Genomic DNA, 128081 nt, shown 5'->3' with positions numbered 1-128081 from the left:
CAAGTGAAGCCATGTGACACTGGCCTAAGCGTTGGCGTGAAGAGGCGCTGAAGCATGCAGTTGTCAAGCATGGGCGTGTGGTCGAGTGAACCATGCACTGGTGAGAAGCGTTTGAGGGAGGCATGCATTGGGGATTAGAGGAATCTCTCAGCTTAATCACTGACCTAAGTGGACCAGCTATCGAGGTTAAGGAAATTAAACCCACTTAGTGGGCTACTTGGCACCTTAATCTGGAGTTGAGGCAATGCATTTTCTACTTTAAAAAAAAGGAAGTTGATGAGGCTCTTGGTTTAGCCATTTTACTTGAGTCAGAGAAGAAATTCCAGAGCCCATTTGAAGGTTGATGAGTTTGATGAAGCTCTTGGGCTGTCGAAAGGAATCTCCCAAGAATTCGAGTTGAAATTTGAAGATTTACCCAGGCAGTCCAAGCTCTCGGGTAACTTGAGCTAGGGGTGAAGATTGAAGATTTTGGGGCAAACCAAGAAGAATCCGAAGCTCAAATTTTAAGGAGAAAGTTAAGACATTTATAAACAAGTTTTAAGAAGGAAATTTTCCAAAATAAAGTCTAGAAAAAGAGTTATACAAGCTCAAAGTTGAGTTTGGAAATTTTGGTTGATTAAGCAGGCAACTGCCTCAGTTGAGTAAGTAGGCAGCTCTTACCAAGGATTCAATTCCTGGCAAATGTTGCCACAGGGAGAGTTGACTCTTTGAGTCGCTGGTGAGGTTGTTTTAGCTGTTGCTGTAGGCAGACTGAAGTTATTTTTGGACAAGAAACGTTATCTGTTACTGGATAATGTTTTCGTAGTTCCTCATATCAAGAAGAACTTATCTCGGTTTCTTGTCTCATTGAATAAGGTTATACCGTATCTTTTTCTGAGAATAAAGTGTTTATTTATTCTGAACACTTGAAAAGTTATATTCTGAACAACGTTCCATTGAAAAGTGTTTCTGAAACACCTTTTGAGTTGTGGAGAGGTCGTAAAGGTAGATTACGCCACTTCAGGGTTTGGGGTTGTCTGACCCATGTGCTTGTGACTAACCCGAAAAAGTTGGAACCGCGTTTGAAAGTTCGCCTCTTTGTAGGCTACCCCAGGGAAACGAGGGGTGGATACTTCTATGATCCAAGTGAGAACAAAGTGTTTGTTTCTACAAATGTTATCTTCTTGGAAGAATACCACATCAGGGATCATAAGCCATGAAGTAAGCTTGTTTTACGTGAGATTTCTAGTGAGACTGAAACTACTGAGGGTTCAACAAGAGTTGTTGAACAAACTGATAGATCAACAAGAATTGTTGATGTCGGTATATCTTATCAACCAGCTCAAGTATTGAGACTATCTCAACATAGTGGGAGGGTTGTGAACCCACTGGATCGCTACATGGGTTTGACTGAAGCCTAGAATGTCATTTCTAATGATAGGGTCAAGGATCCATTGTCTTTTAAACAAGCAATGGAGGATGTTGAAAGAATGAGTGGATTAAAGCCATAAACCAGGAAATTGAGTCTATGTACTTCACAATGTCCAAAAGCTTGTAGATCCGCCTGATGGGGTAAGACCTATAGGGTGTAAGTAGATCTATAAGTGAAAGCGAGGTATAGATGGAAAGGTGCAAACCTTTAAGGCTAGACTCGTGGAAAAGGGTTATACCCAGGTTGAGGGAGTGAAATATGAGGAAACTTTCTCACCTGTTGTCATGCTGAAGTCTATCAGGATACTCCTGTCCATAGCTACATTTTATGATTATGAGATATGGCAAATGGACGTCAAGATTTCCTTTCTTAATGATAATCTTGAGGAGACCATATACATGTCTCAACCAGAGGGGTTCATAGTTCCATATCAAGAGCAAAAATTTTGCAAGCTTAATAGGTCCATTTATAGGCTGAAACATGCATCTAGATCATGGAACATTAGGTTTGACAGTGCGGTCAAATCATTTGGCTTTGATCAAAACGTTGATGAGCTTTGTGTTTACAAGAAGATCATCAACAGCTCAGTAGCTTTCCTAGTACTGTATGTGGATGATATCTGACTCATTGGGAATGATGTAGGGTTTTTGACTAACATTAAGAAATTGTTAGCATCCTAGTTCCAAATGAAAGATTTAGGTGAGGCACAATATGTTCTAGGGATCCAAATCATTCAGGATCGTATGAACAAGAGAGGTTAGCCTTGTCTCAAGCATCGTACATCGATCAAATGTTGATCAGGTACATGATGCAGGATTCCAAGAGGGGTTTGCTACCCTTCAGGCATGGAATCGTTTTGTCTAAGGATTAATATCCTAAGGCACCTCAAGAGGTTGAGGAAATGAGATGGATTCCCTATGCTTCAGCTGTTGGAAGCTTAATGTATGCAATCCAGAATTATCAGTTGTTATCAGTCCAATCCAGAATTTGATCACTGGACGGCGGTCAAGACGATCCTCAAGTATCTTCGGAGAACGAGGGACTTTATGCTCATGTATGGAGATAAGGATCTGATCCTTACAGGATACACAGATTTTGACTTTCAAACCAATAGAGATTCTCGTAAATCGACATTGGGGTTAGTGTTCACTCTGAATGATGGGGCTGTAGTGTGGCAAAACATCAAGCAAGGATGCATCGCAGACTCCACTATGGAAGCCGAATACATAGCCTCTTGTGAAGCAGCTAAGGAGGCTGTTTGGCTGAGAAAATTCCTTACAGATTTGGAAGGTTTTCCAAATATGGATTTGCCCATCACTCTATATTGTGATAACAGCGGAGCTGTGGCAAAAATGAACCTTGGAGTCATCGTCGAGACAAACATATAGAGCGAAAATACCACTTGATCAGGGAGATTGTGTATCGCGGTGATGTGATAGTCAAGAAAATCGCGTTGGAGCACAACATTGCTGATCCTTTACAAAAGCTATCACGGTTAAAGTGTTCGAGGGTCACCTGGAGAATTTGGGTCTATGGGACATGTGACATCTTGTCTAAGGCAAGTGGGAGATGATACTGGGGTATAAAGTATGCCCTAGTTTATTGTATATTGTACTTGTCTTTATCATGTATTGTACAGTAGTCTCTCGAGGCATTAGAACAAGTAGGAGATTGTTGGGATTGGTGTCTTAATTCTCCCGGAGTCTCGTAGTTTGTAATCTGTACACATTGTTATGAATAAAATAAAAGTTATTTTATTTGGCATTTACTCATATCCAATAAACAAAGCTTCATGGTTATTGAATGTAAACTTAAGCATGTATATGAGATATACAAGTGGATCATGCCTTAAATGATAACCTAAAAAAGTCTGCAGTATAAGGATTAAGGAGGGATACCTGATCTTAGTGACACTACGGATACGACCTGCTTTGTAGAGGTTTGCAAGTGTTGTGAACTACTATAGATGATAAATCCTGACCATTATGTGGAGACATGCAAGTAGGGGTGTCCTATACAAAGAGTTTGTATAAGACCGGACCACGAGATGACTAGTCTCTGTATATAACGCCATTGATACTTGAGACTTACATCTCACCTAAATGACCAAAGGTGACATGATCTCAATCCTGAGTGTTTTGGGAATTCCTACCTTTGAGGGTGATCCTTTGATTAGTATGGGTGAGAGTGGCTAGATTGCGAATTCAACATGCCTACTTTTTTGGGGATTTGGGGATTTGTCTGATTTGGGAGCTGGGAACTCAGTTACACAAGATGGAATTCACTCCTTCCCCAAAACAGGGGTAAGTAGATAGATTGCTTCCTTAAGGGCTGATTTCGGGTCTTGAACATAATGGCCACAGCTTCTCTTTGGAAGAGAGGACTCTGTTATAGTAGGACTATGACTTATGTTCATTAGAGGGATAAGTGGTACTTAAGGAGTTAGATGTAACTATAGGGGCATAAGGCTATTGGCCCAGCTGTACTTACGAGCAATATGTGAAGGGTTATCACACTGTTAATTGATTGATATGGACACATAATATATATGTAGTAAAGAGAGTTCAACTATCGGTCTTTAGTAGAGTGCCTGCAGTTAACAGATAGTGGATCTCGTGACGAAAGAGTTTAGTCAGTTATTCACGTACCGTTGGAGCTTCGAGCTATAGGTCCATAAGGTCCCCTTGGTAGCTCAATGGATTCAAGTTGAGAATCAGTTCTTGATGTTGATTTGAAATGTTCAAATTGACAAGAGGAAATTTGATTATATATGATATGATCGGTGTGATGTATGAGATACATCTAGTGGAAGATTAATGTAAATGAGATTTACATTAAGTACCATGAAATAGAAAAAGAACTATGGTTTATATGTTTCATGCGATGAAATATTAAAACTATAGGTTATAAATATAATATGGTAAGTTGTTTATCATATATATTTATAATAATATTAATTATTGGATAATTATAGCTTTTTCTTTGATAACCAATTGAGTGGGAGGTTATGAGTAGTTTCATGGTAACCGTGAGATAAAAGGAAAAATGTTTTCCTAAATTTAGTAGTTGTTGTGAGTTTCTATTCTCGGAATTACTCATGGTTGGTTGTCAAGTGAATAGGATTCACTAAACGATAGCTGAAGAGAGACTAAATGATTGTGGAGTGACACTACACGATAATTCACTCAGCTGGCCGTTAGTTAAACTATCGCAGAGCTTTTGCTAAATTATCATGGAGCTTTTTCTAAACGATTGGGCATCGTCTATACGATCTTGTCATCTCCCACTTGCTAAATCGTTTACACGATTTTTCTTCCTTCGGTCTCATCCTCTAACCAAGTCCACACAAAGCCCACACTTATGGATTCTCACATGGAGAATACCAAGGTAGCCATAGTGGTGGTGTCGTACTCAACTCGACGTAGTTGAGGTGTTTTTGGATGCCGTTCGTTTAGTTCGCTGTGTTTGTGTGGTGGTCGTTGTGATTGTGCTATGTTGCGGTCGTGGTGTACGAGCATTCATGTATTGCTGTCTTGGAGATTGAACTAGTGTTCAGGATCGAGTGATTTTTAAGATGAGTCTTCAAAGGTATGATATTTTTTCCCTTGATCTTTGTTAAGCATGCTAAAATTTCGTATTGTGCATGATCAGTAAGTTTCCGTTACTTAATTGTAATTGTGTATGTTCAAGTACGAATGGAATTTGGAACGATCATTTTACTGCTCATGGAAATTCTCATGTCCGATTTCCTTCAATATGTCTATACATGAATGATCAGGATCAAATCATTTGTAGCACTTTACAACAATTGTAACACCTACAAAGCAGACCATACTCGTAGTGTCACTAGGATAAGGTACCCAACCTTATCTATCTATTGCAGACCATTTAGGTTATCACTTAAACATGATCCACTCGTATGTCTCTACAAACATGTTTAAGTTATAAAGATAACTTTGGATGTTAGTTTATTGGTTTGTAGTTAATGCAACTAAAATATCATATATTTTATAGACAATGAATTTGAATAAAATATCATATATTTCATTAAATACACAATGAGCTTGTTCTATAACATTTACAAATTATAGGACCCTACAAGATTTAGGGCATCAACCCCAACACATTCGTACTTGATAAATGTAAAAAGGAGAGATAGAGGAGAATATGGAGTTGTTTACAATCAACATTCCTACAATGTCCTCACACCTTGTGTAACTAACTTCCTTCCCTAATTACCTTTCTACCCCTCTCTTATTTCGATATATAATTGAGGGTCTCACATTACCCGGCGGTTCCAAATTAACCTTGCTTCAAGGTTGAAGTCAGGAAACTATTGCTTCATAAATTCCGCGTTCTCCCAAGTTACTTCATGTGTTAGCAGTCCTTCCCAACTCACTAACACTTTCTATTCATTAGATCTAGGATGCTATCAAGAATCTAGCACTTCTTTAGGAAAAACTTCCCATTCATATTCCTTAGATAGCAGTAAAGGCGAAATAGGGTGTTCTGGTTATACACCCATTGCCTTATTGAGTTAAGACACATGAAAAATCAGATGTATATTTGCCGTCGTCGACAATTTCAGCCTATAGGCCAATGCTTCCACTCGTCCTTCCACTTGATAAGGCCCAAAGAAGCACGGGGAGAGTTTCTCATTCTTTCGTTGAGCTAAAGACTTTTGTCTATAAAGCTGATTCTTTAAGAATACCCAATCTCTGATGGAAAACTCAATATCCCAACGCTTCTGATTAACATACTTCTTCATTTTTTCTCGAGCGGAAAATAAATGTTCCTTAAAAGAAATCTAGGCATCATCCCTATCTTTGAATTGTTAATCTAAGGTAGCATTAGTTGTTTTAACATCACTATAAAAATACTGAGTAGAGGGTGGTCGACCATACACAGCCTGAAACAGAGTAATTTCAATGAATATATGATAAGTAGTACTGTACCAACACTCTGTCCAAGCCAACCATTTAAACCACTGTTTGGGCTTTTCTTCACAAAAGTAATGTAGGTATGTCTTGAGACTCTTGTTTACAGTCTCAGATTGACCATCTGTTTGGGGATGATAGCTCGTGCTCATTCTCAGCTCTGTCCCTAAAATTCTGAACATTTCTTGCAAAAAATTATTGAGGAAGATTTTGTCTTAAGGAACCCCTGTGAAGGGACCTTGAACAGAAGCAGGATCGTCCCAAATCCCAATTTTTTTGAAAGAAAATTTCACAGAAAAGAAAGAAGAGATCATGCATTTGTAAAATTATAAAGCATGCTTAAATTAAAAGAAAAGAGTTCAGGTTTTCAGAAAACCTACCTTTGAAGACTTTTCTTCACTGGTGAATCTCTTGGAATCCCAAATGACATTACCACTTGGAAACCTCGACATCCTTTGGATGATGGACCCAGGAGTGGTGGGCTCTAAATGATTTTGGGAAGAGGGAAGAAGAAAGAATAAAATTCTCTGAGAGGGAAAAAGGATTCTGTATTTGAATTCTATATTTTTTTCACTCACTCTCTTCTCTATTTTTGCAGGAAGAAGCTGAAGATCCTTATGCCACTAAACCACGTATGTGGTGGAGCGAAATAAATGGGGGAGGGAGTTAACTCCCTCCTTATAACTAATTTTAAAATTAAATAATAAAATAATTAATAAATAATAAATAATTTTAATTCATAATTAAAATTATAAATATATAATAACCAATTTATTATATATTCATGTAATCATATGTTATATCATATACAACATATAACATATAGTTTAATATTGTATCATATACAATATATAACCTATAGTTTCTTTTCTCTCACTAATTGCATTTAATATAAATCACATTTACATTTAATTTTAACTATATAAATCTAATTCATATAGTTAACATTTGAATCATATTCAAACATTTAATTCCTCTCATAAATACTTTATCTTATAATGTATCAGATACATTATAATAATTATATCATATATTAAATAAACTTAACTATATCACATATAATTAATTTTCTCAATTAATTTGAACAATTCAAATTAATCCAAAACTTGATCCTCATTAAATCTCGTTAAGTTACTGAGGGGACCTTATGAACCTATAGCTTGAAACTCCAACAGTTCATGAATAATTAATCAAACTCTTTAATTAAATTATTCATCATCCGTTAACTGTCGGGCACTCCAATAAAAACTGACAACTGCGCTCTTCGCATTACAAATATATTTCTGTGTTCATTGGATATAACCAATCAATAGTCTGATTACCCTTCACAAATTGCTCGTAAGTACAGCTGGGCCAAAATTACCGTTTTGTCTCTGTAGTTACATCTATCTCCTTAAGTACCACTGATCCCTCTAATGAGCAATAGATCATAGTCCAACTATGAGTAAACCTCTCTGGGCCAAAATAGGGTGTGGCACCACAATGCTCAAGCCCCGGAATCAACCCTTAAGGGAGCAATTTATCTACTTACCCCGGCCTCGAGGAAGGAGTGAATTCCTTCTTGTGTAGCTATGTTCCCAGCTCCCCAACAGACAAATCCCCAAAATGGTAAGCTTATTGATTAGTGATCTGGCCACTCCCACCCATACAAATAGAAGGGATCGCCCTCATAGGCAGGAGTTCACAACTTACTCAGTATTAAGGTCATGTTACCTATAGTCATCCAGATGAAATGTAAGTCTTCATTATGAAAGGTGTTATATATTGAGACTAAACATTTCGTGGTTTGGTCATATACAAACTTCTTTGTATAGAATATCCCTACTCACATGTCTACATATGAATGATCAGAATCAGATCATTTGTAGTACTTTAAATTGTAACACCTACAAAGCGGGCTATACTCATAGTGTCACAAGGATAAGGTATCCAGCCTTATCCATCTACTACAGACCATTTAGGTTATTACTTAAACATGATTCACCCGTATGCCTCTACATACATGTTTAAGCTACAAGATAACCTTGGATGTTAGTATTGGTTTGTGATTAATTCAACAAATATAGAATAAAATATCATATATTTTATTAAATAAACAATGAGTTTACAAAACATTTGCAAGCTATAGGACCATACGAGATTTAGGCATCAACCCCAACATTGTCCCTATTAGAGACAATGGACTTTGGAAACCCATGTAATCTGAAAACCTCATGAACAAACACCTCAACCACATCCTTCGCATTAAATGGGTGTTTCAACACTAAGAAATGCGCATACTTACTAAGTCCGTCAACCACTACTACCACAATATCAAACATGGATGATTTTGGAAGTCCTTAAATGAAATCCATGGACAAATCAGTTCAAATGGTGGCTGGAATATCCACAGGTAATAACAATCCCACAGGTGCAGTGTTGATGCCTTATGCCGTTGACAAATCATGCATTGATCAACATACTTCTTAGTGTCAAATTTCTTTCCCTCCCAATACAAATTGCCCATGAGTCTTCTATAAGTTTGTATTACTCCCGAATGCCCACCAACCATCGAATCATGATGGAAGTGAAGAATAGTTGGAATAAGAGAAGACTGTTTGGACAACACAAGGTGCCCATCAAAACCATAGTTGCCCTTGTTGGAACGAAAACCTAGGAACACTATTTTCATTTTCTTTAAGCTTATAAAAAATTGCCCCGAGCTTAGGGTCCACCAATACCTCTTCTTGAACCTGTTGGGGTTTGTGCCCTAAAGTCTTGTGACCTGTAGTTTGTAAACAACTTTGTAAGAACGCTTGTGATGTATACATATATGATATTTACTTCACTTCTTAACTTTGCACATTTAGATTTTTTTATTTTACCACAAATCAATAAACTTAATATCCCTGGTTTTCTTTATGTAACTTAAGCATGTATGTAGTGACATACAAGTGGATCATGTCTTAAGTGACAACCAAAATGGTATTGTCACACCCCGCTCCAGATTACCCTCTTAACCTGGATGGAGTGATGACTGTAGTAGTTATCAACCCTTTTGCCGGCACTTATTGCCTATCTAACCTGTTAAGTTTGCTCAAACCCTGAATACGTACATTTCATCAATATACTGAACAAATTAACTCAGAACTTAACACATTTACATTACAGGGTTTCATAACATTGTTCATACATGAATATTACAACTTAGTGAGGCCCATCTAGAATACTAGTCTCTATTTGACAGACACATGTGTACTAACTAAGACAGGTCTTCAATTAAGCTTCCTTCAACCTGACTCTTTGAGTGGCAGAGCAGCAACAGAGAAGTCTTTTGGGAACTGACCACTACCTGAAAGGAAAACATTTGAAAACATGAGCCAGAAGCCCAGTGAGTGACTAACATTTAAATCATAACTTTCATACATAAATTTGATAGTAGAACTGAAAGCTTTAACTGAAAACATAAACTTGGCAACTATTATTCATGTCATCATTAACATCACATAGCACTTTTCATGCTTTGCTGGACTATGCCTTAGTCTATTAGTCTAGAGTGGCCCTTTTTCTCACTCTTTATCATTCTTTACTGCATTACTACTTAACTGGGAAGGAACCCTTTTGTTCACTTCCTAAAAACATAATTTGCATCCTTAGTTGAGAGAGAATCTTTACTCAATTCCTCAACATCAATCCATAGCCAGTGTGAAGTGATCTCAACACTACCAATAACAACTTTTCTTACATTGGTGTGATTCTAGTTTAAGTACCGTCATATCTTAAGTACTACTGCTCAGATACCTTCTCCGTGTCCTTCAGTATCGAGCTGCTCTGATACCTTCTCCATGTCTTTCAGTATCGAGCTATTCAAATTCTAAGACAAAGCTTCAGTACCTTCTCATCTAGTCCTTCAGTACTGAGCTATTCAAATTCTAAGACAAAGCTTCAGTACCTTCTCATTTAGTCCTTGAGTACTGAGCTATTCAAATTCTAAGACAAAGCTTCAATACCTTCTCATCTAGTCCTTCAGTACTGAGCTATTCAAATTTTAAGACTGAGCTTCAGTTCCTTCTCATTTAGTCCTTCAGTACAGAGCTACTCATGCTGAACTTACATATTCTTATCTCTTAAAGACTTAGTTGCCCAAAAGCATTCTATACTAACACATCCTCATGTTCATTGAAACGTATAGCATAAACATAACATTAATGTGAGATGCGCTGCTTGGTAACTATTTGAGAATAGTTGTCATAAATAGCTTTCAGTAAACATGCATTGCTAGACATTCATAACCATGCGTCCATGGCTTGCTTTATTTGTAAGCCTTTTCATTACCATGCATCCATGGCTTGCTTTAGGCATTCAAGCCTCCTATGCGACCAAGCTTTCTGCCCACGCCTACTGCCCATCGCATGGGCCATCGTATAGCAACCTTTGTGCCCATCGTTTAGCTCATGCTCCCGTCTTGTGGCACATCAACGCATGCCTCATGCATTCGTTTGGTTGCGCCCATGGACAATCGCATAGCAACCTTTGCGCCCATCGTTTAGCTCATGCACTCGTCTTATGGCACATCAATGCATAACCCATGCGTTCGTCTAGTTGCGCCCATAAACTCCAACACAACCTTGCTCTAATACCTTGTGCGCTTGCCTGTAGGATCCAACGCCTACACAGCACATGCGCTTATGGCTTCAATATGCATTGCTTGGTTTAATGCTTCTCAGCGTGTCCTTGCACCAATTCATCCTTCAACGCATGTGCTCAGCATCATCGTCAAGCCCTTCAAGTTGCATGCTTGTTCAACCCAAGCAGCTGCCTGCTTGTTCAAGATTCCAGATTTAACTTACAATTTTAATAACGTATTTTCTAGGCCTTTTCTCAAGAAATTTCCTTCTACAAACATTCTCTAAAATGTCTTAGCAAGATTTTCTTAAAATTTCAGCTCAGAATTTTTCGTGGTTGAACCGGAATCCTCAGATAATCAAGACTGGCCTAACTTACCCGAGAATTCGACCTTCAGCCGGATTCTTCATTATCCGGCTCTATTCCGCTAGAATCTCCTTCCGGCATTTCAACCTCAACAACCAGACATACTCAGGGTTTGAATGGCTCTAGAATTACTCCATTTGCACAAGTGAATTTCTCCAACCCTCTCTTTGAAATCAAGCTTCCCTTTTAAACTAGCAGCTGTATGTTCTCCTTTTAACATCAAGTTGCCACCTCATTCTTAAAGGATAATATCAAACCTGAGTATGACAACTGGTTTAGCTGATCAATCACTAAGATGATACTTTCCTCTTGGTTATCGATGCAAGGGTCAGCTCCCAAGCCAACGCTTGCAATCACATGGCTGCATGCCTCCTCCACACAATGCATCGTCGAATCTGGCTAACGCATAACTCCCTTAGAGGCTATTGCGTCCCCCCTTTTGTCACATACTCCTAAGCCAACGCATGTCCTAGCCCACGCATAGCTTAGTCTTATCATATCAACCAAGCGTTAGGCCTTCCTCGTTTCATACCATAACTTTAGCGTGCATCGAGTTTTAATGCCTTGTGCACATCGCATACTCCATTGTCTAGCGCCTAACGCCTATCGTCTAGTGCTCAATGTCTATCATCTAGCACTTGTCGTGCAGCTCATCGTCTAGCACTGATGCCGATCGTGCAATGCCAACACCTCGTCGCTTAACGCTATCGTCCAACGCATAGCTCTATCGCTTAACGCGACCCTTCGTATCGTCTAGCGCCGCACTTTGCTACATGATCGCCTACCTCATTGCGTAGCGCCACTCATTTGCTACACGATCGCCTACCTCATCATGTAGCACCACTTATTTACTACACGATCGTCCAGTGCCCAAATACCTTCGCGAGCCCCTTGGTTGCCACAAGCCTTATCAACGCATCATGCCTTTCAACTCATGCGTTCATCCTTAGTACCAATGCATAGTTTATCCTGGCTTTTAACACTTAGCCTCTACAAGCCTTGGTTGCTACACATGCAACCCCATGCGTCCACACTTCTTCATGAATGCATGCCTATACTTTGCTTCCATACCTAGCCAATTTTCACTTGTTATACTATCTAAAGCTCACTCATGACTAAGTATTTCTAAGACTTAGAATTTTATAACTCCATCTTCCTACTTTCTTTACTTCCTTTCATAATTTTACTTAACATGCTTGTTACTCACTTATGTAGAAAAAATGGAGTACAGGGTTTACAGTTAAGCATTGGATGCACAGACTTTGTTTTGAAGAGTGTCATCGCTTAGCAAAGCCTGTGCCTATACGATAGTGCTTGAATGATTGCTTACCTATATGATAGTGCTGAGCGATCGATTAACGATTACACCCGCGCGCACTATTTACTAAACGATCGTTTAACTTTTCCTAAGCGATAGTTTAGCACCCGATATTTACTAAACAATCGTATAGATGATCGCTTACCTTTTCCTACACGATCGTATACTTCACCTAAACGATCAAGCATTTTGTCTATATGATAGACGAGCTTATCTCTTACTTGCTTGATCGTTGTTTACGATCTCCCTTCCTCCTTCCCTCTACCAAATCCGAACAAAGCCCACCTTTTGGATTCTCACTCCAAGAATATTAAGGGCTCTGAGTGGTGGTGTCATCCCCGTTTCCTTTTGTTCGTATGGAGACTGTTCGAGGTAGACGATTGGGTTTTACTGAGCAATAGCTTACCGTCTCAGTGAAAGTGAGGTTTGCTGTGAAGAATAAGTCTTCAACTGGTATGATCTCTCGATCTCTTATTTATTGTTCCTTTGAGCATGTCAATAATTTAGTATTATGAATGCATATTAGTATGTTTGAATGTATATGTGGAAATTCTGTCACAATGATTTGGAAAGATCCGCTTCCGTTTGTAGGTACTCTTGAATAAGAGTTCCTTCAAAACCTACTCTAACTCCACAATATTTAGGACTGTTATAACTACCAGTTAAGTACTAGGTGGAAGCTATCAGAGAGCATCTGCTGCTTTATTCTCCAATCTTGATTTGTAATAAACCTCAAAATCATATCCCAACAGCTTGGAGAACCAATTTTGATATTAAGGTGGGATCACTCTCTACTCAACAAGAAACTTCAGAGCTCGCTAGTCAGTTTCACGATAAGACATTGCCCTAACAAATACGATCTCTATTGTTGCACAACATTCACTATAGTCATTAATTTTTGCTCATAGATAGGTTTTGCTCGCACTTTCTCCGACAACGTTTAACTATAAAAAGCAATCGACCTCTGTTTTTGTGATAAAACAACCCTCCAACCTGTACATAGAGCATCTATTTCAATAACAAATGGCTGCCTAAAATCCGATAATGCTAAACGGGTAAATCAATCCTGGCCTTTTCAATGCTAGGAAGGTTTCCTCTACCTCATCCATCCATTCAAAAGCCTCTTTCTTAACAGAGCACATAATGGAGCAACAAGGCTTTCATACTTCTCCACGAATTTCCTATAATACCCTGTGAGACCGAGGAAAGCTCAAATATCTTTGACATGCTTAGGTCAAAGCCATTTCAACATCGCTTTCAACTTCTCCAGATCTACCTCCACGCCATTACCAGATATTCTATCTTCCTTTGCAAAAATCAGCATTTATTTTTATTAGCATAGAGCTCATTTGCCAGCAAGACTCCAAACACAATATGCAGATCTTGTAAATGGTCTTCCTCATTAAAGCTGTACATTAAAATATCGTCAAATAAAACCAACACAAATTTTCGTAAATATGGCTTAAATATTTAATTCATTAAAGATTGAAACATAACTAGCCAGTCCAAATGGCATAACTAAGAACTTATAGTGGCCTTCATGAGTCCTAAATGTTGTTTTCTCAACATTAGCAGTATTCATACAGATTTGATGATAACCAGACTTTAGATCGATTTTAGGGAACACAAAGGCTCCATGCAATTCATTAAATAATTCTTCCACCACAGGTATAAGTATTGGGGTTAATGTCCTAAATCTCGTAGGTTCTGTAGTTTGTAATTGCATAAACAATTTATTTATTTAATAAAATTTAAGGTATTTTATTTGACATTTAGTAGTATTAACCCATAAAACCAACAAACAAACATCTAAGGTAATCTTTTATAGCTTAAACATGTATGTGGAGACATACAGGTGAATCGTGTTTAAGTGAGAACGTAAACGGTCTGTAGTAGATGGATAAGGCTGGGTACTTTATCCTGGTGACACTACGAACACGACCTGCTTTATAAATGTTACAATTATTGTAAAGTTCTACAAATGATCTGATCCTGATCATTCATGTAAGGACATGTGAGTGGTGTATTCTATACAAAAGAGCTTGTATAAGACTGGACTATGAAATGAATAGTCTCATTATATAACATCGTTAATAGTAAAGACTTACATTTCACGAGGATGACCATAGATGACATGACCTGAATCCTGAGTTAGTTGTGAACACCTGCCTATGAAGGCGGTCCTTTGATTTGTATGGGTGATAGTGGCTAGTTCGCCGACTCAATATGCCTACCATTTTGAGGATTCGTCTAATTGGGGAGTTGGGAACACACTACACAAAATGGAATTCACTCATTCCTTAATGTCGAGGTAAATAGATAAATTACTCCTTTAAGGGTTGGTTCTATGACTTGAATAATGTGGTGCTACACCTTCTCTTGACCTTAGAGGGGTTTGGTCATTGTTGGACTATGACTTATTGTTCATTAAAGGGATCAGTGGTACTTAAGGAGTTAAATGTAACTACAGGGGCAAAACGATAATTTTGACTCAGCTGTACTTATGAGTAATTTGTGAAGGGTCATGACACCATTGATTGGTTCTATCCAATGGATACAGAAATATATTTGTAGTGTAAAAAATACAGTTGTCGGTCTTTAGTGGAATGATCAATAATTAATGAAAGTTGAGTAATTTAATTAATTATTCAAGTACTATTGGAGCTTCAAACTATAGGTCCATAAGATCCCATCGGTAGCTCAACTGGGATTATTGAGAATCATATTAATTCTCATCTAATTTGAATCATTCAAATTAATTAAGAAATTTAATTATATGTGATATAATTAATTTAAATTAATTATATGTGATATAATTAGAATAATGTATTGATACATTATAATATAAAGTTTACTTGAGAGGAAATAAATATTTGAATATGATTCAAATATTAATTATATGAATCAGATTCATATAAATACTATAGGTTAAATTTAATATAAATTTGATTCAAATAAAATACCATAGGTTTAGTGAGAGAATTTTGAACCATAAGTTATGTTTTATTTGATATAATATATACTATGGGTTATCTACATAACATATAGTATAATGTATATTATATAATAAGTGGGTTATTATAAAATTTATATTATATTAATTAAATTTAAAATTGGTTTTTATTTAAATTAATTTTTTAAATTTAATTAAAGGAGGGAGTTGAATAACTCCCTCCCATGATTTTCTCACGTTTGATTGTGAGATGGGAAGTTAAATGGGATCTTCATGTAACGCAGAAGAGAGATCTCAAACAGTGTATTCCCCCCCACCAAAAAAAAAAAAAAAATTCAAAACATTCATCTTTCTAAAAGATAATCTCTCCTTTTTATCTATACAGAGTCATGTAGAGATCAGATCCTGCAGCGGAAGTGTTTTGACAAAGAACGTCTTGCATCACACGATTCGATCTTACACTAAACAAAATCGTTACACTAAACAAAACAAATAGACACGTAAATTAGAATGCTTTTAGGAAAATGATTAGAACGATTCTTACCTTTGTAGATTCCCTAATGCCACGAACAAGTCTCTCTAAGGTTCCAACGAACGGATCTTCAAACGGTCTTGATCACGAACAACTCCTTGAACAATCTTGAACACTACCATGAGAGAAACCTTGTTATTCTCTTAGAATACCAATAGAGGATAGGTGGGATCCAACAATTGGGAGAGGGAGAGGAGAATAGTGTTTTTTGGAAAGTAGAAAGGCTAGAGAGTTGTGTATTGTCAAACTTTTTCTACAATGAAATTGTATTGTGTGTTTTGCAAAGGGCCATAGGAAGGTCTTTATATAGGGAAGGGCCAAGGCCTTTCCCTAATATATTTTCTTTTTCTGTAATTAATTAATTAATTTATAACATTTATTTAATTGATAAGTCCATTTAATTAAATAACACTTATTTAATTTACACAATTAAATAACACTTATTTAACTTTAATTTGCACAATAATTAAAAAACCAATCATACATTAAATCCAATTTAATGTATATATTTAATTATCATATATATCACATGTATATGTGCAATACCTCTCAATTAATTAATTCTTTATGAATCAAATTCACTTGAATTAAATAATTTGAATATTATTCAAATATTACTTTCCAATTTAATTATAGATCATATCCATAATTAATTATATATTAATCACATTAATATATAATTTCCTCAAATTTATTTGAACAATTCAAATTATCCCTTTTAAATATCCTTTAGTGAACTAACGAGGGGACCTGGTAGACTTGTAAATCAGAAGCTCCAACGATATGAGATTAATTGGCTAAGCTTATTAACCAAATTAATTAATATTCGTTAACTGTGGGTACACTCTACTAAAAACCCACAGTTGCACTCTTCTCACTTCAGATATATTTCTATATCTACGGATATAGACCAACATAGAAAATTAGTCCTTCACGAGTGTTCGTAACACTAACTGGGTCAAATTACCATTTTACCCTTGGGTTACCTCTAAGTTCTTAAGTACTAGTGCTCCTCTAATGAGCAACCTGTTTATGGTCCAACCAATAAACACAAACCCCTCTCGGGTCAATGAAAGGGTGGGATCCTTTGTTCAAGTTTGGAAGACATCACTTAAGGGAACACTTATCTACTTATCCTTAAGGCGAGAAGAAGTGAATTCCATCTTGTATCATTATGTACCCAGTGTCCCACTCAGCCTTGTCCCCAAGATGGTAGGCATATTGGGTCAGCAATCTGGCCACCCTCACCTATACAAATCAAAGGAAAATCCCTCGTGAACATGAGTTCATAATATACTTATGATTAAGATTAAGTTGCGTAGGTCATCCAATTGAAATAGAAACCTAACTAGTTAACGTGTTACATTTAATGGTTACTATTTCGCGGTCTAGTCTTATGCAAACTCATCCAATAGGATACCTCCACTCGCATGTCATCTACACAAATGCATTGGATCATTGTGTTTGTATCAAATACAAAGTGGGTCGTATCCATAGTGTTACCAAGATAAGGTACCCAGCCTTATCCCTACACTATAGACCTTTTAGGTTGTATCTTGAACATTGATCCCTGTATGTCTCCACATACAGTTCAAAACTCATAGGAAAACCTTGGATATTAGTTTATTGGATTTAGAGTTATTAAGACAAAATAGACAAATAACACAAACAATAACCTTTATTGAATTAACATCGATAACTCTGTAATGATGATGGTAACGGGTAGAAATGCACGTTATTATAGTGCTAAGTTATTAAACAATGAAGGTTTGCATTGATAAAATATAGAAGATTGCGTCCAAAAAGCATTAAGTACGTGACATTGCGGTCGCATGCGTTCATCGTATAAAAACAGTTAACTTTGTATTTTTATGCAGAATATACGTGGACGCAAGGTGGAAAGTGCGATCACAAGAAATCAACGGTCGAGTGCAGCGTTACCATAAAGCTTTGCGGTGATTTGTGCTCGCAAACATCTGCTCAAGAAGGATTTCCGCATAGAGCCGGCATAACATGGTGGGCGCATCTGGGTGAAAAGCATAATTAATCACGATGGGATAGAAAGCTGATGACGGTCGAGTCCAAATTAAGTTGGCAAGTCTCTAACGATCTACTGTATCAAGTACACTCATCTTTTCGGTGACAAATATTTGGCGCATCAAACAGAGAATTAAAGCCATCTCATCAGTGTAATCATAAGAGAGAAGACGCCTTTCACCCTGAAGATCTATAAATACCGAAGGCAACCTTCAAAAAAGGGGTTCAAAGAATTCTGATACTTAGATAACTTTCTCCATAGTTAGAATAGCCTTGTTATTAGATTTTCTTTTATTTTAAGGCGGAAGCGAGAGAAGCAAAATTGTGCCAAGAGATCATTTCCGTGAACTTGGAAGAGTGCGGGAAGCGTCGAGATCAGAGAGAGGGCCAGCTCCTGCGGAAGCAGGAATATATTTTGAACAGAATAGAGTTAACATTGTAAAAGCCTTGGGAAGCAAGGGATTGCTACCAGGCTCTCTATCCTTATCTTCTATTGTCATTTTGTTCTTAAACTCATTTATAGAAATGGAATTTACTTCTTTATATTTGTTCACTCTCTGTTTATTATGCATGAGTAGCTAAATCTATCGAATGGGTTGAGAAGTACTTAGCTAGCATAACTGGGGATATTCACTCTATGCGATTATCTTGTATTATGTATGCATCATTCGTCCATTAGAGATACTCGGAAGGGTAGTCTAAGGACAGGATCAAGGCTTGGGAAAGTCAGGTTAGAATCTAGGCTCGAGGGAGTCAGATTAGAATGCATAATCAAGAGATAGGAGCTTAGGAATAAGCACTATTTTCTATTAATTCATCACATGCATCCTAGAGATAGGATATGATTGTGTGCGGTCACCTTGTCTTTCTGTGCATCTTGCATCATCGCATAGGAAAAGAGTAGAGACTTAGGAATAAGCTCTATGGACATTATTGCATTAAGCACATGCATCCTAGAACTAGGAGCACCGCATTTGCATTGGAAAATGACTTACTGTTGCATGAGTGTAGCATGATCGCATAGTTTGACGCATTCCTGGCAAACGCTAGCTAAAGACCTTCTCAACCCATTCCTCAACATACTCAGTGTATCTCCGCATAATCGATCTTTTCTCAAATCTGCCACATACATTTATTTTATATCGAAAACAACAACACCAAACAACTATTTGATTTACCGATTATCGTAAAGTCTTTTGAAAAATTATCACCGCATACCGTTTTCCCTAGTCCCTGAGTTCGACCCTAGACTTACCAGGAAACTCAGTGAAGATATTTGGATTCCGCTGAGAAAACTTGTTGCTCAACGCATTTCCATCACCGCATTTCATTCTATTATTTCATCTCATAAAAATACGCATCAAGTTTTTGGCGCCGTTGTTGGGGACTTCGGCAATTTATTGTGCTAATGGTATTTTTTTTTATTTTTTTGTAGCTCTTAATCTCTGGCGAACTACGACTCAAAGATTGAGAGTATGTTTCGACGAAGATTAAGAGACAGCCACCAGCAACAACAACCAGATAAAGAAGATATGGCGGAGCAGCCTGGAAATGGAGCACCAAACAAAAACAACGTCATGGCGAATCCAATCCTACTGGCAAACGATCGAAATAGGCCCATTCGGGACTATGCATCGCTAAACCTCTACGATTTCTCTCCAGGAATCATGAAGCCTGCCCTTGATGGATCCTGATTCGAAATGAAACTGGTGATGCTATAGATGATCCAGACTACAGGATAATTTGGAGGACGGCATGGCGAGGACCCGCACGCCCACCTTCGGAGCTTCATAGAAATCTGTAACACTTTTGTGTTCCTAAATATCTCTGTTGAAGAAGTTCGACTAACTTTGTTCCCATTTTCTTTGTGTGATCGGGCAATAAAATGGGTGTATTCTCTCGAACCGGGAGAGATAACTTTGAGGGAACAAATCGTGGAGAAGTTCATGAAGAAATATTTCCTACCAACCGAGAATACCAGGAGAAGGAAATTAATAACAAATTTTGAACAAGAATCTGACGAATCGCTTAGCGATGCCTGGGCGAGGTTTAACAGGCTGGTAAGAGACTGTCCACATAACAGCTTGCCAGACTGCTTACAGATGGAGATTTTTTACCAAAGATTGAACCCTGCTTTGCAGACCGCTGCCAATACGGCAGCAGCTGGTGGTCTGCTTGACAAAACATATGAGGAGAAAAGTATACTTGATCGCATTTCCAAAAATCGCAAGGACTGGCGGGAAAGCGATCAAAGATTAAGAATTAAAGATAGTGACGTAAACAACGGGGCCATCGCATCCCTCCAGAATCAAATGACTGCGATGATGAGTTTGATACAAGGCATCACAATTAATAGCACGGGAGTGAAAAAAGGTCAGGTCAACGCAATTGCTCAAACGACCGCAAGTTGTGCCATCTGTGGAGATACCCATTCGGTGGAAGAATGCCTAGAAAATCTGCAGTAAGTATGACTCATAAAGAATAATTTCTATTCCAATACATAAAATTCCGGGTAGAGAGACCACCCAAATTTCATATGGAAGAATCAACAGCAAAATTTCCAATTTGTGGCGCAAAAAGAAGGGCCACCCAGATTTTTCCCCACAAAATAACGGTCAAACGAGCAGTCAAGCCAGTAGTTCGCAACCACCGCAATCTTCGTCCTTAAAGAGCTTGTTGAAGCAGTACATTGAGAAGAACGAATCAGTGCTTCAAAATCAAGCAACATCCATTCGAAATCTCGAAATTCAGTCGGGACAAATTGCGGGCGAGCTAAAAAATAGACCACAAGAAGCTTTGCCGAGCTCAATTGAGCTTCCTCGTAACGCTGGAGGTACTAGGAAGGAACAATGCTTAACAGTCTCCTTGCTAAGCGACAAAATGACTGCGGAAGTAGGGGTAAAACCCATCACGACCAACTTGCGATGAAAACCGAGGATATGTTAACTTATAATTCGGAAAAGCTTGAGAAGATGAGCCCTGAAGTTGCGTCCACCCTTGAGCCTCTAGAACATGAGACGGAAGAAGTCCAACCACCACCATGCCCACAAAGATTGAAAGAGAAACAAAATGATGAAGACAAGATCATAACAATGGCAATAATACAAAATGTTATGATCCCACAAAAAATGTGCGACCCAGGAATCTTCACGATACCATGCTCCATTGGAGGGGTCTACAGTGGCCAAGCACTATGCGATCTTAGGGCAAGTATGAACATAATGCCACTATCAATCTTCAAATGATTGAATATTGGTACACTCATGCCTACGATAGAGACTCTCCTCCTTGCGGACAGATCCCGAATACATCCCGAGGGAGAGTTGAAAGATGTCGCGATCTCAATTGATAAATTCATCTTGCCGGCAGACTTCATCATTTTGGATTATAAAGCAGACAAAAATGCGCCCATTATATTGAGACGACCATTCCTCTCGATCGGTCACGCTCAAATTGATGTGCACAAAGGGGAAATCATAATAAACATCAATTGAGAAAAGCTCTGGATTAGGGCAGTTAAGATTTCAGAGGACAAAGAAAAGAAGAAAAAGTCGTCGTGGACATAAAAAGTCCAGCTTGCACCGCAAAATAAGCAGTCCCTGAGTACCTCATCAGGGATGCAATCCTTTTAAATATCCTTTCTCTGCATCAATATTTCATGAACTTTCATCACAATGTTGTTATCTGTTATCGCATATTTCTTTAAAAAAAATGCGATCGTGCTGAACGATTGCGGTAAAAGATTTTGTTTTGTTTAAAATTATTTAACCCTCTCAATGTTTTCTTTGCAAACAATCAAGGTACACGATTGCGGAGGCGCCACGTGAAGACGCAACTACTTTATTCTGTCATCGCATTGAAAAGAAAAAAGATCGCCACAAAGTAGGATATGTCAACAAACAATGCGGACAACAACGCAAATTTAGAGGTTGTATTTCTCCTTGACTTTATTACAAATTTTACACTATTGCATCGCATTTTAATTTCAAAAAATTTATCACCGCATCCTCTTTGATTACCGCAATCATTTAATATTGATAAATTTAGTAAGTCACCGCATGCTTTCTCTTTGCCAATTATGATTTCAATGATGAAATACATGCTTCTATTTTTTTGTATATACTAGAGTCAACTTAATTTTAGGACAGTCACCTCATGAAATATTTCTAGAAGTTAGTGGTCTGCTAGCTTTCTTTCAAACTGACCCTTTTACTAAACTTCCTATGAACATCGTATGACTTCTTTCAATCTTTTGGTAATGAGGACATTGCCGCATTTTAAATTTGGGGGTGAAGTATTTATTTTCGACCTTGCTATTTTTAGCTCTCTAATTAAAAAAAAAAAGAGAGAAAAATTTTGAGAATAACAACTCCACTGTCAACGCAATGGGGAACCCCATGTTGATAAGAGTTAAGTTGTGAAGGGTACTTACCCGTAGTTGGATGTCCGCAGACACACGTGGGGGCAAGCTAAAACAAAAGTAAGTCACCAGGATCAACGCATAAATAAATGACCGCAACTCCGCTGCCAAGTAAGTATGAGTTTAGTCTGAGAAAGAGCGCCTTGTTAGTAGTTTGATGTCCGCATGACACACGTGGGGGCAAGCCAAAACGAAGGCGAGGCACCTAGATCAGCGCAAGGTCAGAGAAAAAATAACAATATAAAAAATATGCAAAGATAAAAATCATTTAACACCCCAGTGAAAAAGTTTTTTTGAAATAAATCATGCGATGTCCTGGAATCTAGTAAAGCCCTTTTGAAGGTTAAGCTTGCGGTTCCTAGGCCTTAGAAATATTTTTAGAAGAGACTTGAATAAGAATTAAGGAAATTTGTGTGTATAGGATTTGAATGAAGTATCATTGAAAAATCTAGGAAAAGAGATTGCAGTCGACTTTCTAAAAGAAATCTTTAACTTATGCTTGAGGACAAGCATTGTTTAAATTTGGAGGGGCAGAAATGCACGTTATTACAGTGCTAAGTTATTAAACAATGAAGGTTTGCATTGATAAAATATAGAATATTGCATAAAAAAAGCATTAAGTTCATGACATTGCGGTCGCATGCGTACATCGCATAAAAACAGTTAACTTTTGTATTTTTATGCAGAATATGCGTGGACGCAAGGCGGAAAGTGCGATCACAAGAAATCAACGATGGAGCACAGCATTACCACAAGGCTTTGCGATGATTTGTGCTCGCAAACATCTGCTCAAGAAGGATTGTTGCATAGAGCTGGCACAACTTGGTGGACACATCTGAATGAAAAGCATAATTAATCACGATGGAACAGAAAGCTGATGACGGTCAAGTCCAAATTAAGTTGATAAGTCGTTAACGATCTATTGTATCAAGTACACTCAGCTTTTCGGTGACAAATATTCGGCGCATCAGACACAGAATTAAAGTCATCCCATCAATGCAATCATAAGAGAGAAGACGTCTTTCACCCCAAAGCTCTATAAATACCGAAGGCAACCTTCAGAAAAGGGGTTCAGAGAGTTCAAATACTTAGATAACTTTCTCCATAGTTAGAATAGCCTTGTTCTTAGATTTTCTTTTATTTTAAGGCGAAAGCGAGAGAAGCGAGATTGTGTCGAGAGATCGTTTCGGTGAACTTGGAAGAGTGCTGGAAGCGTCGAGATCAGAGAGAGGGTCAGCTCCTGCAAAAGCAAGAATATCCTTTGAACAGAATAGAGTTGACAGTGTAAAAGCCTTGGAAAGTAAGAGATTTCTATCAGGCTCTCTATCCTTATCTTCCATTGTCATTTTGTACTTAAACTTATCTATAGAAATGGAATTTACTTCTTTATATTTGTTCACTCTCTGTTTATTATGCATGAGTAACTAAATCTATCGAATAGGTTGAGAAGTACTTAGCTAGCATAACTGGGGATATTCACTCATACGATTATCTTGTATTATGTATGCATCATTCGTCCATTAAAGATACTCGGGAGGGTAGTCTAAGGATAAGATCTAGGCTTGGGAAAGTCAGGTTAGAATCTAGGCTCGAGAAAGTCATATTAGAATGCATAATCAAGAGATAGAAGCTTAGGAATAAGCACTGTTTGCTATTAACGCATCGCATGCATCCTAGAGATAGGATATGATTGTGTGCGGTCACCTTGTCTTTCTGTGCATCTAAAAGAGTGGAGACTTAGGACTAAGCTCTATGGACATTATTGCATTCAACACATGTGTCCTAGAACTAGGAGCACCGCATTTGCACTGGAAAATGATTTACTGTCGTATGAATGTAGCATAATCGCATAGTTTGATGCTTATATGGGAAACGCTAGCTAAAGACCTTTTCAACCCATTCCTCCGCATACTCAGTGTATCTCCGCATAATCGATCTTTTCTCAAATCCACTGCATACATTTATTTTATACCGCAAACAACAACACCAAACAACTATTTGATTTACCGGTTACCGCAAAGTCTTTTGGAAAATTATCATCGCATACCGTTTTCGCTAGTCCTTGAGTTCGACCCTAGATTTACCAGGAAACTCAGTGGGGTTTATACTTGGATTCTGCTGAGAAAACTTGTTGCTCAACGCATTTCCATCACTGCATTTCATTCCATTATTTCATCTCATAAAATAATGCATCAAATGACTGTCAATTAATAATGTTTACTATCTACGAGTTTTAGGGCATAAAACCCAACAAGCCTTACACACTCCTGTGGTTTTCATCCCTTAAAGAAAATACGAAAGTCTCACTATTGGTGGCATCCAACAAAATTGAGATTTAGTATTGCTATGTTTTTTGGGTGTTCGTGATCTAAAAAGGTTCGTAACCGGATCGAGAAGGAAATACATGAAGAATTATTGGGCTTCAAGGGTAAGTGTGACTAACCTTAATTTTTTTTCTTCACTGCATATTGGAAAAGCTTGTTGTAAACTCTTCTAGAATGCATATTTAGGTCTTTATAATTTTAGTTTCTGCGAATATAGAAAATTGGGACCGATCCTCGCTTCCGCATCAGACGTCACAGTCCTTCAATAAGAAACTTATCTGGTATCGTTACACAATTTAATGCCCGGTAATCCATGCAAAAGTGCCATTCTTCTTACGCACCAGTAATACTGAGCGATGAAATAGGTAGTACCACCCCTTTACATACTCCTTTGCTTTTACCACGTGCCTGTTCCCAAAATTACTCCATAATTGTCGTTCATGATATAGGCAGTCCCAATTAATCCACCACCTACTGAGCGATGAAATTGTGTGTTGCACCACAATAAATCAGAATTATAACCCTCTTCCTTTAATAGTGCCACACATCTTTGTAGTTCCCAGATTTGACAACCCTACCATAGAATTTAGCGATAATTCCATCGTGCCTTCATAGGTTGTAATGTCGGACCGGTATGGCAATTCTAGAGGAGGTGAATAGGATTGAATTTAAACTAATGAAAACCTTTTCCTAACAAGTAATTTAAACAATAAATTGATGCAAAAAAAATTCAACCCAAAGTAGTCAAGAAATTAATAATAATACTTTAAAGCATCCTATTTTATTTTGATAGCAAGATTGGTAATAAATGTATAAAGTGATAAGCGACCAGTCGAAATAAATCAATATGAACAATTAAATTCAAGAATAAAAATTACAATTAATTTCATGCAAATAAATAATACTAAGAAATTAATTATAAATTTAAATAGGAGAGAGATAAAGAAATTGACACCAAAAATTTTATAGTGGTCTAGTAAAACCGGCCTACATCCACTTTCCAAGCTCCTCTTGGTTATGTCACTACGAACTTGACTCTTTCCACAACTTAGAGTTGAACCACTACAACGTTTCTTTTATGGATGCAAAAACAAACCCGAACATCCTTTCCACGGTTGACGATCAAATCGTTACAAAACGCTTGCTATGGGTTCAAGAGTAACCCTTTACAATAAATTTAGAAATGAAGAACATGATGAGAAAAACTCTCTAAAAGAGCGGATTTACGTACTGTAGCACACAACAAATCAATTCTCACAATACATAAATCTCTCTCATGAATAAGATGAAAAGAACAAAAATTGAAGCTTAGAGAGCGAATAACAATGGTGGCTTTGAGTTATGCGGATAGAAAAATAATGTAAATTGTTGTTAAAATTTGGAGAAGATGAAGTGTTTAAAAAGAGAGGGAAGTTGGTGAAAATCACATTCAATTTGGGCAATTAGATGTTGGAAAAGAAAAATCATATTTTTGGTATAGTATAGAAAGTCTCAAATTTCAGGATCTTCCGCTGGTAGAGATTTTAAACAGGGTCAAGAACAAAAGGTTTGTAAGCTTCAAAAATCTATTTATGGGTTGAAACAAGCTTCTAGATCTTGGAATATAAGATTTGATACTGCGATCAAATCTTATGGCTTTAAACAGAATGTTGGCAAGCCTTGTGTTTACAAAAAAATCATCAATTCTACTATAGCATTCTTAGTTTTATATGTTGACGATATTCTACTCATTGGGAATGAAGTAGGTTACCTAACTAACATCAATAAATGGCTAGCAACGCAGTTCCAAATGAAAGATTTGGGAAATGCGCAGTATGTTCTCGAGATTCAGATTATTCGGAATCACAAGAACAGAACACTAACCATGTCTCAAGCAACTTATATAGACAAAATGTTGTCTTGGTATAAGATGCAGAATTCCAAAAAAGGTCTGTTACCTTACAGATATGAAATTCATTTGTCAAAGGATCAATGTCCTAAGACACCTCAAGAGGTTGAGGATATGAGATGCATTCCCTATGCTTCCACAGTAGGGAGCCTGATGTATGCAATGTTATGTACTAGACCTGACATATGCTACATAGTAGGGATATTCAATAGGTATCAGTCCAATCATGGATATGATCATTGGACTACCGTTAAGAATATCCTCAAGTATCTTAGGAGAACGAGGAACTACATGCTCGTGTATGGTACTAAGGATTTCGTCCTTACTGGATACACTACAAAACATTACTGATCCTTTTACAAAAGTCCTCATGGCTAAAGTGTTTGAAGGTCTACGAAGTTTGTAAACTAGAACAAGTGGGAGAATTTTTTGGCATATGCCCTAGTTTATTGTACTCACATGTTGCTTTTCCTCACTTAAATCCAACATTGTGATACTCTACTAGGAGTTTTAGTCCAAGTGGGAGTTTATTGAATTTTATGTCCTAAAACTTGTAGTTTGTAAATTGATAAACATATTATGTTTTGTTTTTCGATAAAATTGTTATTGAAATTGTAATCTTGAATCCAATAAACTAACTTCCTGAGACTATTTAATGTAGACTTGAACTTTATGTGATGACATAAAACATGGATTAAGTTCGAGTATATAGCCTAAAATGGTCTATAGTATAAGGATAAGGTTGGATGCCTTGTTCTGGGGACACTATGGATGCGACCCACTTTGTAGTTAGTACAAACGATTTGATCCTGAATTGTTCATATAGAGATATGTGAGTGGAGGCATTCTATGCAATGAGTTTGTATAAGACTGGACCACGACTTAGTCACTTTTACTTTATAACACCGTTTACTGTTTAAAACTGACTAATTCAAATTTGATGACCTAGGTAACTCGATCTCAATCCTGAGCTAACTATAAACTCCTGTTTATTTAGGATTATCCTTAGATCTGCATGGGTGAGAGTAGCTCAACAGGGTTGGCTCAATAAGCCTCCCATTTCAGGGGTAAGACCGGGTAAATAGCTGGGGACATAGGGTGCAAGACGGACTCTCCTACCCGTCTCTAAGAGTAGTAGATAGGTTGTTCTCTTAAGTGTTGACTTTGGAATAAGAACAAGGAGCCCCACCCTCTCACTAGGCCGAGAGGGACTGGATTTGTTGGTTGGACCACAAATAAATTGTTCTTTAAGGGTTCAGTAGTACTAAAGGAACAAGAAGTGTTCTTGGGGGTAAAACGGTATTTTGACCTAGCCAAGACCATGAACAACCTGTGAAAGATTGACTTACTGGTTATGGTTATATCAGATGGATAGAAATATATCTATAGTGAGGGGAGTGCAACTACACTTTAGTAGAATGACCCGTTAGTTAACAAATGTTGATTAATTAGGTTAAAGAGTTTTATCGGTTAATCTCGAATTGTTGGAGCCCATGATCTGTAGGTCCATTAGGTCCCCCTGCTAGCTCATATGGATTAAACTTAGAATAGTATGTTAGATTAATTTGAATTGTTCAAATTAGTAAGAGGGAGTAAAACCGACAAGTATATGCGATATCGCTATCGGTTTTTTTGTATAGCGCTCTATATTCAAATGTGATTTGAATTTCGAAAATATGAATGAGAATTCATGTTTGGGAGGTCAAAATTAGTCAAGAGGGTCAAAACTGTAAAAAGTCATAGGGTTGACTTTTTTGTTAAAAGTCAAAGTTTGACTTTGACCAAATAGAAAAAGATCATTTTGCCCTTGACTAAGAGTTAGTGGAATTATCCAACATTTTTGTTGGATAATTCCACTAACTTAAGTGGACTATGTGTAAACATTATAGAATGACACATTGTTTAGTGCTTTGTGAGGTGTTGAATTTTGGTGAGCTTTTACATGCATTAGATGCATGTAATTGTTTAATAAAAAAAGGTTTTTGAAATCTTTTTCTCTCCTTCTTGGGAAAAATTTTCAATTTTTGGTTTCCAAAATTCTCACAAAAAATTCTCCTATTTTTCTCACATTAACCTTGAACCACCATTTCTTCCCTTTTTCATTCCTTTATTCACCAGGTCCCACAACCCAGTTCTGAGTCCAGAAAATAGTGGGTAAACTCTAGTGGTGGTCTGGAAGAGTTTGGGTCGAGATTTAGCGAGGAAAAGCTTTTTTCGGGAGCTACAAAAGTTGTACTCTATTCCTTTTTAATTTGATGTTTTTCCTATTTTTTTGTATGTTTATTCATTTTAATTAAAAGCAATTAGAGTGTAATTAGATCTTTATTTCGCTGCATATGTTTCGTGTTCCATCATGTGGTATCAGAGCATGCTTTAATTACGCTCAATTGCTTTTGGTGAGTTTTTTTTTTCTTTTCTTTCAAATGTTGAATAAAATGTGGACTAAAGTGAATTTTTTACGATTTTGGCATTGTTTTTCTTTAAATTTCTTGTGGAAATTTTTAATTACTCACATGTTTATGAGCATTAATGTGTGAAAAAGGGTCTGTAATTTTGTTAGAGTCATTAGAGTTGAAATTAGGTTGTAATTACTCGGTTCCGGGAGAGAGGACAACTTCAAAAATTGAAGGAATTTTGATTCCAGACCCGTTTCGGCCACCAGACCTGACGACCCGACCCGCCAGCCCGAGTTCTGACCCAGTTCGAAGTAGCTTCGCGGTCGAGATGGTCTGGACCAGTTCGTTTGACCGGTTCAACTTGGTTTTTGGTGATTTTGGGCCGGTTCGAATGGTTTCTAAGCGGTTCCAAATGGTTTAAAGTGTTTGAAGCCGGTTCGGGGAAGCTAGTTGCTGATTTCTGTAATACTTTAGTTATTTGTTTGATTTTAATACCAAAAATGGTCCACTTTAGTGTTGTTTACCTATTATGCATGTGATGTATAATGTTGTTTGATTATGTGTACATATAGTATGCCATATAGTTTTAAAACCCCACCATAGGAAAAGCATGTGACATGCATTTGTTATATGTTATAAGTGTTATAAAATATATACTATGCATGCTTAGTTTTAATATAAGTGTTATATTAAAGCATGTTTATTTGAAGGAAGCATGTTATAGATGAATGCTCTAGGGTTATAATTGTTATAATTTATTTTATAATTGTTACAAAATAACCTAGACTTCTAAAATCTATAATACAGATAAGATGCATGTTCACTTAGGGTTAACCATCGAGCAATCCCAATTTTCATAGAAAATAGGTCGATATCTTGTAAAACCAAAGTTATAAGAAAACTCACCCGGTAAGACCTTGGCAAAAAGTCAGATAAGATGACTGAGGTTGAAGGTTTTTAAGTTGACAGTTCACGGAACACTTACTACCAAGAGATCGAGCCGGCATCTGAGTTAGGTTAAACCGGTTTTTATGAGCATGCGTGAACGGTATGAGGTAATAAAATTTGTTTATCACCTAGACATCGTATGTTAAAAATCCAGTATAAAAGTTATACTCGGATGAATCACCCAGACTTAGGATATGTTTAAGTTAGCCGAAATGTATCGCTAAGTATTTTATACCTTAACTGTCTAAAACACTTCAGCTGGAGAGAAGTAATGTACTTTTAGCTCTAGTGTCCCTAAGAGTTCACACCGTGAGATTCATGCTTGGCTTTGGGCCACCCTGGGAGCGGACTCCATTCAAAGAGTGTTTGCATGAGTCAATACCAAGGTGAATAGGGAAAGTTGTTCATAGTAAGTGGGAGAAGGAAGTGTGTCAACACATCCTACGATCTCTTCCATTAGGTCGCACCGTGAGATTCCTATAATGCGCCTGCATGTCTACCCTAGAGCGACCTTACCAATCAGAGGGCTGTATTATAGGATTTGGAACTCCGCGAACTCTAGAGATTGATAGGGTCTCTCAGGTCTGTTTTCATTCTTGTCTTTCCAACTTCGAGAGCATAATGATTCCGATCTTTGAGGTCTGAAAATGGAGGGTCACATTTACGAGAATTACCAAGTGTTAGTAAATTCTTGACCAAAGTAGCGATAACTAAGTTACTATAGGAATAAAAGTTATTCTGGTGATAGTATCTAGTCAAGAAAGTCTTGGTTGAATGGAGGAATAGTCGATCACCCCTCGGTGAAGGTTATTCTAAACCGTTGAAATATCGTTGCAAATATAATAATGATAGGTACGTTATTTTTTTTCTAAACTTGATTGGATTTTAAAGATTAATGTTTTTACTAAAAAGGATATGTTTTTCTTTTCAGCATGACTAGCTCTTTAGTTCAACTATTAACTTCTAAAAAACTTAACGGCGATAACTACTCAACATGGAAAAACAATCTGAATACAATACTAGTAATAGATGACCTGAGATTTGTCTTAACTGAGGAATGTCCTCAGGCCCCTGCCTCGAATGTTAGCCAAACTAGTCGGGATGCTTATGATCGATGGGTTAAGGCTAATGATAAAGCCCGTGTCTATATTCTTGCCAGCATGACTGATGTATTGGCGAAGAAATACGAATCCTTGGGCATAGCTAAGGCTATCATGGATTCATTAAAAGAGATGTTCAGGCAAACGTCATCAATCCTAAGACATGAGGCAATTAAGTACATTTACAATAAGCGTATGAAGGAAAGGACCTCTATTAGAGAACATGTCCTGGACATGATGGCCCACTTCAATATTGCTGAAGTAAATGGTGGTGCCGTCGACGAGGCAAATCAGGTTAGCTTTATTATGGAGTCTCTTCCGAAGAGCTTCATACCTTTTCAAACGAATGTTTCTCTGAATAAGATAGAGTTTAATCTGACAACCCTTCTTAACGAGCTCCAACGTTTTCAAACTCTTACAAAGTCTAAGGGGAAAGAAGTGGAGGCAAATGTTGTCACACAAAGAAAGTTTTAAAAGGATCGTCCTCTAAAACTAAAGCTAGACCTTTAAAGAACAAAAATGTTCAAATGAAAAATAAGGGTAAGGGGAAGACTCCCATGAAAAACAAGGAAAAGAAAGTTACAGAAAAAGGAAAATGTTCTTCTGCAACCAAAACGGACACTGGAAGAGGAACTGCCCAAAATACCTTGCTGAGAAAAAAAACACAAAAAGAAGCACAAGGTAAATATGATTTACTAGTTGTTGAAACATGTTTAGTGGAGTATGATACCTCAACCTGGATATTGGATTCAGGAGCCACTAATCATATTTGCTTCTCTTTTCAGGAAACTAGTTCCTAGAAAAAGCTTGAAGAAGGCAAGATCATCCTCAAGGTTGGAACGGGAGAGGTTATCTCGGCCGAAGCAGTGGGAGACTTGAAGTTGTTTTTCAACGATAGATATATCATACTTAAAAATGTTTTGTATGCTCCTAAAATGAGATGGAATTTAATGTCTATCACATGTATATTAGAACAAATGTATAAAATATCTTTTGAAATTAATGAAGTGTTCATTTTTGGAAAAGGTATTCAAATTTGTTCTACTTGAAAACAACTTATATAAGTTAAGACCAACTAAAGCAAAATTTGTCTTAAATACTGAGATGTTTAGAACAGCCGAAACTCAGAATAAAAGACAAAAAGTTTTTTCTAATGCCTATCTGTGACACCTAAGACTTGGCCACATAAATCTCAAAAGGATTGAGAGATTGGTTAAGAATGGACTCCTAAATCAGTTAGAAGATAATTCTTTACCTCCATGTGAGTCTTATCTTGAGGGGAAAATGACTAAGAGATCTTTTACTAGAAAAGGTCTCAGAGCCACAATACCCTTAGAGCTCGTACATTCGGACCTCTGTGGACCGATGAATGTCAAAGCTTGAGGTGGGTATGAATATTTCATCAGTTTTATTGATGATTATTCAAGGTATGGTCATATTTACCTAATGCATTACAAGTCTGGTTCTTTTGAAAAGTTCAAAGAATATAAGGCTGAGGTTGAGAACCAGTTAGGTAAAACAATTAAGACACTACGATCAGATTGAGGTGGGGAATACATGAACTTAAGATTCTAGGACTATATGATAGAATACGAAATCAAGTCACAACTCTCTGCACCTAATATGCCTCAGCAGAACGGTGTATCTGAAAGAAGAAATAGAACCTTGTTGGACATGGTTCGCTCAATGATGAGCTTTGCTAAGTTACCTGATTCCTTTTGGGGACATGCATTAGAAACTTCTGCATATATTTTGAATAATGTTCCCTCTAAAAATGTTTCAGAAACACCTTATGAGCTATGGAAAGGGCGTAAAGGCAGTTTACGTCACTTTAGGATTTGGGGATGCCCGACACACATGTTGGTGCAAAATCCTAAAAAATTGGAATATCGTTCAAAATTATGGCTATTTGTAGGTTATCCAAAAGAAACAAAAGGTGTTTTTTTTTTTTTTTTTTACGATCCTCAAGAGAATAAGATATTTGTATCAACAAATGTCACATTCTTAGAGAAAAACCACATAAGAAGTCATCAACCTCGTAGTAGACTAGTATTGAATGAAATTTCCAAAGACGTTACAGATAGAGCTAGTTCATCTACTAAAGTAGTAGATAAAACTAGTACATCTGGTCAGTCACATCCTTCTCAAGAGTTGAGAATGCCTCAACGTAGTGGGAGGGTTGTTCATCAGCCTGACCATTACTTGGGTTTAACAGAAACACAAGTCGTCATACCTAATGACGGCATAGAGGATCCATCGACCTATAAACAGGCGATAAAAGATGTGGACCGTGATCAGTGGATCAAAGCCATGGATCTTGAAATGGAGTCTATGTACTTCAATTCTGTCTGGAAAATTGTAGATCAACCAAATGATGTAAAACCAATTGGTTGTAAATGGATCTACAAGAGAAAACAAGACCAAGCCGGTAAAGTACAGACTTTTAAGGCTCGACTTGTGGCAAATGGTTATACCCAGAGAGAGGGAGTGAACTATGAAGAAACTTTCTCTCCCGTTGCCATGCTTAAGTCGATTAGAATACTCTTATCCACTACCACCTTTTATGACTATGAAATTTGGCAGATGGATGTCAAGACAGCCTTTCTAAATGGCGATCTTGAGGAGAGTATCTATATGGCTCAACCAGAGGGGTTTATTGCACAGGGTTAAGAACAAAAGGTTTGTAAGCTTCAAAAATCCATTTATGGGTTGAAACAAGCTTCTAGATCTTGGAATATAAAATTTGATACTGGATCAAATCTTATGGCTTTGAACAGAATGTTGACGAGCCTTGTGTTTACAAGAAAATCGTCAATTCTACTATAGCATTCTTAGTTTTATATGTTGACGGTATTCTACTCATTGGGAATGAAGTAGGTTACCTAACTAACATCAAGAAATGGCTAGCAACGCAGTTCCAAATGAAAAATTTGGGAAATGCACAGTATGTTCTCGAGATTCAGATTATTCGAAATCAAAAAAACAGAACATTAGCCATGTCTCAAGCAACTTATATAGACAAAATGTTGTCTTGGTATAAGATGCAGAATTCCAAAAAAGGTATGTTACCTTACAAATATGGAATTCATTTGTCAAAGGATCAATGTCCTAAGATACCTCAAGAGGTTGAGGATATGAGACGCATTCCCTATGCTTCCACAGTAGGGAGCCTGATGTATGCAATGTTATGTACTAGACCTGACATATGCTATGCAATAGGGATATTCAGTAGGTATCAGTCCAATCATGGATATGATCATTGGACTACCGTTAAGAATATCCTCAAGTATCTTAGGAGAACGAGGAACTAAATGCTCGTGTATGGTACTAAGGTTTTGATCCTTACTGGATACACTGCAAAACATTGTTGATCCTTTTACAAAGGCCCTCACGGCTAAAGTGTTTGAAGGTCACCTACAGAGTCTAGGTCTACGAAGTTTGTAAACTAGGACAAGTGAGAGAACTTTTTGGTATATGCCCTAGTTTATTGTACTCACATGTTGCTTTTCCTCACTTAAATCCAACATTGTGATACTCCACTAGGAGTTTTAGTCCAAGTGGGAGTTTGTTGGATTTTATGTCCTAAAAGTCGTAGTTTATAAATTGATAAACATATTATGTTTTATTTTTCGATAAAATTGTTATTGAAATTGTAATCTTGAATCCAATAAACTAAGGTCCTAAGACTATTTAATGTAGACTTAAACTTTATGTGATGACATAAAACATGGATCAAGTTCGAGTATATAGCCAAAAATGGTCTATAGTATAGGGATAAGGTTAGATGCCTTGTTCTGGGGATACTATGGATGCGGCCCACTTTGTAGTTAGTACAAACGATGTGATCCCGAATCGTTCATATAGAGATATGTGAGTGGAAGCATCCTATACAATGAGTTTGTATAAGACTGGACCACGACTTAGTCACTTTTACTTTATAACACCGTTTACTATTTAAAACTGACTAATTCAAATTTGATGACCTAGGTAACTCGATCTCAATCCTGAGCTAACTATAAACTCTTGTTTATTCAGGATTATCCTTAGATCTGTATGGGTGAGAGCAGTTCAACAGGGTTGGCTCAATAAGCCTCCCATTTCAGGGGTAAGACCGGGTAAATAGCTGGAGACATAGGGTACAAAATGGACTTCACGTCTCTAAGGGTAGTAGATAGGTTGTTCTTTTAAGTGTTGACTTTGGAATAAGAACAAGAAGCCCCACCCTCTCACTAGGCTGAGAGGAACTAGATTTGTTGGTTGGACCACAAATCAATTGTTCTTTAAGGGTTCAGTAGTACTAAAGGAACAAGAAGTGTTCTTGGGGGTAAAACGGTATTTTGACCTAGCCAAGACCATGAACAACCTGTGAAAGATTGACTTACTGGTTATGGTTATATCAGATGGATAGAAATATATCTATAGTGAGGGGAGTGCAACTACATGACTTTAGTAGAATGACCCGTTAGTTAACAAATGTTGATTAATTAGGTTAAAGAGTTTTATCGGTTAATCTCGAATTGTTGGAGCCCATGATCTGTAGGTCCATTAGGTCCCCCTGCTAGCTCATATGGATTAAACTTAGAATAGTATGTTAGATTAATTTGAATTGTTCAAATTAGTAAGAGGGAGTAAAACCGACAAGTATATGCGATATCGCTATCGGTTTTTTTGTATAGCGCTCTATATTCAAATGTGATTTGAATTTCGAAAATATGAATGAGAATTCATGTTTGGGAGGTCAAAATTAGTCAAGAGGGTCAAAACTGTAAAAAGTCATAGGGTTGACTTTTTTGTTAAAAGTCAAAGTTTGACTTTGACCAAATAGAAAAAGATCATTTTGCCCTTGACTAAGAGTTAATGGAATTATCCAACATTTTTGTTGGATAATTCCACTAACTTATGTGGACTATGTGTAAACATTATAGAATGAACATAGCCTACTTTGGTTTAGTGCTTTGTGAGGTGTTGAATTTTGGTGAGCTTTTACATGCATTAGATGCATGTAATTGTTTAATAAAAAAAGGTTTTTGAAATCTTTTTCTCTCCTTCTTGAGAAAAATTTTCTATTTTTGGTTTCCAAAATTCTCACAAAAAAATCTCCTATCTTTCTCACATTAACCTTGAGCCACCATTTCTTCCCCTTTTCATTCCTTCATTCACCAAGTCCCACAACCCGGTTCTGAGTCCAGAGAATAGCGGGTAAACTCTAGTGGTGGTCCGGAAGAGTTCGGGTTGAGATTCAACGAGGAAAAGCTTTTTTCGGGAGCTACAAAGGTTGTACTCTACTCCTTTTTAATTTACTGTTTTTCCTATTTTTTTGCATGTTTTTTCCTTTTAATTAAAAGCAATTAGAGTGTAATTAGATCCTTATTCCACTGCGTATGTCTCGTGTTTCATCAATATAATCTATAGTTTTAATGTTGTATCATATACAATATTATCTATAGTTTCTTTTCTCTCTTATATGACCTTTAATATAAATCACATTTATATTAAATTTAACAATTACGAATCTAATTCATATTAATAATATTTAAATCATATTCAAATATTTATTTCCTCTCACTAAAGCTATAATATATCAAATACATTATAATGATTATATCACATATAATTTAAATAACTTAATTATATCATATATAATTAAATCCTCTATTAATTTGAGCAATTCAAATTAATCCAAAAACTGATTCTCATTTAATCCTATTGAGCTACCAAGGGGACCTCATGGACCTGTAGCTTGAAGCTCCAATCAAACTCTTTAATTAAATTATTCACCATCCGTCAACTATCAAGCACTCCACTAAAGATCGACAGCTACACTCTTCGTGCTACAGATATATTTATGTGTCCATTGGATATAACCAATCAATAGTACGATGACCCTTCACAAATTGCTCGTAACTATAGCTAGGCCAAAATTATCGTTTTGTCCCTGTAATTGCATCTAACTTCTTAAGTACCACTAATTTCTCTAATGAACAATAGATCATAGTCCAACTATGACTAAACTCCTCTCGGGCCAGGAGAGGGTATAGCGCCACATTGTTCAAGCTCTGAAATCAACCCTTAAGGGAGCAATTTATCTACTTACCCCGACTTCAGGTGAATTCCCCTCGTTCACATATCTATACATAAATGATCAAAATCATATCATTTGTGGCACTTTACAATAATTGTAACACCCATAAAGCGGGCCATACACATAGTGTCACAAGGATAAAATCCTATCCATCTACTGTAGACCATTTAGGTTATCACTTAAACTTGATCTATTGGTATATCTCTACATACATGTTTAAATTACAAGATAACCTTGGATGTTAGTTTATTGGTTTATGGTTAATGCAACTAAAAAATGGAATAAAATATCATATATTTTATTAAATAGACAATGAGTTTGAATAAAATATCATATATTTTATTAAATAAACAATGAGTTTGTTCGATACATTTACAAACTATAAGACCCTACAAAATCTAAGGCATCAACCCCAACACCACCATGTGTCCAAAACAAGCCGTTAGATACAAACATAAAATAATATTAAATTCATTTTCTTTTTAAAAACAATTCAAAAATCAAAAGTCTACTATGTGTCACTCCTCCATTGCTTGAAGTGACACCTTTCAATTGGTCCACTTTAATGAGAAAAATTATGCCACGTCTTCAGCTCAGAATTTTTCCTTTAAGATTGTTGGATCATATCTTCTTCGTTTGAGGTCCGATTTAGGTAATTTAAATTGCATTGGAACCATTGTTTCGAGCTCTAGCAATAGACACTTCAAAACACTCAATTTTTTAATAAATAAAAGTAGGTTTTTTTATCATCAAAACATTAATTAATTAATTAACTAAAATTGATTCATTTGAGATTAAGAGTCAAAAAGCTAACAATCTCCCATTTTTTATGATGACAAACGACACAAGAAAAATGAAATCCAAAGTGGTGTGTGATATGAAATATGATCTTGAATCATAAACAACACACACATATAATTTCAATCAACTTTAAAAAATAATATTTCAATAACAACATGTTTTCATTTTTCTTATCATCTCTCCCCCTTCTGGAATCAATCAAAGAAATGACGATAAAAATAATATAATGACATGAATGCTTATCCTAAAATCATGAACACATAATTTTTCATTTCTTCTCCTGTCAACATGCTTTCTAAAAATAAACAACAACATTATAAATTCAGGAGGCATCATATAAATTTAAGACCAATTTAACAAATTCCTCCCTCTTTTGAAATCAATTGAACACTCCCCCTTAATAAGGGACAAAAAGACATTTAACACATAAATCAACTCGGGATAGAAATATCAAATAAATTTTCAAGATATAATTTTACTCAAAATACAATAACTCCCTAAAAGGATAAGCAATATGCATAAGAGGGATACATAACAATAGATGAATATGAGAATCAATTTTTATTCTTACATGAAATTCATATATAAAAATATGTAACTCTCCCAAAAATCAATCATTCTCCTTCTAATAAGAAATCAATAAAGACCATGGAGATACAATCATTCAAATTAAATTAAGATACCAAAATATCAAATATTATGAAATAAACACCCGTTTTTGAAAAATAAATATTGATACCAAAAAATAGCAAATCAATATTTGCCCATCAATATAAGCATGGTATCAACTAAAATAAATTTTTACCCATCTTGAACAAAATGCTACTAGGAATTCAAGAAAGTACCAATTTTATAAATACTCTCCCTATAGAAGAGAATTTAACAACTCTTCAAAACAATATGATCAAATAACAATTTCTCAACAAGTATAAACAATATATTTCAAACTCAATATCCTTTTGCTCAAAACTTTTTATGAAAAAAACAAGGATAGAGCAAATATCTAATTGACCAAAAAGCTATAAAAAGCAATGAAAACAAATGCTACATAGATATATAAACAAAGATTACTCATGGCATTAAATCCCATAATCAATTCAATAAGTCAATTTTAAACAGCCCAGACTCATTCAATAAATTAAATTTTCACAAAAGAAACTAATAGAAATACTTATCTCAACAATTCAATAAAACATATAAAGTTACCAAATGTCATTTACTTTGTTGGACTCAAACAAGTCATAAAATTTGCTCCAATTTGAATTAATTACTCATTTGAAATCCAAGCAACAATTACTTCTTGAATCACACTTACCATAAAAGCTCAACCAAAAGATTTTGGTACCCATTTCTTGGGTCATTCATTGTTAGTGAGCAAAGACTCTATTATCCATTTTAAATTAGTTCCAACATTATTAGTATTCATTTTTGGCAAATAGCAAGTATTAAATTTATGTCCAACTTTGCCACATGAATAATAAGTAACACTAGGTAAGAATTTCTTTTTAACTAATTGATTTTTCACAATCTTTTTCTTAAAGAAAATCTTTTTAGGAGCATTTTTCAATTTGAAACAATTTTGTCTAATATGACCTTTAACTCCACAAAAATGACATATAGACACAAATTTTAGTTTTTCGTGCACATTTCTAATATTTTCCATGATTATGCACACATTTACCACTATGCATACAATAGTTTTGACATGTGAATGATGAGGTAAAAACTTTGATTTTTCAAATTTAGATTTAGCCTTTTCATGCTTACTAATAAATTTTATATTATAAGCACATTTTGATCCAGCATGAAGTTGTTTATGCATAGAATTTGATTTTTCATGAATGCTTCTACCTTTTTCATGCTTTGGCACTAATTTAGATTCAACATTAAGCACATTAAATAAACCATCTTGAGACATACTAGGGGTGGCTTTAACAAAAGTAGTACTCTTATAAGTAGATGAACAATTTTGCTTTACATAGCCTAATCCCTTTTGTTGTTACAACATTTACCAATGTCATTAATATCCAAATTTTGTGTACCAATAATTAATTTCTTAATAGACTCTTTTGCAAGTTCAAGCACTTTAGCAGCAAGCAATTCTTTCTCTTTAAACATTTGCCAAAGATTTTTTTTTCTCATCAACATCATATTCAAGAAATTTAATTTTATCAACAAAAGAAAATTTATCTTTTTCTAGAGAAGTATTACTAGTTTCCAATCATTAATTCTATTCTTCAAACTAGCAATTTCATCATCTAATTTAAAAAAAAAAAAAAAAAAAAAAAAAAAATCAATTTTCTCATTTTTATCTCTCAAATTATTCACTACAATTTTCAAATCACATGACAAAGATTTGAGCGCATCATTCTCTTTATCATGAAAATTAATTCTATCATTCAAGCCATTTTTCTCATCAAAACAAATATCAACCTTATTATACAACACATTATTAGCTCCATTTTTTAAGCTTGCATTTTCATCAATCAAAGTTTTATTCTCAATAATCAATATCTTAGGCTTCTTTGATAATTTCAAATAGAGCCAAGCTTATCTAAATCATGTTGTATATCTTCAAAAGCATCATATAATTCATCATAAGTTTGGGGGTTTTTGAGTTACCTCATCTTTATCATTTTCATTATTAGAATGAGTCGTTAAGCACAAGAGAGTTCCATCACATTTTTCCATTTTCACTTTACGGATTTTTTTATTGATTTTGAGAATATAATTCTCCTTCACATTAAATAAATCATTAGTAATACAAGGAGAATTTTGTACACTATACATATTATCAAGAAAGTTCCAAATGTCATATGCATAATCAAAATACAAAACTATATCACATATTTTTATATCCAATGCACAATATATGATATTAATAGCTTTAACATTAAAAGTAAGCAACTCATTATTCAATTGCAATTTAGACAACCATGCTCATACAAAATGTTCAAATCCATAGCAAGCATAAATGTTTTTGTTTTATTTTTCCATACATCATAATTTCTATTTCCAACAAAATATGGGAATCTATCAATAGAATCACCATTTAAAGTTGTCATACCTCTAGCAATTAAGCTTTTCAAAATATTAATAAGATTTTAAAAATAATTTATGTGGAAAAGCAACTTTGACTCTAATACCAATTGTAGGACCGATATGGCAACCTTAGAAGAGTGAATAGGGTTTAATTTAAACTAATAAAAACATTTTCTTAACAAGTAATTTAAACAATAAATTCAACCCGAAGTAATTAATAATAATACTTTAAAGTATCCTATTTGATTTTGATAGCAAGATTGGTAATAAATGTATAAAGTGATGAGTGACTCGTCGAAATAAATCAATATGAACAATTAATTTCAAGAACAAAAATTACAATTAATTCCATGCAAATAAATAATAATAATAAATTAATTATAAAATTGAATAGGAGAAATAGAGAATTGACACCGAAAATTTTATAGTGGTCTAGCAAAACCGACCTACATCCACTTCCCAAGCTCCTCTTGGGTATGTCACTACGAACTTAACTATTTCCACGGCTTATAGTCAAACCACTACAACGTTCATTTTACGAGTACAAGAACAAACCCGATCCTTTCCATGGTTGAGGATCAGACCGTTACAAAACTCTTGTTATGGGTTCAAGAGTAACCCTTTACAATAGATTTAGAAATGAAGAATAAGGTGAGAAAAACTCTCTAAAAAAGTGGATTTACAAATTGTAGCACACAACAAATCAATCATCACAATACATAAATCTAATAAGATGAAAAGAACAAAAATTGAAGCTTAGAGAGCGAATAACAATAGTGGCTTTGAGTTATGAGTATTGAAAAATAATGTGAAATTGTTGTTAAAATTTGAAAAAGATGAAGTGTTTAAAAAGATAGGTAAGTTTGTGAAAATCACATTTAATTTGGACCATTGGATGTTGAAAAAGAAAAATCAATGGTAGAGATTTTAAACTCAATTAGCCGTTAGACACAAACAAAAAATAATATAATAATATATATCTTTTAAAATCATTTCTTTTAAACCTGACAAAAAGCACATGACCACCATGTGTCCAAGACTAGCAGTTTGACATAAATATAAAATAATATTAAATTCATTTTTTTAAAAAAAACAATCAAAAAATCAAAAGTCCACAATGTGTCACTCCTCCATTGCTCCAAGTGGCACCTTCCTTTTGGTCCATTTTGATGAGAAAAATTATGCCACGTTATTCGGTGTTTTGATCATATCTTCTTCGTTTGCGGTCCAATGTGGGTAATTCAAATTACATTGAAACGATTGTTCTAAGCTCTACGCAATGGACACTTCAAAATACTCAAATTGTTAATAAATAAAAGTAAGCTTGTTATCATCAAAATATTAATTAATTAACCTTTCTTAATTTGAAATTAATGACCAAAAAGTCAACAAGTAGCTATATGGTACTTTCTTTGACACTCATCTCATCCACACAGCTTGGACTCTTCCGCATTTGGGTGTACGAAAAACAGCCGAAGTTCGCGCGTCTCCCTCGACTTACAATAATGGCCCGAAGTGAAAGTGAACTTCTCATCGCAATGAAAGCACCGACCCTTTTCTTTCCATGTCTGGAATTTTGCATTCGGCAATCGACGGCTTGGCCCCTCCTTCCTCACAATCCCAGCCCCTGACGATCGCAGTGTGATCGTCCTCATCATATAACCCTCCGAAGGTTTCGCTGTTTCTTGCCCAAGCAAAGCAATGGTTGTTTTAGAATATGTTTATTGGACCTTTTCCACTCTCTTCCACCCGTATTATCTCACATATTCTATTTTCTGGGCCAACCGCATCATCTAGCCAACCCGATGGATTCTGGGACCTCTAACTCGGCCTGAATTACTAGATCCAGCCCTTTCAGGAACGTCTCCTCCAACACTTCGTTTGTTAATGGAGCTACTAGTTTGTCGATTTGATTTGGTGATCCTTCACCATGGTTTCCTGCTTCATTCTAAAAAATTGGCTGCAGACAGTACTCTTTCTTGATGAACGAAAAATGCAATAGAAGCTTCATCTCAAGATCCTTCCAATCGGCAAACGGTTCCCTCTCTTCCTTCGGTCGTACCAATCAAGAGCCACGCCATCGAAGCTAATCACAGCTACATGAAGTTTTTCTATATCAGATAGTTTGTGGATTTGAAAATACGTGTCAGCATGAAAGAGCCACGAATACGAATCCTCTCCCTTAAACGCCAGCATCTCAACCTAAATTTGCTTTGATCCATCTTGCCTTCGCCGAGCTTCTCTTTGATCGTTGATTCGAGAATCTCATCTACTTTTTGAGAAATTTCCCTTTCTCCCTCTGATTTGGACTGAGGGGTCAATCTCTCCCCCATAATCGATTCTCCACCTCGCCTGATAATAGAAAATTCTATGGTAATCTTCGACAACCACATTTAGGTTTCTTCGAAGTTCATATGCCGTTGATCTGGTTGTTTGTTCAGCTTTTCCATATTTTTACTCATCCAAGATATCGATTCGTCCATCTTTGGAATTCCCTCAATTCCGTGCTTGATCGCTTCAATTTCACGACCAATCACATCCACCCGTTCTTCGAAGTTCTTCGCCGTCTTCCCAATTTTTCAAGACGATGTGCTCTGATACCAATATGTAAGGAACCTCCTTACACGACGATATTATTGACTGAAAACTTGCACTAAGGCAAGACAACCACTTCTCTTCTCTCCGTGAGAAGACCATACTAAATCAAAAGCTGATAATGAAAATATTTCCGTCATCATATATCACCCCTCCACACAAAGATGCTCACCTTACCTCGGTTCCCACACTCAACCTTCCTGCAACGTCGGTAATCCAAATAACTCTTATTAAAAAATGAACAAAACCCTTATTAAAAAATGAACATAACCCAACCCAACCATGAAATATTTGATTGGATTGGTTCGGGTTAATCAGGTCATTTATTTAAAATTTTGTCCTGAAAAGAAACAAAACGTAAATATGTAAAAATCTAATTTAATTATTTTCATATATTGAATTAAAATTAACTACTCAACGTGCAAATTTACTTTCGAAAGTACAAAAAACCTACTTTTAGAGTTTTTGAAGAATAAATTATTAAAAAAATATCTGAATTAAATAAAATTAAAATTAATATATGTATAAATAATTATGTTATAAGTAATAATATATATATATATTTTTTTTAAAATTAATAATAAATTCGGATTGGTTCGGGTTGGTTTGGGTTATATTGAGTGAACCCATGAACCAACCCAACCCATAAAATTTTCATTTATTTGAACTCAACCCAATCTAAATGAGTTAATAATCCAACCTAAACAATTGGGTTGGGTTGATCGATTTTTTCGGGCCATCGGATTTTTTTATCACTCCTATCCCGAGTAACTAACTTCCTTCCTCAAGTACCTTTCTACCATGTCTCTTTTATTGATATATAATTTAGGGTCTCACAAAATAATAACTTAGTTATATTTTGAATGATCAAATAAGTATAAATAGTGGTGTAGAATTCATATATGTATTTATAAAAAGCACATACAAAAGGTGAGATCTCATAGGGAAGAGTTTTTAATTTTAGTTTAATTAAGAATGATTCCTTATTGTGGATTTGGGAGCAAGATTTGAGTATTTTTAATTCGACCTAGATCATAAAAAAATAAATGCCCTAGGAAAAGGTGAGATCTCATGAATGATTATTTTTCCCTTCATAGATTTGGGGACAAGGTAAGAAATCATGAGTATTTCAAATTTGAACTCCAATTTTAAATATATTTATGAACTTATTTGTTTAGCATATTTAAAAGTCATCTTTTAAAATGAAATTAATGATAAAAATAGTTCAGGATTCAAACAATATATTTGAATTCTAATCGTAGTTATGAATGTATAGACAAAATTAATAAGATTTAAATATTAATTTAGTCTTGGTACCTTTGTTTTATTCTGTCTACTTTTTAAAAGTAGCCATTTTGATTTTTATTTACAAAACTTTAACCAAAAATTTTGTGAGAAAAAAAAAAAAAAGAAGCTAAAAATGAAGATTGTGATGCCAAAATCATCACTTTGAGGTTTCTTTTCTTTGAGTAAATCTAACCATCTATGTGTCGATATGTCAATTGATATTTGAACATTTCGTGGTGTTCGACATCAATATTAACATTGAATCGACATTTCTATTTGATTGTAAAAAGTTCCATCAAACATAAAAAAAAAAAATCAATAAAATATTCCTAATGTAATATTTTGATGCAAAATTTGGGACAGAGGAATGAATTTGTAATTCGAGAAAGAGAGAACCTCCAAAAAAAAATGACTCTGATGCCTCAATCAATAAAAGAATTGTAAAATAAGAAAATAAGTTAGAATAATTGGAGCTTTAATGGTCTATTATAGGGAATTTGACCTAGGATTTATCTTAATCCTATTAGGATTAGAAATGAATTTCCCAATCTCTAGTAAGCTAAGATCAAATCTCATATTATCTTTTATTATTTTATATTATATTATATTATTATTATTATTATTATTATTATTATTTGCTTTATTCCGCGGGGCCAAATTCCACTCCTCAACATAATATAAATCATAAATTTGTTAACTCATTAAGAGGAAAAAGAATAAAAATAAACGTGAGTTTTTATTTATTCTTTTATTATTAATTTTTTATGATTTTTTTAAAATATCCATTGACAACATCGATATCTTATCAGCTAAATGATATAAAATATCCCAAAACTTTGTAGTTTATTTAAAAAAATATCTTTAAACTTTCAAAAATTTCAAAAAAAACCATAAAACTTTTAAAATGAGTTCAAAAATACTTTTGTCATTAATTTTGGATGAAAATCGTTAATGTCTTGTGTATAAATACCCCTAAATTTTCAAAAGTTTAAAACATACTCTTAAACTAAAAAAAAATGTTAAAAAATACATTTATTGTTATATGAACAAAAACCGTTAATAACATATTCTTTTTTTTTTTTTCCTTTTTTTTCTCCTCTCTCTTCTTCAATATCCTCTTACTCCACTTTTGTTAACTATTTGACATTTGTTTATCTAAAAATAATAATAACAATAAAATTGTACACTTCAATAAAAATATATGAAGTATAATAAGAAGAAAGAGAATAATGGAATAGTTGCACGTTAATAGTTGAGTGTGTTTTAATAGTTATTGTTATGAATGGTGAAAGTGAAGAATAAAAAAAAGAAAAATAGAAGAAAAATGAGAGTATTTATATATATAAAAAATGAGGATATTAATCTAATTTGTTTTAAAATTAGCCATGAAGTATTTTTAAAGGTTTTTTTTTTTGAAATTTTAGAGTTATTTTGCAATGAGTTAATAACGGTTTCTGTTCATATAATAAATTGTGAGGGTATTTTTGAACTTTTTTAAGTTTAAAGGGTATTTTTGAAAGTTCATAAAAATACTTTTGACACAAAACTTTAACAGTTTTTTTCCAAAACTAACGACAATGGTAATTTTGAACTCTTTTTAAAAATTTAAAGATAGTTTTGAAATTTTTGAAAGTTCATGAGCATTTTTTTACATAAAATTTAAAGTTTAAAGGTATTTTTTATAATTTAACATTGTTAACACCAATATTGAAATGATGATTTTTTTTAAGGCCAACCTTGATGGACTTTTTATTTTTTTAATTTAAAGAAAAACAAAAAACTTGATTGAGTTGAATTAATATAATTCAACGACAGAAGTATCGAAAGGTTAAGAGAGGCCATGCGATGGGCACGTGACATTAAAACAATAGTCAATAGCCAGCGATTGGAAAACCTTGCACGGAGATACGGCCGAAGAGTTGCGATCCAAAGAGTAAAGAAAAAATGCGAATATTGAATTCCCAAAAATAAATAAATATTAGATGTGGGAATCAGGTCCATTGAAAATTAGCCGAACAAGAAAAATAATAAATAATAATAAATTCTAAAAATGAAGATCTAATCTCAACCGGAATTGTGGGCTCCGACGACCGGGGCGAAAGCGAAGAAAGACAGATTTCGAGTCAGAGGAGAAGAAATCCGAGGGGAAACGATTCGAGAACGAAGCCTCAGCCTCAACTATTCTCCTAATCGATTTTCAACTGATTTCTGGTTCTGCAACGATCCCCAATCGCCTTCCCTCTTTTGACCAATCTGAATCTGTTCTCGAAGTTTCACTGATTAGCTAGCGTGCAGCGCTGAAATTGAAATTCGACATTTCAATTCAGTACTTCTGCTTGTTCTTTCTTCTGAGCCGGAGGTGGGATTTGTTCGTTTCTTTCAGAAATGGTTTCGTTTTCTTAAGATAGGCCAAAGGGTTTTTGGAATTTAGGGAAAAAGACGGATATGGAGTACAAGAGGCGGCAGCAAGGGGCGACAAGACCTTCGGGTTTTGAAGAAGTAGCTCGGAATTCTCGGCGTCCTATGCGTTTTGTTTCTAATGAAGATGATGATGTTTATGATCTTAGTAGCGATAGTGGCAATGATGCTGTAGGTAGTTCGCGGTCATCATCTTCGCCACAATCTCTTGCTGCTAAAGCCATTAAAGCTTCATCGGCACATCGGGATTCTTCACTCTCATCTGCTTATGCTGCGCGTTCTGCTTCCCGCGTCTCGAAACCCACTTATTCTTCCTCGTCTCCTTCCCCCTCATCCGTTCAGGTTTAATTTCTGCCCCCCTTTTTTCACTCTGCAAACTGGTATCTTATGCAATAACTCTCTATAGTTGTTATGTTGTGCCTTACTCTTGTTAATTTGAGTTTGTTAATTTGAGCACTTTAAAAGCAGGTTTTGTTAATGCGTTAGTCTAAACTGAACTATCCGTTAGCGATTTGAACTTGTAAATATGGCTGTCGGCTCTATTGTTGTCTCTGCATATTGGATCTTTCAGCACCAGTTTATTTAAACCATATTTTATGAGAACTGACTTTACTGCTGGATCTACGTTACAAAATAAACGGGAAAGAAGAAAAGGAAATAATGCCTGCCTTTTTCTTTTTTTAATTCAACACTTGCGGGGTGGGATTGAGCCATTAATCTTTATGATGGTAAATGGTATTTTATCCTCTAAGCTATGTATGTTTTGGATTGGCAAATGTTGTCCGCCTTCTAAAAATGGCTCTATGAGATTAACCCCCTCTCCTTCACTATCTCTAGAACCTTCTTATGTATGCTATAGAGATGTAGTAGTGTTTTCCCTATGACCTGATTTGAAGAAGGTGTCATAGAATTTATGTAGGGGCAATCATCCTGCTCAGAAGACCAGCAGGCAGCAGAATTGCCTCTCTATTCCCATTGAATGTTGCACTTTATCTTTCTATCCCTGATTATCATTTACTCCCTGTTGAGTTGCTACAGAAAGAAGAATGAAATTAGTTAGATATTTTAAAATGTTCTTAACAGCTTTATATTCCCTTTTTTCACATCATTGATAAAGACTACTCTGCCTGCTGCTTGTTCATCTAAAATATTATCCTTTGTGCATTATATACTATCTGGTTAGAGATACTGGATACTTTTCCACCTGGCACTTTCTTGTTGTTTCTGTTCACGCACAGTGAAGTTTTCTCTTTGCATTTACTTTATCTAGTTTCTAGGAGATGTAAATTTCCTGCTACTAGTTCCCTCAATTATGGACTTGTTTTGCGGTTCTGTACAAATGGATTCTGTGGAATGTATCCTGATTTGAACAAAGTAAAAGACGCTGCTTATGATCAAGTAATTCAAGGTGAAAAGAGAAAATGAAGGGACTTAATTTTCCATCTATCTTGCACAACGCCCTCAATTTTCTTCAGATTTATATCTTTGGCGTGGAGTATCATTTGTGCACTTTATTCCTGTGGCACCTTCACTTTTCTACTGTGCTACTTACCATTTTTTGTTTCTTTCATTTTTTTTTTCTCAATGAAAGTTGTTTTCATCAAGAAAATAATAATAATATTACTTATCATTTTTTGTTTTGCACTCCATATTTGTACTGTTTCTCTTTTACTTTCTTTTCTGCAAAATTTATGGTGTGTATTAATGTAGGATTCAAAGGCACATGAATATACATCAATGAAAAGTTTGAATGAATCTAAACATGGATTCTGGGGTGCTTTGGCTAGAAAGGCCAAAGCAATTCTTGATGATGATAATGTCATCGAGCAACCTGAAGCACCTGGAAGAATGAGGGAGCAAGGATTTGGGACAGGTACAGGTTCAGCTACAAGGGCCAAGGTAAGAATTTTCTAAATTGAATTTCAAAATTGACCTAAGCATTCTCTGCATATGGGAGGAAATGTTATCTATATAATTTTTTAGTCAGATGTAAATATGTCTGCTCATAATGAACACCCAAGATTTTTGTATGTGTTTGCCATTTGCAGTATTATAACAGAAGTCAATCAGATGAAAGCCAACCAAAAGCAGAAAATTCTTCTTTCCAGAAAGGATTGGGCGCTATAGCGTCTTCCCTTAACTATATTGGCAATGCTTTTGAGGTGAGTCATTATCTGAATTTATAAATAGCCTATCTAATTAACCCTTTTCTATTTCAGAAAACAGGGATATTCTATGCTTCTTTTTGAAAAATATATACACCATTAAACATCTGGGGTAATGGACCATTCTGAGCGTTCTGAGATTACTTGATCTCTATTTTAGATTATTCTTAAAGACATTGCTTCTCTCCTTCCCAGGAAAAGCTTACGGCTGTGGAAAACAAAACTGCTGATATCATTCAAGAAACTCGCAAGCATATTAAGAAAAAGTCTGGTGGTTCAGTGGCACAATATCAGACACCAAATTCTGGGTCTACCATGGATTCTCAGACGCAGCCTCAAACCCAAACCCAAACCCAAACCCAAACTGGCCTTGAACTTCAGCTGAAGGCATCTCGCGACGTAAGGTGGCAACTGTATATCACTAGTTCATGAAATTATATCATTGAACAGTTTCTTAAAACTTACATTTCACCAATTTGTTTCTCCTCTAAAAAAAAAGAAGAAAAAAAAAAACTTATTTACATTTGATCATATAAATCAGTTAGCTTAGACAGAATGATCTGAATTGGATCTATGTGCTGTATTTTTTCTTGCAAGCCTTAAAAAAGAAGGGGGGAAATTTTGGTTTTATTCATTTCTTTTCCTTCGGTGTCTTGCCCTGTTCATTTTCAGAAGATTTGGTGATCCAAGGTTCATATGGAGGTCCAAGTCTTTGCTTTATATAGCTCATATTTACTGCTATGATATGATGCAATCTCGGGCAGAGGTTTCAATTATTTGTTTTCGTGTCACCTTTTTGCAGAGTTCATATGAAATAATCTGATTTGTATTTAGAGTTTTTCATGTTTCGGGCCTTATCACATTGATCATTTGGAGAATGTAGAGTATTCTAAATGAAATCAAAGGATTGAAGCAAGTTTCGAATGTTGGTATATTCCTGTTCTTCAGTGCATGTTGAATAGTAACACGTTTAAAGACAAAATGGAGAAAAAATAATTCAGTTGATACTTGAAGTCTTACTTTAATTTCTGTCTGATAGTTCTTGTGGGAAAAAAATTTGTAGATTTCTTTACTCTTTATGTTACCACCTACAGGGTTGGTTTTCATGTCGTAGGATAGTATTCTTTTGCCCTCCCTTCTTTATTTTTGTATATATTCTATATTGATGATATGTTCATACGTCCTTTATTTTTCCCCTATTGGTTTTCATATCATAGGATATATTCTATATTGGTTTTCATGTCGTAAGGATAGTATGATATGTTCTTTTGCCCTCCGTCCTTTATTTTTGTATTTATTTTTGTATCAACCTGTGTAAATGCACAAGTTGATTCTTTTTTTCCTTCCAAAATTGCATCCATGGATGTACAAATTAATATGAATCTGGATTGCCGTTTTAGCGTGTGTTGTATAGTCCCAAGAGAATTATGCATCTTCTCATCTGTCTTTTACTTCCTGTTGGTATTTAAACCTCTTTACAAATTTAATATGCACATTCGTTTTGTGACCCATTCGTTTCCTCATTGTATCTGTTTTTCCAGTCTTCATGAATTTATTTTCTTCTATGAACATTGACATTATCTAAACCCAATAAAAGACAGACATATTTCTTTTGTTTGACTCTATAGGTTGCGATGGCAATGGCTGCCAAAGCAAAGCTGCTTCTTAGGGAGTTGAAGACTGTCAAAGCAGATTTTGCTTTTGCAAAGGAACGATGTGCTCAGCTGGAAGAAGAGAATAAAATTCTTCGGGAGAATCGTGAGAGGGGAAACAATCTAGAAGATGATGATTTGGTAACCACTTTTTCCCTCTCCTTTCCATATAATCTTTTAATTCTGTTTCAAGATGGGGCTTGTGATATAAGATATAACGTTTTCTTTTGCCATAGCAATTCTGCATATAAATCCAATCCTCCAACTTGTCCCTGTCCGATCGATCTTTGTTCTCGGACCTTTCTTGGTTTATTATGTCGTCAAATGATGTTATGCTTTTATTTATTTTCCAATGTATGTCAAATGTGAGTCTTGAACAATTTTAATCAATTGATTTCAGTCCTAACTCCTGATGTTTTTCGACTTAGATACGACTTCAACTTGAAACACTTCTAGCAGAGAAGGCTCGTTTGGCTCATGAAAATTCAGTCTATGCACGTGAAAATCGGTTTCTAAGGGAGATTGTTGAATACCACCAGCTGACCATGCAGGATGTTATATACCTGGATGAGGGCACAGAAGAAGTCACCGAAGTTTACCCCATTAAGCTTTCTGCAGCATCCAATCTCAATGCTGTTTCTCCGTTACCGCCTCAGCCATTGTCGTCATCTTCTAACCGACCCGGGATAGGACTTGACATGAGTTCACAGATAACTCAGATTGTTCCTACTTGCCCTTTGCCCCCATCAGATCTGAGAGGAATCTCCTAAAGGTTTGCTTGCATAATCAAGCTGTTTTACATTTTTGAGTATGGTGGCTGCCATCCAACCCTATACTCTGATTCAAATGATAAGATACTTTACCTTGGTAGTTCTTCCTTTTCTACGGCTTGTGCTGTGTAATGTAACAATGTCATCTCATTGATTAATGTGACGCTATTTTCTTTTAGTGTTTGTTATGGCTTTGTTATGCGTTGTAGGACTTTCTAATCCGTTTTTTATCCACCAAGTTGTAGAGCAATGTTATTATGTTATTTTATTTCTTTTGTCTACATTTGTGTTGTATTAAAGAAATGTAAAAGCCCCCCACTCCAAGAAAGTGGAAATACCACCATAAATATATTGTACGTGGAAAGCTTCTACCAATGACCTCTTCCTAAAAACTTTTCTACCATTGACCTTTTGCCCATACAAAATTTCAAAATTATCCCTAGTTTTAAAAAGCTTTCAGACCGTTTGGTATCTGCAACACATTTATCTTCCTAAAAGCTTTCAGACCTTTTGCGCTACAAATACTTTACAACGATAGGTCCTTTCATTTCCATCTCAACGCATTTATCTTTGAAGAATTATCTCTCAAATTTGCTCTCGTTTTCTTTTAGAACTTTAGCTGAGAACTCCTCGCAAGTTTCTCGTCGGTCGTCTCTATGCACTTGCCACTGTCATCATCATCTGAAAGGTATGAAACTCTTCTCCTTGAAGAATGCATGTTGACATTCGAGGTTTGACTATCTTTTAAGGTTTAATCATGTATTCGTTCGTAATCGATCGTTGAGAGAATACTAAGTGATCGGATAGAGAATACTAAGCAAGCATTTAGAGAATATTAAGCGAGTGTTTAGATCTTACTAAGCGATTGGATAGAGATTATTAAGCGATCGAATAGAGAATACTAAGGGATCGTTTAGATATTTATTGTGTGATTGTTTAGGTTTATGTCATGTGATCGTTTAGCTAACTGCTACGTGATCATTTAGATATTTATTGTATGATCGTTTAGGTTTATATCATGCAATCATTTAGCTAATTATTACATGATCTTTTAGATATCTATTATGTGATTGTTTAGCTAATTGTTACGTGATCGTTTAGATATTTGTTATGCGATCGGTTAGTTTTTGTTATGTGATCGGTTAGTTTTCATCATGCGATCGTTTAGTTTTTGTTATGTGATCGTTTAGATTTTCTAGGCAATTGTTTAGATTTTCTTGTAATGTACACGATTGTCAGATTGGTAAGATGGTTGTCTTTGCTGAAAAATATTTTTCTGCTACAGTCGCTTGCCAGTCCACAAAATTGCCCCTGTGATTAAGAATAGATGAGACTGTATAGGAAAACGGCCTTTGGTCCACAGTTGGATATAGATATTGTTTTTAATGGACAACTTTTGCACCACTTTCTGTTGAAGGAGGTAGTAGATGCAAACCCAGACGTTATATCATTCAACATTCTAGGGAAGAAGGTAACATTCTCTCAAGAGGATTTTAACTTGATAATTGGGTTGTGTCCGACCAGGGAAACAATAAAAAGAGAAACAAGCGTAAAAGACTGTGACAACTCATTCTTGGACCGAAGGACTCAAATGGAAAGAATAGTTTTTGCAAGGATGTGGAGACCACATTCGAGAACTTTAATTTTATTAATGACGAAGATGTTGTCAAGGTTGCATTGACATTGTTTATTGAAACGATGATGATTGGAAAAGACAAAAAAATCCAGTTCGATGTAAATATATTTGGGATTGTCGATGACCACAACGTCTTCGTACATTACGACTGGTATTCTCTCTTTTATCAACGTACATTGAATAGCATAAAGACTATTATGCGCGGGAAGAAGGAGGCATATGATTCAACGAAAGCAGAAGGTGATCACCATGTCTCACATTACTGTATAAAAGGATTTATACTTGCTTTCCAGGTATGTACTTTTGTTTTTGATTCACTTTAATATACATTGAACCTGTGTATTATGTACGTGCAACAAAGTTTTCATATCGTAGGTTTGGACTTACGAAATTTTATCCACATCAAATAAGTTTATAGCCACCAAAATCAGCAAGGTTGAAATTCCTAGAATTCTTAGATGGACTTGTTCTTGTACTCCATCTTATAAATCCTTGAACAATAAAGTTTTCCACCCAAGAAAAGTAAGTAACCGATCATTTCTGACTTGCTCATTTGTTTATAGTTGCATGCATTCTGACTTGCTCATTTGTTTATAGTTGCATGCATTCTGACTTGCTCATTTGTTTATGTATAGACTATTGTTGTGTTGAGACTTGTACCTAGCACAGAGGAGATAAGGTACAAGGAGGACCGACTGAAAGGACTTAATGTGGTTCCTGTTGTTGGAGCAAGAAGGATTGAAGGGGTTGAACACTCCATCAATTCACGAGTCCTTTGAGGGGCACGAAGAGCATGAATCCCATGTAGAAAGCTTTGTAAATATGCAAGGTCTAAGCCAGAAGCATGTATGCCGATTCAAGCTAACCCAATAGAGATGGAACCACGTAGGCAACAGAAGTCCTCAAGACATAGTCATTCCAAATCATACAAGATTCTTAGGGATAAATTAAAGAAGTTTGCAAAGATTTCGCGAATTTGACTATCATGGTTTGTCAGTTGGAAGATACCTTTACTGTCCAACATCATTTGATGGGCCAACAATTGAACAAAATAAAGATGATGGTCCATCATCTGAATGAGGTATGCATTTCTATACAGTCGTTTTGATATTCTCAAATGGACGATCATTTAGAAAATCTAAACGGTCATTTAGATAATCTAAACGATCGTTTAAGACTATCTAAACGATCGGTTATATTTTATAGATGATAAGTTAAATATTACTTAATGATCAACTAGATCATATTAAACAATCATTTTGATAGTCTTAAACTATTGTTTAAATTTTCTAGACGATCGTCTAGATTTTCTAAACGATCGTTTACATATTCTTAAACAATCGATTACCTCCCTCGATAGAATAGCTCGTTTTATTTCTTCAGAATAGTAATAATACAAGGACTCATCATGATGAGAGGTACAATAATAAGGGACCTTGTGATGATAATAATGGTGATGGTAACAATAATAAGGGACCTCGTAATAATGATGATCCCCCTTAGACCGATGCAGAAGATCTCCCTCGTACCCACCAAGAAACCTACAATGTAGAAGATCCCCCTCAAACCGATGCAGAATAACATGTCAATGAACATGTCAGTGAACAGCTAGTCAATGAACAGCCAGTTGGGACGTTCAGTGAAGTCAATGAACTCCCCACTCAAGCGTTTAGTCTAAGGGGCCATTTCATCGCGCATTCAACCAAGATTGTGGGGACGTCAATTCAGAAGGATGTTACTGAAGTCAAGGTACGACTATTGCATGAATTAGTCTTCTTAATATTGTTTTGTCACTGATTTATAATTTAAATATAAGGAAAAAATGACAGAGAGTGCCGAAAAAGGAAAAAACTAACCAAGTTCACACCTGAGTTGGTGAAAAGGGGGAAGAAAGGAGATTCTTAGCCCTAATCTTCCCAGCCACAATCGGCCACAGTCAATCCCAACCCTTTGGTCCCTGTACCTGACTTCCCCATAAGGATTGTTAGTTCCTATGACTCATGCTTCACAGTCCCAAATATTCTGTGGAATGCATACAAAAGATGGAAAAGCCATCCTAAAACCAAAAATGAGGAGCGGACGATAGTATATACCTTCAGGACCAAGGTTTTCTTCAAAAGCAGAACACATGGGTGCTTGGAGACGTAAGTATTTCTGTTTATTCATTAACCAAGATTGATCATTCAAAAGTTTCTTAAGCTATCACATAGACAAGTTATATTTTTCTTTGTTGGACCAGATTATGAATCTTTTTTTTATGCATGTGCATTAGAAGTTGCACTCGAAACCTAACCTGTGCACGTATCGATTCACGGTGATTGACTTGAGCTTCACGGTATGGAAATTTCACATATTTGTTGAAAATACTCTTCACTCAACCATGTATTTACATCTTGTCTATCCCAGGATGCTTTGATGGAGCCAGAGGGTATTGCTTCTAATATCTGGTCAGGAGGTATTGAAATAGAGGGTGGCAAAGTGGCAGGCTGGTTGGATCATGAAGCACACATGAGGTTTTGGGCGGACTCTTACTTCTTTATTGACTACGTGTTTGGACAATAGGAAGAATACAAGCCAGCGTGGACAAATGTTGACTTTGTATTTGCACCAATCAACATCAAACAACATTAACTTATGCTGGCCATTGATCTAGAGAGGTGCACAATCTTTGTATTTGTCGTCATCTTTCAACAATTCATTGAGGCATTCTACTATATTTGTCGTCATCTTGTCATACCTACAATGGATTTGATAAACTCTTGCCTACCGTTGTAATCCAAACTCCTCAAGATAGGCCGTCACACAGGATATTAATGGAGCTTAGCCCAATACATCTGAAACTCAGATATTCTATAAGCTTTCGCCGCTAGGTAAAAGTGTGGGATTATGTCCTTATTCTTGAATTTGTCAACCAAATTGTTCCGAATATGGTATATACATAGAGCATGAAATGTATCAAGGAATATACTTACAATAGCCTTTGCAATTGAGATATGATGATCTGATATAATCATAAATTCGGAACATCTCCTATCGAAGCCTTCAAATGAGTCATGAAACAAGTCCATGATGCATTGTTCTCACCATCTACAATACTGAAGGCGATAAGATATATGTTATTATTGTCATCGATACACATTCCTATTAACAACACATCTTTGTATTTCTCGTGCAAATGGGTCTCATCAACAACGATTACTAGACGGATATAGTTCAAAAAATCCCTGATACACGAACCAAGTGCCATGAAGACATACGTAAAGTATTGTTCGTCCTCTACTTCAACCTCAAATTTCGTACCTGGATTTGCAAGCTTAAGTGCCTCGCCATATGCCTTAACAATAGCATGTGATCCTTCCCGCGACCCTCGTGCGAACACCAATTCGTACTCTCTAGCGCGATAAGCCCGCCCGTAACTTATGTTCACTCCATAATCTCTCGGGCAACCTCAATTATATCCCTCGGGCGGTATGTTCAACCAACTTGTTCGTATTTGGCTTGATTAAGTGTCCAATATCCTAACTTTTTGCTTGTCGATGATTACCCATTCTCATTTTAAGAGAACATGTATGTTCACTTGGATATTTTGTCACTTTGAAGGAATCACTTTCTTTCATTTTTTTTCGCACGGACCCTCCACTTACATTCCTCCACCGAACACCAGATAGTACCAAGCTCTTTGTTACTTTTTTACATGGTAGTCAAAGTTCTTTCGTATTGCAAGCATCGACAATTTAACTGATAATTCATATTTTGAAAAGAAAATTTGACCAACCTTTATATCCTCGTCATTCAGACAGTCATGAGGTATTGTGATGAGGTCATCATACGATGGACCGTATAATGGTTTGGATATATCTACAAATGGTTGGGTTAGAATGGTAGAATTCATTTGAACCGAAGGCATCACAACTGGTGGGACGGGAGCAGGTGGGGTTGGAACATGGATGTAAGATGTTGGAGAAGTTTGTGGTCCTGAAGATTGTCCATATCCATGTTCAATATTGAATTGTGAAGTACATCTGGGTTCATTGTTGTAATCAAACCAAGCTTCACTTCGGTCATCCCCCAAGTTACATAGTTCAATATGATCATCCAGTGAAGACATGGTGTGAATATTACGTATTGGAATGGTTGCAAACCCACAGTTTTGACTAGTTGAAATGGGTTGATCGGTTAGATTGCAATGCTGGTACATATTGTCTGTGTGTACTCCATGACTTTTGCAAGGTGTAATTAATACAAATAATGGCACTCGAGATGCATCATTGCCTTTTTAAAAAAAGTAAGGTTTTCATCGTCGATTATGTCGATTGGAAGAGCTGAGAACAATAAATTACAACAACATTTGATGTGTATATCAAACATATCCTGATCGATATTCAGTCGTTGGTGCATCATACTCACCGATTCACTGACGATTATATCATTTCTGACTTTCAAACCTTTCATATGACCTCCAACATAATTTCTTCCGGACTCATCCCAACTCCCATCAAATTGTACAAAGATGCAAAGTAGCGTTATTGATCTACAATGGGATAAGAAAATCTTAAGCAATGTCCCATAAAAGTTTAAGAAATCACACAGTAATTGATCGTATACTAATTTATAAATGATCGTGTAGTAATTTATAAACGATTTTTCATAAATTTATATATGATTTCGTATACAATACTAAGTATACGATCGTTTATAAACTACTACGTGATTGTTTATAAATTACTACACAATCGTTTATAAATTACTACAGGATCGTTTATAACTTAGTATACGATCAACTAGTAATTTATGACCAACCATTTATATTGTAATAAACAATTGTGTATATATTACTATATGATCGTTCATTTAATGCTAAACGACATTTATTATGAAAGCGGTTTGGGACAAGAATATTGTAGAATATCACTTACATCTCTCCATTTCTGAATCTAACAATGGAAGCGATCAACGAAGATGTTGGACTTAAACTCTGAGATAACACTCCGAGAGAACAATGGGAGAATTTTGTAAGAAGTTCAACAGAAATTGTTCATACCAATGTTCTTCAATGCTATTGGTAGAATATTAGTTAGGAATAAATGGTTTGGTAAAATGTTGATGTTGTATTGAATACACATTGAATGGTTGAAGGAAGAAGATGGAAGGCTTTGGTCCGAAGGCTTTTTAAAACTGGGAATAAATTTGAAATTTCGCTTGAACAAAAGGTCAGTGATAGAAAAGTTTTTAGGAAGAGATCATTGGTAGAAAAGTTTTTTGTCTCTGGGTTATTTTGTGAAAATTTTCCAATATTTTGACAATACTGTTATTTTTTTGTTTTTAAATTATAAATTTAATCTCATACTTTTAAGTTTTTTTGAACTTTCAATTAAACTCTTCAACTTTTGATTTTTTTTAACAATTAAGGTCCCGTTTGGCAATCACTTTGTTTTTTGTTTTTGTTTTTGAAAAATAAACCTATAAACAGTACTTTCACTTTCAAATTTTTTCTTTTGTTATCTACTTTTCACTAATGGTTTAAAAAATCAAGCTAAATTTTGAGAACTAAAAACAATAGCTTCAAAAAGTTGTTTTTGTTGTTGGAATTTGGTTAAGAATTCAACTATTGTCCTTAAGAAAGATACAAATCATTATAAGAAATGTGGATGAAATAGACTTAGTTTTCAAAAACTAAATGGTTATCAAACGAGGCCTAGGTTATTGGATTTTCAATTTTGTGCCTAATAAGTCTTTGATCTATTTCACATTGACCCAAGATTGGAAGTTTAAGGATCTAGACACTTTTATTTTTTTTTAAAAGTTCGTTAATTTTAAAAAATATTACCCAAAAAAAATATAAAACATAAAATTAAAAATTCATAAATGTATTTAACCTTTCTAAAGTTCATAGATTTGTTTCACTTTTTAAGTTTAAAGATTTATTAAACACGAAATTGAAATTATGAACTCCTAGGGTCCACAGGGGTGGTTAGGGCAAGAAGTGAAACTATGAACTCGAAGGAGTTTTGAAGTCAAAATTGATGTTTTCAGTAATGGGATCCACAAACTTCTTGGCCAAACAAAGAATGGAGTTGTAACGACCCAACCCCCTAGGACTTAAGTTAAGCCGTTACTAAACACATGCATGCATGAAACTTAAAATGACACTCTGTTATGGTGAAATAAATGCTAATTAAATAAGGTAAATTTAAAAGACTTTGCATTTAATTTCAAATATTAAAAACAATGGTAGGGTTCCCATAAATCATAAATAAAAATAAATAAATCTGGAAGCGATTCTTAATAGTAAGTTTTAAACATCAACACTGAAAGCTAAGAAGAACATGAAAAGAAGTTTAAATCTCATGAGCGGAAGCATAAAACTGGTCCCAGTGGCTCGATCACGAATTTCGCTTGTCATTCGCCAGTGCGTCCCTACTCTTACCTGAAATATAAACATGAGAAAAGGGTGAGTATAAAATACTCAGTAAGTAACCCCACTACTGGGGTCAGGCTAGACATCTATGTCCTTTAGATGCCTACCTCTAGTGGAACATATAAACTGCTCTAGTCCTCATGGGATACATACATACATGAAAAACTTATTTATATTTTACTGTAGTTAAGTATGTCCACTACCTCTAGTAAGTCCTGTAGGACCCACAACCTCTGGTGAATCCCGAAGGAAACACAATCTCTTACACACGCATGGTTATGCATACACGTCTTTCGTATACACATAACCCACTTAATGTGTACCTCTTTCATACACATGGTTATGTATACACCTCTTTCGTATACACATAACCCATTGAATGTGTACCTCTTTCGTACACATGGTTATGTATATGCCTCTTTCGTATACACATAACCCACTGAATGTGTACCTCTTTCGTACACATGGTTACATATACACCTCTTTCGTATATACATAACCCATTGAGTCTGTACCACTTTCGTACACCTCAGATCTTCTCTATAAATGTAAGGATGCGTACCTCTTTCGTACACATGGTTATGTATACACCTCTTTCGTATACACGTAACCCACTGAGCGTGCACCTTTTATGTACACTCAAGTACCCTCTAGGTATGTATTACTTTCATACACACTAACCCTAGTACATCTCTTTCATGTACTAGCGCCCTTGGACGTGCATCACTTTCATGCAGACACATAATCTGGAAAGGAAAAGATATTACATCTTAACTTCATATTACATATAACGTTCACATAATCATGAATTCTCTAAAATCTCCTGATCAAGGTCTTGATCATGTTAATTAACCTCAACATACGTAATTAATCTAGTATTAATGGATCCACTCTAATACATCACTTTCATGCACTAACTCATGTAAACAATCAAACATTTGAAATTTCATAATACATCATATAGCTTACACACTTTCATAATAAGTCACATAAATAAGCACATCAACAAATTGCTCCAACTTTTACCTAACTACATTCCCGTAGTAGTGCCGCTTAACTCATAATTTAGGGTCATGCTCAATCGTCCTTTTAATATATCTCAAAAAATTCTAAATCATGCTTATACATTAACATGCTTCAGACATATTATCACATGCTCATATATCTTTTCTAAAGAGTCCATTAAATCTCATAACAGTAACTAGTCTTACAATCCCCAACATAAATCATAAATTTATCGGCACAAAGGTGGTTCCAGTAGTAAGATTACTTACTTCAACTTGGTAAAAAACGCAAAACAAAATCTCCTTAGAACTTCTTTAGCACACTTGAATCAACCTAAAGTTGTGGCTTGGTCCAAGAAAAATTCTCATACTCGATTTAATTAGCCAATCTGATTATGAATTAAATCCAAAATCAATAACTTAATTTTCCCACTATTACTCTCAATCCAAAAGAATAACCATCCAATAACTTACAAAACTTACCGATCTTCACCAATTTTCTCCAAAACAAAATAGTATCTAGCTTGATGGTCAATGCCTCAAAAATTTCAAACATTGAATCTAAGTTTTAAACCAAAGAGAGATTACTAATTTAACCCAAAATCAAAGTGATGAACTTCATCTCCCAAATTATAAGGAAAAATAAGTCTTATCCAAGGTTTTTCTCAAAATTCCGACAAAGATCGGAGCAATGGCGGCCGACGGCGCATCGACTTGTGGCTGCATAGATAGGCAGCGTGTGTTGCTGTCGGACGACATAAATTGTTTAGGCTAGCGGCTGGTAGTGAGGGTCTTGCATGAGGAGGGTTTGCGAGAGTGGGAGGGAAGGGGAATTTCTAGTTTACAGATTTTATTCAACAGCGATTACGAACAAACCAGAGCTTAAAACAATGATCAAACCGTTCAAAATGAAACTCTATATGTCTCGAACAGGCTAACCAAATTTGAGCACAATCCAACGGTTCAAACTCTGAAAATCGACAATTTTGTGAAAGTTGTCGCTGAAAAACTCTCCCCAATTTTTGACCTCTTTTCACTCTCATTTAATTTCGAAAAAAATCTCAATTCTTTTATTTTTTCCAAATTTTGAAAACCAAAATTAAAGGCATAAGATCCATCAATTTGATACAAATTAAATCCTTCCAAATATATCAATTCAAAACCACATGAAATTAATTATCTCTTTTATTATTATTATTATTATTTTATGTTGGCCCTAAAATCCAAAATCAAAGGAAGCAAAATTCAATATTTTCAAGATAATCGGTTCGAATATCTAATCCATTAAATTCAATTTAACCAATAAAAGTTTTTCAATTATTTCAATTTAACCCCAATTTTCCAAATGAAGGGAAAATTTAAACTCAACAATTTTAGGTAATTAACTTAAATTTTCTTGAAATTCGGGATGTTACATGAGTTTACAACTTCACACTTCCCAACTCCTTGACCTAAACATTCTCTTAAATATTTTGAAAGTTTAGAGATTTATTAGACATAAATATGAAAGTTAAGAGATTGAACTCATAACTTTTTTTTTTCTTTATGATGAAGATTGATTTATTGAGCCTTTATTTATCAAGAAAAACATTTTATTGATGAAAAGGTTGCATAAATGATTTTAATAATCTCAATTGGGTAAAGTTATGAACGAGGCAAAAAGAGTATTAGAGATTCAGAATATTTAAAAGAAAGAAGAAAAGATAAAGCATTAGACAAGAAAACATGAAAGTTTTCATTGACAAAGACTTTAGCCCTTCTAAATTCCAATTGATCTGTGGGACATAACAAACATATAATATCTAATATATTTGATATAACTTCATAATCCATTACAATGGTGGGGTGGGTTCCATTCCATACCACATATTAAATTAATAAATTTTGCTACAAACGATGCCACAAAAACCATGGATCTAATCGTCCAAAGAAAAAAAAAAAAAAAAACTAGGTATTTAATTATGTCAAATTTTGATTTTTATCAAATATCCCAATAAAATGATCCACACATTCATCAATAAATCCAAAATGAGCATATACCTCAGTTATAAATTTTTATATTATCGACTTCGATCGTTAAAAATTCAATTTTCTATTAAACAAATATCAATATTTTTTAATTTTAGAGGTTATATCAATTTAAATCTCAAATTAATGATTATATCAATTTAAACCTCAAACTTTTATAAGTATATCAATTTAAGTCGTGAATTTTGATAAGTGTAACAATTTATATATTTCTTAAAATTTAATTTGAAAAATATCATGTAAAACATTTATTTTTTTCGGTTAAACTTATAAATAATTTTCAAATAAATCATAATTTAAGAGTCTAAATTTATATGCTTATTATGTAAGTTTAGAGGTTTTGATAAAATTACAAGTCTCACACGATGGTTATCCAAATAAAACATAATAGAGGATTTAAATTGATACACCTATGAAAATTAAGGATTTAAATTTATATAACCCAAAATTCAAGGTTTAAACTAATAGAATTATTATATTAGAGTCTAAATTGATATAACCCCGAAGTTCAAACTCCGAAGTTCAATGGTATAAATTGATGTTTGCTCTAATTTATTTTAAACTATATTATCTATTACATTTACCATTTTATTTTATTTTATTTTCTGCACTAAATTACCTAAAATACCCTTAAATTTTTTTAATTTGTTTCAAAGTTGCTCTATTCTTTCAAAATTTTCAATGTTATTCTAGACCTTTTTTATAAACATTTTAAAACTATTTTTGGTAAAAAAAAAATCCTTACACTTTAGATGGAAATTGAGATATGAAATTACGTCCGAAAAAAAATTGAACCTAAACAATACTACACATGTTCTAAATTCTAACTTTCCTCTTATTTTCATTCAACATTTTAACGGATTTTTTATTTTTGTTTTGAAATATTTATAAATAGTCAAGAATAATATTGAAACTTTTGAAAGTGGTTTTTTTAAAAAAAAAAAAAAAAATCTTTTTTAAAATAAAAGACAAAGGTTTGAAGTATTATTTATAATTGACTTTTGTTTTAAGAGGCTCCAAAAATATAAAAAGGGAAGTGAACAGTGAAAGGCGGCTATTGAGAATAATGGGAAAATTGGGACCTTAGTTTTGGAATTATTGGTTCCTTAATATCTGTTTGGTAAACAAACAATGGACCCACCAAATCCACTTCCATAGTATTTATCTTCTCACCCTTTGCTCTTTGATGCATTCTCCATTATTAGTAACTAATCCATTTTCCTTTCTTTTGATTAATATTCTTCAATTATTCATTCCTCTATGCCCTTATTTCATGTAACTACACATCTCCCTTAAAGAGTTCATCTTCAATCATTTCATTAACAATCAATAGTTTATATAGTTGATGATATGAAGGGAAGAGTAATTTTTTTGATCCCTAGAATTTAAAGTGTTACACAATTAGGGTTATCAATCCTGGTGTAATCGAAATGAGATTACATTGATGGACCAAACGGCCTTAATCATAAACGTAATTGGGTTCTCTTTTTTTTATCATGTTTATTTAGACATTTTGCAAACCTAATCTAATTACGATTGAGACTTTTTACTTTGGATTGTTACCGTTTAGAGTCAATCAGTAACCATATATGTAATAATAACAGTAACTGTGACAAATACATGATTATCATATTGTAACGGTAATGGTATTTATAACGGTAATTTTATACAAAAATTGAAAAACTTGTTCAAACGTATCTGAAAAAAGCTAGTAGGTCTCATGTATTTTCAAACGTAATCGGATTGATCACCTTCTGCTCCTCATTCAAATTACGCTTTTTTATTACAGACTTGGAAGTGGGCTCTATTTTATGAAGATTACGGAGCACAAATAAACAACAACAACAAACGTAATCAAATGGGATCAACTTTTCAGATTTTCATTCATTTATTATATTTTTCTTGGGATAAACATGACCTACTTATAATTTTAGTCCTTAGGTTTTAAATTGTTACAATTTTATTATTAATATTTGAGTTTTATTTCAATTTGATCCTTAAATTTCAAAATTTACACTTTAAACATGATTTTTCATTAAATACTCACTTTTAGTCATTGACGTTAATGTCTATTAATTGATTTAAAATAATTATGAAGTAAAATTTTAATTTTAATAGTGATGAAAAGTTGAAATTTAATTAATTATACATATGGATTAAATATATTTTGAAAACCGATTCTTCCTCCAAAGTCGAGTGTGGAGAGACAAAATCCACCAAACTAAAAACCTAGCGATGGTGTGAGCAACTAATTTACAAACTCTATAACATTTAGAAGAAAAAGAGTTGAGGTGTAGCCTAGCCTACATCTAAGTCCATACTCCCCATTTCTTTATATAAAAATAATAATTTTTTTTTTTATAAAAAAGTTTAATTGTCATGTGACAATTTTTTTATTGTGTGTGGTGTAGTAGGCGATGTTCTATGGATATGTTCTTTTATGAAAATTTTTTAATACTATAAATTTGCCTTCATAAATATTTGTGAATCCCAAATTAATGTTGGTGAATTTCACCCTATTTTTAAAAATATGTTGACCTAACACACAATAAATGGAGATAATAAGAAAAATTATCCATACTCATATAGTACAGGAAAATTTTTAGTTATTTGATATTAATGTTGACATTTCTATCGCAACATACTTATCAAGTCATCATTTCTCTTTCTATCATTCTTCTTCTATCTTATCAATCTTTAGTGCACTAAAATTGAATAAAGTAACACATAAAAAAAACGAGAAAGATGTTATGTAACAATATTTCATTGATATAAGAAATATTTAACATAAAGTTTGAAAATAGACAATTTTATATTATAGGATTATTTAGGACTCATTATCTTAACATAATGTCTGACGAGCCACCTTAATTATGCACCTTCATTATATCGATTCGAACTAACTCCAAATTTCACAAATATAGTTAAAAGGATAACTAACTTTAATTTTTTTAAAAAATAAATAATTGTAGTACTTATATCTAATAAATTGAAAGGCATTGTAGATGATTGTGCCAATATTAAAGTCTCAATTAATTAAATAACTAGTATAACTAAAATGTATTAAGTAAATATGTCTTACTACAATATCATAAACTTATTATTCACTCCACTTTATTAGTAACCCAACAAAAAGAAAATATATTTATATAAAAAAAACACAAACAAACAAACACCTAAAAACTTACTTGTTTGACATTGTGTGCATCACATACACTTTTCTCCCCCTTTTTTTTTTTATCTTTCTTAATTTTTAATACAATTAAATGAAAAAAAATTTATCAAATCGAATATATCTCAATTGTCATTTGAATCTTCTAGAAAGTAATCTATTCACAATTATATTAAAAAAATATTAAAAAGAACTAATTATTTCCTGTTTTAAATTTAAAACTTCATCACATTAGCTTGATGGGAATAAAAAATCACAATATTACACTCCCACATACTTGTCATTTATAATTAATTTCAGCCACATCACAATTTCACCTAATATTTAATATAATATATTTATATATTTATCATCATTAATATTAAATCCGTAACGTCGTTGAATATTAATAGACATTCCACGCTATTCGGAACCTTCTTCCCTTAGTAAATGACGTCAACCAAGAAATAGTCCAAGTCCAGCTCCAACTCCCCGAAATCTTCGTCGCCGCCGCACTGCCTCCTCGCCGCCGGCAAGCTCGCCGGCGCCATGGCCAATCCAAACTCATCAACCTCTCCACAATACAGCATCTCCTCAATCGGAGTTAATACGCTGTCGTAATGGAGCACTGAAGCCGGTGACCAAGCCGCCGTCGTTTTCCGCGATTCTAAGCCGTCTTCCTCCTTGCTACCGCCGTCGCCCGCCGTTGTAACTGCTCCGTCACCGGAGAAGTTCGTTGTGGCGTTTGGACCCTGGAGTTTCACAGCAGCTTGGTCATAAACCGCTGCTGCTTCTTCCGCCGTATCGAAGGTTCCGAGCCAAATCCGTTTCCGGCGAATCGGATCTCGGATTTCCGCCGCCCACCGACCCCACGGCCTCTGACGGACTCCTCTGAACTTTTTCCGGCGAGATGGTTTATTAGACCTTCGTGATCTAGGGTTCCGCTTCTTGCAAATCTCCGAAACAGGGGATTTTGCTGTAGACCCATCAAGAACAGAGTAACGTTTAATAGTGATTTCTCTTACTTGTCTCCTAATTGCCGTTCTTGATCCCAAAATCAGTTCATCTTCACTAGAAGAATCAGTGGCGTCAGCGTCGGTGACGATGATCCTAACAAGCTTTTGCTTCAGTTTAGTACAGTCCCGGGAAGTTGAATGCTTCCGGCGGCAGTCGATTCCGTGCTCCGACAAGGAAGCCATGTCTTCCACAGACATGTTAGATCTGAAAGAACAATCACTCTAACAAGCCTGAGGGAGCGTTTTGGTTAGGATCACAAATTACAATTGGGGATATAAAGAACAGAATTACAAAGCAAGAAGAAGCTTAATCAGTCTGTAAAATCAGCAAAACAACGAAGAAGAAGAAGGATCAAACGCAAGCAAATCATCAGAATTAGCTTCCACTAAGGACACCAAATTGAACAAGAAACAGAGGAAAGGATCAGCCACCAAGAATCTATTTTCAGTTCAGAAACCAGAGTGAAGAAGAAGAATAAGAAGGGGAGAAAAGGCAAAGACTTTTGAGAGAAAATAAAAATGGAAGACTTGGGAGTGGAAAACCCAAGTCTACAAGCAAGAAGATTGAAGGCAGATATATAGGAATATAGTGTAAAGAATCACAAAAATGTTCAAATTATATTATGTTATTTGGTGGGATTTCTTCCAAAGAGAATCGGCCACGTTGTTACAATTTCTAATACTATTTCGTTTGTTCACATTGGTTAGACAATGAGATGATTATGAATTTATAAGAAAGTACAAGTATCTCCAATAACATGAAGACACAAAATTATGTGGACATGGTTACGTCCAAATAGACAATATCATATCATTGTAGAGACTAAGGTTCGAGGTTATTGTCATGTCTAATGATCTTTCCAGTGTTTTTGACGTTGGTCTTTCTTCTCTTTGGGCTGAAATTTATTCCCTAATTTTTTAAAATCTTTTGGGCTTTTGTAGATGCTATTCCCGATCTTCATCTCTATTCTATCCTTTGTTTCCTTTGAACTAACTGCAAGAGTGTCACCTAGCTTGAAGAGCACCTTCCATGGGTGAACTCTACTCTTTAGCTTGATTCGTCTGATCTCAATCAATTAGGGATGGTGAAAGACTCCAAAATTTGTCAACAATGTCAAGTGTTAAATGAAACAAATATGTACAATACTAGAACTATTCTCATAGACCCAGAGGACAAGTTATGAGAAATTTACAATCAAAGAGACCAAGACTTGATATTTTGTTTGGCTCTCTCCCATTTCCCACTAGGATCTGTAGTATCACAGGTGTGTGGATTTGAAGGTGGACTCCTATTGACTAGCATCAATCTACTACTAAAAGTCAAAGTTTATGTGCTCCAAAATAAATCTAGATGCTTCTGTGCAGTGAAATGATATTTATAATCTAAAGTTAATAATGAATTAAAGGAAGAATGATGGATGATAAAGAGAGCCATTTTGATATGTAATACTGGTGACTCAAACAAGCTCTTTGTCACATATTCGATATTTGACATATCAGAAATAAGGGGACACGTTGATATTTCATGATCCATCTCTTCGTAAGATGCTTCCCCACCAAACCTAGACCCTCATGAAGTACAGATTTTTATAGATCAAAACTTAAAATAATGTGAGCTCGATTACGATGTTTGAAGTTAAGAATCTCCAAAAAAAAATATGACTAGAAGTTATTATTAGAATGGTCCTCATTTCCAGTATAGGACAATCAAACAGCTTTCCAACTCACAACAAAAATGAAAACCAATCATTGGACAATATAGAGTAATATACGTTACAGATCTTCCATTATATAATTTCTTCAAATCAATATTCACAATGAAAGTCAGGTTCCTTGCAAAAAATTTAAGTCTTACGAATACAGAGACATTCAATTCTTTCACTTCATGAAAAACAAGGTTCAAGGGAACTTCTATCTTCGGAGGCTGAGTTGAGTGAGGCTGTAATTCACTATCCCATAGCATACTTTTGAGTCCAGCTGCGTGCAGTAGCTTCATACTTGGCTCTATCAGTCTTGTACATGTGAGCAATTTCGGGGACGAGAGGATCGTCGGGGTTGGGATCAGTTAAGAGAGAGCATATGGACAACAGCACCTGAAATATATTTAGTTCGTATTAAAGTTCAACTATAAGATTCTAACTTTGAATGGATTGTATAGAAATAAATAGCTACTTTGCAGAAGGCATGGCAATAGATGAGATGGGACCTTTGTGGGGGAAAAAGTTACCACTGTTGTAAGTTCAAAGGTTAGAAAGTGGAACTAAATAAGATTCCAGAGGCATACGACAAACATTCAAGTCAACATACAGTAGCCTGAAACACCAGCTCAACGTAGAAAAGATGTATTGGAGAACCATAAATGTAACAAAGCAAGATCCATATAATTATCCCGATTAAATTTAAAAGGGTCCAAGGATTGCTTTCCTAGGTTCCCAATCACGTGATTCATTTCAAAGAGATGAAATTTTACTGCTTCACAACAGTTAACGTAATTTAATAAAGAGGATGGGGAGAAAGTCGTAATCAAGATATACTATGATATCTTTCTAAAGCTAATTTTCCACGAAAGCTAATTTTCCATGAAAAAGTTTAACTACCAGTTGAAATCCTTGCTGATTAATCATTTAAACACAAGGAGTTCGGAGTCGGACATTCTGACAACAGAGGTGGATAGCTACCAATTATCAAGTAAAGAACTGAAATTATGCAACAATCTAAAAGGTGTAATATTTCGGCATTAAGTGATCCAGACTCCACCCTATCCTCCCCTAAAACACATTGATCATGGAAGACTTACAAACACAGCCATCAAAGAGAGAATCAATACTTCAGAAAAGTCAAAGATCTCAATAAATTTGGAAACAAGAACATCTTATTTCTATGCAGTGCAAAAAAGACTATACACAGAATTGCAATTTGAAGGTTCTTCAATCAGACTTTACAATTCCAAGAAGAGGAAAATATACAAGCAATTTATTAGTTTTGAAATATATGACTTAAGTTTGAACAGATACCAAATTATGGCAGCAAAATGAACAGATGGTTTACAGAAAACAGAGAACATGTGCAAACACCACTAATCCAAGTTAAAAACTAGTTCAATTGGTTAGTTTCGTGAGACTGTAAAGTCAAACTAACCTTAGAAATAGTTAGCGCAGGGCTCCACTGTTCTTTAAGAATGTCCAGACATATGCTTCCGTTGCTATTGATGTTTGGGTGGAACACCTTAGTCCTAAAAGCAACCTGCGAGGTATAAAAGTTCAGTTTTGGAGAATCATAGACCGTTGTACAATGACAGTGTAGCAATCAAGATCAAGAGCATCAAACTTCTCAACAAAACAATCTCGATATGTTGAATAGTAGGAATAGCCCACTGTCATACCAATACTTTCCTAATTCGAGTAAGTTGGAAGTAGATTCATGGGTCATTTCAAAAGATAACGGTAAAAGAAACAAAACGCAACCATTCAAACCAGAAAGGATTTCACCTTTGGGGGCTTGAAAGGATAGTCCGGAGGGAAATGAATAGAAACTAAGAATACACCTCCTGAATATGGAGAATCAGCAGGGCCCATGATAGTTGCTTGCCAATGAAACATGTCTTCAGCCACAGGACCTGAGGAAAACAGTATAAAGACAATAACCTATAAGACCGAGGCATTTTTTGCAGTCCATAAGATTAAACGGAAGAATACTTGAAAATAAATAAACAACCCACAGGTTACAATCATTTAATGTTCTTGAGGGGGAAACAAATAATTAATTAAGAGTTTAAAAGGGGGCAGACCATACTTGACAACTTCAAAATAGATAAGAACCAAAAGTAGGTTGTCTCATTAACAACAAACATTCCAGTGATTCCATTATGTTCAGAGCAAAAACAAGAAGATGCCAAATGAGCTGAGAGTTCAGGAATAAGATGAAAGGAAAGGTGGGGAAAGGGTTACATACCAGCGCTGCAAGACGTAGGAGGATCTTTCTGTAAATCCTTGAGCTCTTTAAGAATACGTTTTGAAGCCATTAATTCGTCGAGTACAAACGTGAAATCTGAAACCCCAAACACAAAATAGGCCAGAATTTTTCAATCAGAACAAAAGATTTCAGCTGGAGCAAGCACGAAAACAGCTAATAAACATTCAAAAGTTGCGGACCATTGAGATGAACTGCAGAAAGATAAAAGCGAAAGAGAATTACCTTGAGAGATGGATCGACGAAGGGTTTCACAATCTTGGATGAAGAAGGAGAGAAGCTGTGGTGAAAACAGAGAATCTTCGCAAAGGATTAAATAAGGAGAGAGATATTAGACGCTTCTAGAATTTTTTCCATTCTCGAATTTCTAAGTTCTAACTATTCATTTTTTTTTTTAATTTTTTAGTAATATGTGAAAGATTCGAATCTCGCTTTTTGTTGAACATCTAACTGGCTTGAATTATATAAATAAATAAAATGTAGCACTAACTACACTTCATTTGAAAATACAGTAAAACACGAAAATTTTCAAGATCATAGTGTGAATTTATTTTGCCATAAATTTTGTTTCTTAATTTGAAAATTCTATGGGAAGAATCTTCTATTTTATTTGATTCACAAGCTTATATTATAATTTCATTCTAAACATGAAATATAAGAACATCTTTTTTTTTTTTTTAACAATTCTTCCTATTTTTAGGTTTGGAATCATCATTATCTTTCTTTTACTTTCGTTTTAAATATTAGTTGATAATTCTTTGTTTTTTACAATGAAATCAGTCAAAAAAAAAAAAAATCAAAGCACCACTTTGTAAATTTTAGAAATTTTAATGTCTCTCTGAATCTCTAAAGCATGTGTTCCAATGTTTGAAGGTTATACATTGAAACTTTTCTTCTTGAATTTTTAAATATCAATAAAGTAACTTAACAATCGAAAGATGAAGTGCTTTTGAATATGTTTTGTGATTAATGTGGGGTAGGTTAGAGGCTTTGGTTCTATTTTGGGATTATCATGGGCTAGTGAAAGTGATTCCTTAAAGGCTAGAAGCGATTCATGTGAAAAGGGATTTTGCTTTTGGAGACTGATGAACCAGTTGTTGGGTTCCAAATTTGAAAACTTATTGACATGTTATAGCTGGTTACAACCCATTAGTTTGTTGACAATTTTAGACGATTTTAATTAAAGGTATTTAGGAATCTTTCTTGATAAGGTACTAATATCTCATTTGCATGGGGGAGATAATTTGGACTTTTAAATAGTCGGTAACTATTTAATTTTTAATTCTTTTTGACATTTTCACAAAAGGAAAGTTGTTTTTATTATTTTTCTGAATGAAAAGTTAAGATATGTTATCCATCTTGCCAGCCCTAGAAATACTCAGTGATATATAACAGTTGACCAATAAAAATTTGTCATGTGATAATTTTTTTTTAAAAAAATAGATTTATTTATTTATTTATTGTTGTGTATAAAAGAAATGGATGATGGAATTAAGTACAGCCTAGGTAGGCTACACCTAATCATTGCCCTATAGAAATTACTTGTGGACGAGAAAGGGCTTTTTTGGACATATTATTGTTTTTTTATGAGATAGTGCATATTAATTACTGCTAAGTTAAGTTCATTTTAACTATTTCTATTGCACTGGGTGGATTAATAGATTGTAAGAAAATATATGTGGGAGATTTGAACCTCTCCTTATAGGTCGAGGTTGCATTGATCTCTAACTCATTTAGATTATAGAAATTACTTGTTCAAATGTGAGGTCCATGTGTGCAAAAAAAAACTCTTATGTACATATTATTATAGTTTCGGTAAGAAGAAAGTGGATATTTATTATTGTTGACCTAAGCTCATTTTGATTATTTTTATTACATTTAGTAGATTAATAAATTGTAAAAAAAATGATTTATTATTTGGTTGCATGAAAGATAATTTTGAGGTTTGCATCTATTAGGTTGATAAACTTTTAAATTTATAAATTTAGTTCCTAAATTTATGAAATTTTTAAAAATTCAAATAATCTGTTAAACATTTCATTGAATATAAAATTTAAATATACATTTAATAGATCAATCAATTTTCAGAGCCTATTTGACGCTTTGAAAAGTTCTCAGACCTTATTGACACAAAAATCAAAGTTGAAGATAAACTTATAATTTAACTGATATTGAATAGGAAAAACTGCTAAGAGGCACATGGAAAGTCAATTAATAAGCTACCATATTGCCAATACAGCGAATGATCTATCAACAATTAAATTAATTTTTTGAATATATAAGTTAGCTTTCACATCTTGAGAAATTACATAATTACTTATATCTAGCATCTACATTAAATTGATATTTAAATTAGTAACTTAAACCTAGCTCAACAATCAAAACATAGTTATGGATATCTATTATCTGAAAACAAAAATGTAGGCCTTTGAGGATGTCTATTTATCTAGTACCTCTCATTTATTTAGATTAAGATGTATATTTTCAAATATTGATTTTTCTCATGGGAGAAATATAGGGCACATGCTTTCAAAATATCTAGAGATATCAAGAATAAGAAGCTAGAATTGAATGGTTAGAGATAGAGCCATGCAAAATGGATATGGGATCCACTTTGTAGTTGGTACTAAGTTGTCGAGAATTTTGAACCAAGCATTGAAAAAACTAATGAATTCAAATCAAAGGGCAGTTTTCATTGGTTCACATTCAATCATTCCTGAAGAAACTTAAGAACTCTACAAGTACAAACTCATACAAGCCAAAGGTCTAGGGATAATGTTGGAAAGTATTATTGTGCATCTAGGTAAAAGAAAATGACTAAACTTACCTCCTAATTTGCACAATTCTTCCTCCTCAAATAATGAAAATAAACACAATCTAAATTAAAGAATTCATGGGGTCTGCACATTTGAGTCCTTCGATTTGTTCTCTTCAGAAGATGGCCGGTTCTCCGAGTCAGATTGCCGGATTTCCTCAATCATTCTAACTACTTCGTCCATGTTTGGTCTCATGTCGGGCAACTTTGCTACACAAGTCATTGCTATTTGTAACATCTGCACCATCTCTTCTTCAATATTCTGGTATCTCATTAGCTCAACATCGAAAACCTCAGCTGTCCATTCCTCCCTCACAACCGACTGGACCCACCGAGGAAGATCGACCATTTCGTCACGACCAGGTGATTGGAGGGGAGCTTTTCCAGTTAACATTTCCAGAAGAAGAACACCAAAACTGTAAACATCTGACTTGTGCGTGTGTTTGCGAGCTTCGATCACTTCAGGTGCACGATAACCTGCAGTTCGAGAAGTTGGGACATTCATAAGAGGGGTAAGGCCAAAGTCAGAGACACAAGCATTGACATCTTGAATTAGGAGGACATTTGAGGCCTTGATATTTCCATGGGTGAATTTTGGACCACCCACTGTATGAATATGAGCAATTCCCTTTGCTGTTGCAAGAGCAATTTTCACTCTTGAGTCCCAGTCAAGTGGAGTTCTTTCCCCTCCTCTGTTTCCTGTAATGAAATTATAGCCAACATGAGATATATGAAGCTGGTTCATGTCATTTCCATGAGTTGGTAGGTAACTAGCATATTTAGATCTTTGAAGTCTTCTACAATTATAGATATGCTGTAAATACTTCAAAAGATCGATCAGCCAAAGTTAACTACAAGGATTAGAAAACAAATTTGTACTCAGTTTGATGTCGAAATTATCAACAAAATGAACTTTTTGTTACGTCTTTAGTTGTTTTCAAACCAAAAACAAATCATTTAATGATTGTCCAAAAATTGAAGGGTAACAATGAATAGAAACATGTGTCCATAACACCCTACTTTTCTTGAACTGGAGTTTGTAAACAAAGGCAACTATAATAGCAAGTTTGGTGATGAAAACATAATCACATCCTGGAAGATGTGTGCTGAAGTACAAAATTCTTGCTTTTGTATGGAGGTCGTACAGCATTGTCGAAAATTGACAATCCACAGGCGAATAGTTACTTGAATGCCGCTTATTCTACCACAAAACATAAATTCCAGAAAACCTTTAAATGACAGGAATGCAAAAGAATGGACTATTTTGTAGCTATCAGTGTTGGGAGTTATAGGCAGAATCAGCAGAGGGATTCTAGAATTCAGTGAAGAATAGAGGCTGCTATTCCAGAAAATCTCTCACTTCAAATATCACTCTTCAGAGTTACTAGGAAGGCTATTTAGGAAGCCAACTATCCTAAGAATAAAGAGTTTCTGGTCTGTCCTTATTTCTCTGTGGCTTAAACAGATATGATGATAATATTCAGAAAAGAAACCCAAATTGGGTTCTTTGGCCATGCAAGAAAGACGGAAGTCCTGAACCATATGCTTTTGCATTCTCCATCTTTTAGCAACTTTATGCACAAAACTTCCGTGGGGATTAGTGGGGTGGGCCAGAGTCTATACAAGGCCCCAACACCGGATTAACCATAGTTGTTGGATGATCAAATGCCTTTCTTAGGAACAATGAGAGATTTCCTTATCAATTATCATTATGTTGACTACTCATCCCTGCAAATAGAAGGTCCAAATTCTCTGGGTTAACAGTACTTTGGCAACTCTTTGGGAGCTCCAGATGGAAAGAACAGACGGATATTTAGAAGAGAGGAGATAGTTATTGAGATCTCTTGCTACAATCATTTTGTTTAACGCATCAAGGAGTCTTTAATCAAAAAGCCTCCCGTAGTTATTCTTGTTTCTTAAATATGATCAGTTGGAGAGCTTATTCATAATCACTGCTTTGAACTTAATTTTTTGGTTAACAGAAGTTATGGCTTCTCATCACTCTGAACGTATTTTTTGGTTCATGTTAGTTTTGTTTCCTATCAAAATGAAGACAAAAAGGAGCAAATCCTCATTTTAGCTAGACGCAGGTTTGCTAGTAAATCAAAAGGTATATGAGAACGGCCTTGGATTGTGATCAAAGGCATTATTCCTCCGTGTTGTTTCTGCAATGGTGCACTCTTTACAAGAGGCATGAGTGGGATCTTGATCATTTATTGTGGGATTGCCAATTTGCTTAGTTTCTTTGTGGTCACTCGAGAACCTAGTTTGGTGTGTGTGGAGCTTGGGATAGGGATGGTAGTGAGTTGTTGGAGGAGGTGCTTCCAAATCCCCTTTCACGGAAAATGGCAAAGTCCCTAGGGCAAGCTAGCTAGTTTGTTGCTTTTTGGGGTATTAGGTTTGGAAGGAACCATAGAATTTTTAGAGACTGAGAGATTCAGTGAGGACGTTTGGAAGGTGGCTAGGTTTAATGTCTCCCTTGGGCTTCAAGCACTAAGCTTCTTATAATTATGGCCTTGGTTTTGTTCTTTTGAATTGGAATCTTTTTCTGCAATTAGTCCAATGCTCCTTTTGTTCCCTTTTTTTTTTTAATTTTTGAATGCCCTTATATTCTTCCATTTTTCTCAATGAAAGCTTGGTTTCTTACCCCTCCAAAGATAATATATGACCTTAAAGTAGAAGATAGAAGATTTCTAGTCATCAATCTAGTAACCTAAATTACATCCTCACTTTCGATACTATTACATTTCTCTTGGTCCACAAATTTGTTGTTGATAGTTTGTCTAAAAGGATGTTACATGAGTTATACTGCCACACAACAGCCTTTCTAAAGTTAGTATTAAACTACAAACAAAATGATTTTATACAAAATTAAGGTAGAGAAAGAGGTTACTGTACTTAAGAATTATGGAGTAGATAAGTAACTGAAGGGAAATAAAGAAAGTATACCATGCAAGAGTGACGACAAGCTGCCTCCTGGGACATAATCATAAACGAGGAGTTTTTCATCCTTTGAGTAATAATATGCTCGGAGTGGCATGACATTCGGGTGCTGCCCAACCCTTCCCACTATGTCCATTTGTTGTTCAAATTCCCTCTTCCCCACCACCACTTCCTTCAATCTTTTAACAACAACAGTGGTAGGTTCCTCCAGAACAGCTTTATAAGCTGTTCCATAGCTGCCCTTTCCAAGCACTTCAGCTGAAGCCCTTAATAGGTCTTCAAGATCAAAATTAAATGAACAACCTTCAAAAAACACAAGCTTGTTTTTCTCAGGCTCCTGCACTCCACTGCCAAACTCCTCTTTTGGTTTTTCACTTCTCCCACCACCAGAAACCTTCCCTTTTCTTGCGCCAGCACCTTCACTGTTCTTTTTCTTTAAACAGCACAGAACCACAAAAAGAACTACAAGGAATAGAAGGAAAAATCCACCAACTGCAATAGCAATGATGACTCCCATCTTCAGTTTTTTGGAGCTCTGCTTCTGAGAAATGGCAGGTGAAGGTGGAGCATGAGGAGCTGGAGATAAGACTAGGGAGCAAGCTTTTAGAGGTGATCCACATAATAAAGGATTTCCAATGAAGGATGAATTTGGGAATGTATTAAAAAAAGTTGGAATAGAACCATTAAGATGGTTATAACTTAGATTGAAATGCTTGAGCTTAGGGAGGTTGACATCTGGTATAGAACCAGAAAGATTGTTGTTCTGGAGGTTCAATCCAGTTAGTTGTGTCAAATTTTGTACGGTCTTTGGAATCTTTCCTTCTAATAAATTGAATGACAGATCCAATACATTAAGAGTAGGTGAAAGGGAGGAAGGAACATCACCAGAGAAGTTATTGTGTTGGAGGTAAAGATATTGGAGAGAAGGAAGTGAGGTAATATCAGACGGTATTTTTCCACTAAGGAGGTTGGAACGGAGACTGAGAATCTTGAGGCCATCGAGTTTCCCTAGAGTGTTAGAAGGAATTGAACCCACGAGTCCAATGCCAGGTAATCGGAGGGTAAGCACATGAGTTCTATCTGCACTGCAAGTAATGCCAACCCAAGATGTGCATACCGATGTAGTATCGTTCCAGTTGAGGCTCCGACGATGTGGAACAGAAGAAGCAAAGTCAAGAAGAGCTAGCTTGTCTGATTCCAGGTCAGCAATTGCAAGGTGAAGTAGATTAATAATAACAAGAAGCACTGATGCTAAACAGAACTTCATTTGGAATTAATTAACACGGGATACTTGAAGAAACCAACTGCAAAACTTACAACTATCTGTTCTGGCCCTGCTGTTTACCTGCCACAAAATTGGAAAGTACAGGTGATGCAGATTTTCAAAGGTAAGGTTTACAAGAGCTAACCAGGAAGAAATAAATAACAGTTACAATGGTAATATCCGAAAGTTTGTTTTTGAAGATGATCCAAATGTTGCCAACTATAGAAACATTCGATAAGAAAATAACAAAGAGCACGTTTCTTAGAAAAGAATTATGCAACATTATGTGCAACTAAAATGGAAATGCAAGGAACAAAAGTCAGAGTTTTGGAGTCTCTGACAATCTTATCTGCTAAAACGAAGGAGGCCTAAGTCATTAATCCTGAGGAATCTCAACTACTGAACAACTACGAGGATGAGTTGGTATGACTTTTGGTACGGTAGAAAGTGATTTAAGTTCATTAAAAACAAATTTCGAGATTCATGTAGTACCTGGTCAGAGTAATATAATTTTTTTAAAAGTACTTCACTCAAAAGTACTGCTCTTAAGAGACATCCCAAATTCACTTTAAATAATATCCTACACTAATAATTTTCTCAAGGTGAAAATTCAACATGCCGACTCTAGAAAAAAATTACCCCACTACAAAGTTTACTAGAAATGCATGCAAGGTATGAGAGCCAAGAGAATAGTGACTGTAAATTATGGCCAAAAACTTGGTTACAAACCCATATCGTCAACCAAGAGGTCAGAGAGCACATGTTGATTCAAAGAAGAGAACCCAATTTTCAGAAGAATTTTCTAGTTTCAGAACGAGGACATTTTTCAGTAATTATCATGACATTACAGCGTACGAAATTGACAATCAGAAAAATATAATTTCTGACAAAATGACAGGGAATTTGTGGTTTGTAAACCCAAAAACGGTGTTCAATCTTTTTTCAGCTTAGCTCTAAAAATTTAAGAAGAAGAAGAAGAAGAAGAAAGAGAAGCTGATGACTATGAAGTTCCTTCTCCAAAAACAAATCTCGTGAATGTAAACCTGAAAATTATCTCCAAATGAGTGTAATGCGAGCTCACAAATATACAATTCCAACTATACATTAAACCCAAATAAAAAAATTTATATAATTCCAACAAGAACGCAGATCTATCATTCAAGTAGCATCCATCCAGATGTACACTACAAACCAGAACTCAGTGAAAAGAAAAAGGAAATGGGGTTAAAACATAGCGAAAAACAACTGAAGAGAAAGAACCTGAAAATAAAGAGAGTGACACACTGACACCCAATCATCCGACGCCGTCACCGGAAGAAGCAGCCACCGGTGAAAAGAGCTAAAAAGAAGCTCAAGAGAAGGTCGCCATGGCAGCCGGAGCTGCAGCAGAGAACATTTACAGTAAAATGTGGCAATGAAGCTTCACATCCCGCTGTAATGAAGGGATCTGAGAAACGACAACGTTTTTAGCTAAAAGGGTAGTGGAAAACGAAGCTTAAAGCTGAAATGAGAGTGAAAGAAAGAGACCCAATTCGATTTTTGATGCAGAAATTGGAAATGCAAAGGCAAAAGCAAGAGATTAATGGAAATGGGTTTTGAAAAAGAAAGAGAGAATGAAGATTAGAAAGCAAAAGCACTCACAATCACCGCTCCTTGTGCTCGTTTTCTACTTTTTGTTGGGAGGAGAGAAGAATTGCGGTCGTTTTCAAGAGTAAAGTGAGGAAAAAGGAAGAAACCCACTGTGACTCTATGGAGGAGACTGTGAATTCAAGTAAAGAAACTGAGGTTCCATTAATTGCATTTCAAGGTTTGGCCGTTTAGAGTCCGTTGTTGTTGTTTATTGTTGTTCGTTCTTCAATGAAGCCACCCATCTTCTCATGCTTTCGTATGCAGGTACTGTAAAATTACAGTTTTACCATAGATAAATGAAAGGTCCAATTACTGATTTCATCCCCACTTTATTTTTTCCATTTTCGTCCTTATACTTGAGGACGAAATGTGCATTTTAGTTAGAGTATTTTCAACTTTAATTTATTTTACTAAAATAAACGAAATTCAATTGATAGATGTTTAGTTTTCCCATCATAGATATCGTAAAAAAAAAAAATAGTAGCATTTTTAAAATTAATAATTAATTGTATAACAACATTTTTAAAAACTGCAAATATAGTAAAATATCAATGATAGACTTTATCACTAATAAAATACCACTAGTGATAGACTTAGCTAGATTCATTTGGTTCATGTACTTTCAACTTTGTTTTTAATTGGTCCTTGAAATTGAAATAAAAACAAAAATAAAATATTAAAATGGCCACTTTTTAGAAAGACGTTAGAGAGATCAAAATGAACATTATGAAAGTATATAGACCAAAATAATACTTATCTGAATGAAATATATTACCGCTTTTTTCTTCAAGTATGTGGGATGGAGAGATTAAACCTCAAACCTTGAGATTGATAATCAAAATTCATAAAGGTTATTAGATGTTTTCAATGTTTGATATAGATAATTTGTTATCCATGATTTTTTTTTAGTACTATAACGATTTATTAATTAGAAGTGTGTATTGTACAGTACAGTATAGGGTTTAAATACAAGGAATACAATCTAAATATAGGACCTAAAATCTCTCTCTAATAAACCTAATTTACCATAATATAAGTTCACACTCTCTCTCAAACTCAAGGTGGCAAAATATAAACCAACTTGATTTTGTTAAGCAACTGGTAGAAGTGTCTGGATGACAAAGTTTTGGTAAAAGTATCAGTTAATTGCTCGGTGATGGAAATAAATCGTAAAAGAAGAGTTTTACTTAGGAGATGATGATAGACAAAAGGGCAGTCATTCTCAATATGTTTTGTCTGTTCATGAAAGATATCATTGTGAGTAATTTGGATGGCACTTCAATTGTCACAGTGAACGATGTCGCAAACTGCTGAGAGACTCCCATATTAGCAAAAAGCCAACAGAGCTATAATAATTCTGACGCTACTTCAGCCAGAGCGCGATATTTAGATTCAGCACTAGAACGAGAGACAGCATTCTATTTCTTATTCCGCCAAGAAATGAGATGGTCACCTAGGTAGAAACAGTAACCCGAGGTAGAATGCCTATTAGTAGGATCATCAACCCAATTAGCATCAAAGTAGTCGAATAACACTAGGGATGATTGTGAAGAGAACTGAAGTCCATGCCCTAGAGTACCCTTGACATAGTAAAGAATACGAAGGACAACGGTAAAATGAATGGTCTGTGAAGTAGCCATGAATTGACTAAAAATATGAACGACATATGCAATGTCTAGACAAGTTACTATCAGATAAATAAGGCTGCCAACAAGTTGAAGATAGAGACTAGCATTTTCAAACGAAACACCATCAAAACGGAGTTAGGTGAACATTGGGATTGAGTGGTATTGGTGTTGTGGCGGAGTTAGTGATGCCTGAATAGATCAATAGATCAGAGGCATATTTCGCTCGAGACAACAAATAACCAGCAAAGCTCATTAACACCTCAAGACCAAGAAAGTAACTGAGTGAACCCAAATCTTTCATCTCAAAGTATTCTTCAAGATAATGCTGTAAATCAGAAATAGCCTAAGGGTCATCCTCAGTAATAATCATGTCGTCAACATATAAGAGAAAAAGAACAATACCATGAGGCGTTTGGCGCGTAAAGAATGTCGTGACATGTGAACTAGAAGTATACCTAAGTTGAACAATGATAGAACTGAAAGTTGCAAACTAAGCTCGTTGAGCTTGATTTAAACCATACAATGCACGACGAAGGAGACATATTTTTTGGAAGTGGAGGAGAAATATCCAGTGGTGGTTGCATGAATACTTCCTTAGATAAGGCCCCATTAAGAAAGTCATTCTCGACATCTATCTGAAGAAGAGACCACTGTTTGGCAACAACAACTGCTAAAAGACTTCGAATAGATGTCATCCATGCCATAGAGTAAAAGCCTTTTCATAATTGATGTAATACTCTTGAGAATATCCTTTCGCCACAAGCTGAGCTTTATTGTTTAATAGAACCATCAGAGTAAGTCTAGATCTTGTAGACCCACTTGCAACCAATAGATATTTTACCAGGGAAAAAAATCAACACAGTCTCATGTGTGTATCTTTTCTAAAGCCTAAAGTTCTTCATTCATTGCTTGCTGCCATAGAGGGTTATTACTTGCCTCATGAAAAGAGGTAGGTTCAACCAAGGAAACAATAATGAAAAAAAACAATGAAAACCCCAAAGATGAATGGGAGGTACCTTTACCCAAGTGGAGCTTAGAACAAGAGAAGTAGGGTCATGAACAGGTTCAGATTCAACAGTTGAGACAAAAGGCTGATTGGGATCGATAGAGACTGGTGCAAATTGTTCAAGCTCAGTATCATGAATAGATTCAGACGAAGGAAAAGATCAATAGAAACATCATTAAGAAAGGGATGAGAACTCGAAAGAGAGGTATGGAAGGATGAGAGACTGGAGAAAATAGTATGCTCCCAAAAAATTGGCAAGAGACTTGTAATATATTAGAAAGAGGATCCCAACAACGAAAACCTTTATGTTCAGTTCCATAGCTAAGGAACAGAGAGGTGCACGCGGTTCTAATTTAGTATGTTCATGTGGATGAAAAGAATAAAATATGCACAACCAAATACCTTAATGTTAGAGTAGTTAAGAGGAGTACCATATAATCGTTTGAATGGCAAGATGTATTGAAGGACAGAAGAAGGGAGACGGTTGATTGTGTAGACAGAGGTAAGAGTAGCCTTACCCTAAAAATTCTCTAAACAAGAGGTAGAAAGAAGTTGGGCTCCAATGGAATCCAGAATGTGGCGATATTTGCGTTCCGCTCGCCCATTCTGTTGAGAGGTAAGAGGATAAGAGCGTTAAACGATAGTACCTTGCTGGGTGAGAAAAGAAAGGAAACTTGAGTCATTATACTCCATGGCATCATCTATGCGAAGAATTTTAATGGTACGAGAGAACTGAGTTTGAACCATATTAGCAAAATCAATATACATTTGAGATAAGGCGAAACAATTTTTAAGAAAATATATCCATGTAAATTGAGAGTAATCATCAATGAATAAAACAAAATAGCGATATTGACAGTAGTAGTAAGGGCAAGACCCCTAACATCAGAATGAATTAAGTCAAAAGGTTGATCATATATAGAGCTTGACTGGAAGATAATGCAAGTTGTTTTGTGTGGAACAAACTTGAAAAATTTATTTAAATTTTTAACATAAATTAAATGACGAAGCTTTTCAGAAGAAGTATGACCAAGATGGAGATACCACCTATATATAGTGGAGTCAGTGATAGGGGAAGAAATGGAACAAGTAGGGAGTTGGAGTGATGTGAGCTCAAACAATCTTCCTACTTTGCAACTCGCACCAATCATCTGTCTCATCTATGGATCCTAAACCTGACACCCAGCAGAAGAAAAAGAAACAGTTAAGCCAAGGACATACAATTGTCTGACCGACGCAAGACTAAAAGGTCAGGTTTGAAACACAATAAGTATTAAAAAAAATTTAATGTTGGAGTGTCAATTGAACCAACATGAGATATGGCCATACAATTGATGTCAGCAGCATAAATGGGGGGAAGTGATTTTGCAAGAGTAGATGTAGTCATAAGAGAAATGTCAGATGTCATATGATTGCAACAAATGGATTCAAGAAGCCACCAATTACCTGGAAAAACCGCAAGAGTGAAAGAATTGGATGAAATCACCTGTTTAGTAAGTCCTGTAGATCACTCATCTAAAAACGAGGCAGGAAGGATTGGGATTAGTAGAGGAGGCATTAGTAGCAATAGAGGAAAAAGTAGTTTTAGTAGGATTTCTTGACTTTTGAGGATGGCCTGAAGGTCAAGGTGGTCGTGTGGGACAATTGTTCAAAATATGGCCACATTTGTGACAATACCTGCACTTTATTTTAGGGCAATCAACAAACTTGTGCCCAAAGATCTTACAGTTCTTACAAAAGAGAGCTCCAGAGTACTATACATATGAGTACTTGCGAGAACAACCTCAGATTGCTTGGAAGGAACGATGTCGAGTCATTTTCTTCAACCAGGATTTCCTAAATCATTGTATCCAACAAATGTAGAGGACTGCGGTGTAGCAAAACAGCACAAATATATTCATATTCTGAACGAAGCCTCAGAATAACCTTGTACTAATTTTAGCTTGATCTAATTTCATCCAAATGGGTTGAAGAGTTGCTAAATATTCAGTAACTGATTGGCCAGTATCCTGATTGAGATTAACATCAATATTGTACAATTGATAATAATGAACCAGTCCAACAGATTGAAAGTATGCAGATAAGAAATCCCACAAACTTTTAGCATCATCAAATGTATCAAACTGAACATGAATAGCATAAATAGATTTATTACCTAGCTAAGTGATAATTTGGTGATTCTTACCGTCCCAATCTTCTAAGTGTTCAATAAATTTATTATCGTCCTCAATGGTTATCCTGACTGGCTTAGAAATTCATCGGTGATAATGCATCATATCTTGCACCCAATTAGAAAAATTTTCATTTGATAGGCCCAAGTAGGATAATTGGTCCCTTCAAGACTAGTATTAATAGGACGAAACACATGACCATTTGGTGGCTTGGCTCGACTAGGAGACAGACCAGATTAGAATAGCGGTTCAGCTTGGCTAGGAGAGAACAGATCTGATCAGCTGCACAGCTCGATGGGAGAGAAGACAGATCGACGTGGCTCAACTGGGAAAGAGCAGACCCGATCAATGGTGGACTTGGCTAAGAGAAAGATTAGATTGACGGCGTAGCTTGACTGGGAGGGAAACAAGATGTTCAGATTTGAGGTCATGCGGCTCAGCTGGTGAAATAGAATTGAGGTCGCGATGCAAATCGACATTGTAGCTCAATATTGTTAATAGGACTGCTTGACATCGCAGACACGGCGAGGTAGGGTAGGATGGCGGACGCGACAGGATGGGTGATGGAGATGATTCAAATTGGAACCATATATGGGAAAATAATAGAGGTAGGCAGGGGTTAGTGCTGATCGTGAATATGAGATTATACAGACCCAGTTGGTTGATGCAAGACGACAATAGAGCAAGTTGTACAGACCCGATCATAAGGATAGGGCAGGGCAGGTCGGTTGGTCGTCGACGGAGGTAGGGAGGCAAGGCGACAACAGGGCAGGAAGCAGGAGAATAGACGGCAAGGCTGGGCTAAAAGAAAAATCCTAGCTCTAATACCATATAATGATTTATTAATTAGAAGTATATATTGTACAGTATAGAGGTTTAAATATAAGACATACATACTAAATATAGGACCTCAAATCTCTCTCTAATCAACCTAATTTACCATAGTGTAGGTTCACAATTACAAAAATTCCAGGGCGGGAACTGAACCTCCAATCTCTTAGGATGGAGTGCTTACTAATACCATTGAGTCAAGCTCACTTTTTCGATATTAATAATTATTTACTTCTATTTGTTCCTTTCATATTTTAATTCATGACATCTCTATTTGAAGACTTCGTACAATTTTTTGTTTTTTTAAGCATGAAAGATATTTCAAGTTTTGAAATTTATATTTGTAGAAGTTTGCTGTTACAATTTAAAATAACTAAAAGTTTTGAATTAAAGGTCCAATAGAGTTGTTATAAGTCTCTAAGGTTTAGTTTGATGAACATTTATTTATTAATTGTGGTTTTTATTTTTTAGAATATGCTTTAAAACACGACTTTAATAATTCCATCTTGTTTTGAACTTGAAGCGCATAACAGGAATACGGATACCAATATTAATATTAAAATAAATTCAATACAATATAATAATAAAATAAATAAATACTAAATAAATTAAACATAATATATGAATATATGAAATAAATAAATAACAAAGGTAAATAAAATAAAAAGGATGGATTTCTCCACTCTCTCTAATCTTTTTGGATTATACCCAATGTGTGTCTTCCAAAATCCACTAAATGCCACTATTTATAAGCAATTTGGCAAGTAGGGATGGATTACATGGACACTAATAATGTGTAATGTTAAGACACATAGACAATATTTTGGGAAATGAGGATATGACACATGGTCAATGGATACTGAGCATGAACATCTAATGGGCATATATTATCATAATATTTATAATAATCTCCAGTAGATGTTCATTATATATATGAAATATGCCTCATTAAAATCTTACTAGGAAGAAACTCAATGGGAAAAAAACCCTAGTGAAAGAAGAAGAGTACATATTTTATATAATATAATACTCTTAAAAAGAAAATATATTTATTCTCCTTCGTAGAAATGTCACTTCTCTGAGTCATCGTATTTCAATATTGTGCACCAATTTTTCAAAGGTTGCGGTTGGTAATGATTTTGTAAATAAGTCTGCTATGTTATCTTTCGAACAAATTTTGTGTACATCATTTTCTTCGAGGTCATGATTGTAGAAAAGCTTTGGTGAAATATGTCTTATTCTATCTCCTTTAATATATCATCCTTTGATTTGAGATATGCATGTTGTGTTGTCTTTGTATAATATCGTTTGGAAGATTTTTATTAGAAGACAGACTACATGTTCCACGAATGTGCTGAGTCATTGATCTTAACCATACACATTCTCGACTAGCCTCGTGAATTGCAAGAATTTCAGTATGATTTGAGGAAGTAGCCATTATGGTCTGTTTTACTGGTCGTCATGATTTAAAAATTCTTCTCCATGTACTAAGTAATATATGTAAGATCTAGCTTGTATGTGTTAGATAACTAACCTACATCTTCACAACCAATTAGATCATAATTAGATTCATTAAAATAAAATAAATCAATGTAAACTAATTCTCAAATAAAACATACTATATGTTTAACTCTACTCCAATATCCTTTTTTTTTTAGGAATATCATATATATATATAACAAAATTATTGAAAAATACTACAAAATGCAGTGTATAAAGTAGGAAAGCTATATAAGTGCACTTATTTCTCAAAATATATGATTCTTTAGGACCTAATATTTTTCATCATCTTTTTTAGATCAGATGATATATCTTTTTCACATCGAGTGAATGAACTACCATAGGAGTGTTCAATGATGTACATAATCCATAAAAGATCTTTAATATATAAATTGATGCAATTCTGTTTGCTCTATGCTTTATTTGCAAGTTAAGGCAAAATTTATCATCTCATTTTCTTTCTTCAAAAATTCTATTGTCTTTGAAATCTCTTCAGTAGCTTTTGCTCAAACCATCAACATATACTAAATCTCAGGCCGTGAATTCTTTATAAAAACACATGGACATATTGGATTGTTTTGATATCCTTCTTTCACAAATATCCACTCAGGCGATTATACCACATTCATCCTAATTGTTTCAATCCATATAGCAACCTCTGTACCTTTATTAAATACAATTTCTGGGAATTTCATTTATATATTTCAGGTACCTTAAATCCTTATGGGATTCTCATATAAATATCATTATCAAGAGATCCATATAAATATGTTATGACTACATCCATAAGATGCATGTCCAGATTTTCATACAAAATCAAATCAATTAAATATCATGATGTAATTGCATCCACCACTGGAGAATACATCTCCTCATAATCAATATCAGGTATTTGTGAAAAACCTTGTGCAACTAGTCTTGCCTTATATCTTGTGACCATATTATTTTCATTTCTTTTCCTCACAAATACCCATTTGTATCCCACAGGTTTAATACTTTTTGGTGTTTGGACTATTGGTCAAAAAATCTGATGTTTTGAAAGTGAGTTTAATTATGCCTCGATTGCTTCTTTTCCATTGAAGCTAATCTTTTCTCAATCTTTTCTATGTCGATATTTTTCATACTCACATTCATAAATAATATCATAAGTAATATCGTATGAAAAAATGTTGTCAACTTATATGGTTCCATAATTTATTGATATCTCATTATTATCTTCATTTACTTCAATATCCTTATAAGTACTCATATCTATGATTTCTTCTAGAGCATCCTTATTCTTAACTGAGTCATTTATTGACTTTCTTTTTTGAGGATTTTTATCTTTGGAACTGAATGATCTATCACGCTTCTGGCGTGTCTCAGACCCATTAGTGACAACTTACTGTATTTAATGGAGCATTTGCAACTAGTATATGTCATCTAGTCACTTTATAAGCATTTATAAATGCATCTGGTAAATAATTTGCTATATTTACAAATGAATTATCTTCCGAACTTCAAGTTCACATTGATCTATACAATGATCTAAATGAGACAATAACGATGCATTCTATATAATTTCTTTTTTCAACTTTTTAATTTCTCCCCCTAATGTTGGAAATTTTGTCTCAAAAAAATGACAATCAACAAATTGTGCAGTAAATACATCATTCATCAGGGGTTCAAGATATTTAACAATTGACGAGGAATCATATCCAACATATATTCCTAACCTTTTTTGAGGACTCATCTTGGTATGTTGTGGTGGAGTAGCCGAAATATATATTACACATCAAAAAACTCTTAGATGGGGAATATTTGGCTCATGACCATAAGTTATTTGTAATGGCGAGTACTTTTGATAAGCTATTGGCCTAATGCATACAAGTGACACTGCATGTAAAATAGTATGTCTGCATACAAATGTAGGAAGCTTAGATCTCATAAGCAATGGTCGAGCAATTAACTACAAACATTTTATGAATGATTCTGCTAAACCATTTTGTGTATGAACATGAGTTATAGGATATTCAACACTTAGCCCAATAATTATCAAAAGCTTGGATGTAAATTCACTAGTGTTATCAAGACGAATGGTCTTAATTGTATAATCAAGAAATTGTGCTCTTAACTTAATTATTTGAGTGTTTCGACTTGATAACAAGCACACGTGTGACCATCTGCTGGATGTATTTATTAATACCATAAAATATTTAAATGGTCCACTTGGTAGGTTAATAGGTCCACATATATCACCATGAATTCGTTCTAAAAATGCACGTGATTAATCCTTATTTTAGTTGGTGATGGTCTACTTATCAATTTTCCTTGAGAGCAAGCATCACATGATGATGCATTAGATTAAAGAATCTTCTGGCTCTTCATTGGGTGTCAATTTGAATTCTCAACAATTCAATAATTCTTTTCATCATTATAAACCCTTGATGATCTAATCTATTATGCTAAATTGTAAATATGTCTAGATTCATAAACTTCAAGTTCATTATTGTATATGTTTCAATTACTTGTATATGAGTATGATATAATCCAAACGATAAAGTAGGCAACTCTTCTAGTATATGTTTTCATATGAGACAGTAGATATGGTATAAACATACTCTATATTATTCTTTCTTTCAGTCTCAATATGATAACCATTGCAGCGTATATCTTTAAAACCAGTAGATTTCTCTTTGATTGACTAGAGAACAACACGTTATCAATTGTAAATTTTGTTCCTCTAGGCAAAATAATATTTTCTTTTTCAAACCTATTAGGTTTCCAGACCCTGATTGACTTTTGCTTCCAGCATTGGCAGTTAGGAAAAGTATTTTCTACTTGCAAGTATTGTATTTGTAGTAGCACTGTTTGCCAAACATAATTTTTTTTTTTACTCATTTTTTAGTCAGTTAACATATGAAAATGATCTAGGTTTCTTCATTAAAAGTAAATAATTACAATAAGGAAAATAACATTTGGAATATACAAAGGTCAACATCTACTAAGAGAAGAAAAAAATGGAGATGAATAAAAAAACAACATTAAGTCTAGATATTTTCAAAGTCAAAGGAAATACTTGATGTTCCATCAATTATGCCGATTTTCTCTTCAGAAGATAGGTTTCCAGACCCTGATATTGTATTGACTTTTGCTTCCAGCATTGGTAATTTGGAAAAGTATTTTTCACTTGCAAGTATTGTATTTGTAGTTGCACTGTTTGCCAGACATAAATTTTTTTTACTCATTTTTTAGTCAGCTAACATATGAAAATGATCCAGGTTTCTTCATTAAAAGTAAATAATTACAATAAGGAAAATAACATTTGGAATATACAAAGGTCAACATCTACTAAGAGAAGAAAAAAAATGGAGATGAATAAAAAAAACAACATTAAGTCTAGATATTTTCAAAGTCAAAGGAAATACTTGATGTTCCATCAATTATGCCGATTTTCTCTTCAGAAGATTCAATGAAGTCAATCACATCCAAATTTTTCATATGGGATGGGTCAAATATGTAATTATTCTAATATGCAAAATTTTCTTCTACATTTTTCTCTTTTTTCCTTCAGGAAGACTTGATAGAGATCAACTAAGTGTTTTGACATACGACAGGTACGTGACCAATGCCCAGTCATTCCATATCAAAAGCATTTATTTTTAGCACTTTTTGAACTCTTATCTTGTGGAGTTTTTTATTTGTGATCATCATTTTATGTGGTTCTTTTGAAATTTGAATGATTAGAACGATCATCACAAAAATAATAATTATTTTTTTCTTTACCACGGTCATGACCTTGACCACGATTATTATTAAAATTCACAGCATTTACTTCAAGGAATGTCGATGTTTCAGTCGGTCGAGATTCAGATTTTTCATCCCCGATTATTAAAATTTACAACATTTACTTCACAAAATGTTGTTGCTCTAGTTGGTTGAGATTCATATATATATATATATATATATATATATTATCAATAACTCGTTATTTCATTTAGTCACGAGAATACATCAGATGAGTGCATAATACTCTTAAAATATTTCTCTCGATATTGCTACTACAGGACCATATCCGAAATGTAGACAAATGTCTTCTCGAACATATTGATTTAAAATTTTGGAGCCTCAAGTGCATCCATTTACGATGAGCTTTAGGAAGAAAATTTGTTTTTTGATGATCACATTTTTGGCATCCAGATGTATTTTGGCACCAAGCACTAATGACAAATAATTATTACTATAAATATCCAATGTTACAAATTCTAATTTTATAATATTTTCATAGTAACACTATCACAAAATTTTATATTTATATTAGAAATTTAATATATATCAAATATGTAAAACAACATTTAATTTATTAACTATAACGAAGAGAGAAAATCCGACATACCTTTAGGACCTATCTTTAGCGGGGAGCTTGTGCTGATAACGTATTATGAACTTATGGGAATACGAATACCAATAAAATATAATATTAAAATAAATATAATATAATAAAATAATAAAATAAATATATATTAAAATAAATTAAATATAATATATAAATAAGCAAAATATAAAATAAGAAATTTCGCTGAATTCTCTAGTTTCTCCAATTTTCATGAACTTTGCCCAATGTGTGTATCTTCCAAAACCCATCAAATGTCACTATTTATAGGCAATTTGGCAAGTAGGAGGTGGATTACATAGACACTAATAATGTGTAATGTTGAGACACATAAACAATACTTTGGAAAACGACACCATGACACATTGTCAATAGACACTAAGCATGAGCATCTATTATCATAATATTTATAATACATCTTTGTTTTTTCTTTATTCGGTTTGTCTATTGTTTGGCCATGTTTTTTTTTTATATAAATTTTAGGCTAAATTTTATTATATATATATATATATATATATATATTAAATAGTATTCTAAATTTTATTTTTATTTTAAAATTGGATCATAATTCAAGTTTATATCTAATAGATGAAAATACAACAAATAAATTGAGAGGAAATAAGCATACACTAAAAATGAAATCGAACAATCTAATACACCTAATATTGAAAGTAGATTATATTTATAATAAGGTTTTGTGGTCACTAGAATCCTACAATTATGCAAAGCGTAGTATTTCTTTTAGTACAATAATTTAAAGTTGGGAGATTCAAATCTCCGATCCCATAGTCTAGAGTATATAGAGTATATACCTTATATAACCATATACTTACAATGGCTACAACCTCATAGTTTCAATAACACAATAAAATTGATTATTTTATAATTTGTACTTTAGTCACTCTCTCAATAGCCAACCATTTAGTTGGTTGATAACAAACTCATTTGACATCAATCATCGTTCACGCGAATATATTTTCTAAATCTCCTTCATAACTTATTTAATCTGAATCAATGATGCTTGGTTGCAATTGAGTCGCTTCATGACTATTAATTTGCTTGACATCAATAGTGGCAAAACACACCGAGTCCAAAAACGATGAGATTTTCCTCTTCACTTCAGTGATCTATTAGCGGTATAAGGTTTGTGATGCTAGAAGTATTTTTTAGGTTTAAATCATCCTTGAACATTGAATAATATTCTATTTTGATTTATAAACTTTTAACATTTAAGTCCTTAAACTTTGAATATTGTTTTATTTTGATTTCTAAACTTTTTAAAATGTTTGTTTTAATCCTTGAACTTTTAAGAAATGCTTATAAGAAATGCTTATTTTGGTCCCTGATATATTAAGATTTTGTTAACTTTTTAACAAATGGCAAAGTGTTTTGTATTTTTGGATGATTAGACTACCAAATAACTGAGCGACACTAAAAAAATCTAGAGTTTTAATTTTGAATAAGATAGCAAGCGGGAGAATTTAAAAGACATTTTTCGTTCAAAACTTTGGTTGTTCAGTATTTTAGTGTGTTCATTATTAGCATTTTATTTCACCTTCATCTTACTCAATACATTTAGAGCTTAGTCATCCAAAAATAAAAGTTCACTTACATTTTTGTTGAAGAGTTAACATAATTTTAATAGTAAAAACTAAAATAAACACTTTTTAAAATGAATGTTTTTTTAAAGTTTAAAGACCAAAATAGAATAAGATTCAAAGTTTTGAGGACTAAAATAAGATTTAAACCTATTTTTTAATTAAAAAAACATAAAGCTACAAAATAATCATTTTTTAAAATATGTCTTTTTAAAAAATCATTTTTAAACTGTAGTTAACGTGAAAGCGCAGCCATATCGCTTTTATTGTATTTTCTTCATTTTTCATTTTTCTTTTTAATAAACGCAGCCATCTTTAAATTAAACCCATGTTGTATTAATAATGAAAGATATAAAACATGTCTCACACAAAAAGACCTAACGTTTTGTTTTTTTTTTTGTTTTTTTTTTTAATAATTAATTTACATCTTTCATATTATATTCTATTTTTATAAACATCAAGGAGGATTTATAATTTTATTAATCAAATTTATAAACTTTTATAAACAAATTTATTTGGACTCTCCATTAGACTTTTCGTCGAAATTTGTTTATACATTAATTTAATTTTTTTATTCTCCTAATTAGAATATGAAAAAGTCTTGATGCAATGATGGTTTAACAACCTTAATAAATAGTTTAAATTGATTCCGACCATTTAAGAATTTAATAAAAAAAATTATTATCATGTATTTGGAATATATTTTCAAATATTTAATTTAAAAAATAAATCATTTTAAAAAGAATTAGAGTGTTTGACAACCACTCAAAATGGCTTTTAAAGTATATTTTCAACCATTTAAATAAAAATAAGTCTTTTTTAAAAAAAAAATTTGTTCTCAAGTGAATCCAAACCTTATAAAAATTTTGAGTTTAAATGGATATCATTATTAATTTGGATGGGTAGCAACTCAAAGTCTATGGGTAAAATATTAATGGTTGAATTGAGAACCTTTCGAAGACGAATATATCCTGCCGGACAGTGGCGGAGCTGGGGTTCCTCCGGCTGCACCAGCGGCGGCGTCCCTTACCTCCGACAATTGATAGTGGGCTGAAAGTTGGCTGCAAATGTGATGTAACACTTTAATAATAATTAATAATTTAATTCCAAACCTTGGATCTAGTGATTTTTATGGTAAAAATAGCCCATTCAATTATTCAATGAAAAATAATTGACTTCTGAGTTCTGGCTCCTAACATTACAAAATTGCAATTATCTACGCTCTCTGGTCTAAAATGAATCACACATTAGAAACGTGGAAAAATTATTTCAAATGATAAAACTATTGAAAATATTTATAAGATATAATAAAATTGTGTCTATCAACATCTATCATTAATAGTTCTAAAATTTTGCTATATTTTATAAATATTTTGATTTATTTTTTTATATTTAAAAAGAACCCTTAGAAACGTCTAATTTAAACCCAAAATAGAAATGTTAGACATGTTTGGAATTATTAAGGCTCTGTTCGGTAATTATTTTGTTTTTTTTTCTTTGAAAATTAAGGTTATAAACACTACTTCTACCTCCAAATTTATTCCTTTATTATATCTACATTTCACCAATGGTTTAAAAAACCAAGCTACATTTTGAGAACTAAAAAAATAGTTTTCAAGAAGTTGTTTTTGTTTTTGTAATTTTACTAAGAATTTAACCACTATATTTAAGAAAGATACAAACTATTATAAAAAATGTAAATGAAATAGGCTTGATTTTCAAAACAAAAAACGAAATGGTTACCAAACGGGACCTAAATAATGATAACACTAATTAAGTTTGCAAGTTTGATATGTTTTTTTCTATAACATTCTCAACTGATGAAGGATCATTTTAGATTGACAAGAGAAAAATATTTTTCAAAAAAAATATATATTTTTTAATTTTTTTTTTGATAAAAACTTTTTAAAATAAACTTTAAAAAGTATTTCAAAAACTATTTTAAATAATTGTCAAAATACTTCAATTTTTGTCAAGATAACTCATTTTCAAACTTAAACACTCTAGAAATTAAATCACGTCTAACCTAAGACATAGTTATTGTTTTTAAGAAGTGTTTACGTTAAAGATTTGAACTTTAGTTTGTCCTAAAAATTTGTTATATTTGGAGTTCTTTGGACAAAGTCTGGAGAGCTCAAAAACACATCAAACTCATTTTTTCCTGGCACATCTTTCTAAATCTAAATGGGCATTTGGGTCAAATAATAAAATTGTGAAGTTTGAGAAAATGTTAAATTATAGGGTCCATAACTTTTTAGAAGAAACACGAAGTGGAGTTCACAACTCAACTTCTCCTAATTTTTTAAGCCAAACATCCCATAAATTCTTTAAATACGCGCATGTTTCTTAATTTTAAACTTTTAAGCTCTTCATTTAAACTTTAAAATTTACATTTTTATACTTCGTTAAACTCATGTCCCAAATGCTCTTTAAAACCTTAGATGTCATTTGATAACCATATAACTCCTATTTGATGACTGTTTAATTTTTTTGAAAATTGTGCTTGTTTCACACAATTTCTTGATTTATGATTTTCATATTTTATATATAAACACGAATTCTAGCTAAATTACAAATATTAATACTAATAATAAATAAATAAATAAAATCCAAAATTTAAAATTTTGTTTAAAATTTGAAAACACTCCTAAAATATAGGCAACAAAATATACTAATTAATAGGTGAAAATGATGTTTATATATTTATTTTTTTAAAAAAATAAAATGATTACCAAACTGACCTTTAGTTTTTTTTTTTTTAAGCTCATAAACATTATTCTTAGCATAAATTTGTATATTCTTAAAAAAAAGTGAAAATCGTAATTAAAAATTTGGAAAGAAAACAATAATACATTTATGGATAATAAAACAAAATTTATCTTGTTCTCACTAAAAAATGCAGTTTACATATGAGTTTTGAGTGACTTTGTTCTCTTCTTGAGGAACATGACAGAAGCGCGTGACATCTTGGTTTTTTCGCAACTTTAGAATCTTCTCAAAGTTTTTGCTTGATTTGAAAATAAATCTTTCTCGATAATTTTTTTTTTTTAAAAAAAAAAATTATGAGTTTCTCTAGTAATTTATTTTTGCCTGAAAAAGAGTTTTGAGTGGTAATTAATTTGCCTTTTTTTCAGCACATGGCAATTAATTTTCTAGCTATATGTTAAAATCCCTTCTAATTAATATTTTGATTAAAAAAGTTAAATACTAGCACGATATACTCATCACATAAGTTTTGGTCGAGTCGAGAAAATAGTTAGACAAATTAATAGATATCCCAATCAACAATTAAAAATGACTTATTTCAATAAAAAAAAAAGGGTTAAAATTTGTTATTAAACAAGAGCAACAAGAACAAACTAGAGAGAAAATAAAACTAAGGAATAAATGTATTATGTATTCTATTGTACATTTTAAAAGCCTCAATGACTATTATTGATAGAGAATACAAGATATGAAAAGATAAAAATATCGAGAAGATAATAGAAAAGATATTTTGAGATTTATAATATGTGGACTTCTATACATAATTCAAATAGGGATTTTTACATAAGAAGCCTATATTTAGTCATATATTTTCATAAATGTCTTTAATTTTTTTTTTCAAAAAAGTCTTTTAGTGTTATTTTTGGACAGTTTTATCATTTTTTATATTTATTTATATTCGTTATATATATATATATATATATCTTATTTTCGAAGCTACTTTAGTGATAGAGAGAGAAAATACATTTATTATAAAGAGAGAAAATGTATTTAATATAGTTTTTCTCATTTATCTATTAGAGAGAGAAAATGTATTTATTTTAATTTTTTCTATTTTTCAATTTGAAAAAAAATACATTTGATGAAATTTTATTTTCTATTTACGTTAGTTTTCACATATCAATTTATTGATTTTTTTAACGGATTAATGATTATTTTAAATATACTTTTGAATATTTTGACGAATTTATGATTATTTTAAATATACCTTAGAACATTTTATTAGGTATTTGATAATATTCTAACCAACATATGAAATATACTACCGTTTATAAATTAGAGATTAACTCAATGCTTAACATAAATCATAGTATAAACCAGACTGAATGGATAAACACTAAAGCAACTCAAAGACTATAACTAAAATTAGTTTTTTACGCACTTTAAAAAAAAAATCCAAAATAAAGATAGCTCAATTGACATAAATATTGTATTATCGATTGAGGTGAGACATTCGATTGTCCCTCTAAACATATAGTCAAAAATAAAACAAAATAAAAAATTTGAAGCTAATAACTAAATTGAGCAGAGCTCAACTACCATAAAACTCATACGATAGACCTCCATTTAGAGGTTCATTCCTCTACCCTAATACCATTTTGGTTACTGTATTTTGAAATTTGTTCAATTTTAGTCCTCATTCTTTTAAATGTTAAATAAGATTCATAGTCCATACTGTTACTTCATTGTGGTTTATATATATATATATATAAGCTCTATATCTTATCAATTAGCAATTTCACCATAAATCTAGATAACATATTCACATTGTGCTTGCACATTATTCTTATCATTTAACCAATTTCAATAAAATTAAACTTCAAAAAAGTTAAATTTACAATTTATTGAAATCACTATGACTAAAATTGTTCAGGTCCAAAAGTACATGGACCAAAATGTTATTTTAACTAGTTCAACATTTGCAAGAGTGATAATCAAACTATCGACTTTTAAAATGGTAATTGATTTTATTTATGTGACTATGAGGAGGTACGGAAAAATTAAAAGGATATTGTCATTTTAGAAACTATTTAGGAAAATATTGTTGTTTTCAAACTATTTGTAAAAATATTATTTTTTTTTTAAATAAGTCGAGAGTTGAAAATTCGACCTAGATAGGTTGAATTTTGAACCCTCGACCTTCCTTTCACTTGTACGTCGAACTTTGAACCCTCGACCTTGCCTTCCTAACATTATTATTGAGTCTGTTTAATTATCATTCCGGAGACCTTCCTCTATCAAAAGATCGTATTTCTAAATTTTCATAAGGTCCCAATGGAATTCCTTCCAAAGCTTATTGAATAACTTTTATGGATTCTGTTATCTCAGCAAGTCTGACTAAATAACGAGTTAATGAATCTCCTTCTTTTTGCCACTGAACTTCCCAATCAAATTCAAGAGCGAGAGCGAGACGAGATTTTGATAGAGAGCGAGAATACCGTACAAATTTCCCTCTTTTTTTCCTTTTTAATTATTACACATTCCACCTTCTTCTTTCTAATCTTTTTTTTTTTTTTTTAATTTTTCATTTTATAAAAACAATTTCTAAAAACATTTTATTATTTTACTTAAACTCTAAAAAGAATAAATTAAAAAATAATAATAACTCATAAAAATAAAAAAATGTAGATTAAATATCTCATTTATATAAAAATAATTACAAAAATCAATGTGTCCCACAAGGCGGACGTCGTCGATTTCGAGCTGGTTGTCGTCGTCGACTTCGAACTTGAGGTTGCTCGGGTTCTTCTTGATGTTGCTCTGGTACCTCTACAGGCGCTTCATAATATAAATATTCATTATGCTCTCCACGACCCCGACCATGTCCATGCACGTATGAAGACGAAGAACCAGCCTCTGAGTCATAATGTCCTGAACCAAATGTTGACATCATCTTCATCGAACTAACATAATTAGTTTGACTCTGCGTCTGCGTCATAGGGGCAACTCTTCCACATTATGTGCAACCTCATCAAACTCATCCTCTTCCCGAACAGGTCCTCTACGTCAGGAGCTGGTGGAGGAACAATAGGTATATCGTACATATAATGAATTTCCTCCATATAGCTTTGGTTGTCACTACATATAGCAAGAACCTGGTTCGGATCATTCGCAACCTCATGGAGTCTACTGTTGTTCGATCTCTGTGGATTATAAAACAATTAGACAATATTTAAAATAAATTTAAATTAAAAAATAGATAATATTCATTCATTTACCAGATGACCCACAGCTGCTCCCAGACGAGTGACGTAGCGCCTTGTGATATTATTATACCAATGAATATATTCTGGAGTGACATCTGTGTCAAACTGTTCAAGAGAAATCCCCACTGCAATAAACCTTGCACGATAGTGCCATCGCACTATTAAATGTGCAACTTTTTCGGACCAATCTCCAGTCCTTAGATCAATGTCATGCAGTTCGGGTTCAGTATTACAAGGCGATGGGACATCCTGCTGAAAACCGAATTGTCTCATCGCCGTATCAGAAAGATGCCACTTACCAATGTGAAAACATATGAAAGGACTCATCGTCCACCATATGTTTTGACCATTCGTACAAAAAATAGGCAAAGTATGCACAATAATTTTGTACGGCTCCCAAATAACCTGAAACACAAAATATTATATTAGAGAATATTAAAGACAAATACAATAAAAATGTGAATAAAATAATCAATTAGGTTTAGTGTAATGTACCTGTTCAGGTTGAAGCAGATCAAACATGTATCTATACTGTCTTGTTGCTTTGCATAGTTGTCTATACAACCATGCCAAGCATGCTCCACCCCACGAATATCGCCCCGCATCATGGAGGTTAGCTAACAGTGGCAGGAACATCAAGTGAACAAAATGACTTGATTTATCTGAAAACAGACTTCCACCCATCATCTGTAGTATATATGCTCGTGCATATCTTATGACGGTTTTCTCGTCTGCATTATCTGTGAGCTCACGAAATTGTGTTCCTAACCATATTAAACTTAACCTCGATCCTTTAATCTTGTCGACAAGTGAGGTCGCACCGAGGTACAATTGACAAACTTCTAACTAGTCATCATACATCACTCTGGTGACCGGCTTACCGTCAACAGGTAACCCCAACAACATTTCTATATCTTGTAGAGTGATAGTGCACTCTCCAACAGACATATGGAATGTATGTGTCTCAGGTCTCCATCTCTCGACCAAGGCTGTGATCAGATGCTAGTCCAACTGAATAAATCCTGCCTCTCGATGTCTGCAAGATATTTCTCCAGTAATACGATCTCGCCATACAACATATGATCGATGAATGGGCTGGCCGTACAAAACATCGGGATCAACAGGTCCTGGGTTTATCTTGACGCTTCAATGCATCCCTTATTTCTGCTCTTCTTTTCTCAAAATAGTTCACGCATTTGAAGAATGTTATATGAGCAAGAGCATTTATAGGCAATATTCGAGCTCCTTTGAGAACTCCATTTATGCACTCTGATAGATTTGTCGTTATCCACCCATATCTGAATCCTCCATCATGTGCTTGAGTCCATTGCTCTAAACTAATGTTGTAAAAAAAACTTAGACAGCTCCAATTTATTCCTTTGATATCTTCAATTGCTTTGTTGAACTTTTGAATTTGAAACTGATACCCGACACGATAAACATAAACCGACACCCAAAAAGTTCACGTTATCACAATGAGATGGATTGGATAGAACCAGCCACTCGACAGCGATGTGGATTTTGTAACCAGTTAGGACATAATCGAAGAAAGTGTCATTCGTTACTAAGACGGGCTCCAAATAGTTAGGGATTGAATAATAAATAATTTTTTTTTATTATATATTCATTTTATTGTATGTTCAATTTTTTTATTATAATTTATTGTATATTCAATTTTTTTTTATAATAATCTACTATATATTCAATTTTTTTTTGTAATCAATAAAGTTTTACATTATAATAATCTAATATATTCAATTTATAGTATAATAATCTAATATATTCAATTTATTGTCTAATGATTATTCAATTATAGTATAATAATCTAATATATTCAATTTGTTGTCTAATGATTATTCAATTATAGTATAATAATCTAATATATTCAATTTATTGTCTAATGATTATTCAATTATAGTATAATAATCTAATATATTCAATTTATTGTCTAATGATTATTCAATTATAGTATAATAATCTAATATATTCAATTATAGTCTAATGATTATTCAATTATAGTATGATTATTAGCTCTTTTTTCTCTTTTTTTATATATATTTCTATGGAAAGTTCAAATAAAGTGAAGACTCTCGCTCTCTCCTAAGATCTCGCTCTCTCAATCTCGCTCTCTCCTAAGATCTCGCTCTCTCACTCTCGCTCTCTCTCGCTCTCTCCTAAGATCTCGCTCTCTCACTCTCGCTCTCTCCTAAGATCTCGCTCTCTCTGTTATTGTTGTTATTTTTCCATTAATGATTACTAGCTTTCATTTCTTCTGGAACAATCACAAACACTTTTTTGATTATGGATCTACTACCAGAAACTCAATGCGTAATCTTAGCATTCAATGTGTATTCCTGAATAATCTCATTTTTCAATTATTCAACCATTTCATTTTACCAAGTTCAATGTTAGTCAGATTAGTCAATATAAACTAAATCTCGCTCTCTCCAACATCTCGCTCTCTCCTAAAATCTCGCTTTGAATCTCGCTCTCTCTTAAAATCTCGTTCAACATCTCGCTCTCTCCTACTATCTCGCTTTGAATCTCGCTCTCTCCTTAATCTGCTTCAGCCCACTTATCTCCTTAATCGCTTTGAAGTTTCGACATGTGTGTAACCTTCGACAACCTAATATACAAAATTTTGTTCGTAGACAAAGCTAATTCGGAATTGTCTTTCATTCCAAGGCATAACTTGTATCCATGCACTTCATATTCGCCTGGAGTTCGCTCCCAGAAATATAGCCATCCCCACCCTCTCACGTCAATCCCACAAGCTTCCGTCCAATTCGAAATGATAACAAAATGCATAGGTTGTTAGAAGCAGCTCGAGTACACAGATACATATAGTATACCATCTCATTACTTTATTTCCTCTATGAGGGAAAAAGAAAAGTAATAAACATGCAATCTCGAGGGTAGATGTGTGTCGAAAGTTCAACCTTCGACAACCTAAGCGAGATTCGCGAGATTTCCCTTGTCGAGGGTTGAAGTTTCGACTTATGTATTGTTTCCAAGTTTTTCTTTGTTTGTCGAATTCTCAACGTTCGACCTCCATATTAGTCGAGTTTTCAACGTTCAACCTCTAGCCTCGAATTCCCAAAACAACAATATTTCTCTAATAAGTTTCAAAACAACAATATTTCTCTAATAAGTTTTGAAAACAACAATATTAATATTAAAGGTCCGATGGTAAGTAGCCAATTTTTTATACTATTTTTTTGGGTTAAAAGTACAATTACTTCAAACAATACTCAAATTGTTCGTTTCACCACTTTTTTTTTCTAACAATATGTGGGATAAAAAAATTAAACATTTGATCTCAAATTTGATAATACAACACTTAATGTCAGTTGAGTACGTCAATTTTTAGCGCTCCTATATTTTAGTTGGAGTAAAAGATATAAGATAGAATTTTTAGCAATTATGTCAAGAGCATTGATTATCATGTACCACCTCCCGTAAGGTCCAAAATTCAATCTCGTCTCCATATTTTTTTCTAAAGAAACCTATCAACTATATAAAATCAACCTTTTTAATACGAGTAATTAAACTATCAACCTCTAGAATGATAATTGACTTCATTTTCCAAAATAGATGATAATAAGCGATCAACTTTTATTTTTTTTACTTCTAAGAAAAAACTCAATCTCTTTAAAGTTAAACAATGCTATTCGATTGGTCGAATTAATTAATTTGAATATAATTCAATGTAGGGACTTATCCCCTCTTATATTTTTGTTCATCTTAAATAAAATTGTAGCAATTATGAATGGTTAAATTGTAAACGTAATTTTGATTTGGAGAAAGTTAAAACTTAATCAATATAATTTATAATTAAAATATAGTAGTAAATAGATAATTTTAGAAAGAAAAAAAAAACTATACTTTTAGTCCTTAAATTTTGAAGAATATGAATGTGATTTTCAAGTTTTTAAAATGTATTTTTTTAGTCCTCGAGTTTTCAAGAATAGATATATTTATTCCATAAATTTTCAATATGTAACTTTTTAGTTTTCTAATTTTTAAAAATATGTTTAAAAGATCCATAAAATAAAATTTATTATTATTTTAGATTTAAAATCAATTTTTTAAAAAATTATCTATTCTCTCTGGAATCATTTTTCTAATTCAAAATATAATATAATCATTTAAAATAATAATAATAATAAATTATATCATGGACAAGTCTATTTTAAAAAAGCTTCAATACTAAATGGTAAAGAAAGGACAAATATCCATTTGTACTCATGAATTTTGGAGTTTGTATAAATTTAAACCATAAACTAATAATTGTGTCAATTTAAATCTTAAGATTTAGAGTTGTATCAATTTACACCCGAAAACTATTAATTGTATCAATTAAAACCTCTAATTTTCATAAGTTTATCAATTTAAATCTTAAAATTTCATAAATATAATAAGTGTATCCAAATAAAACATAATAGGGGTTTAAATTGACACACATGTGAAAGTTCAAGATTTAAATTGATATAATTATGAGTTGGAGTTTAGATTGACACACTTATGAAAGTTCATGTTTAGATTGATATTTGCTCTTCTTAAAAATGTGAGAACTAAAAAGTTACGATCTAATTCGGTAATATTTTGTTTTTTGTTTTGGGTTTTTGAAAACTAAGCCTCTTTCTTCCCTATTTCTTGCAATATCAAAATTTTAGGCAAATTCAAAAAACAAAAACAAGTTTTTAAAAATTACCATTTTTTTTGTTTTCAAAATTTGACTTGATTTTTTAAATTATTGATAAAAAATAAATAACAAAAGAAGAAATTTAGAAATAAAATTAATGTCTATATGCTTAATTTTAAAAAACAAAAACAAAAAATTAAGATCATGTTTGATAACCATTTTATTTTTTATTTTTAGTTTTTAAAAATTAAACATATTTCCTCCTAATTTTAAGATCATTTGCATATTTATTAAATATTATGGTTGAATACTTAGTTAAATTTAAAAAAATAAAAATTAAATTTTAAAAAACTACTTTCTTGAAAATTTAAAAAATTTGGTGGTAAGAATAGTGTTTATAAATTTATTTTTTTTTATAAAAAAATCAAATAATTATTACACCGAGATTTAAAAAAAAAAAAAAAAAAGGTAATTTCTCCATAAATTTATAACTCCGATTTTCTCACCTTAATCAATTCCGCCGCATTGAAGTTTCTTCCCCAAATCCCTTGAACTTTTCACCGACTTTAGGTTAAATGATCATTCTCAATCGTCAAATTTTCTCGTCATCATCCCTAAAAGTCTTATCTCATTCCAGATTTAATCATACAGTATGGTACAATACACATCAAAATTTTGCCCTAAATTGCGAAAAGATGGATTCGATTTGGATATCCAAAGACTCCGTAACGCATTATATTCTTCGTTCTCATCGCACCGTGTTTCTGGTTGTAATGACTCCAAATTTTTGGTATGAGATCGGAATTTAGGAGACTGTAAAAGAAAATGAAATGATTATGATATATGAATCTGACCTTTTGTATTTTGACTCTTTGTGTTGAATTATGGCTTTCGTTTGAAGGGACCACGCTTCGAAATTAATGCTTCTTCGAAATTTTCCCCTTTCTCTTGAGCGAGTTTTGCTTCGTGGATCTCAAGATGCTTCTTCGCCTTCTATGCTTTCACAAAAGGAAATTTGAACTTCAACTCGACTTTCAACCCGTTTTGGATTTTTGGACTTCAATGTATCCATACTCTGTTTACAGCTGTATTTTCTTTTTCAAGATAGAATATGTGTGAAGTGGGGTGGGGTGGAGTGGAGGGCATATGTGAGGTTGATATTATATTTATATCCATAGAATTTTTTTGGGTGTTTGGAACATTGAGTTAGTTAGGATAGTCGACGGGTTTCTACTAGAAGGAGGTTATAATAGTTTGAAATGTCCTATAATAGCCCAATCTACAGACTTGGTAGTCCAAATACCCCTTTCTACTTTTTAGGAAAAAACTAATTTATAACCTACACTTAATTTAAAAACTATTCCAAATTGAAATACCATTTTAGTCCATATTATTTTTGAAAAAGAGTGAATCCCACTACAAGGATGTTATAATAGTTTGAAATGTCATATAATAGCCCCATCTACCAAGTTCACGTTGGTGGTCCAAATACCTCATTTCTACTTTTTCGGAAAAATACTAATTTATAACCTAAACTTAATTTAAAAACTATTCCAAATTGAAATACCATTTTAGTCCATATTATTTTTGAAAAAGAGTGAATCACAATAATACCACAAGCTATAAAAAAGCTATTGAGTAAAGATAAATAGACAGGTAAGAGAGGTGCACACAGAGATTTGTTAACCTAGTTCAATGAAATCGCACCCACGTCTGGGATGTTTTTCGCTTAGGTGAAAATAAATCCACTAGAATGTAACTTAGTTTTTACAACATACACTTCAACTAAGATTACATAAAGCCAGTTTACTCATATCTGAATACTAGCGAGCAAGTTAGACTTCTCCTAACACTAATACTGCTTATGATGAGTATGCAAATTTAGGCTTTCCCTAAATCTAATGCCACAACAACGACTTCACCTCCTTTTCACCTGCTAGTTGAAGGAATGCTCAACTAGGACTCTACCACAATAAAACTATTTGGTTAGCCCAAGCTTCAAAGAATGTCACACCCCTTCTCATATTACCTTTATAATCTGGAAAGAGATGTGACGGTAGAAGTTACTAGCCCTACTGCTAGCACTTACCACCTAAGCCTTCTAACCTAAACACCAACCTGTTAAACATTATTAATGTACGCATACAACATACCTCCATAAGGTTCTACATAAGTTTATATAATCACATGCAAACAGTCATGACACAACATCTACAGGTAAAATATTTACACATGGGCCCAAACATCACTAACAAAGTTATAGTCCCTCTCAAAACATGTGTACATAGGTAGACCATCAACCTAAGTTCTTCTTGACAAGCCGGGCCTTTCAGTGGCAAGCAACAACAGGATCAACCTTGAGGAATCTGACCACTACCTGGAAAAGGAAAACATAGAAAATCTGTGAGCTAATAGCCCAGTGAGTGACTATAGAATCATATTACACCATGCATTACATCACTATGAATATGTAAATATACTGATGGGCATCTCAAGCAACTTCCTCTAAACATAAACATTGATACCTACTCTTAAACATCATTATTCTCTAGTTGAGAACGAGCATACATTGCTCTAGCTCCCAACGTCTGTTACCGGCCAAGAGACCCATAATTCGGCCTCCCTTTGCTGGTATATGGCCTAGGAGACCCATACTTCGACCTTTCATTTAGAACTACCTACGTGCACGTGGAGTTTACTAAATACCATCAACACCTTAGGTACTTCCTGGATACTTTCCATACCTTTAGTATCCGATTTACTAAGAACATGTCATGCTTTTTACACAAAGACTCATTCCATTATAGCCTTCCTCCAGAATGCATGCTTCAACATAGGAACTTAACTTTTGTAATGAATTCACAACATACCTTGGCATGTGTTAAACCATATACAAGCTGGGGAAGATACGCTATGCTATTCATTAAACATTTGTTGCTTGAGGAAGTATAAATTCATCATCAACATCACTGTAACTTACATGGTCTTTCATGCATAAGTATTGCAAGAATTAAGTTCATTTTAGTCATTCACAGCTTATCGGGGCTCTTAACGGTTTATATGCCTCTCCTAGCTCTTCTTGGCCTGAAAGAACATAATTCCCGATTAGATTCCTTAGAATTCTCAGCAAAATGCCTCAGATAATTTGTTTACTAATGAAACTTTTATCAACAAAATCAGTATTACTAGCGAGATGATCATCATGAGCGAGATCACCCTCATGAGCGAGATCATCTTTATGAGCGAGATTTACCATTTCCAGCGAGATTTCCGTCCTTAGCGAGATCCACCTCTCGCTCTCGCTCTCTCTCACGAGCTGCCTGCTTAATCTTCCTAAGCAGCTGCTTGTTTACGCACAAATTTCCTATTTTAATTTAAAAAATTCATAACTCAAAATCCAAGACTCTTTTTAAGAAAATTCCTTCTAAAAACTTGTTTAGAATTGAATTAACTTTCTTACCTTAAAATATCAGCCGAAAATTCCTTGTAGTTTGGCCTGGAGCTTCCAATCTTCACCTCGAGCCCTGATTAATCCGAGAATCTGCCCCTTCTGCAAATTCTTCACTTTTTGTTCTTTTCCTTCTGAGATCTTTCTCCAGAAAAAGAACCTCAAAAACTAGATTCTTTCAGCTTTCAAATGGCATCGATCTCACTTAATTTTCTCATGTCATTTGCCAAAACCGAGCTTCTGAAGTTTCGCTTTCATTTATTCTTCCTGCCACCTCCCGTGTTCAATGATCAAACCGCCACCTCATCCCGCACTTAGCGTTTCCGGCCAATTCCAATCAGTGAGCTCCTTCAATTAATTTGTTTTTCCTTCCCTTCCTTCATAACCCCTGTAAGTAACCATGAATCTCCACTTAGCAAATAATTAATATAACCTTCCTTTGACTAAACATGCGTATATAGGAAACTTAGAGTTCGGGGGTTTACAAAGAACCACCATGCTTATTACTCTGATTAAGCAGCAACACCGAACACATGAAATCCTTCTAAATTACAATCAATCAGTCCACACTAACAAGAATACAACTTACCCTAAAACCACACCGAAAGCACAAATAAAAGCAAGCCTCAAAAGGCAAGAAAGCCACCAACGACAACAAAACCAAACAAGGAAAAGACCACCTCAAAAAATTTGCCACCAATAAGGAAAGAATGCCTATACCAAGTTAGAGACAAAATATCCAAAAAATAAAAGAAAATATTATCAGCCAACCAACATATAACAAGCTTTTCCTTTGGCATAAGATTTTCTTTTATTGACAAACCAACCAAACACACCAAGATGAGAGAAACAAAAACACATCAATTTATATAATTAAAAAGATTTCAAGATACAACCTGAGTAGCAACAACAATCAAAAAGAGAAGAGAATAAGAACAACAAAAAACCAGAATAATCACCAAAACAACCAATAATAACCAACCATCAATCATTTCCCCCTTTTACCAAGAAGAAAACCAATCAGACGACGGAGGTTAAGAAGATGAAGCATCATCAGATCGTGGAAGCGACACACTTAAAAGATGGACCAACACATGAATTTTAACCCAACGATCAGTCAAATCATGAATAACAATGCTTAAGGTACGAGACTCAGAAGCTAGAATGTGAAATATGCGAATCCCAAGCTCAGTAGGAATCAATAACCCACCTTTCGGAACCTGCAAATCCTCAATGAGAGGAATGTCAAAACTCTTGGGGGATGGATATTATGCACAATGTCAGGGAAATGATAACCCTGAAAGTTCTTGTAACTGAGATTAAGAAACTTGGGAGTAGGGCCTAGAGCATCACTGGGACCAAGAATGGTAGGGCATTGAGACAGCAAGATGCTAGAGAATAAAAATAGTAAACAAATAGGCAGCTTTATCGCAAAGGAGTCAACATGACGAAGAAGTTGATTATAAGCAAACACCCCAAAATAAAAAGTAAACAAAGTTCCAATATGATACAGTAGATTGACCAGGGAAGGAGAATGACTGGACCATGAGTCGAAGGATACCAATTAACAATACTAATTCAAAACAAAATAGCATATTTCACACTGATTATGGAGGCAGATATTTGACCAGATGAAGGCCACTCAGACCGAGTACCACTTGCAAGCTCACCAATAAGATCCTCAGTGAAGGGATGAGGCTTACAAAGAGGAGGGAAATCATCACGCCCTAGATAAGCATTAATAACAACAAGAGAAACAGTGAAACAAGTGCCTCTAATATGGAACTTTTGATAATCATGAGAACTAAGATCGTTGAACTTAGAACGTAGATTGACAATGAAATCCCTCATCAAATGAGGATAAAAGGGACCTAGATCCACAACAGTTTTGAAAAGCTCAACACGTTGAAGTAGGTCCATGATTTCCAAATAGGACTTGGTCTGGTCAAACAATACCATCTCATCAGCAATATGTCGCTGCACCACATACTTCCACCACAGAAAATTGTTCTCGATGGGAAAGGATATCCCATCAATAGGCACAGAAGGAACATTGGAGGAATTTTGTTATGACCAATTCTTGTGCGAGGCTTGTTCTTGACAAAGGAAATGTCTTCTTCACTGCTATAGACAGAAATCTGCATAGAAAGGTCAGAATCAGAGTCAGACCTTTTCTTCTTAGGGGAGTTTTTTTAGAGCGAGTGCGAGAAGAGAGCCTACAATCAACAAGCACATTCATGGAGGCTTCCTTCTTCAACTTGCCCAACTGGGCAATAGAAGTATTATCATCAGAGGAAACTGACACAGTCTCTTCGGAGAAACTCAAGCCAGAAACAGAATACCACCATTAGAATCAACAAAATGAGAGGAAGCCATAGTCTAATCACTTGTGCAGGGAGCAGAAGTAACCAGAGAAGACCTCACAAGACTATACTTGGAACGAACAACAAAATCCTCCATGTTAAGAAGAATGTTAGTAACATCTGGGATACCATCAGAGACATTCTCAACATTAGCTGAAGAAATCACATGAGCAGAACAAAAAAAAACATTATCATGAACAACATCATCAGCAAGATCAATATCAATAACATTAGTAGTGTTAGTCGCATTGGGAACAACAATAGAAACAATAATAGATGTAGGCCCAACAGTACAAGGAAAGAGGAACATCAGATTCAAAATCAAAAGAATGAGAGATAGAGGGAACTATTGCACCCTTTTCAGCAGTAGAGGTACTCAACAGATTCTGGACTTTAGTAGAGCTTACGAGAGGCTTAGTTGCGTCATCGTCAGCATTCTTCACAATAGAGTCATCCCACAGAACCATAGAAAGAGGGTGAATGACAAAGGGCTCTGACTGACTGTAATCACTTATATGAAAAAAGGGTTGGACAATATACACATCTTTAATAGACTCCCTTAAACTCTGGGATGAGATATTAGAGGGAGAAAAGTCCAAGTGAGATAGCTTGAAGGAGGATTATTAAATGAAAGCATCGAGAGTGTCTACCCTAGCCCGCGAAACATTCAGATTGACATGCCGTCTTTAGTTAGTTTTTTGCTCCAAACCATTCTCTTGCTAGAAGTATGAGTACTACTCTGAGTGTTCACCATGAGGAATAACAACACTTGAGGAAGAAATATAGGGAGATAGTTGAACTCAACGTGATTGAAGAAATAGGGTAAAAACCAACACCACAACCGTTTGAGGATTGAACCGCTAGTGGAAAGGGAAAAAATTGAATTTAAAGAGTAAACCGCATTAAATGAAATAAGGTAAGAATTAATTATCAGCTGGTGAATTTGAATTTTAGCCCAAATCTATCTACTTACCAAAATAGTAATTAATTGCTATAAATCAATTTGGCACAAGAGCAACACACAGGGATTCAAATTGATAAGCATCCAACTGTTTGGTGAAGATGTCCACAATTTGTTTGGCAGTACTGACATGTTCAAGAGATATAACCTTAGACTCGACAAGTTCTCTAATGAAGTGGTGTTTGATATCGATGTGCTTAGTCCTGCTATGCCGAACAGGATTTTTAGAAATGTTGATAGCACTAATGTTGTCATAAAACAAGGCCATGACATCCTGAGTAACATTATACTCTTGAAGCATCTGTTTCATCCATAAGAGTTAGGTGCAGCTACTACCAGCAGCTATATATTCAGCTTCGACAGTTGATAAGAAAACATAGTTCTGCTTCTTACTGAACCAATATATGAGATTGTTTCCTAGGAAGAAGCATCATCTAGAGGTGTTTTGTTTTGTTTTTTTTTTTATCTTCTGAATTTTTAGCCTAGTCAACATCGCAGTATCCTATGAGAACTTCATTAGAATCAAAGGAATAAAGAAGACCATAGTATACTATCCCACTGATTATTTGAAAATCTGTTTAACACTTGTCAGATGACTTGTCTTTGGATTAGACTGATATCTAACATAAATGCCCACAACATAAGCAATGTCAGGATAACTAGTTGTCAGATAAAGAAGACGTCCAATCATGCTTCTATATAATCTTTCATTAATATTTGCAACATCAAGGTGTTTGGTAAGTTTTGCATGAGTTGGGGTTGGAGTGCATTTGAGATTTTCCTTTTCAAGACCAAACTTTTGAAGCATATTTCTAACATACTTACTTTGGGATATAAATATCCCATCAGGGAGTTGTTTAACTTGAAGACCAAGAAAATATATTAGCTTTCCACCATGCTCATTTCGAATTCAACTTTCATCTGATCAACAAACTGATTTACAAGAGGCTGTGGCGATCTCCCAAATACAATATCATCAACATATACCTTGGTGATTAAAAAATCTCCTCCTGTTCTTTTTACGAACAGGGTTTTATCAGAACTGCCTCTAGCATATCCTTTTTGTAACAAGGATTTTGTTAATCTTTCATACCAAGCCCTTGGGGCTTGGTTTAAACCATACAAGACTTTTTGAAGTTTGAACACATGTTGAGGACATGACGGGTATGTAAACCCCTTTGGTTGTTCAATATAAACCTCTTCATTCAGCATACCATTCAAAAAGGCGCTTTTAACATCCATCTGATACAATTTAAATTTGAGCAGACAAGATACTCCAAGAAATAGACGAATAGCCTCCAACCGAGCCATAGGGGCAAAGATCTCATTAATTAAACACCTTCCACCTGAGAGTATCCTTGAGCAACAAGCCGAGCCTTATTGCAAGTAACAGTTCCATGTTCATCGGATTCATTTTTTAAGATCCATTTTATTCCAATAACATTTGCATTTTGTAGACGAAGAATTAATTCCCATAACTCATTTCATTGAAACTGACTTAACTCATCGTGCATAGCATTCGTCCAAAAGTCGTCTTTTAGAGCCTCATTGACGGTATTTGGCTCGATAGGAAAGGTGAAACAAACGTTCTCAATCAGTTTGAGATAGTCCACTTTCTCCTTTTTGCGAGTACGAACACCTGTATTTAATTCACCAATTATGTTACTGAGAGGATGATTCTTTTGAGCATGATTGGATATAGGAAACTCCTCGTTCTCAATATCCACGGGTTCATAATTATCACTTCACACACATTGTTGCATGATGGAATGGGAGAACTAATGTTATTGGCATCAGAAACAACATAAAGAGTATTGCTATGTTCTTCATCATCTTTTTAGGGATGCTCAGTATTTTGCAAGTCATCAATTACTACATTGATGGATTCCATAACATTTTGAGTGCGCTTGTTAAAGACACGATAAGCATGACTGTTAGACGAGTACCCGAGAAAGATACCTTAATTAGCTTTGGTATCCCATTTCTTTATAGAATCTCGATCTGTGAGAATATAGTAGGTACTTCCAAACACATGAAAATACTTAACATCTAGCTTGTGACATTTCCAAATTTCATAGTTTGTGCTTAGAGTCTCGGTCTGAATAGAGATTTAGTTATGAATATGATAAGTTGTATTCGAGGCTTCAACCCAAAAGTGCAGAGGCACATATCTTGCATGAAACATAGTCCTTGCCATTTATTAAAGGATATGATTCTTCCTTAAAACAACACTATTGAGGGTGTTGGGGTTGATGCCCTAAATCTCGTGGGTTCTGTAGTTTGTAATTGTAATATACAAACATTTTATTTATTTAATAAAATACAAGATGTTTTATTCAATATTTAGTACATTAACCAACAAACCAATAAACGAACATCCAAGGTTATCATCTATAGCTTAAACATGTATGTAGAGACATATAGGTGGATCATGTTTAAGTGATAATTCAAATGATCTGTAGTAGATGGATAAGGTTGGGTACCTTATCATGGTGACACTACGAATATGACCTGCTTTGTAGATGTTGCAATTGTTGTAAAGTGCTACAAATGATATAATCCTAATTATTCATGTAAAGACATGTGAATGGGGGTATTCTATACAAAGGAGTTTGTATAAGACCGAACCATGAAATGACTAGTCTCATTATATAACACCGTTCATAATAGACTTACATTTCACTAGGATGACCATAGGTGATATGACCTGAATCCTACGTGAGTCGTGAACTTCTGCCTATGAAGGCAATCCTATGATTTCTATGGGTGAGATGGCCAGATCGCCGACTCAATAAGCCTACCATTTTGGGGATTCGTCTGATTAGGGAGCTGGGAACATAGCTACACAAGACAAAATTCACTCATTCCTTAATGTTTGGGTAAGTAGATAAATTGCTCCCTTAAAGGCTGATTCCGAGACTTAAACAATGTGGCTCACATCCTCTTTTGGCCCGAGAGGGGTTTAATCATAGTTGGACTATGACTTATTATTCATTAGAGGGATTGGTAGTACTTAAGAAGTTAGATGTAGATGTAACTACAAGGGAAAAACGGTAATTTTGGCCTAAAAGTACTTACGAACAATTTGTGAAGGGTTATCGCACCATTGATTAGTTATATCCAATGGACACAGAAATGTATCTATAGTGCGAAGAGTGCAGCTGTCGATCTTTAGTGGAGTGACCAACAGTTAATAGATGTTGGGTAATTTAATTAAAGAGTTTAATTAATTATTTAAGTACCATTGGAGCTTCAATCTACAGGTCTATACGATCCCATCTGTAGCTCAATAGAGATTATTGAGAATTAATTTTGGATTAATTTAAATTGTCCAAATTAATTGAGAAAATTAATTATATGTGATATAATTAAATTAATTATATATGTGATATAATTAATATAATGTATTTGATACATTGTAATATAAAGTTTATTTGAGAGGAAATAAATATTTTAATATGATTCAAATATTAATTATATGGATTGGATTCATATAATTAAATTTAGTATAGATGTGATTTACATTAAATACCACAAATTAATGAGAGAAATTAAACTATAGGTTATATTGTATTTGATATAATATAAAACTATGGGGCTGTTTGGGGGTACAACATGAGATGGTATATCCCCACATCCTATATCATCTCAGTGTTTGGAGGCCCGTTATCCTATCTCACCGATTTTAATTGTTTGTGAGCTCATTTTCGGAACGTGTTTCATATCTCATTGTCATTTTCTTTCTATGTATCATAAATCATCTCAGTGCTTGAACATACTCGATCATACTCGATCAGAACTCCTCAGATATCAGAACTCTCCATACATCAAAACTCCCTATATCCTATATCATCTCAGCATCCCAAACAGCCCCTATGGGTTATGTGTTATATATGATATAACATATAGTTATATATATTTATAATAAGTTAGTTATTATACGTACATACGTACATACGTACATACGTACGTACGTACGACGTATGTATGTATGTATGTATGTATGTATGTATGTATGTATGTATGTATGTATGTATGTATGTATGTATGTTTATGGGCTGTTTTTAAATATAGAAAAATAAACCAAAATATTACAAAATATGGCAAAATTTTAGAAATATTAATGATAGACGCTGATAGACACTGATAGACTTCTATCAGTATCTTTCAGTGATAATGATAGACACTAATAGAAGTCTATCAATTCTATCAACATTTATCATTGATAATTCGAAAAATTTGCTATATCTTGTAAATATTTTCAACAGTTTTACCATTTGAAATAATTTGTCTATATTTATTTATTTAAATTTAAATTAATTTAATTTAATTTTAATTTTAATTTTAAATTTAAAGGGATGGAAATAACTTCCCTCCCCTTAATTCTCACTGGATCCCACGTAGAGAGGGAAAGTGGGCTGGAGATTTTTTTTTTTCACACAGATATTTTTTTCAGTTTTCGATCTTCTTCCTCACAGAGAAGAAACGATCGTAAAAACTTCTTCTTATTTTTCCAGAAAATTTTCCTCCTCTCTCAAACTCTTTCCCTCTTCCAAAATTCTGTAAAGCCCACACCTCTTACTATTCTCACACTACCCTAAGGAGAATACAAAGTACGATTTTGTGGTGGTGTCTTGGTTCAAGGTTTTCTTATTCGTGGAGAAGGGGATTTCTAAAGATTTGTGATTTTCAAGAGTGTGTAATTTCTTCTCCCTTTTCCTCTTTAAATGCATGTTGTAAAGTTTTTCCAATTAATGCATAACGTTTGAATTCTGTAATTTCATTGTTCTGTAAAAATTGAAAATTGGGCCGACCCTTGCTTCCGCTACGGAACTTCATAGTTTCTTCAATTTGTATCAGAGCAGAGGTTTTTGGTCCTAGTTTTTCAAATTTTTCAGAATTATTTGTACAAAATTGGTGGGCTTTTGTATTATATATTTTATTCATGTTGATGAATGTATGCAATGAATGGTTTGCGACTATTGGATGTTTTCGGGATTGGATTTTTGATTTATAGTTTTTAATTTTACAAATTTTGATTTGTAAGGGCCCGGTGTTTTGGGCATAATTAAAGCTATAAAGTCTGTAATTTAATTGTCTCGTGTTGTTCGTGATCATCTGGTGAATTTTTGGAGAAAAAGAGACCAAATTTGAAGGAATTATGATTGAATTCGCAATTGTGACAGTAGCTTTGCAACGTTGTGAAAGGCAAAACAGAATGTTCTTTTTATAGCGTTGCAATACTAGGTCACAGGGTTGCAACGTTACGAGACGGAAAGAATGAACCAATTCGTACGCGGTTCGGTTCGCCTGGTTCGTGTCCAGTTTGCTTGGTTCGAGCGGTTTATGGCTAGTTCAGGTGCTGGGTGGTCCGGTTCAAGATCCGGTTCGCTTGTTTTTATCCACTTGACTATTATTTTTGTAATAGTTAGATTTTTTATTGATTAAATTAATATCAGTGTTATATTAATTTAATTAATTGTTTAGGAGTCCAATCCCAATCCAAGAATTATTTTTAAATTATGCATGTAATGTATGATTTATTTTATATAGTTATATGTCATAATATATGTCATATAGTAAAATCCCACTATAGATTATGCATTATTCATGCATAATTTATATTATGAATATTATAATGTATAGTTGCATGATTTAATTTATAGCATGTTCATGTATCATATAATATAAACATTATAATATATGGTTGCATGTATTAATTGAAAGATGACACACCCTCTCCCAGATTACCCTTCTTAATCCAAAAGTGAATGTGACGACAGTAGTTACCAACCCTTTTGTGGCACTTACTGTCTAACTAACATCCTTAATCTGCTTAGATCCCTGGAATACATATATAACATTCACCAAACTAATGAAACTGTAAAAATAACCTCATAACACCAGGGATCAACAACAATATAACTACATTATATTAACAGGTATAGAGTTCAGTGGGTCCCAACATACTTTACTAGTCCCTAATATGAGCAACACATATGTACAGACATTTACAGAATAAATACCTAAAACTGCTCTTTAGACTTTGAACTTTTAACTGGAGTCCTTGAGTGGCAGAGCAGGATGACAGCTAACCTCTGGGGAGATGACCACTACCTGGGAAAAGAAAACATTTGAAAGAATGAGCTACTCGCCTAGTGAGTGACTTAATAAAAACAAAAATCTCATGCTTAAGCTGAAAGCTAGAAAATAGAATATTGAAACTATAACATGCCAAGCAAACGTGTACATAAAACTTTTAGAACCATTGCATCTGAAAACATAGCTAAACTGATTCCCGATTGAGAGAGAACCCTTTTACTCGATCTCTCAACGTCGGATATCATGTTTAAGAGAGAACCCTTTTGCTCGATCTCTCAAACATAAGCCTAGGTTAGGGTGAGAACCCTTTTGTTCAAACCTTTCAGCCAAGCTAGGAAAGAACCCTCGTGGTTCAATCTCAATGTCGGATATCATGTTTAAGAGAGAACCCTTTTGCTCGATCTCTCAAACATAAGCCTGGGCTGGGGTGAGAACCTTTTTGTTCAACACCTTTTAGCCTGTTCTAGGAAAGAACCCTCGTGGTTCAATCCTACTGAACTGATTAACTATCATACGTGCACGTAGAGCAAACTGGATCATGACGTCAAGGATCATAATTGATGCAGGGTACCACTACTTATCACTGAACTGAGTGAATTATTCTGATACCTTCTCTAAGTACTTCAGTACCAGAATCATAACATAACTGAAACCGGGTAGTACAACTCAGATATCTTCTCCTTGTACTTCAGTATTGAGCTGAAAATATCTGACAGGAAAACATTTTCATAAATCAAGCTTACTGAAAGCTTGATCTCATAGATCAAATTTTTCATAAGAATATCATTTGCTAACGCATGCTCAACAACATTAAGAGTACATATGCTTTAAAACATAATACAAATACTTGTAATTTAAACATGTCATAGAATCTTCTTTTGAAAACTACCATCATTCAACCATTGTACCAAAGCATATTTCATAAACTTTGTAACTAGCATGTGTTTATAAACTTTAGAGAAATGCGTTGCTTGAAACTTCTTGTAAAATAACCAGCATAAAAGTAACTGTCAATAAAGCATGGATTATTAAAATATTTATAAACCATTTATAAATCATTCATAGTCACTCACAGCTTGTCGAGGCTCTTAAACGGTTTATATGCCTCTCTAACTCTTCTTGGCCAGAAAGGACATAATCCCCGGTTAGATTCCTTAGAATTCTCAGCAAAATGCTTTAGGTAGCTTGGTTACTAATGGAACTTTCACCAACAAAAATAGTATTACTAGTAAGATGATCATCATGAGCGAGATCGTCCACTTCTAGCGAGATTTGTCACTTCTAGTGAGATTCAGCGAAAAACTAGCAAGATTTTCATCCTTAGTGAGATCCACCTCTTCCTTAACTCGCTCTCGCTCTCGCTCACAATGGTGAGCTGCCTGCTTAATCTTCTTAAGCAGCTGCCTGTTTACGCACCGATTTCCTGTTTCAACTTCAAAAATTCATAACTCAAAATCCAGGACTCTTTTTAACAAACTTCCTTCTACAAACTTGTTTAGAATTGAGTTAACTTTCTTATTTTAAAAATATCATCCGAAAATTCCTTGTAATTGGCCTAGAGATTCCAATATTCACTCCATGCTCTAATTAATTCGAGAATCTGCCTCTTCTACAAATTCTTCACTTTTTGTTCTTCTCCGTGTGAGATCTTTCTTCGGAAAAACAACCTCAAAAATAGATTCTCCCAGCTTTCAAACGGCAGTGATCTCACTTAATTTGCTCAAGTCGTTTTCCAAAACCGAGCTTCTAAATTTCCTCTCCCTTTTATACTTCCTACCGCCTCCCCTGTTTAGTGGTCAAACCGCCACCTCATCTAGCACTTAGTGCTTCCAGCCAATTCCAATTAGTGAGTTTCTTCAATTAATTTGTTTTTCCTTTCCTTCCTTCATAACCCTCATTAGGCCTTCGCCTCATAGCATAACTTTGGCGTACATCGAGTTTCAACGCCTTGCGCACATTGTATACTCCATCATCTAGTGCCCAATGCCTATCGTCTAGCATTTATCGTGCAGCTCATCGTCTAGCGTTGATGCCGATTGTGTAGTGCCGCTTACGCTATCGTCCAACGTGTAGTGTTGTCGTTTAGCGCGATCCTTCGCATCGTGTAGCACCGGGCTTTACCGCTCGATCGCCTATCGCATCATTGAGCTGCGCGCAATTACTACACGATCGTTTACCGCATGGCTTAGCTCTCTGCGCTTTTACTATACGATCGCCCAACGCCCACCTACACGTTCGCCTACTCATCGTGTAGTGTTGTTCTCTTACTAGACAATCGCGTACCCAATCGTATAGCGCCGCTCATCTGCTACACGATCGTTCAACACCTTTGCTCGCACACACTTGAGGCTGCTGTAATCTTTATCAACGCATCATACCTTTCAACCATGCATTCATCCTTAGTACCAACGCATAGTTTATCCTTGCCTTCAACACTTAACCTCTACAAGCCTTGGTTGCTACATATGCAACCCATGCATCTACACTTCTCCATCAACGCATGCCTACACTTTGCTTCCATACTTAGTAAATTTTTCACTTGTTAAATTATCTAAAACTCACCATTGACTAAGTATTTCTAACACTTAGGATTTTCTTCCTCCCTCAGCCTCCATTCTTTACCTCCTTTCATAATTTTACTTAACACGCTTGTTACTCACTTATGTAGGAAAAATGAAGTACGGGGTTTACAATTACCTCCCCCTTAAAGAAATTTCGTCCTCGAAATTTGCTTGGACTTACTTATAACTAGAGTTTCACAACATCCTTTGGTCGTAAACTTTACAACCTTTTTCTTTTCTTTCTTCTTTCTTTCTTTCTTTTACTACGCTTTCGCTGCGTTACTCTGATATTAACTTATGCTCTGATACCAACTTGTCACACCCCCTCCCAGATTACCCTTCTTAATCTAGAAGTAAATGTGACGACAGTAGTTACCAACCCTTTTGTGGCACTTGCTGTCTAACTAACATCCTTAACCTGCTTAGATCCCTGGAATACATATATAACATTCACCAAACTAATGAAACTTTAAAAAAAAAAACCTCATAACATCAGGGATCAACAACAACATAACTACATTATATTAACAGGTACAGAGTTCAGTGGGTCCCAATATACTTTACTAGTCCCTAATATGAGCAACATATATGTATAAACATTTATAGAATAAACATCTAAAACTGCTCTTTGAACTTTTAACTGGAGTTCTTGAGTGGCAGAGCATGATGACAGCTAACCTCTAGGGAGATGACCACTACCTGGGAAAAGAAAAACATTTGAAAGAATGAGTTACTCGCCTAGTAAGTGACTTAATAAAAACATAAATCTCATGCTTAAACTGAAAGCTAGAAAACAGAATACTGAAACTACAACATGCCAAACAAACGTGTACATAAAACTTTTAAAACCATTGTATCTGAAAACATAGCTAAATTGATTCCCTGTTGAGAGAGAACTTTTTTGCTCGATCTCTCAACGTCAGATATCATGTTTAAGAGAGAACCCTTTTGCTTGATCTCTCAAACACAAGCTTGGGCTGGAGTGAGAACCCTTTTGTTCAACACCTTTCAGCCAATGCTAGGAAAGAACCCTCGTGGTTCAATCTCAACGTCGGATATCATGTTTAAAAGAGAACCCTTTTGCTCGATCTCTCAAACATAAGCCTGAGCTGAGGTGAGAACCCTTTTGTTCAACATCTTTTGGCCAATGCTAGGAAAGAACCCTCGTGGTTCAATCCTACTGAACTGATTAACTGTCATACGTGCACGTAGAGCAAACTGGATCCTGACGTCAAGGATCATAATTGATGCAGGGTACCACTGCTTATCACTGAACTGAGTGAATTATTTTGGTACCTTCTCTAAGTACTTCAGTACCAGAATCATAACATAACTGAAACCGGGTAGTACAACTCAGATATCTTCTCCTTGTACTTCAGTATTGAGCTGAAAATATCTGGTAGGAAAACATTTTCATAAAACAAGCTTACTGAAAGCTTGATCTCATAAATCATAGTTTTCATAAGAATATCATTTGCTAACGCATGCTCAACAACATTAAGAGTACATATGCTTTAAAACATAATACAAATACTTGTAATTTAAACATATCATAGAATCTTCTTTTGAAAACTACCATCGTTCAACCATTGTACCAAAGCATATTTCATAAACTTTGAAACTAGCATGCGTTTATAAACTTTAGAGAAATGCGTTGCTTAGAACTTCTTGTAAAATAACCAGCATAAAAGTAATTGTCAATAAAGCATGGATTATTAAAATATTTATAAACTATTTATAAATCATTCATAGTCACTCACAGCTTGTCGGTGCTCTTAAACGGTTTATATGCCTCTCCTAGCTCTTCTTGGCCAGAAAGGACATAATCCCCGGTTAGATTCCTTAGAATTCTCAGCAAAATGCTTCAGGTAGCTCGCTTACTAATGAAACTTTCACCAACAAAAATAACATTACTAGTAAGATGATCATCATGAGGGAGATTGCCCTCATGAGCGAGATTTACCACTTCTAGCGAGATTTGTCACTTCTAGCGAGATTCAGCGAAAAACCAGCGAGATTATCATCCTTAGCGAGATCCACCTCTTCCTTAACTCGCTCCCGCTCTCGCTCACAATGGTGAGCTGCCTGTATAATCTTCCCAAGCAGCTGTCAGTTTGCCCACCGATTTCCTGTTTAAATTTCAAAAATTCATAACGCAAAATCCAGGACTCTTTTTAAGAATCTTCCTTCTACAAACTTGTTTATAATTGAGTTAACTTTCTTACCTTAAAATATGAGCCAAAATTCCTTGTAGTTTGGCTTGGAGCTTCCAATCTTCACTCCGGCTTTGATTAATCTGAGAATCTGCCCCTTCTGCAAATTCTTCACTTTTGTTCTTCTCCGTGTGAGATCTTTCTCTGGCAAAAAAACCTCAAAACTAGATTCTCCCAGCTTTCAAATGGCATCGATCTCACTTAATTTTCTCAACTCATTTTTCAAAACTGAGCTTTTGAATTTCCTCTCCCTTTTATACTTCCTGCCGCCTCCCCTGTTCAGTGGTCAAACCGCCACCTCATCCAGCACTTAGTGCTTCCGGCCAATTCCAATTAGTGAGTTTCTTCAATTATTTTTTTTCCTTCCCTTCCTTCATAACCCTCATTAGGCCTTCGCCTCATAGCATAACTTTAGCGTACATCGAGTTTCAACGCCTTGCGCACATCGCATACTCCATCGTCTAGTGCCCAACGCCTATCGTCTAGCGCCCAATGCCTATCGTCTAGCATTTATCGTGCAGCTCATCGTCTAGCGCTGATGTTGATCGTGTAGTGCTGCTTACTCTATCATCCAAAGCATAGTGCTATCGTTTAGCGCGATCCTTCGCATTGTCTAGCGCCAGGCTTTATCACTCGATCGCCTACCACATCGTTGAGATCTGTGCAATTACTACACGATCGTCTACCGCATCGCTTAGCTCTTAGTGCTTTTACTATACGATCGCCCAGCGCCCGCCTACACAATCGCCTACCTCATCATGTAGTGCCATTCACTTATTAGACAATCACGTACCCAATCATATAGCGCCGTTCATCTGCTACATGATCGTTCAGCGCCTTTGCTCGCACACACTTGAGTTTGTCGCAATCCTTATCAACGCATCATACCTTTCAACCCATGCGTTCATCCTTAGTATCAATGCATAGTTTATCCTTGCCTTCAATACTTAACCTTTACAAGCCTTGGTTGCTACATATGCAACCCATGCGTCCACACTTCTCCATCAACACATGCCTACACTTTGCTTCCATACTTGTTAAATTATCTAAAACTCACACTTGACTAAGTATTTCTAACACTTAGAATTTTCTTCTTCCACCGGCCTCCTTTCTTTACCTCATTTCATAATTTTACTTAACACGTTTGTTACTCACTTATGTAGGAAAAATGGAGTACGGGGTTTACAATTACCTCCCCCTTAAAGAAATTTCGTCCTCGAAATTTGCTCGGACTTACTTATAACTAGAGTTTCACAATATCCTTTGGTCGTAAACTTTACAACCTTCTTCTTTTATTTCTTCTTTCTTTCTTTCTTTCTTTTACTACGCTTCCGCTGCGCTACTCTGATATGAACTTTGTTCATATTAAATAATACTAGTACGTATGAACAACTTGGTCATAATAGTTCACTGTATTTGTTACATCCTCTGGTGACTCTTCCATTCTTCACTGAGTCACAGTATTCATTTATTACTAGGGGGGTCCTTTTCCTTGAATTCACTAGAGTAGACTTCACGTTTGCCACCAACCTCTGATCAAACATGTTGCACATTCTATTTCTAGTGAAAAGTCTATGTTTACCTGCGTGACCTCCGACTTCCACTCAGGTACCAGGAGTGGATTGAATAATCCTGCCGGCCTCTGCCCTTCAGGTTTCACTTGTTGACAAATCAGTGGGAGGAAAATGGGGTATATGATACTTTTTCTAAGTTAAATTAACCCTAGATAAAACACCCAGTTGGAGGAAAATGGGTATATGATACTTCATTTTTCCTTTTCACGTATCTCCCTAAAAGTTCACACGTGAGATCTATACTTAGCCTCGAGGCACCTTTGCTTGTGTCCATCTATGGGTGGTGTTTGTATAAGTCAATACCAAAATGAATGGAGAGAGTGCTTATAGTAAGTGGGAACGGGACATGTGTCAACACATCCCTTGGTCTCTCTCATTAGTTTGTAGTAAATTTTCTTGCTCGACCTTGAGGCACCGTTGCTTGTGTACCCCTATGGATGACATTTGCATGACCTTTTACTCAAACTCCAGAAATGGATAGAATTGCTTTAGTTTTTTCCCCAATCGATTTTTCCCTATGGTTGGCTCATTGGGGCAGAAATCTAGAATCTAAAATGAGGGGTTACATTTATAAGAAAATGTTAAGCAAGTTAACAGTTTCTGGACCGAACAATGGTGACTGATATTTACAGTAACAAGAAGTTCTTTTGTATATTGGTTGAGATAGTCTCATTTTAGTGAAGGGTTACCTGATCACCCTACGGTGCCTTTTACCCCGCCTCACTGAAACATCATTGCAAAATAGATGTCACATAGGATGCATTATAATATTTTGCTAAATTAGATTGGTTTTTTTCAAATGGGTAATGCTTGATTTCTAGTATAAATAATTTGTATGTTCCAACAAATTCATTATGACTTCCGCAATGTTAAATTTAGCTGCCGAAAAACTTACGGGCGAAAACTACAACTTGAGGAAACACAATCAACACAATTTTAATCATTGATGACCTAAGGTTTGTCCTGATGGAGGATTGTCCTCATGTTCCTACTCAAAATGCTTCTCCAAATGTTCGGGAGGCATATAAACGTTGGATAAGGGCAAATGAAAAGGCATGAGCGTATATCTTGGCAAGCCTTTATGAAGTCTTGGCCAAGAAGCATGAGTCCATAATCACTGCCCATGAGATCATTAAGTCCTTACGGGGGATGTTCGGATGACAATCTGTACAACTCAGGAATGACGCTCTAAAAAATATCTTCAATGCCCGTATACAAGAAGGGGCATCTGTTAAAGAACATGTTCTCAATATGATGGTCCATTTCAACATGGCAAAGATGAATGGGTGTATCATCGATGAAGTAAGTCAGGTTAGTTTCATACTGGAATCTTTACCTGAAAGTTTCTTGCAGTTCCATAGCAATGCTGTTATGAACAGAATTGATTACAACTCGACCACTTTGTTTAATGAGCTACAGACTTTTTAGTCTTTGATGAAAACCAAGGAACATAAGGGTGAGGCAAATGTTACTTCATCCTCTAATAAGTTCTACAGAGGTTCGACCTCTAGAATTAAGTCTGTGACTTCTTTTTTAGGCACCAAAAAATGGAAGAAGAAGAAAGGTGGAAAGGGGAAAACTAACCATCAGCTGTTGTCCAAAAGGGCAAGAAGGCCAAGGCTGCAAAGGGAATCTGCTTCCATTGCTTGGCAGATACTTGATGAAAACTAACCATCAGCTGTTGTCCTTTATGAAAACCAAGGAACATAAGGGATACTGAAAGAGGAATTGTCCCAAATACTTGGCAGAAAAGAAGAAGGCCTAGCAAGGTAAATATGATTTACTTGTTTTAGAGACTTGTTTAGTGGATAATGATGATTTAACTTGGATAATAGATTCAGGCGCTACTAACTAGGTTTGTTCTTCTTTTCAGGGAATTAGTTCCTGCTGACAATTGGAGGTTGGAGAGACGACGATGCATGTTGGAACTGGACACGTCGTCTCAGCTGTGGTAATGGGAGAACTCTGGCTTACTTTATAGAATAGATATATTTTATTAGAAAATGTATTTATTGTTTCTGATTTAAAGAGGAACTTAATTTCTATAAAGTGTTTGATTGAACAATAATAGTCTATACATTTTTTTTTGAATGAAGTGTTTATTTTTAAGAATGGTATAGACTTTGTTATGCAAAGCTGGAAGATAATCTTTATATGCTAAAACCGTTAGCAACTAACGCCCTCATAAATACTGAATGGTTTAAAACAATGGTAACTTAGAATAAAAGACTTAAAATTTCTCCTAAAGAAAATGCCCATCTTTGGCACCTGATATTAGGATACATAAATCTCAATAGGATTGAGAGACTGGTCAAGAATGGACTTCTAAGCGAGTTAGATGAGAATTCTTTACCTGTATGTGAGTCATACCTTAAAGGCAAAATGACTAAAAGATATTTTACTGGAAAAGCTCACAGGGCCAAAGAACCCTTAGGACTTGTACATTCAGACCTCTGTGGTTCGATGAATGTTAATCCTAGAGGAGAGTTTGAATATTTCCTCACTTTTATCGATGATTATTCTCGAAGGGTATGTTTATTTAATGCAACATAAGTCTAAAACCCTTTAAAAGTTCAAGGAGTACAAGGTTGAAGTTGAAAACGCATTAAATAAGACTATTAAAACATTTCGATCTGATCGAGGTGGAGAGTATTTGGATTTAAAATTCCAAGACTATTTGATAGAACATGGAATTCTATCCCAAATCTCAACACCTGGTACACTCAGCAGAATGGTGTATCAAAAAGGAGAAATCGAACCCTGTTGGACATGGTTCGATCTATGATGAGTTATGCTTCCCTATTGGACTCATTTTGGGGTTATGCAGTACAGACTGCAGGTTATATTTTGAATTGTGTTCCATCCAAAAGTGTTACTAGAACACCTTAGAATTATGGAATGGCCGTAAAGGTAGTTTATGCCATTTCAGGTTCTAGGGTTGCTCAACACATGTGCTTGAGACAAATCTTAAGAAATTGAAACATCATTCAAAATTGTGCCTATTTGTAGGTTAACCTAAAGGAAGGAGAGGTGGTTACTTCTACGATCCTAAGGATAATAAGATATTTATGTCGACAAACACAACCTTTTTAGAAGAGAACCACATAAGGGAGAACAACCCCTGCAATAAAATTGTGTTGAGTGAACTTTCCAATGAAACTACTAAACCTTCAACAAGAGTTATTAAAAAGCCCGATATCTCAACAAGAGTTGTTGAAGTTGGATCATCTAGTAGGACAAATCACCTCAAGTGTTGAGGGAACCTCAACATAGTGGGAGGGTTGCGAACCCACCTGTTCGTTATATGGGTTTAACAGAAACCTTAGCTATCGTAGCTGACGAAGATGTTGAGAATCTATTGTCTTACAAGAAGACAATGGAGGATGTTGACAAAGATGAGTTGATCAAAGCTATTGATCTTGAAATGGAGTCTGTGTACTTCAATTCGATTTGGGATCTGGTAGATCAACCTTATGGGGTTATACCTATAGGTTGCAAGTGGATCTACAAGAGAAAATCGGGTGCTGATGGGAAGGTGCAAACCTTCAAGGCTAGACTTGTGGCAAAGGGGTATGCCCAATTTAAGGGAATCGACTATGAGCAGACTTTCTCACCTATTGCCATGTTGAAGTCTATCCGGATCCTCCTGTCCATTGTCTCATATTATGACTATGAGATTTGGCAAATGGACGTCAAGACTGCCATTCTGAATTGCAATCTTGAGGAGACCATTTATATGGAGTAGCCCGAGGGATTCGTAACCCAAGGTCAAGAGCAAAAGGTTTGCAAGATTAATCAGTCCATTTATAGATTGAAGCAAGCTTCTCGATCTTGGAATATAATATTTGATACTGTGACCAAATCTTATGGCTTTGATAAAAATATTGATGAGCCTTGTGTATACAAAAGAAACATCAACAATTCAGTAGCTTTTTTAGTGCTATATGTATTGAGTTTTATGTCCTAAAACTCGTGCTTTGTAAACAATAGAACTTAATCTGAAAATTCAATAAAGTTGTTATTGAATATATTGTTTTTAAGAAATCCAACAAACCAAAGTCCCTTGACTATTATATGTGTACTTGAACTTTATGTGGAGACATACAAGTGGATCAGGTTCGAGTAAATAATCAAAATGATCTATAGTATATGAATAAGGTTGGGTGCCTTATTCTGGTAACACCATTGAATGCGGCCTACTTTGTAGTTGTTACAAAGAATTGTAAAGTGTTACAAACAAAGTGATCCTAATTCGTTCATGTTGAGATATGAGAAGTGGGCGTGTCCTGTGCAAATGAGTTTTGTGCAAGATCAGACCACGAAACCAGTCACTCTTACTTTATAGCACTGTTTACTGTTTAAGACTGACTATTTCAAAGCGATGACCTAGGTAACTTGACCTTAATCCTGAGCTAACTATGAACTCCTGTTTGTTCGGGATTATCATTTGATCTGCAAACGGTGAGAGTAGACCAACTGCCTCTGCTCAATAAGTTTTACCATTTTAGGGATAAGACTGGATGAATAGTTGGAAACATAGGGTGCAAGACGGAATTCACTCCTACCCGGTTAGGGTTAGTAGAGAGGTTGTTCCCTTCAAGTGCTGATTCTGGGTCTTGAACAAGAGGCTTTACCCTCTCATTGGCCTGAGAGGGATTCGATTTGTTAATTGGATCACAAATTAATTGTTCACTAGGGGATCAGTGGAACTTAAGGAACAAGAGGTAATTTTGGGGGTAAAACAAAAATTCGACCCAAACGTTATTACGAGCAACCTGTGAAGGGTTAACTTACTAATCATGGTTATATCGAGTGGACATAATATATCTACAATGAGAGGAGTTCAGCTATGGGCTTTAGTGAAATCACCCATTAGTTAATGAATGAGGGTTAGATCGGTCTAATGAGTTTAGTCGATTAATCTCGGATCGTTGGAGCCCATGATCTGTAGGTCCACGTGGTCCCCCTACTAGCTCGTAAATGGATTAGCTTTAGAATAGCGTGATAAGTTAATTTGAAGTGTTCAAATTATAACTAAATGAAATTAGAGAAATATTATGTAAATATAATTTAAATATTTGAAGATGGCATTGTGTAAAATTAATTTAATATTTGATATTAAATTAATTAGAATTATTTAAATTGTTTAAATAATTATTTATTAATGTTATTAAGAAAATTAATTTTTTAAAATTAATAATATTTTCAATTTTATT

The 128081-nt window shown here is 34.5% G+C and overlaps 7 protein-coding genes and 2 long non-coding RNA genes across 9 annotated transcripts; 4 read left to right on the top strand and 5 right to left on the bottom strand.

The window, feature by feature from the left end:
- The first annotated feature begins 31067 nt into the window (after positions 1-31067).
- On the top strand, positions 31068-42791 carry LOC150033149 (uncharacterized). The gene is made up of 2 exons (XM_090306297.1): positions 31068-31679; positions 42597-42791. The coding sequence occupies exons 1-2, from the start codon at positions 31068-31070 to the stop codon at positions 42789-42791; spliced, it is 807 nt and encodes a 268-aa protein (XP_090162423.1).
- Positions 42792-46963: 4172 nt separating this feature from the next.
- Positions 46964-52230, top strand: LOC120088449 (uncharacterized). The gene is made up of 6 exons (XM_039045758.2): positions 46964-47802; positions 49171-49359; positions 49509-49622; positions 49821-50024; positions 51254-51418; positions 51706-52230. The coding sequence occupies exons 1-6, from the start codon at positions 47488-47490 to the stop codon at positions 52045-52047; spliced, it is 1329 nt and encodes a 442-aa protein (XP_038901686.1). The 5' UTR covers positions 46964-47487; the 3' UTR covers positions 52048-52230.
- A 1144-nt stretch (positions 52231-53374) lies between these two features.
- LOC150033148 (uncharacterized) lies at positions 53375-54462 on the top strand. Its single transcript, XM_090306296.1, has 3 exons — positions 53375-53518; positions 53632-53976; positions 54319-54462. Exons 1-3 carry the CDS (start codon positions 53375-53377, stop codon positions 54460-54462), a joined length of 633 nt encoding a protein of 210 aa, XP_090162422.1.
- A 471-nt stretch (positions 54463-54933) lies between these two features.
- LOC150033147 (uncharacterized) lies at positions 54934-56600 on the top strand. The gene is made up of 3 exons (XR_016524133.1): positions 54934-55827; positions 55923-56018; positions 56090-56600. It is a non-coding gene; the product is annotated as an uncharacterized LOC150033147 (long non-coding RNA).
- Positions 56601-66505: 9905 nt separating this feature from the next.
- LOC120088173 (ethylene-responsive transcription factor ERF070-like) lies at positions 66506-68310 on the bottom strand. The gene has a single exon (XM_039045282.2). The coding sequence runs from the start codon at positions 67496-67498 to the stop codon at positions 66728-66730; it is 771 nt and encodes a 256-aa protein (XP_038901210.1). The 5' UTR covers positions 67499-68310; the 3' UTR covers positions 66506-66727.
- A 749-nt stretch (positions 68311-69059) lies between these two features.
- LOC120088174 (ubiquitin-conjugating enzyme E2 28) lies at positions 69060-71799 on the bottom strand. Its single transcript, XM_039045283.2, has 5 exons — positions 71495-71799; positions 71252-71347; positions 70789-70916; positions 70439-70543; positions 69060-69393 (listed from the first exon to the last, which is right to left on the bottom strand). Exons 2-5 carry the CDS (start codon positions 71319-71321, stop codon positions 69250-69252), a joined length of 447 nt encoding a protein of 148 aa, XP_038901211.1. The 5' UTR covers positions 71322-71347; positions 71495-71799; the 3' UTR covers positions 69060-69249.
- A 2125-nt stretch (positions 71800-73924) lies between these two features.
- Positions 73925-79672, bottom strand: LOC120088433 (Leucine-rich repeat protein kinase family protein). Its single transcript, XM_039045723.2, has 3 exons — positions 79552-79672; positions 77034-78372; positions 73925-74783 (listed from the first exon to the last, which is right to left on the bottom strand). Exons 2-3 carry the CDS (start codon positions 78292-78294, stop codon positions 74161-74163), a joined length of 1884 nt encoding a protein of 627 aa, XP_038901651.1. The 5' UTR covers positions 78295-78372; positions 79552-79672; the 3' UTR covers positions 73925-74160.
- An 18759-nt stretch (positions 79673-98431) lies between these two features.
- Positions 98432-100655, bottom strand: LOC150033146 (serine/threonine-protein phosphatase 7 long form homolog). The gene is made up of 3 exons (XM_090306169.1): positions 99494-100655; positions 99011-99403; positions 98432-98935 (listed from the first exon to the last, which is right to left on the bottom strand). Exons 1-3 carry the CDS (start codon positions 99683-99685, stop codon positions 98705-98707), a joined length of 816 nt encoding a protein of 271 aa, XP_090162295.1. The 5' UTR covers positions 99686-100655; the 3' UTR covers positions 98432-98704.
- A 3598-nt stretch (positions 100656-104253) lies between these two features.
- On the bottom strand, positions 104254-104890 carry LOC150033145 (uncharacterized). The gene is made up of 2 exons (XR_016524049.1): positions 104498-104890; positions 104254-104407 (listed from the first exon to the last, which is right to left on the bottom strand). It is a non-coding gene; the product is annotated as an uncharacterized LOC150033145 (long non-coding RNA).
- Positions 104891-128081: the final 23191 nt, after the last annotated feature.

Source organism: Benincasa hispida, chromosome 10 (assembly GCF_027475165.1).
Source record: "Benincasa hispida cultivar pf3 chromosome 10, pf3_genome.v1.1, whole genome shotgun sequence".
Taxonomy (NCBI): Eukaryota; Viridiplantae; Streptophyta; class Magnoliopsida; order Cucurbitales; family Cucurbitaceae; genus Benincasa; species Benincasa hispida.
This window is presented reverse-complemented; position numbering and strand designations above follow the sequence as displayed.

Bases quoted from the DNA above. Each gene is read 5' to 3' on its own strand.
- LOC120088433 (XM_039045723.2), bottom strand. From the start codon at position 78,294: ATGAAGTTCTGTTTAGCATCAGTGCTTCTTGTTATTATTAATCTACTT. The intron at 74,784-77,033 runs GTATACTTTCTT...ATTTCATTACAG, and splicing joins CTTGTCGTCACTCTTGCATG to GAAACAGAGGAGGGGAAAGA.
- LOC150033146 (XM_090306169.1), bottom strand. From the start codon at position 99,685: ATGATGGGTGGAAGTCTGTTTTCAGATAAATCAAGTCATTTTGTTCAC. The intron at 99,404-99,493 runs GTACATTACACT...TTTGTGTTTCAG, and splicing joins ATCTGCTTCAACCTGAACAG to GTTATTTGGGAGCCGTACAA. The intron at 98,936-99,010 runs GTAAATGAATGA...TATAATCCACAG, and splicing joins GAGCAGCTGTGGGTCATCTG to AGATCGAACAACAGTAGACT.
- LOC120088174 (XM_039045283.2), bottom strand. From the start codon at position 71,321: ATGGCTTCAAAACGTATTCTTAAAGAGCTCAAGGATTTACAGAAAGAT. The intron at 70,544-70,788 runs GTGAAATCCTTT...TATACCTCGCAG, and splicing joins ATCCTTTCAAGCCCCCAAAG to GTTGCTTTTAGGACTAAGGT. The intron at 69,394-70,438 runs GTTAGTTTGACT...AATATATTTCAG, and splicing joins CTGCGCTAACTATTTCTAAG to GTGCTGTTGTCCATATGCTC.
- LOC150033149 (XM_090306297.1), top strand. From the start codon at position 31,068: ATGACTAGCTCTTTAGTTCAACTATTAACTTCTAAAAAACTTAACGGC. The intron at 31,680-42,596 runs GCAAATGTTGTC...TCATCCACACAG, and splicing joins CTAAGGGGAAAGAAGTGGAG to CTTGGACTCTTCCGCATTTG.
- LOC120088173 (XM_039045282.2), bottom strand. From the start codon at position 67,498: ATGTCTGTGGAAGACATGGCTTCCTTGTCGGAGCACGGAATCGACTGC.
- LOC120088449 (XM_039045758.2), top strand. From the start codon at position 47,488: ATGGAGTACAAGAGGCGGCAGCAAGGGGCGACAAGACCTTCGGGTTTT. The intron at 49,360-49,508 runs GTAAGAATTTTC...TGCCATTTGCAG, and splicing joins GTTCAGCTACAAGGGCCAAG to TATTATAACAGAAGTCAATC. The intron at 49,623-49,820 runs GTGAGTCATTAT...TCTCCTTCCCAG, and splicing joins ATATTGGCAATGCTTTTGAG to GAAAAGCTTACGGCTGTGGA.
- LOC150033148 (XM_090306296.1), top strand. From the start codon at position 53,375: ATGAGACTGTATAGGAAAACGGCCTTTGGTCCACAGTTGGATATAGAT. The intron at 53,519-53,631 runs GTAACATTCTCT...CTTGGACCGAAG, and splicing joins TCAACATTCTAGGGAAGAAG to GACTCAAATGGAAAGAATAG. The intron at 53,977-54,318 runs GTATGTACTTTT...GTTTATGTATAG, and splicing joins GATTTATACTTGCTTTCCAG to ACTATTGTTGTGTTGAGACT.